This window comes from Myotis yumanensis, unplaced genomic scaffold (assembly GCF_028538775.1).
Source record: "Myotis yumanensis isolate MYYU_CA2020_CCGP unplaced genomic scaffold, mMyoYum1.0.hap1 SCAF_23, whole genome shotgun sequence".
In the NCBI taxonomy this organism is placed as follows: domain Eukaryota; kingdom Metazoa; phylum Chordata; class Mammalia; order Chiroptera; family Vespertilionidae; genus Myotis; species Myotis yumanensis.
Window position 1 is genome coordinate 756,696 of NW_027223774.1, and position 140,277 is coordinate 896,972.

General features: G+C 51.0%; 7 protein-coding genes and 1 pseudogene across 19 annotated transcripts; 4 read left to right on the top strand and 4 right to left on the bottom strand.

Annotated features, from left to right (window-relative positions):
* The first annotated feature begins 947 nt into the window (after positions 1 to 947).
* LOC138999754 (zinc finger protein 154-like) lies at positions 948 to 11,149 on the top strand. Its single transcript, XM_070401975.1, has 3 exons — positions 948 to 1,142; positions 1,933 to 2,077; positions 8,267 to 11,149. Exons 1-3 carry the CDS (start codon positions 1,110 to 1,112, stop codon positions 9,640 to 9,642), a joined length of 1,554 nt encoding a protein of 517 aa, XP_070258076.1. The 5' UTR covers positions 948 to 1,109; the 3' UTR covers positions 9,643 to 11,149.
* A 1,696-nt stretch (positions 11,150 to 12,845) lies between these two features.
* Positions 12,846 to 22,929, top strand: LOC139000130 (zinc finger protein 551-like). Its single transcript, XM_070402414.1, has 3 exons — positions 12,846 to 12,996; positions 16,484 to 16,607; positions 18,378 to 22,929. Exons 1-3 carry the CDS (start codon positions 12,964 to 12,966, stop codon positions 20,273 to 20,275), a joined length of 2,055 nt encoding a protein of 684 aa, XP_070258515.1. The 5' UTR covers positions 12,846 to 12,963; the 3' UTR covers positions 20,276 to 22,929.
* Positions 12,978 to 35,934, top strand: LOC139000135 (zinc finger protein 134-like). 7 transcript variants are annotated; one of them, XM_070402427.1, is made up of 4 exons: positions 23,574 to 23,804; positions 25,553 to 25,658; positions 33,439 to 33,530; positions 34,074 to 35,934. In XM_070402427.1, exons 3-4 carry the CDS (start codon positions 33,491 to 33,493, stop codon positions 35,312 to 35,314), a joined length of 1,281 nt encoding a protein of 426 aa, XP_070258528.1. In that variant the 5' UTR covers positions 23,574 to 23,804; positions 25,553 to 25,658; positions 33,439 to 33,490; the 3' UTR covers positions 35,315 to 35,934. The 7 variants fall into 7 exon arrangements, 6 of the variants coding, with proteins under 6 accessions (XP_070258532.1, XP_070258530.1, XP_070258528.1 ...); XM_070402431.1 differs by lacking the exons at positions 23,574 to 23,804; positions 25,553 to 25,658 and adding an exon at positions 12,978 to 12,996; XM_070402429.1 differs by lacking the exons at positions 23,574 to 23,804; positions 25,553 to 25,658 and adding an exon at positions 16,590 to 16,607.
* Positions 35,935 to 40,099: 4,165 nt separating this feature from the next.
* On the bottom strand, positions 40,100 to 45,238 carry LOC139000131 (zinc finger protein 154-like). Its single transcript, XM_070402415.1, is given in 4 exon segments — positions 40,100 to 40,603; positions 40,605 to 42,210; positions 43,750 to 43,876; positions 45,035 to 45,238. Coding segments are annotated over 4 exon segments (1,905 nt in total). The 5' UTR covers positions 45,068 to 45,238; the 3' UTR covers positions 40,100 to 40,464.
* A 6,609-nt stretch (positions 45,239 to 51,847) lies between these two features.
* Positions 51,848 to 63,545, bottom strand: LOC139000134 (zinc finger protein 551-like). Of its 2 annotated transcripts, XR_011469535.1 has the most exons (5): positions 62,638 to 63,545; positions 62,214 to 62,390; positions 61,534 to 61,710; positions 55,822 to 55,945; positions 54,446 to 54,704 (listed from the first exon to the last, which is right to left on the bottom strand). XR_011469535.1 is itself a non-coding variant. In XM_070402425.1 (3 exons), the coding sequence occupies exons 1-3, from the start codon at positions 61,283 to 61,285 to the stop codon at positions 52,604 to 52,606; spliced, it is 1,611 nt and encodes a 536-aa protein (XP_070258526.1). In that variant the 5' UTR covers positions 61,286 to 61,361; the 3' UTR covers positions 51,848 to 52,603. The 2 variants fall into 2 exon arrangements, 1 of the variants encoding a protein (XP_070258526.1); XM_070402425.1 differs by lacking the exons at positions 54,446 to 54,704; positions 61,534 to 61,710; positions 62,214 to 62,390; positions 62,638 to 63,545 and adding exons at positions 51,848 to 54,087; positions 61,283 to 61,361.
* LOC138999957 (protein lin-28 homolog A pseudogene) lies at positions 57,805 to 59,509 on the top strand (annotated as a pseudogene).
* Positions 63,546 to 72,333: 8,788 nt separating the features above from the next.
* On the bottom strand, positions 72,334 to 80,340 carry LOC139000137 (serine/arginine-rich splicing factor 7-like). Its single transcript, XM_070402432.1, has 8 exons — positions 80,179 to 80,340; positions 77,985 to 78,165; positions 76,953 to 77,129; positions 75,774 to 75,860; positions 75,586 to 75,687; positions 74,603 to 74,656; positions 74,051 to 74,087; positions 72,334 to 72,773 (listed from the first exon to the last, which is right to left on the bottom strand). Exons 1-8 carry the CDS (start codon positions 80,204 to 80,206, stop codon positions 72,747 to 72,749), a joined length of 693 nt encoding a protein of 230 aa, XP_070258533.1. The 5' UTR covers positions 80,207 to 80,340; the 3' UTR covers positions 72,334 to 72,746.
* Positions 80,341 to 97,301: 16,961 nt separating this feature from the next.
* On the bottom strand, positions 97,302 to 133,519 carry LOC139000150 (zinc finger protein 551-like). Of its 6 annotated transcripts, none has more exons than XM_070402451.1 (4): positions 133,279 to 133,519; positions 129,866 to 129,989; positions 100,808 to 100,931; positions 97,302 to 99,531 (listed from the first exon to the last, which is right to left on the bottom strand). In XM_070402451.1, exons 3-4 carry the CDS (start codon positions 100,926 to 100,928, stop codon positions 98,048 to 98,050), a joined length of 1,605 nt encoding a protein of 534 aa, XP_070258552.1. In that variant the 5' UTR covers positions 100,929 to 100,931; positions 129,866 to 129,989; positions 133,279 to 133,519; the 3' UTR covers positions 97,302 to 98,047. The 6 variants fall into 6 exon arrangements, with proteins under 6 accessions (XP_070258552.1, XP_070258550.1, XP_070258553.1 ...); XM_070402449.1 differs by lacking the exons at positions 129,866 to 129,989; positions 133,279 to 133,519 and adding exons at positions 102,006 to 102,155; positions 103,390 to 103,645; XM_070402447.1 differs by lacking the exons at positions 97,302 to 99,531; positions 100,808 to 100,931 and adding exons at positions 124,418 to 126,406; positions 127,338 to 127,461.
* Positions 133,520 to 140,277: the final 6,758 nt, after the last annotated feature.

The window sequence follows — 140,277 nt, forward strand, 5'->3', positions numbered from 1 at the left end:
AAAAGGACAGATACAGCAATTTACAAGGAGACAGTGATGGTAAACTTCCACAGAATTTTAAAAAATCTGGTCGGAGGTGACCATAATGGGGCAGGATATGCAATAGGAGAAATAATGTTTGAGATCATGAGGAGCAAATCTGGAGTGTGTTCTCTGTTGTCCTGACCACACTTGCATAGACTGAGAAGCTGGCGTGATGATGGGGAGGGAGTGCATGCATTTGACTTGCAATAAGACCCTGTGTACTGGCTGTGGCTACCAGTGGACATATTTGTGTCTGAATGATTCTACGCCATATTTTTTATTTGGGTCTGTAGCCTTTGTGAGAATCGGAAATACCCCCTGGGAGCATGCTCACCTTCAAAGCCTGAAATAACGTGTCAACAAACCTTGGGTGATCAGCTGCAGAGAGCACTTCCAAGAAAATGACGGCGATCCCTTTAAAGCGGAGGCAGCCCTAACCGGTTTGGCTCAGTGGATAGAGCGTATGCCTGCGGACTCAAGGGTCCCAGGTTCGATTCCAGTCAAGGGCATGTACCTTGGTTTTGGGCACATCCCCAGTAGGGGGTGTGCAGGAGGCAGCGGATCAATGTTTCTCATCCAATGTTTCTGATTCTATCCCTCTCCCTTCCTCTCTGTAAAAAATCAATAAAATATATTTTTAAAAAAACAAAAACCTTTCTGTAATAAAAAAATAAAGAGGAGGCAAAGCCCACCTGGATAGTCCACTTCCCGCGCCCCTAGCCACTGACCCTGAGTCCTTTTGCACAGTGAGCCCTTTTCCCCTGCTTTGCCTGCAGCTGTGGGAAGGAACTACATTTCCCAGAATGCCTCGAGTGGATCGGCAGCACCGCGAACCAATAAGAACTTAGGAGGACGCTACCGTGTGTGACGTACTACGAGAGGGCGGTGCTTCGTGCGACTCCCCTGTCAGTTGCTGTGGGTTTTGTCTGTCAGAGGTTCCGAGGTGCCGGGTCCCAAAGGGGCGGGAGTCGTTCTCTGCGCCGCACAGACGCGGGTGTGAGGCTCGGCGACCCGGCGAGGGACCCGCTTCAGGGCGGGAGGGAACCGCCCTCCGCCCCCGCCCCCGCCCCCGCCCGCTGAGCCTGATGGCGGCGGCCGCGCCCAGGCGCCCGGCTGAGGTGAGCGCGTCCCCGGCCTCCCCGCCTCCCGACCCAGCCCCGCAGCCCGGGGGCGGGCGCCCGTCCTCCTGCAGCCTCGGCCCCGCGCCAGGACCGCGAGGCGCTCGGGGGGAACCCCGGTGTGGCGGGGAGGATAGGGGAGGGGCGCCCGGAAGACCAGCTGCCCCGACTGCGGCGGGGTCAGGCGGCGCGCGTCCGGGCCATCTGGGCACACCGCGTCCGGGGAGGCCCTGTGTCTCCGGGGCCGGCCCCCTCCCCGGTCCCGCGGCTGCGGAAGTGCTGGTGCGACCACAGGGAAGGAGGGGGGGGTGACCCCGACCCTCACTGTCCCCGACCCCCACCCTCACCGTCTCCGGAGCGTCTTCTTTCGGACTCGGAGAGCAGGTCCCCAAACTGGGGTCCCCGGGAGCCTGGAGGAACCCCAGGCACAGGACCCTCCTCCCACGCCAGGGCCGCATGCAGGCGCCGGCTCTGCCTTCAGCCCATAAACACCCGCGGGGGAGGCTGTGCCGGGAGCTGGTCGCGGGCCCTGTGCGCGCCTCGGGCGGAGCTGAGCTGAGTGTTTACGGAGCTTCGGTCTCTTGCTGGGGACAAAGAGCACAGGCGGCCCCTGTCCTCCCGGAGCCCCTGAGGCCACAATGGCTCCAGGACGTGGATGGTCTTTTGAGCTGGGCGATTGGGAGGAGGACGGCGCAGGGTGCTTGTGGGGGGCTGTAGGGGGCTGTGGGGGGCTGTGGGGGGGTCGGGGGGGATAGTGGGTTCTCAATAGAGGAGTTTTTCCTGGTTGCAGCTGCCCCCGTCCTGCCAGGGCAGGGTGACCTTTGAGGACGTGGCCGTGTTCTTCTCCTCGGAGGAGTGGGAGCTCCTTGATGAGGCTCAGAGGCGCCTGTACCACGACGTGATGCTGGAGACCTTGGCCCTGATGGCCTCCCTGGGTAAGGATTTCACACTCCCCCTGTGCCCCGGGGAGGGGTGTCTGCCTTTCCCTTTCCCCGGAGCCAGTCTGTCCTCACACCAGGACCAAGGCCCAGGTTTCTTCCCCAGGTCCCTGGATGGGTGCTGTGCTTACACCCCTGGGTGGGTGCTGTGCTTACACCCTGGGTGGGTGCTGTGCTTACACCCTGGATGGGTGCTGTGCTTAGGTCCCTGGATGGGTGCTGTGCTTAGGTCCCTGGATGGGTGCTGTGCTTACACCCTGGATGGGTGCTGTGCTGAGACCCTGGATGGGTGCTGTGCTGAGACCCTGGATGGGTGCTGTGCTGAGACCCTGGATGGGTGCTGTGCTTACACCCCTGGATGGGTGCTGTGCTTAGACCCCTGGATGGGTGCTGTGCTTAGACCCCTGGGTGGGTGCTGTGCTTACACCCTGGGTGGGTGCTGTGCTGAGACCCTGGATGGGTGCTGTGCTTACACCCTGGGTGGGTGCTGTGCTTACACCCTGGGTGGGTGCTGTGCTTACACCCCTGGGTGGGTGCTGTGCTTACACCCTGGGTGGGTGCTGTGCTCACACCCCTGGGTGGGTGCTGAGCTCACACCCCCCGGGTGGGTGCTGTGCTTACACCCTGGGTGGGTGCTGTGCTTACACCCTGGGTGGGTGCTGTGCTTACACCCCTGGATGGGTGCTGTGCTTAGACCCCTGGATGGGTGCTGTGCTTAGACCCCTGGGTGGGTGCTGTGCTTACACCCTGGGTGGGTGCTGTGCTGAGACCCTGGGTGGGTGCTGTGCTGAGACCCCTGGGTGGGTGCTGTGCTTACACCCTGGGTGGGTGCTGTGCTTACACCCTGGGTGGGTGCTGTGCTTACACCCTGGATGGGTGCTGTGCTGAGACCCTGGATGGGTGCTGTGCTTACACCCCTGGATGGGTGCTGTGCTTAGACCCCTGGATGGGTGCTGTGCTTAGACCCCTGGGTGGGTGCTGTGCTTACACCCTGGGTGGGTGCTGTGCTGAGACCCTGGGTGGGTGCTGTGCTGAGACCCCTGGGTGGGTGCTGTGCTTACACCCTGGGTGGGTGCTGTGCTTACACCCTGGGTGGGTGCTGTGCTTACACCCCTGGGTGGGTGCTGAGCTCACAACCCTGGGTGGGTGCTGAGCTCACACCCCCCGGATGGGTGCTGAGCTCACACCCCCCGGATGGGTGCTGAGCTCACACCCCCCGGATGGGTGCTGTGCTTACACCCTGGGTGGGTGCTGTGCTTACACCTCTGGGTGGGTGCTGTGCTTACACCCTGGGTGGGTGCTGTGCTTACACCCCTGGGTGGGTGCTGAGCTCACACCCCTGGGTGGGTGCTGTGCTTACACCCCCCGGATGGGTGCTGTGCTTACACCCCCCGGATGGGTGCTGTGCTTACACCCTGGGTGGGTGCTGTGCTTACACCCCTGGATGGGTGCTGTGCTTACACCCTGGATGGGTGCTGTCCTTACACCCTGGGTGGGTGCTGTGCTTAGGTCCCTGGATGGGTGCTGTGCTTACACCCTGGGTGGGTGCTGTGCTTACACCCTGGGTGGGTGCTGTGCTGACACCCCTGGATGGGTGCTGTGCTTACACCCTGGGTGGGTGCTGTGCTTACACCCCTGGGTGGGTGCTGTGCTTACACCCTGGATGGGTGCTGTGCTTACACCCTGGATGGGTGCTGTGCTTACACCCTGGGTGGGTGCTGTGCTTACACCCTGGGTGGGTGCTGTGCTTAGGTCCCTGGGTGGGTGCTGTGCTTACACCCTGGGTGGGTGCTGTGCTTACACCCTGGATGGGTGCTGTGCTTACACCCCTGGGTGGGTGCTGTGCTTAGTCCCCTGGGTGGGTGCTGTGCTTACACCCCTGGGTGGGTGCTGTGCTTACACCCCTGGGTGGGTGCTGTGCTTACACCCCTGGGTGGGTGCTGTGCTTACACCCCTGGATGGGTGCTGTGCTCACACCCCTGGGTGGGTGCTGAGCTCACACCCCCCGGGTGGGTGCTGAGCTCACACCCCCCGGGTGGGTGCTGAGCTCACACCCCCCGGATGGGTGCTGAGCTCACACCCCCCGGGTGGGTGCTGTGCTCACACCCCCCGGGTGGGTGCTGTGCTTACACCCTGGGTGGGTGCTGTGCTTACACCCTGGGTGGGTGCTGTGCTTACACCCTGGATGGGTGCTGTGCTTACACCCCCCGGGTGGGTGCTGTGCTGAGACCCTGGGTGGGTGCTGTGCTGAGACCCTGGATGGGTGCTGTGCTTAGACCCCTGGATGGGTGCTGTGCTTAGACCCCTGGGTGGGTGCTGTGCTTACACCCTGGGTGGGTGCTGTGCTGAGACCCTGGGTGGGTGCTGTGCTTAGACCCCTGGGTGGGTGCTGTGCTTACACCCTGGGTGGGTGCTGTGCTTACCCCCTGGGTGGGTGCTGTGCTCACACCCTGGGTGGGTGCTGAGCTCACACCCTGGGTGGGTGCTGAGCTCACACCCCCCGGGTGGGTGCTGAGCTCACACCCCCCGGGTGGGTGCTGAGCTCACACCCCCCGGGTGGGTGCTGTGCTTACACCCTGGGTGGGTGCTGTGCTTACACCCCCGGATGGGTGCTGTGCTTACACCCCCGGATGGGTGCTGTGCTTACACCCCCCGGATGGGTGCTGTGCTTACACCCCCGGGTGGGTGCTGTGCTTACACCCTGGGTGGGTGCTGTGCTTACACCCCTGGATGGGTGCTGTGCTTACACCCCTGGATGGGTGCTGTGCTTACACCCCGGGTGGGTGCTGTGCTTACACCCCGGGTGGGTGCTGTGCTTACACCCTGGGTGGGTGCTGTGCTTACACCCTGGGTGGGTGCTGTGCTTACGTCCCTGGGTGGGTGCTGTGCTTAGGTCCCTGGATGGGTGCTGTGCTTACACCCTGGATGGGTGCTGTGCTTACACCCTGGGTGGGTGCTGTGCTTACACCCCTGGGTGGGTGCTGTGCTTAGTCCCCTGGGTGGGTGCTGTGCTTAGTCCCCTGGGTGGGTGCTGTGCTTACACCCCTGGGTGGGTGCTGTGCTTACACCCCTGGATGGGTGCTGTGCTTACACCCCTGGGTGGGTGCTGTGCTTACACCCTGGATGGGTGCTGTGCTTACACCCTGGGTGGGTGCTGTGCTTACACCCCTGGGTGGGTGCTGTGCTTAGTCCCCTGGGTGGGTGCTGTGCTTACACCCCTGGATGGGTGCTGTGCTTAGGTCCCTGGATGGGTGCTGTGCTTACACCCCGGATGGGTGCTCTGCTTAGGTCCCTGGATGGGTGCTCTGCTTAGGTCCCTGGATGGGTGCTGTGCTTCGTTGGGTTGAGGCCTGTGCATGGCCCTGACTTTCCTTGAAGAGCCCCAGACTTGCAGGGAAGGAATCAGGCTCAGAAGTCTTCCAATGAACCCACTCGATAGACCTGACTTGCTTCACCTTGACTTTTGACCCAATGACTTTGTTCTGTTATATCGTACATCAGCAAGCTAAATATAAGACGCCTGTAAGGCATATTAATTTGGGCTTTTTTTAAAAAAAATTAAATCTTTATTGTTCAGATTATTACAGTTGCTCCTCTTTTTCCCCCCAATAGCTCCCCTCCACCCAGTTCCCCCTGCCCTCCGCCCTCACCTCCCCCCCCACTCCCCCCCTCCCCCTCATCCATTGGTGCACGATTTTTGTCCAGTCTCTTCCCGCATCCCCCACACCTTATTTTGGGGTCTTTTATTACGCTAGCGGGCTCAGAGGGATGTTGCTTCCAAAGCCTGAGCCCTGCGATAAGGAGGAAGTGTTCCCTTTATGTTTTTCTCATGTCTTTGTTCTCCTAAATATGGGACTTCTGGTCTCTTTTGCAAGTTTTCAAAAGAGCCCTAAGTGTGCTTAGCAGATATCCCCCAGGAAGCCTGTGACGTTGAGTACAACACTGTACAGTAGCCTTGAGCACAGATAACTAAGACACCTGGTGTGAGAGAGAGCGTGGGAGTATCAGCCCCTTCCCTTAGATGACTAACCTGCAAGGTGAGACAGCTTAGCTTATCTCCCTATTTTTTAAAAAAATATATTTTACTGATTTTTTACAGAGAGGAAGGGAGAGGGATAGAGAGTTAGAAACATCGATCAGCTGCCTCCTGCACACCCCCTACCAGGGATGTGCCCGCAACCAAGGTACATGCCCTTGACGGGAATTGAACCTGGGACCCTTCAGTCCAAAGGCCAACGCTCTATCCACCGAGCCACACCGGTTAGGGAAGCTTATCTCCCTATTATTCAAGCAAGCATGAAGCGTGTGTTTACAAAAGTTAAAAGCAGAATTAATTCCCAGAACAAGGGACCATCTACATATAGCAGAGTTGCCCTGACAGGTGTGCCTCAGTGGATAGAGAGTCAGCCTGCAGACTGAAGGGTCCCAGATTCGATTCCGGTCAAGGGCATGTACTTTGGTTGGGGGCATATCCCCAGTAGGGGGTGTGCAGGAGGCAACTGATCGATGTTTCTCTCTCATCGATGTTTCAAACCCTCTATCTCTCTCCCTCTCCCTTCCTCTTTGTAAAAAAACAATGAAATATATTTTTAAAAATGAATTAAAAAAATAATAATAAAAATAGCGGAGTTGACTGAGAACAAGGGACCGTGTAAAAATAGCAGAGAATTTCAAACAGCAGTTTTACAAAATAGAGATTACTTTGCTTCAGTTCAGATCCCAGGCCCGTGTGTACTGAGGTTCTGCTGCCTCCTTCCAGCTGACATTGCCTCAGGCCTGCCTGGGCCAGGGCTCCCCATGACTGACATGGTTCCTCCTCCCATGGACTGTGGGCTGTTCTTGCAAGACCCTTTCCAAGTTCTCTGTAGTACTTGGTTTTCTTTTGTGTTGGCTGTGATGTGCTGAGTTGTTCTGGGCTAGTGCTGGTTACTCATGGTTCTGTCCTTCCCTTAGTTCCTGTATATCAGGGGTCGTCAAACTTTTTAAACAGGGGGCCAGTTCACTGTCCCTCAGACCGTTGGAGGGCCGGACTATAGTTTTAAAAAAAAACTATGAACAAATTCCTATGCACACTGCACATATCTTATTTTGAAGTAAAAAAACACAATGGGAACAAATACAATATTTGTATGTGCATGTGGCCCGCGGGCCGTAGTTTGAGGACCCCTGCTGTATATGGAGCCATGCCTGTGCTCTCTGAGGGAACTGGGTTGGGTTAGAAAGAGGTGGTTCACAGGATGTACATGAATCCAGGCTCAGCAAAATGTTAGGAGTGGCACCTGGAGGAGGGTGTGATGCCAGTGCTGTGTTCAACTCATACCAGACGCCTATTCTATTGGATTACTGGTTTTTTGTTGTTGTTGTATTTAAATACATTTTATTGGTTTTTTTTACAGAGAGGAAGGGAGAGGGATAGAGAGTTAGAAACATCAATGAGAGAGAAACACCGATCAGCTGCCTCCTGCACCCCCCCCCCCCCCCCCCCCCCACTGGGGATGTGCCCGCAACCAAGGTACATGCCCTTGACCGGAATCGAACCTGGGACCCTTCAGTCCGCGGGCCGAGGCTCTATCCACTGAGCCAAACCGGTTAGGGCTGGATTACTGTTTTGCTCCCATGCCTGGGGCCACACTTCACTTCTGTCTGTCCTTCCCCTTTCTGGATTCTTTGCCGATTTCTCAGCTCTATCACTTGTCGCTTCTACTCTCACCTCCAGCCTCACATCTCTGCACTGTGTGTCTCGCCTGGTTTCCTCTCTACTCCATCTCTGACTCGTTGGGCCTCTATGCGTTGTGTCCTGAGGTGTGTGCATATTTCTAAAAGTCCCTGAATGCCAGCTGCCCTGTTACAGTTGTATTTTCTTGCACCTTAACACACCCGTCTGCACAGCTTTCGGGTGTCACCAGTAGCGAAGTTCTCTTGGGAAGTCGTTGTTGAAGTGAATTGTGGGCCTGTGTGTGCTCTCTGTGTACACGGCATGGTTGTGTCCTTCACCACGTGAGGCCTCCCCCAGTCTGTGCTCTTCATAGCCCAGTACTGCAGAGCAGCCCATCCTCAGCCTGAACCAATTCCCTGGCCCTGCACACAAGGCCAAGGACTTGTTCCTGGGTTTGTCGGACACACGTGTGTGGACTGGCCCTTCCCACCAGAATCAACATGCACTTAACCAGCACTTTTCGTTTCCAGGTTGTTGGCATGGAGCCCAGAACGAGGAGGCCCCGTCTGAGCTCAGCAGTTCTTTACAGGGAGTGTCCCAGGTCAGGACCTGCAAGGCAGGTGTGTCTCCCCCGGAGGCCCATCCTTGTGAGCTGTGTGGTGTGGACGTGAGAGACATTTTGCACTGCACTGGGCACCACGGGCAGACACCGTACAAGACGGGGGCCTGTGAGGAACAGCTGGATGTTAGCGGGGAACTTGAGCATCAGAAGCAGCACACGGGAGAGATGTGCTTCCGAGGCCGCGTGGACAGAGCCTCCTTTGGAAAGGACTGCAGGTTCTGTGTGTCCGGGCAGCCCGATTCCTGTGAGGCGGTTGTAAGGGACTTCCTGGCCAGCTCAAGATTCCTCCAGCATCAGGCCGCACACACCAGGGAGAAGTCAAACAGGGGAACTGAGTGCGGAACAGCCTCTCATAAGGAAAGAACTCTGTCTGACCCAGAATACACTAAAGATTTTCATTGCAAACGCAAGCTTGTTCAGCACCAGAGAGTCCTCTCTAAAGAAAGAGGCTACCAGTGCAGTGAATGTGGAAAATCTTACAGCAAAAGCTATAGTCTGAATGACCATTGGAGAGTTCACACTGGGGAAAAGCCTTATGAGTGCGGGGAATGCGGGAAGTCCTTTAGGCAAAGCTCTAGCCTCATTCAACACCGGAGAGTTCACACCGGAGCGCGGCCTCACAAGTGTGAGTTGTGTGGGAAATTATTTAGCAACAAGTCCAACCTCATTAAACATCGAAGAATCCACACTGGAGAAAGGCCTTATGAGTGCAGTGAATGTGGAAAGTCCTTTAGCGAAAGCTCTGCACTCCTTCAACACCGGAGTGTTCACACAGGGGAGAGGCCTTATGAGTGCAGTGAATGTGGGAAGTTCTTTACCTACCACTCCAGTCTCATAAAACACCAGAGGGTTCACTCTGGGTCCAGGCCCTATGCCTGCAGTGAATGTGGAAAATCCTTTACTCAAAAGTCCAGCCTCATTGAACACCGCAGAGTCCATAGTGGGGAAAGGCCATATAAGTGCAGCGAATGCGAGAAATCTTTCAGCCAAAGCTCTGCACTTCTTCAGCATCGCAGAGTTCACACTGGAGAAAGGCCTTATGAGTGCAGTGAATGTGGGAAATTCTTTACTTACAGCTCCAGTCTCTTAAAACACCAAAGAGTTCACACTGGTTCAAGGCCTTATGAGTGTAGTGAGTGTGGAAAGTCCTTTACTCAAAATTCTAGTCTCATCAAACACAGGAGAATTCACACGGGAGAAAGGCCTTATGAGTGTAGCCAATGTGGAAAATCTTTTAGCCATAGCTCAAGCCTCATTAAACACCGAAGAGTTCACACTGGATAACGGGCTTGTGAGTATTAGAATGTGGGAAACTGTTATTTTTTTTTTAAATATATTTTTGATTACGGAGAGGGAGGGAGAGGGAGGGAGGGAGAGAGAGAGAAACCTCAATGATGACAGAGAATCATTGATTGGCTGCCTCGTGCATGCTCCCTACTGGGGATTGAGACTGCAACCCGGGCATGTACCCTTGAATGAAATCGAACCCGAGAGCCTTAAGTCTGCAGGCTGATGCTCTCTCCACTGAGCCAAACCGGCTAGGGCAGGATGTGGGAATTATTTACCCTTAACTCCCAGTCTTAGAACACCATGTCCTATTGGATGAAGGGCTAATGATTGTGGTAAATGTAGGAAATCATTACCAAAGTCTAGCCTCTTTACATCCAGAAAATTCACAGTAGGGGGCAGACCTTATAAGTGCAGTGAGTGTGACAAGGCCTTCAGTTGAAGAACACCTTATTGGATACCACAGATTTGAAATGGGAGAACTGCCTTCATTGGGCAGATACGTACTATTTGTTCAGCGCACCAGCACTGGAGTAGGCCCTACATGAAGCTGCCATCTCCTGTGTTGAGCCTCATGCATCTGGACATCTATATAAATTCCATGTATGCAGCAACTGCATTGCACTTTTCTTAAAAAAATATATATTACTGTTGATTTCAGAGAGGAAGGGAAAGGCAGAGAGAAGAGATAGAAACATGAGTGATGAGAGAGTATCGTAGATCCGCTGCCTCCTACAAACCCCTAAGGGGAATTCAGCCGTCAATCTGGCATGTGCCCTTGACCGGAATCGAACCCAGGACCTCTCAGTCTACAGGCCGATGCTCTATCCACGAAGCCAAACCAGCTAGGGCGCATTGCACTTTTTAAAAATATATATATTTTTATTGATTTTTGACAGAGGAAGGGAGAGGGATAGAGAGTTAGAAACATCGGATGAGAGAGAAACATCGATCAACTGCGTCCTGCGCACCCCCTACTGGGGATGTGCCCGCAACCAAGGTACATGCCCTTGACTGGAATTGAACCTGGGACCCTTCAGTCTGCAGGCCGACGCTCTAACCACTGACCCGTACCAGTTACGGCTGCATTGCACTTTTTAACGTGCCCAGGGTCATAGCCAGACTTATGTCACTGGCAATTCTGGAGCAGAACCTATTTCAACTCTACCTCCTGGTGGAAGTGTACAGTGTGCAACATTTATCTATTCTAGAACATTCAGGGATGTCAGCCCCCAGTTGGGGGGCAATTCATGAGTTTGGTGAGCACTTTCTCTTCCCCTTATTTTTTCCTCTCTGTTGAGTTAGGTCATGGGCCTTTCCCAGTTTTGACCTAGAGGACTCAGCTGGGCATTTTAAAAGATGGACTACATTTTTCAGGGATTGTTGATCTCACATGACTCCTGTGAAGGCATTTTCCAACCTCCCAACTCACCAACCCGGGAACTGTGCCTATCACTGCTCTTGTTTGTATGAAAATAAAGGTCTTATTGTTCAAGCCACTGTTCATCTTGGGGTTCTAGTCACTGTTTCGGGTGCTTTGAAATTAACTGGGATTGCTAGCATGACGGTGTGAACAGCATTGATTGGGATCCCAAACCTTGTGTGCCTCAGGGTATAGTGTGATGGCAGAATATACGTCTTCAGTGTGTTTTTTTAAAAATATATTTTATTGATTTTTTACAGAGAGGAAGGGAGAGGGATAGAGAGTTAGAAACATCGATGAGAGAGAAACACCAATCAGCTGCCTCCTGCACACTCCCCACGGGATGTGCCCGCAACCAAGGCACATGCCCTTGACCAGAACCGAACCTGGGACCCTTCAGTCCGCAGGCCGACACTCTATCCGCTGAGCCAAACCGGATAGGGCTACATCTTCAGTTTTGGCCCAGTTTGCGTTGCTGCTCATAGCCTTTAGGAAAGACGGTGGAGCTTTGTGGTCCTAGATTGTAGCTTCGAAGCCATGATTTGGGGGTTCTGAGTTCAACCTGAGAAGGGGGTCCTTGTGACAACCTTCGTGCTTCTGAGAGCAACAGGAACTTGTTCTCTTCACAGGGCCTCCTGTCCCATGCTCAGCACTGGTGAGGGACCATCTGTCCCTGCGGGTCCTGCAGTGGAGCTGTGGGCCCTGAGGTCCTGACTTCTGTAGGTACCATCGCTGGTTTTAAGATGACAGGGGCCAGGAGAAGGATCATTGTTGCAGAAACACTGGACTCAGAGAGAATGGAGGAGACTGCCACAAGTGGTTAGCATGCTCTATTTTTATTTATTGGTTTATTTCATTTTATTTTCTAGAAGGCGCGTCTTCAGAAAGGTCCGCAGTGTTTAGTCCCAATGGTTGTGAAGGATGAGACCTGTGGCCTTTGTGGTCCAGTCAGTGTTCCTGTGATGCAAGTGGAAACAGCCTTCCCTGTTCACTTTTTTTATTATTATTATTGATTTGAGAGAGAGGGAGAGAGAGCCATTGATGTGAGAGTGACATCGATTGGTTGCCTCCCACGTGTGCCCAAACTGCAGACTGATCCCCGCAACCTGGGTATGTGCCCTGACTGGGAGTCTAACCCACAGTTTTCTAGTGTGTGGGACGGTTCTCCAACCCACTGAGCCACACCGGTCAGGGCATTGCTCACGTTTTTGCTGCCACAGAGGCATATGTCCCTCTCATTAGGTGAAGGGATACAGAGTCAGTACAGATGCCAAACCTGATTTTCTAAAAAATCCAGACTTAATTTGAACCTATTGTTATTTATTTTATTTTATTTTATTATTTTTAAAAAAATATATATTTTATTGATTTTTTGCAGAGAAGAAGGGAGAGAGATAGAGAGTTAGAAACATCAATGACAGAGAAACATTGATCAGCTGCCTCCTGCACACGCCCCCCACTGGGGATGTGTCTGCAACCCAGGTACATGCCCTTGACCGGAATCGAACCCGGGACCCTTGAGTTCGGAGGCCAAGGCTCTATCCACTGAGCCAAACCAGTTAGGGCTGAGCCATCCCTTTAATCTCCCAGATCAGTGACTCCAACATCAGCTCTCAGGTTCGTTTGGAGAAACTACATTACCCAGAGGACAACGCGTCCAACCGTGGCGGGTTGAGCCAATGAAAGCCCAGGAAACCGAGCGTTTCAATGTTGCGCTTGAGGTTAGGGCGGGACTTCCGGGGGCCCTCAGTTGGGCCAGTTGGGCGGATTCAATGAATCAGAGCGCCGGGGCCGGACTGAGGAGGCGCCGGAGGGTCGGCCAGCGGGTCCCAAGCTGGTAGAACCGCCCGGGTCCCGGTTCGGGGGCCTCGGAGCCTCCCCGCCCGCTGAGTCCGATGGCGGAGGCCGCGCCCAGGCGCCCGGCTGAGGTGAGCGCGTCCCCGGGGCCGCCCCGCAGCCCGGGGGGTGGGCGCCCGTCTCTCCGCGGCCCAGGCCCCCGCATCAGGACCGCGTGGCGCTCGGGGGTGACCCGGGGTGTGAGGGGCTGCGGGGCCGCCGGGGGAGGCCGTGGGGGGCTGAGCCGGGAGGGGGCACCCAGGCCTGGTTTGTGTCTAAAGGCGGCGGAGAGGACGAGCGGCGGGTCCGGGAGGAGGTGCACTTCCTGCTCCGGGCGCCGGGGCCGGGGTGGTTGTGAGCAAAGAGGGACCTTGAGCCCCGAGGGCGGCGGGCATCACCCCCCCGGGGCGGGGCCAGGGCCCTGAGCAGCCGGAGCCCCTGGGTCCTGGGGTGGGTGCCCGGCCCGCAGCCCTTTAGTTCCCGCCGGTTCCTGCGGGCGCAGAGCCGCTGGGGGACGGGGCTGTGGGGCTCCTGTCAGGGCCTCACTCTCTGGTGGCCTCTGAGGTCGTGGGGTCCTGGGCCGTCGGCCCCTCCTCCCGCCCTGGGACCTGGGGACACTCAGCCCAGAGTCCTGAGGCCACGGCTGGGGCTTTATGACGTGGACCCTGGTTCTGGCAACGAGTGGAGTGAGAGGTGGGGGGGGTCCCAGCCCTGGTTCCCATGTGTGGGGTCTGAGAGGTGGGGCTGGGCCGGTTTGGGGACCCGCGGGTGCCCTTTCGTTCTCGTGGGACAGGAGTGAGGACTAGACCAGCCTTGTGACAAGTTGGGTGTCTGTCTGCAGGTGGTGGGGGCCGTGGGACATTGGCAGCCCTGGAGGCGGGGGATCTGACCCAGGTCTCCTGAGGCGCCTGTGGCTGCAGCATGGAGAGCGGTTTGGTGGGAGGGGGGTGGGCGGAGACCAGGGAGGGGCTGCTGCCATCATCTGGGTGAGTGTGACGCTAACCGGACCAGGAGGGTGGCCGTGGAGGTAGGAGAAGCATCTGGAGACTAGATCACTATTTTACGTGTGGGCGCCTGGATTTTTAAAAATTATTTTATGAATTGACTAGAGGCCCGGTGCACGAAATTCGTGCACTCGGGGGGTTCCTCAGCCCTGCCTGTGCCCTCTCACAGTCCCCGCAGGGCGCGGGCCTAAGCCAGCAGTCGGACATCCTTAGTTCTGCCACAGAAGCGGGAGAGGCTCCCCGCTACAGCTGCTCCCGCTCAGGCTGTGAGCCCAGCTTCTGGCTGAGCAGTGCTTCCCCTGTGGGAGCGCACTGACCACCAGGGGGCAGCTTCTGCATTGAGCGTCTGCCCCCTGGTGGTCAGTGTGCATTATGGTGATTGATCATTCCACTGCTTGGTCGATTTGCATATTAGCCTTTTATTATATAGGATTTCAGAGAGAGAGGAAGGGTGGGGAGACATTGACTTATTATTCTACTTATGCATTCACTGGTTGATTTTTATACCTGCCTTGACATGGGGTTGAACCTGCAACCTTGGTTTATTGTGACGATGCTCCAACCAACTAAGCAACCCAGCCAGGGCACAACCTGAATTTTTTTTTTTTTTAATATTTTTTATTGATTTTTTTACAGAGAGGAAGGGAGAGAGGTAGAGAGCCAGAAACATCGATGAGAGAGAAACATCGATCAGCTGCCTCCTGCACATCTCCTACTGGGGATGTGCCCGCAACCCAGGCACATGCCTTTGACCGGAATCGAACCTGGGACCCTTCAGTCCGCAGCCCGACGCTCTATCCACTGAGCCAAACCGGTTTCGGCCTGAATTTCTAATTTGAAGGGAGAGAGAGAGAGAGAGGTAAGAGTCACGTTTAACATGTCAGTATGGTTTTAGCAGCTGTAGGAATGGAAGTACCATCAACTGTGAGGAAATCAGTAGTATGAAGAGTCACTTTCTTTGGGAGATATCAGAGTTTTATGTTTGGCCTGTTAAGGGCATGCGATGAGGAGGAGTTCAGGATGGTGTCTGGAGGGAACAATGGAGAAACCCCTTAGAATTACCTGAAAAGAGGGGTTGTTGTGGTCTCGTGTGCCAGGTTCAGAGCTTGCATGCCACTTATCTGCCCACCTGCCCGTTGCTGTCGAGGGCTGATGTGCTGGCCAATAGGACCTTGATGAGACAGTGGGCATCAGTGCCACTGGGCCATGAAAATGCCCTGGCATGGGGAAGGGAGAAGTGTAAGCCTGGGATAGACTAGGGAGACGATAAAATTAGAATCCAGGGAAAGATACTGTTCAGGGAATAAATTATCCTCATCATCACATTTGTATTATCTTTGAAGTTGTTCTGGGAATGTAGCTGTGTGAGGGAGGTGTGATTCAAAGAATTGTGTGCAGTCCTGCCTGGTATTACTCAATGGTTAGACTGTAGGCCCACACACTGAAGGCTTGAGGGTTCGGTTCCCAGTCAAGAGTATGTACCTGGGTTGCAGGTTCGACCCCAGGCCCCACTTGGGGCACATGCGGGAGGCAACCAATCAATGTGTCTCTCTCACATCAATGTTTCTCTCTCTCTTCCTCTCTCTCTGTTTCTCCCTCCCTTCCACTATCTAAAATCAGTGAAAAAAATATCCTCAGGTGAGGATTTTAAAAAACAAATTAAGACAATTATTATGCAGATGGAAGTATTAAAGGGATGGCCTCAGGGCCCTGGGGTTAGTTTAGGGCAGTGGTTGGCAAACTCATTAGTTAACAGAGCCAAATATCAACAGTACAACGATTGAAATTTCTTTTGAGAGCCAAATTTTTTTAAACTTAAACTATACAGGTAGTTAGGGGACTCCTAAGGCTTAGGAAGAGCCACACTCAAGGGGCCAGAGAGGCGCATGTGGCTCACGAGCCTCAGTTTGCCGACCACGGGTTTAGGGTCATATGGGTGAAGATTAATGTCATGTTTTTGTTTCGTGGAGGGACAATCTGGGCGCCCACAATGGTATTGCCCCAGAATCCCAGTGTCAAATCATTCACAATCGTCCCCAAAACAAACTTTCCTTTCCAATCTTTGTGACATTCACCATGTTAACAAGATGCAATGTGGCCCACGTGCCAGACCCAGAGCTCACGTAACATTTATCTACCCATCTGCCTGGTGTTGTTTTGGGAAGACACAGTGTCATTCAGAATACAAGAAGAGCCCCAACTGGTTTGGCTCATTGGATAGAGCATAGGCCTGTGGACTCAGGGGTCCCAGGTTCGATTCCGGTCAAGGGCATGTACTTTGGTTGTGGGCACATCCCCAGTAGGGAGTGTACAGGAGGCAGCTGATTGATGTTTCTCTCTCATCAATGATTCTAACTCTATCCCTCTCCCTTCATCTATGTAAAAAATCAGTGAAACTTATTTAAAAAAAAAATATATATATATATATATAAAGAGACTCTGATGGCACCAAGCCCTGGAATATTTTCTGAGGTGGGGAGTAGAGTGAACAGATGGATGTGGAGGGTGAGGGGATGAAAAACTTGGAATCCTAGGAAGGAACTGATCGTGGACTGAACTGTCCCCATTGTGACAGGAGATGAACTTTGAGGACGTGGCCATCGCCTTCTCTCGGGAGGAGTGGGGGCTCCTTGATGCGGCTCAGAGACTGCTGTACTGCGAGGAGATGCTGGAAGTGTTTGCGCTTGTAGCCTCCGTGGGTAAGACCTTTACATCTCTTTAGGTGTCCTGAGGCGATGTGTTTCCTTACCTGTTTTCTCCAAAATAGCGTTGTCTCTCCCACAGGCAGATCATGGGCTCTGCTAAATTCTCACCTTCCTTTCGTATGTGCTGTGTCTGCCGGTGCTGGGCCGTGTGGAGTGCCCTGAGCAAATGAGGCCTTGAGCACCCCTTACACCTGTTGCCTCAAAAATTGCCCTAGCTGGTTTGCTCAGTGAGTAGAGTGTTGGCCTGTGGACTGAAGTGTCCTGGGTTCGATTTCAGTCAAGGGCACATGACCGGGTTGCATTCCCCAGTAGGCAGTGTCCAGGAGGCAGCTGCTTCGATGAATTGTTCTCTGTAATCATTGATGTTTCTATCTCTCTCCCCCTCTCCCTTCCTCTCTGAAATCAATAAAAAAAAAGTTGTAGTGAAGTGTCTTTGAGTCAGGAGTCTTGCAGACAGCTTAACAGGTCCCACTTTGCTTACCGTCTCCATGGCAACATGACCAAGTCCAGGTCCATGGCCTCCCGTTCTGCCCTCTTCCTCTAGCCGAAGGTTCTATTTGATGGCCTGTGCCAGGTCATGGTCATTACTTACATGAACCTTGGGCTGTTCTTGTAAGGTCCTTCTTCCATTGTTGTTTTTTAATATTTTCTTCCCTGAATATTATATGCCGAATTGCTCCAGTCCTGTGCCGGCTGTTCACCTCTGTTGTCTTTCATTAAGACTTGCATCATTTAAGTTCTGAATACAGTGGGGCCTTGACTTACGAGTTTAATTCGTTCCGTGACGGAGCTCGTAACTCAAATTACTCATATGTCAAATCACTGTGACGTTCGCTGCGCCAACTAGCGGTGGGGTATCTGAAGCTGGCTCGTAACCCGAATTTTAGCTCGAAACTCAAAGCAAAAAATCGGCCGAGAGTATCTCGAAAAACTCGTTAGTTGGGACACTTGTAAGTCAAGGCCCCACTGTAGTTGTAGAAGGTGCAACTACTCCGAGAATAGAAGCTGCAGGGAGAGTAACATGGCTTTTTTTGACGTGGTGGACATGGCAACATGGTCTCAGAGGAGGCCTGGCCATGATGATCGGTGACTATGGGAGGGCATGACCTAAGGGCTGTCTTCACATCAGACCAGGAACCTGCACTGTGTCATGTCGTGTTTTGGTGCCACTGGCTGCACCTCATTTCTACCTGTTCATTTTCACGTTTGACACTTTGCTGACTTGTCTAGAACTTTTCTAGAATTTTATCTAGAGCTTTTCAGTTTCTTCCAGCCTTCCCCTTTGTGGCCTCCGTGCGTCACCTGTTTTTTCTGTGCTGCTCCCTCAGCAGTAACTGCTCCCTCCGACAATAACCTGCGCCTGCGTTATGATGTGTGTGTGCATCCTTGAGTGGTATTTGAGCCCCAGCTGCACATGTACTGAATTTGACTGGGAAAAGGCTATGACCAACCTCTGCCCAGCTGGCTCACGTCAGCGGCAGACAAGCCCTTCTGAACTCGGTTAGCAGAACCGAGGTTTGGAGATCCTGCTTCTGTTCCACGTGCTTGCATGCAACCCCTGTGTCCTCTCCCCAGGGAGGTCTCCCCTGCTTTGTGATCTTCTGAGGCCCAGGACTGCACAGCACCTTATTCAACCAGCCTGCAGGTCTTGTGTTTTCAGAGAATCCCATTCACCAGTGTATTGAAAGTGACACGTTTTTGTAATGGGACTTCCCCCTCCCAGTAAAGTCAACATTCATTTCCTCATCGTTGCTCTGTTTTCAGGTTGTTGCCATAAGACGGATGACGAGGAGGCCTGTTCTGAGCAGAGTGTGTCTGTAGAAGGAGAGTCACAGGTCAGGGCGTCTGAGACAGCTCCAGCCGCTGAGAAAACACATGCCTGTGAGCATTGTGTCTTGGTCTTGAAAGATATTCTGCACCTGACTGAGGGCCAAGCAGCCTACCTTGAGCAGCGAGCCTCCTTCAGTGACACATACGTGAGAGGCTTCTGTCTCCCTGCACACGTTCACCAGCAGCAGAGGGGAGCCTGGGGAGAGAAGGCCGGGAAAGGGCTCAGGGCCTTGTTTAGGACCTGGTCCACCTCCGTATCCATGGCGCCTTTCCCCTGTAGGGAGGTGGGGAAGGACCTTCCAGCCATTTCAGACGGTTGCCAGCATCAGGCTTCTCCTAACAGTGCAGAGCCACCCAGTGGCGGTGAGAGTGGGCTGGGCGCTCTCAGTGGGAAAAGTCATCTCGAGTCGGGTGGATGTGAAAAAGCCGCCCGCCACAGCCAGAAACTTGTTGTTCGGCGTCAGAGTGTCTGCTCTGGAGAAGGGCTTGGTGACTGTAGCAAATGTGGGACAGATGTTAGGCAAACATCAAGCCTCATTCGACATAGGAGAGTTCACACTCAAGAATGGCCTCGTGAGTGTGGTGATTGTGGGAAGTCCTTCAGCCAAACCTCTGGACTCATTCAACACCACCGAGTTCACACTGGAGAGAAGCCCTGTGGGTGTAGTGATGGTGGGAAGTCCTTTAGCCGAAGGTCTTTACTTAAACACCAGAGAGCTCACCTTGGAGAAAAGCCATTTGAGTGTAGTTATTGTGGAAAGTCCTTCAGACACAGATCTAAACTCATTGACCACCACAGAGGACACACTGGTGAAAGGCCTTATGAGTGTAGTAAGTGTGGGAAATCTTTTAGGCGCAAAGATCACCTCCTTAAGCACGAGAGATTTCACACCGGAGAAAAGCCTTATAAGTGCAGCGAATGTGGGAAAAGCTTTAGACGAAACTATAACCTCCGTCAACATAGGAAAGTTCACACTGGAGAAAAGCTATATGAGTGTCGTGACTGTGGGAAGTCTTTCATCCAGAACTCTAGCCTCACTGAACACCAGAGATGTCACACTGGAGAAAAGCCATATGAGTGCAGTGTGTGTGGGAAATGCTTTGGACAACGCTGGAGTCTTATTCAACACCGTCAAGTTCATTCAGGAAAAAATCCTTTTGAGTGTGGTGAATGTGGGAAGTCTTTTAACCGCAAATCCCAACTTATCAGACACAAGACTGTTCACACTGGAGAAAAGCCATATGCATGTTGTGTCTGTGGAGATTCTTTTAGCCTAAGTTCTGCCCTCATTCAGCACCAGAAAGTTCACACTGGAGAAAAGCCATATGAGTGTAGTGATTGTGGAAAGTCCTTCACTTGTAGCTCTAAGCTCATTGAACACCACAGAGGTCACACGGGTGAAAGGCCTTACGAGTGCAGGAAGTGTGGGCAATCTTTTAGGCGCAAAGATTACCTCCTGAACCATGAGAGAGTTCATTCTGGAGAAAAGCCTTACGAATGCGGTGAATGTGGGAAAAACTTTGGAAGAAAGTATAACCTCTTCCAACATAGGAAAGTTCACACAGGAGAAAAGCCATATGGCTGTAGTGACTGCGGGAAGTCATTCAGCCTAAAAGGTAGCCTCACTGAACACCAGAGGTGTCACACTGGAGAAAAGCCATATGAGTGCAGTGTGTGCGGGAAATGCTTTAGACAGCGCAGCAGTCTTAGTCAACACCTTCGTGTTCACTCTGGAAAAAATCCTTTGGAGTGTAGTGAATGTGGGAAATCTTTTAACCTGAAATCTCAACTTATTAGACACAAGCGTGTTCACACTTTAGAAAAATTGTAGGAGTGTAGTGAATATGGAAAATCCTTAAGCCAAAATTCTGCCCTCATTCAACAACAGAGAGTATACAGTGGAGAAAAGCCACTACATATGAGTGTAGTTATTGTGGGAAGTCCTTAAACCAAAGATCTGCACTCACTCAACAGGTCACCCTGGAGAAAAGCTGAATTAGTGTAGTGATTGTTGGCAGGCTCTCAGAGCTCTAAGCTAAGTGAACCCCACAGTGGCTACACTGGAGAAAGGCCTTATGAATGTAGTGAACCCAAAGTTTTTTAGACAAAGTTCTAGTCATTTCCAACACCACAGAGTTCACAGTAGATAAAAGCCTTATGAGTGAAGTGAATGGGGGAACCATTTTGGACAATCTTTTTTGGTTAATCCTCACCCAAGAATATTTTTTCCATTGCTTTTCAGAGAGGGTGGAAGGCGAGGAGGGAGAGAGAGAGAGAGAGAGAAACATCAGTGTGAAAGGGAAACATCGACTGGTTGCCTCCTGCACTTACTCCCACTGGATTGGTGGTGGGGATGAAACCCACGGCTCTTTAATACGCAGATTGATGATCTAATCACTGAGCCACACTGTACGAGACTGGACAATTTTCTAAATTATGGTTTTACAAAGGAAGTAGAAAGACACATTGATTTATTGTCCACTTGTTTATGCATTCATTATTTGACCCCTTTGCGTGCCCAGATTGAAGATCAAAATCACAACTTTGGTGTATCAAAATAACGTTTTTATCAACTGAACGATGCAGTCAGGGCTGGACAAATCTTTTTTTTTTTCTTTTAATCCTCACCTAAGCATATTTTTCCATTAATTAAAATAAAAATTCAAAGAAAAAAAATATATGTTATTGATTTCAGAGAGGCAGAAACATTAATAATGAGAGAGAATCATTGATTGGCTGTGTCCTGCATGCCCCACACGGAATTGAGCCCATAACCCAGGCATGTGCCCCGACTTGGAATCAAACCGTGACCTCCTGATTCATAGGTCAACGATCAACCACTGAGCCAGGCTCCCTTGATTTTTTCAGAATATGTGGAAGGGAGGGGTAGAGACTGAGAGAAACATCCATGTGAGACCTATACATCAATTGGCTGCCTCCTGCATGTGCCCTAACCAGGGCCTGCAACTGAGATATGTGCCCTTGACCGGAAATGAACCTGACACCCTCCAGTCCACGGGCTGGACAAATCTTTAACCTCATTTGATACAGGAAAGCTCACTCTGGAGAAATGCCTTATCAGCACAGTGACTGTGGGCAGATTCTTTAAGACAAGGTTCCAACCTTATTCAACAGCAGAGAGTTTGTTCTGGAGAAAGGTATTAAGTATGTGGTGGATGAGGGAAATCCTCTAGCCCTTCCTCTAGCCCAGTGGTTCTCAACCTTCCTAATGCCGCGACCCTTTAATACAGTTCCTCATGTTGTGGTGACCCCCAATTTCACTGTTACAAATTGAACATAATTAAAGCATAGTGATTAATCACAAAAACAATATGGAATTATATATGTGTTTTCCGATGGTCTTAGGCAACCCCTGTGAAAGGGTCATTCGACTCCCAAAGGGGTCTCGACCCACAGGTTGAGAACCGCTGGTCTAGGATTAGCATCGCTGTTCTGTTATCTGCACCCGTAGCAATGCTTTCTTTCCACTGATGCAGTTGTTCCCCTTCCCTTTCTCATGAATGCCCATTGCCTCTACCTCCCAATGGGAACACTATTTTGGCTTCTGCCTGAATCAGTGCTTCCCAAGTAGCTATTATTGATCTCAAACAAATGCTTGTACCTGGCTTTGAAAGGCCTGACCAGAATCGAACCCTCAACCTTTTGGCGTAGGGGAGGTTGCTCCAACTAACTGAGCCACCAGCCAGGGCCAAAAGGCCACTAGTTTTGGGGTTAACAAGAGGAAGCACTCCAGTTAGTCACTTGCTTCAGAGAGCCCCAACCTCCCGCCTCCTCCTTCCACTCCACAGCCCTGTCCAGAGACAATCCTCTTACCCCTGACCCAACTGAATCTCACAAAACTGCCTTAAAGCTCCCCTCTACACATCGTTAAAAAACAAGGAAATCGGCCCTGCCGGAGTGGCTCAGTGGTTGAGCCTCAACCTATGAACTAGGAGGTCAAGGTTTGATATTGGGTCAGGGCACAGGCCCGGGTTGCGGGCTGGATCCCAGTGTGGGGCGTGCAGGAGGCAGCCAGTCAATGATTCTCTCTCATCATTGATGTTTCTATCTCCCTCTCCCTCTTTTCCTCTCTGAAATCAATTTTAAAAGTATATAAACTCACTTTCTTCCCTGGCCGGTTTGGCTTGGTGGATAGAGCGTAGGCCTGTGGACTGAAGGGTCCCAGGTTCGATTCCGGTCAAGGGCACATGCCTGAGTTGTGGGCTCCTCCCCAATGGGGGGCGCTGCAGGAGGCAGCCAATCGATGATTCTCATCATTGATGTTTCCATCACTCCCTCTTCCTCTCTGAAATCAATAAAAATATTTTTTTAAAAAACTCACTTTCTAAAATAGTGGCCTCCTGTCCTAACCGGTGTCGCTCAGTGGATAGAGCATCAGCCTGTGGACTGAAGGGTTCCGGGTTCGATTCCGATAAAGGGCATGTACCTTGGTTTCGGGCACATCTCCAGTAGGGAGTGTGCAGGAGGCAGCTGATCGATGTTTCTCTCTCATCGATGTTTCTAACTCTCTATCCCTCTCCCTTCCTCTCTGTAAAAAATCAATAAAATATATTTTTTAGAAAATAACAAAATAGTGGCCTCCTAACCAAAAACCAAACCGGAGCGGACTCTGGCATTTCACGTGGCACTGTTGTGTCCTGTAGCTTTGGGGACTATCTCAGGGACTATATCTCGAAATATTTCTTCCATCCCTGGAGCTCACTCCTCAAAGATCTGGGCCTCCAGGCTCCATTTCCCAAAGCTCCCCTGGGTACCAGGGCGCCAGCTCCAGGCTGCAGCCCTGCGCGGACTACATTACCCAGAGGCCTCCGCGCCGCGCGCTGGCGGCGCGGGACATGCCTGGGCAGGTGGACTACATTACCCAGAGGCCTCCGCGCCGTGCGCTGATGGCGCAGAACATGCCTGGGCGGGTGGACTACGTTACCCAGAGGCCTCCGCGCCGTGCGCTGGCCGCTCGGGACATGCCTGGGCGGGTGGACTACATTACCCAGAGGCCTCCGCGCCGTGCGCTGATGGCGCGGGACATGCCTGGGCGGGTGGACTACGTTACCCAGAGGCATCTGCGCCGCGCGCTGACGGCGCGTACGATGCCTGGGCGGGGTCCGGGGTCTTCCTCGCGGCGGACATCTTGTCGCCGTCTGTCAGGGCCGAGCGTGCGCAGGTGGGCGAGCCCCGGTCGGGCTCCGAGGCGACGGGAGGGGACCCCGGTCCCCCGGTCCCCCGGGGGGAGCCTGTCGGCGGCGGAAGCGTCCGCGGGGACCTGGGTCCGGGCCGCGACCCTCACGGCTCCGCGCCTTCTAGACCGTGCGGGCCGGGCCGCAGGGAGGAGCCCGGGCGAGGTAGGTGCCGCGTCCCCCGCACCCGGAGGCGCCCGGACCCTCCCCCGGATCCTGCGGCCGGGAAGGCGCGTCGGCTCCTGCAGCGCCTGCCGCCCGGGCCCCGGGGCGTGTGTGGGAGGAGCCGCCGTTCGCAGCGGCCAGTGAGGCGGGAGGTGGGCGGGGCCGCGGGCGGTTGGGCAGCTGGGGTCCCGGGTCCCGGGACGCGGGGAGCAGCGGGGGGACCGCGGGGAGCCCCAGTCCCGCCCGGACCGCCGGGGGAGGGGCGCCGTGTTACGGGCTTTCCTCACGGACACCCGGGCGGTGTCCCCGGGGAGCAGCCCCCAGCCCCTGCCAATGGGGGTCTGGTCTCCTCAGATACGTGAGTCTATGGGAGAGGCCTCCACTGCGTTGTGAAAAGTCAGCTTATTTTTTTAAAACACATTCTATTGATTTTTTACAGAGAGGAAGGGAGAGAGATAGAGAGTTAGAAACATCGATGAGAGAGAAACATCGATCAGCTGCCTCCTGCACACCCCCCACTGGGGATGTGCCCGCAACCCAGGCACATGCCCTTGACTGGAATCGAACCCGGGACCCTTCAGTCCGCAGGCCGACGCTCTATCCACTGAGCCACACCGGTCAGGCTAGAGCAGTGGTTCTCAACCTTCTGGCCCTTTAAATACAGTTCCTCACGTTGTGACCCAACCATAGAATTATTTTCGTTGCTACTTCATCACTGTCATGTTGCTACTGTGATGAATCGTCATGTAACTATCTGATATGCAGGATGGTCTCAGGCGACCCCTGTGAAAGGGTCGTTCAACCGCCAAAGGGGTCGCGACCCACAGGTTGAGAACCGCTGAGCTAAAGTATGCATCTTTTTTTTTATAAGTGTTTTTATTGATTTCAGAGAGGAAGGGAGAGGGAGAGAGAGAGAGAAACATCAATGATGAGAGAATCACTGATCAGCTGCCTCCTGCGCGCCCCCCATTGGGGATCGAGCCTGAAACCTGGGCAGGTGCCCTGACTGGGAATCGAACTGTGACCTCCTGGTTCATAGGTTGATGCTCAACCACTGAGCCACGCCGGCCGGGCTAAAGTATGTGCCTTTATTGAAAAAGTAAAGCAAGGGCTAACCGGTGTCGCTCAGTGGATAGAGCATCGGCCTGAAGGGTCCCAGGTTCAATTCCGCTCAAGGGCATGTACCTTGGTTGTGGGCACATCCCCAGTAGGGGGCGTGCAGGAGGCAGCTGATCGATGTTTCTAACTTTATTCCTCTCCCTTCCTCTCTGTAAAAAAAACCAATAAAATATATTTTAAAAAAAGAGTCCTGGCGGGTTTGGCTCAGTGGCTAGAGCGTCACCCTGTGGACCCTAGGGTCCCGGGTTCGATTCCAGTCAGGGGCACGTGCCAGGGTTGTGGGCTCCATCCCCAATGGGAGGCGTGCAGGAGGCAGCCAATCGGTGATTCTCTCTCATCATTGATGTTTCTACCTCTCTCTCCCTCTCCCTTCCCCTCTGAAAGCAATAAAAATACCTAAAAAAAAAAAAAAGAAAGAAAGAAAGAAAAAGTAAAGCCAGGAAATCTATCCTCCTGATTTATGAAGTGCAGACGGGCTCTCGGCTAATCCAAAGAGCAGACTGGGTCGGCGATCGGAGGCGTTAAATGCCGTCCTGCCTGTAGGTCTCAGAATTCCTCTGTGGACTGTTTCGGTGCAGATTCATTCTAAGGTCTTATTTTTTTTTTTCACTTTGGCATGACCGTCCCAGAATTGATGAGAAGCACCTGGCCATTGTATCGTGCCAAGCCTTCAGACTGCTGGCCTCTCTGCTTAGGGCAGGGGTCCTCCAACTACGGCCCGTGGGCCACATGCAAGTACAGATATTGTATTTGTTCCCGTTTTGTTTTTTTACTTCAAAATAAGATCTGCGCAGTGTGCACAGGAATTTATTCATAGTTTTTCTTAAAACTATCGTCCGGCCCTCCAACGGTCTGAGGGACAGTGAACTGGCCCCCTGTTTAAAAAGTTTGAGGACCCCTGGCTTAGGGAATAGAACTCTCCTTATTTGCCTTTCCTCTTCCTCCCGCCCTTTCTGCATTCTCTCATTAGGGAGGTTTTATCTGTTTGTTGTTTTTTTTTTAACCATTTGCTCTGTGTCCTTGGCTGGGAAGATAGTGGCTTGTTAGTGACTAGCTGGCTGCAAATTGCTCATGTTGTTTGGCCTTGTTTTAACTTTCCTGTCTCGGTTTCCCTGTCCCTCCTGCCCTGGAGTCCGGTGACAGCTTCACTGTGAGGAGGCAGGTGTCCCAGCGTTCACTCGGGGGACAGTGACTAGGGTGGGATGGGGATGATGAGGATGGAGGCAGGGAGGCTGGTGAGGGGTCAGCAGACTCCAGGAGTCTGGAGGGGCAGGGGCAGGGGCAGGAGGGGCCGAGGGTGGAGAGGTCATTCAGTTCTGGAGAGATTTCCAAGACAGAAGCAACAGGATTTGCTGCTGGGTCAGATCGGCTGTGAGTGAAAGTAGAGAATGAAAGGGCTCTCCCAAGTTTTGTTTTGTTTTGAAGAAATTTTACAATTAATTTTTTTTTTTGAGAGAGAGAAACACTGAATTGTTTCTCCACGGATGTATGTGTTCATTGGTGGATTCTCGTATGCGCCCTGACCAGGGACTGGACCCGTGGCCTTGGCGCATCGGGAGATGCTGTAACCAACTGAACTACCCGAGCAGGGCATCAGGTTCTGTTGTTTTTCCCCTGAAGAACGGAAGTTGGAACGGGGCCCACCTTGTAGGGCGGTCAGGAGTTGGGTTTTGGACATAGTAAATCTAAGGCAGCGGTTCTCAACCTGCAGGTCGAGACCCCTTTGGGAGTCTAACAACCCTTTCACAGGGGTCTCCTAAGACCATCGGAAAACTCATATATAATTACATATTGTTTTTGTGATTAATCACTGTGCTTTCATTATGTTCAATTTGTAACAATGAAAATACATCCTGCATAGCAGATATTTACATTAGGATCCATAACAGTAGCAAAATTACAGCGATGAAGTAGCAACGAAAATAATTTTATGGTTGGGGGTCACCACAACATGAGGAACCGTATGAAAGGGTCGGGGCGTTAGGAAGGTTGAGAACCACTGATCTAAGGTGTTACGCAGTGGAGGTATCACATGGGCATCTGGATATGAGGCCTCAGGTCAAACCCTGGAGGTCAGATTCAGGGGAAGAATATTAAGGATGTTACTGTATGTGGCCCCTGCGGTGAGAGATGGGAGGGCAGAGGCGGAAGGGAGACCATCCCTGAGATTCCCTCCAGAAAGGGGGGGTCCCGATACATGAAAGGATCTGGCTGATGCGAGGGGCCCCACCCGGATGGAGGAGAGCAAGGAGTGGGGTGCTATGGAGCTGCCGTGTGTGGGCTCCGCGTGCACACAGGCACTGCCTGTGGAGCACAGAGAAAGCCAGCCAGGCCAGGGCCTCGGTCCATCAGTTCCCCACTTCTCAGGTGTGAAGGGAGGATACCTTTTCCATTACTTTTCAGAGAGAGAAACATGGATGTGAGAGAGACTCATCCATTGGCTGCCTTCTGCACACGCCCAGACCAGAGGCAGGGAGTGAACCCGCAACCCAGGTCCCTGCCCTTGACTGGGAATTGAGCCCGTGACCCCCAGTGCATGGACTGACACTCTAACCACTGAGCAAGACCGACCAGGCTGTTAACAGTTCTGATGAAGGGCCAGCAGCAGGCTTGCCTTCGGAGGACTAGGCACTAGACAGGCTGGTTTGGTGAACGGACCAGTGTACGCTTGGCAAGTATATATAAGCAGTCGCTTAAGAATTAGAATATGTAGATAGGATATTATCTACATATTTATACCCGTGCTTAGTAATTGATTAAGTTCTTCTTTCATTATAATGGAAAGTCTCAAATACCACATTTTCTTAAGCGACTGAAAACTAACCCAGAATTTTAAAAAATCTGTCACCTCATTTGTACCAAACCATTTGCAAAGTGTTAAGCTTGTGGGCAGTAAAGGGTAACTCAGGTGTCTGAGCTGCACTAACACGTCCGCCGTAAGCAGCAGCCCTGGGAGGTGGGCGCCACCGTTACCGCGACTTTACAGATGAAGACACGGAGACACAGGTCTTTGTTCCAGTTCACACAGATGGTAGGAGGCAACACGAAGGTGTGAGGACCTGAGCTCAGACAACCTGAAATCATCCTCAGCGAAGGGCAGGCAGGGCTTCGGGGAACTTCCAGCCCCTCAGATGCCGCTGTGCTAACGGACCCCTCCCAGCCCCCTCCTCCTCGGGGTTGCTGTGGGGCAGGAGCTCTTACGACCCCTGCTAGGTGACTGCAGCATGGGCAGGCCCACATTCAACCGCCCTCCCCCCATAAACCTGGCTTCCCTGTACGGTGAGTGGTGTCTGAGGGCTCGTACTCTGCCTTCTGTCTGCCACTGAGTTCGGGGATCCCTCTGTCTCCAGAGGTCTTGAGCCCTGACTTCTCGTCTCGAATTATGTGAAAGGGTTTCCATTCCAGCAAGCAGCGAGTTAGGTGTGAGCCGTGTCCCCAGCACAGGACCAGCATGCGCAGAGCATCGCTTGAGGTTGCACTGGGCGTGTTCAGAAAACCGCAGGCCTCCACTGTGTCCGGTGCGATCAACGCAAGGACCAGGACCCAGCTTTGAGTGACAGTCTGGAGCTGGGCGTCTGTCTGAGCGTGGTTGGAGCCATGGACGGTTTGGAGCAGCGGAGGGCGTGACTTTCTGATGAGGATGCGAGGAAGAAGGGAGGAGCTAGAGGTGACCCCACAGTTTTTGGCCTGAGAGGGTGTAAGGCGAGCAAAGTCCTCAGTTGAGATGGTGACGTTAGTGGAAATAATACCACGAGTTTGGTTTTGAACATATTGAGTCCGTGATGTTCCAGGCTTCTGAGTGGAGCTGTCCAATGGGACGCACAGGCTTTGAGTTCAGAGGAGGGATTCAAGTTGGAGACAGTCAGATAGTGGCAGCCTTAGAGTAGGGCGGGGTTGTATGTCAGACTTAGAGAGAGAACCTGTATGTTCTGGTGGCCGTGACATTGTGGGTCTAGAAAAGGGGTGGACACAGTGGATTGGGAGGAGAAGTCACCGGAGAAACAAGAAAAGGGGGATTGGTGTTCATGGGGGAAGGGAGGCGAGAAGAATAGGATCTGACAGGTGGTAAAGCCTTCGGAGAAAGAGTGGCATGCGATGAATGCTGGCGTGGGCAGGAATAGAGATGACGTGGTCATTTCCTTCTGTGGTGACATTTGGTGGGACATGGGGCGGGGGGAGGGGGTAAATCAAGCTGACACATTAGCTCAGGGACCATTGCGTCCATGGGCACAGTCACCACACTCGGGGAGGAAGGCCAGTGGGGGTGGCCTTGAATGAGAGTCTAATACAGTGACGGGGAACCTTTTGAGCTCGGCGTGCCAGCATTTTGAAAAACCCTAACTTAACTCTGGTGCCGTGTCACATATAGAAATTTTTTGATATTTGCAACCTTAGTCAAACAAAGACTTACATTTTTTATATTTATTTTATATATTTAACCCTTTGCACTCCACTGTCCCCTCTCAGGGGACATCGGAATTCTAGCATATCACTCGGATGTCCCCTCTCAGGGGACATTGCAGTTTATTAGTGATTACGGGGAATTGAGTTATTTCAACGCAACTTTTTGAGACATGCATGTTTCCCTGAAGTTTTATCTTGAAATGGCACAAGAAATTAAATCAAAATATCGTAAAATTACTAAGATATATACAAGAAATGTCAGCGGGTTTTGTGTCGGATTAAACAATAAACTACATATTCCCAATGTGGGACAAAGAAAACGGGACTGCATTGTGTGTTCTAACAGGAAAACACCTGGTGGCAGGCGTCAAACCACTTATTACTGTCAAACATGCACTAATCAGCCTGCAATGCACATTGGGGAGTGTTACAAAACTTATCATACTGTACAAAATTATAAACAATAAAATATTGTTTTTTTTGCAAATATACATTCCTCGATGTCACCCAATTCATATAAGTCCAATATCATTATAATACGTTATTTGGTTCCACAATTATACTAAATAATACGAGGGTCTGTAAATGCACGTTTCCGCCGCAAAGTAGCGTCGAGTAGCTGGTAGCCAATGTCCAGAATGGTTCGGAGTGCAAAGGGTTAAATGCCATTTAACAAAGAAAAATCAACCAAAAAAATGAGTTTGCCTCTGACATGCGTGTCACAGGTTCGCCATCACTGGCGATGTTCAGCCTGTGACTGAAGAGGACCTGGCCTCCTCGGCGTCCACAGCGAAGTGGAAGGGGCTGGGTGCGCCCGTCACCTGCCCGTGGTTTGGGTTTGCTGGCGTCCAGTCCCGGAGGGAGGGTTTAAGAACCGAGCTCACAGGTCCCGGGGGCCGTGGGGCCCTGACTGGGGCAGGCGTGGTCCCGGGCGCATGAACCAAGCGCTGTCTGGACGCTGTGTCCACAGAGGGAGGGAGGTGTGATCTAAAGAGCGACGGGCACGTGCGGGTGGAACCTGACTTCATGACCAGAGGGCGCGGGGAGGGAGCATGCGGGGCTCACATTGGTGGACGAGAGCCGTCACCTCTGGGCTCCAGGGAAGGCTGTGCGCTGCATTCCAGGCCCAGACTATGTAGTGTCTGTCCACCTGTCCACCTGTTCTCGACGCGACTGGACAAAACGATTCCTGGAAAAGAGGCCGCTGGGGAGGAAGGTCTGTGAGGGATAGACCAGGGTCCTGGGGGTCATGTGACTGTTGAGGATGTTTGCTGTTCCCTGGGAGGGTTGGGGACTGCCTGATGAGGCTCAGACTCTTTCTGTGCTTTGCCTTTAAATCAAGTTTAAATCCTGGGTGAGGTCCTGCCCTAAACAGTGTGGCTCAGTGGGTAGAGCGCCAGCCCGCAGACTGAAGGGTCCCGGGTTTGATGCCGGTCCCGGGCATGTCCCTTGGTTGTGGGCTCCATCACCAGGAGGGGGCGTGCAGGGGGCAGTGATAGGTGCTTCTCTCTCATCGATGTTTCTATCCCTCTCCCTCTCTGTAAGAAATCAATAAAATATATTTTTAAATAAAGAAAAAGTCAACCCTGGGTAAGGCCCTGAGTGCTAGCTTTTTGGTCTGTGCTCCGCTCTTCCTTTTTCTCCGGAGGCTGCCGTTTGCTGAGGAGCCTGGACCTGGACGTTCCTGTTTCCCTCGCCGCGGCCCTGGGGGCTCTGCCTCCCCCACCCCCTGGCTTCCCGCTCCTGCTGCCCAGACCCTCGCCCCAAGGTGCCCAGGTCAGGTGTTCGGTGGCCAGCCCATTGGAGGCCCCTGCTAGGCTTTTTGTTGTTGTTGGTCCTCACCCAGGGATATTTTTCCATTGATTTAAAAAATTTTGTTTTTTTTTTTAGAAACATAACACTTTAATAGATGAAGTAAATACTCCAGCACATGCAGGGTACAAACTTGGGGGGGGGGGGGGGGTCACTCTAGTGTAAATCAGAAACACACACTCACAGCTTTTCCCGTTTGCAAATCACATGGCGAAGTCAGACTCCACCCAGGTCTGCGCCCGAGCCAACTGAGAAAACAAACAAAACGGGAAGCTGCATCACGGCTACGGAGAACTGAGCTAACCTTTTAATTAGGAAAAAAAAAGAAATGAACCCATGACCTCCTTCCTGCCCAATTAATTCATGAGGTTGGGGTGAGGGACTCCTGAGAGGAGCTGGGGGGCGGGGAACCCCCGTCTCCAGGCCCCACAGTGTGGGCTGCGGGGCTCCGGCCCGCCAGGGTGTGAGGTTAGGGTGCGTGGCCCTGGCTTCTGGAAGATTCCTCTCGAGCATCTAACGTGGGGGAGGGGTGGGGGGAGCTTCACCTCCGATTTCTTTGGTATAAATTGAGGGGCGGACAAGCACCCTCCTGTATTGGGGGGCGGGGCGCTAGTCACAGGATGGGATTCCCGGGCGGCTCAGTCCTGCGCGGAGGCGGCGGGCGCGGCCTCCGGATGCTCGGGCGCAGGCCGGGCGCCTCCGCTCCCTGTGGCCCGTCATCGTGGCGCCCCCGTCGGGTGCCGGCCCGGGATGGCCGCCTGCACCCCGGGAACGGCGGCTCCGGGCGAAGCCCACCAGCGCCCGCCACCGCCCGGACCTCGCGCGCAGCCCGCAGCCGGTGCCCACGCCCTTGGCGCCCGGCCTGACCTGCTCCAGCGCCAGCGGTTCGGGCCGGTCGCGGGCCGCCCGGGGCGCGTATCCGTCAGGCCCTGCGGCTCCTCCGGCAGCGGCTGCGGGGTCGGGCCGGACCCGGTAGCGCCCGCCTGCCCCGGCCCCGCGGGCGGCCCCGCCTCCAAAGCGGCCGCGTCCGGCCGGCTCTGCAGGTGGTGGGTGGGGGCGGACAGCCCCTCGGTGCCATGACGGGGCCCGGCGCCGGCACCGGAGGAGGCCGGGCAGCAGGAGCAGGTCGGCCACCAGCTGCCGGTCGCCCTCGCGCTGCCACAGTGTGAGGCCTGAGGCCTGCGCAGCCGGCGGGCCGTCCACCGCGCGGGGCGGGGACCCGGGAGGCCCTTCCAGGCGCGGGAAGGGGCTGCGGCTGGGCCTCCGGGCGGACGTGCGGGAACCATGAACGGGCACAGCGCGCTCCTCGGTGCCGGGGAGCCCCTTCTGCGGGGCCGCCGCCTTCCTGGGCCAGGCCCGGCCCGGCCGCTGGAGCCGGGGGGCGGGAGGGGAAGCGGGGAGTCGTCTCCGTCCGTCCGTCCGTCCGTCTGTCTGTCCGTCCTTCCAAATCCCTTCCCGGGGGAGGAGCGCGCGGCGGCGGCCGGGGCGGCTCTGCTGTCCGCCTCCTCCTCGGGCTTCGGGGGCGGGACCCCGCCCGGCCTCACTCTGCTCGACGGCGGCCCCCCTGGCGCTTGGGGACACCAGCGCCCCCCCCCCCCCCCAGCGCATCTCCTGCCCCGGGGGTGCCCGTCGGGTCGGGTGCGAGCTGCACGGATGGCACCGAGGCCGCCGGCCCTTCCCGCCTCGGGGCTCACGGTGCGGCCTGGCCCGGCGTCCGGGCGGCACACCCTCCGGCCCCGCGCACCCCGCCGCCCGCTGCTGCCCGTGGGGCGTGAGTCCGCGTCCGGCGCCCCCTCCCCGGGCCCCGCACACCCGACGTCCTGCGCGCGTGTCCCCTGCGGCTGGGCCCCCGCCCGCCCGTGTCCTGGCTTCTGCCATTTTTGTCCGCCTCCAGCTTCGGGGCCAGAGAAACTGAAAGGAAGGGCGGGCGAAAGGCCGAGGGAGACCACAAGGCCCGGCGTGGAGGCCCCTCCATGGTTTTGAGAGAGCGGAAGGGGAGGGAGAGACAGAAACATGGATGAGAGACACCAGTTGGTCGCCTCCAGCATGTGTCCTGACGGCCGTGGGCTGAGCCTGCAGACAAGGCACGTGCCCTGGACTGGAACCGAACCCGGGCCGTCAGTCTGTCACTCCGCCCCCGTCTTGGACTGGTACTTCCCTGGGCCGACCTGTGTTATGGGTTACGGTCACGGTCATGGCTGTGGGGGCCACCGGGCGTCTCTGCACAACCTGAGGCCGTCGTGGGTGGGGCGGCGCTTCCTACTCACCGGCCGTTTCTTCTGGGACTTGTATCTTCCAGATCCTCGGAGGCTGCTGAACTGTAACAGGAGGAAGCACTTTCCTGGGAGGTGATGACCCTCGCCACGGCAGGAGCGGCTTGGACGGGCCCTGGTACGTTACAGCTTCGGGGGTGACTTCGGGGTTCGGTTCAAGTAACACCAGGAACCTGCCCACTACTGTTTGGTGCCCAGGCTATTTCCTCCCCATTCTAGACACTTTCTATGCCGACCTCTGACCCAGGGCTGCCCACCCCAATCACCGGCGCTCTCTCCTGCTCCCACACTGGGTGATGCTAAAATATCGGAGACAGACACATAACCTTCAGCAGTTCTCCAGTACCAGTTATTCATTCTAAGTCCGCTTCTCCCGGGCCCGGGCGTACATTCCCATGTAGCACTCACCTTTTCCCAGCAGCCAAGGCCTTCTTAAAGTCATTTGCAAGGAGAAAGCTGGCAGTCCTGCCCGCTGGTCCCTAGGCTACACCTGAGCCGTGTACCTTTGTCCTTCCTCAGGCCGTCCCCTTCCTGCGACCCTTAGAGCCAGTCACGCACATCAGCTCTTCCTTTAACGTGGACTCCGCCATGCTAGACACACGTGCCATCGGTTGACCCCTCTCAGCACTTAGTGGCTTCAGCAGCATTTTTCTGGCTTCAGGTTGTCGCCTTGGGGTGAAGGATGAAGAGGCATCGTCTGAGCAGAGCATTTCCGTGCAGGTGTCACCCGTGCGTCCTGCCGGGGGAGGTTCCTCGGCCCAGACGGCTCAGCCCTGTGACGTGTGTGGCCCCATCTTGAAAGACATTTTGCACCTGGATGACCACCAGGAATCACATTATGGACTGAAACCACACACATGTGAGGCCTGTGGGAGACAGTTCTCATTTGGTGCGAACTTTTACCAGCACCAGAAGCAGAACAACGTAGAGAAGCCCGTCAGGAGAGACAAAGGCAAGGCCGCGTTCGCACAGGACTGTAGAGTCTGTGAGGGACCTCATCCATCAGAGCAGCCCTCTGTGTGTGCGGGGGATCAGAGGGACTTCCCGGCACGTGTGGACAGTCACCAGCAAAAGGCCACCCACCGCAAGAGGAAGACGAGGAGCGCCGAGAGGGGGGCGGCCTTGCACATCGGACAGATGCATTACAGTTGCAAGGAATGTGGCAAGGCCTTCAGCCGCAAAGACACGCTTGTTCAGCACCAGAAAATCCACTCTGGGGAAAGGCCTTACGAGTGCGGTGAGTGTGGGAAGGCCTTCAGCCGCAAAGCCACCCTCGTGCAGCACCAGAGAACCCACACCGGGGAGAGGCCTTACGAGTGCAGTGAATGTGGCAAGTCCTTTAGCCGCAAAGACAACCTCACACAGCACAAAAGAATTCACACTGGAGAAATGCCTTATAAGTGTGGTGAATGTGGAAAATACTTTAGCCATCACTCCAACTTAATTGTGCACCAGAGAGTTCACAATGGAGAAAGGCCTTATAAGTGCAGTGATTGTGGGAAAGTTTTCAGACACAAATCCACACTTGTTCAGCATGAGAGCATCCATACTGGAGAAAACCCTTATGTTTGCAGTGATTGTGGGAAGTCCTTTGGCCACAGATACACCCTCATTAAACACCAGAGAATTCACACCGAGACGAGGCCTTTTGAATGCATTGAATGTGGGAAATTCTTTAGTCGAAGCTCTGACTTTATTGCACACCAGAGAGTTCACACGGGTGAAAGGCCTTTCGTGTGTAGCAAATGCGGGAAAGATTTCGTAAGAACCTCCCACCTTGTCCGGCACCAAAAAGTTCACACTGGAGAAAGGCCATACGAGTGCAATGAGTGCGGGAAAGCCTATAGCTTAAGCTCCCACCTCATTCGGCACCAGAAAGCTCACTCTGCAGGAAGGCTGTAGGATTGCTTTCAACACAGAAGGACTCACATGGACAAGAACTCTGATCTTCCTTTGAGAGGAAGACATCAATCAGATGTTGAACTTCATATATTTGAACATTAACACTGGGGAGACACCGTGTTAGGGCAGTTAGGGGCGATCAGGCTGGCAGGGAGGGGGGCAGTTAGGCACATCGGGCTGGCAGGCGGAGGCAGTTAGGGGTGATCAGGCAGGCGAGCTGTTGGGAGCCAGTGGTCCCAGATTGGAGAGGGTGCAGGCCGGGCTGAGGGACCCTCCCATGCATGAATTTCGTGCACCGGGCCTCTAGTAACATATAAAAAATAATCCTGTTTTTACTCAAAATTGGGCTATTCAAAATTTAGATCCAATGAAGAAAACCAACGTAAAGAACTTTAATGCTGCCCTGACTGGTTTGGCTCAGTAGATAGAGCATCAGCCTGCGGACTGAAGGGTCCCAGGTTCAGTTCTAGTCAAGGGCATGTACCTTGGTTGTGGGCATATCCCCACTGGGGGGCGTGCAGGAGGCAGCTGGTCGATCTCTCTCATCGATGTTTCTAACTCTCTATCCCTCTCCCTTCTCTGTAAAAGATCAATAAAATATAGTTTAAAAATAAAATAAAGGGACAGTATAAAATCAAAGGGTATATACCTCCAACGTGTACACGTATGAAACTGGCTGAGAAGACTGAGCTGCAACCCCGAGTTACCTTTCATGAAAAAGGAAGCATGACTCAGCAGAGCAGAACCCCTAATGGGGAGCTTCCAGCCCAGCGGGCAGGGCCCTGAACCACAGATGATGCTTCCAGGGCTTGATCCACATGATTTTCAACATGTCTTGAGACTGTGCCTCTTTTTTCTTTCCATTTTTCTCCCCTTTTTAAACAGAATATATATACAGCTATCCTAGGTCTGCTCCAACATTTTTCATTTATATATATATATATTGATTTTAGAGAGGAAGGGAGAGAGAGATCATTGATTGGCTTCCTCCTGCATGTCCCCTCCTGGGGATCAAGCCCACAACCTGGGCATGTGCCCTTGACCAGAATTGAACCTGGGACCCTTCAGTCCGCAGGCCAATGCTCTATCCACTGAGCCAAACCAGCCAGGGCTGCTCCAACACGTAAGAAATATTTTTTTTATTGATTTCAGAGAGGAAAGGAGAGGGAAAACATCAATGATCAGAGAGAATCGCTGATAGGCTGTTTTCTGTACAACCCCCCACTGGGATGGAGCCTGCAACTGTGACAGCCTGGTTCATAGGTCAATGCTCAACCACTGAACCACACCAGCTGGGCTGTTCCACCATTTTATTTCAGGAACAGTCACTTTGTTTTCTAGCATCCCAGACCCACAGATGGGGAGATAATGCACTTCAGGGTGACTACACCCAGAATCTGACCCCTAACTGGTCTGGACAGATTCGATGATCAGGTTCCACACTGATGAGTTCATATTGGAATGAGGCCATTTGGGATCTTGGGATAGGTTTATTTTGGGGAACTGTAGAAGGATAAACTGTAGAAGGCAGACTAATTGCTCCCAAAGATGTGCATGCCCCAATCCCGAGAACTTGTGCGTGTTCCCCGAATGGCCGATGCGACTCTGCAGGTGTTAGTAACGCTGTCCTCACGGCAGCAAGACTTACCTCAGTTGGGGTCCATCTAATCACAGGACCAGCTGCAGGGAGAAGGATGCAGACAGAAGAGCCAGCCCCCTGGCAGGACGATCAGCCTGCTGCCCCAGTGCTGGTGCCAGGACACAGACACAGCTGTGTGCTAGGACTGGAGAGGAACCCTAGGAGCTAAGGTCAGTCCTGGTTCGGCAAGAACTCTTCAAACAAAATGAAGAAAGTGACCGTGATTTTCAGCTCAGAGATACTGCGTCCCATAATACATGGAGCTAGATTCTGCCAACAACTCAGATGGGCAGGAATCTGATCTTCCCAGAGGCTCTGGAAAGGAACACAACCCGCCATCAATCAAGAACGACTGGAGTCCCAGAGACAGAGACGGGGAGAGCTGGGCGGGGCGGGGCAGGGCTGCCTACAGAGGCTTTGGTTCCGAGGGAAAGGAAGGCAGAGCTTTGGTATCTGGCTTAAGGGGTGGGGTGACAAGTAGATGATGTCCAGGGACAGAGCCGGGAAAGAGCTCTGGTCTGCCTGGCTTACCCTACCCCTCACCACTCCCAGCTCTGGGTTTTGTGGCCTCCAGGTAACAGGTTCTGCTGCCTTCGACCCCTGCAATCCCCAACAGCCTGTTTTGGGGTCCCCACTGCCTGGAGATTCCTCCTCACCCAGTGTCCTCTGGCAGCAGTGTGGGTCCCCTGGCCCTGCCATGTGCTCCAGATGCACCTCCCCTCGTGGCTTTCCTGGCTCCTCCTGTGTCCTGGCAGCCAGCTCTCCACAGCCCAACCTGCCCTCACTGCCTTCCACACCTTCCCCGTGTCCCCAAGGCTGCAGATTGCACCATTCCTGCACAGACGCTCACAGCGCCTCTGGCCCCGGCGGCCCACCTAGCACCTCCTGTTGCCTGGTCTCCAGCTCAAAGTGGTGTCCAGACCCCCTGCCCTAGTCCCTGACACCTCAAGGCTTAGCTCTTCTCTGCCTCGCAGCCCTGCCGCAAAGTCACTCCTCGCCCCAACATCGAACCCGGGTCTGGAGTGAGAGAACGTGGTCCCAATGGAGCGGGACATGTGAATGTTATCTAGGTGGGTGTTTTGTGGGCAATCCTGGGGTGTGTACTACCACTGTGAAGAAGAGGGCTACTTCAATTTGAGGGTTGTAGTTTTTTCCAGCAAAGGTTCACCTAGTTCATTCAGGGTAAGCTCTAAGGGAAGTATTTTACTGGATACTATATATATATATTATAATATAATATATAAAAAACCAATGACCGGTTACTATTATGCCCACTGTGGCCAGCGAACCACCTGATCGGGGGTGGGGCTGGGGCTGGCCCATCAACCTCCTGCGGCCACTCCCCCCACTGGCCCACCCTGTTCGGACTATCCCATTCCGATCAAAGGTGGGCCAGCTGGCCAAACGCCCCCCTCCAGCCTTCCCCCTGGCCAGCTCCGCCCCTGTTCCACCCACCTCACTATGATAGGCCTGGAACCCCTCCCCCAGATGGCCCCGCCCCTGATTGCTGCCCCACCCGGAGCAGGGGCAGGGCCAGCTGGCCAAGCACCCATGCCCCCTACCCCAGGCTGCTGGCTCCCAATCAGCACCCCCCCCCCCCCCAATTCAGGGGCAGGACCGGCTGACCCACTGCCCACAGCTCCTCCCCATGGCCGACCCTGCCTCCCACAGGCCTCTAAACCCCAATCAGGGGTGGGGCCCTCCAGCCAATCACTTGTGGCCCCTTCTCACAGCCAGCACAGCCCCGATGGGGCCCCAATCGGGGCTCGGTCAGCCAGAACCCACCCGTGCATGAATTCATGCACTGGGCCTATAGTTAAAAAATATTCTTACTGATTTTGGAGAGGGAGATAGAAACCTCAATGATGAGAGAAAATTATTTATCAGCTGCCTTCTACACACCCCCTACTGGAGTTCAAGCCTACAACCTGGGCATGTGCCCTCCTGACCAGGAATCAAACTCTGACCTTCTGGTTCATAGGTCAACTCTCAAACACTGAGCCACACCAGCTAGGCATTTCACTGGGAACTTTGAATGATCCCCTAGGAAACAGTAGAGGCCACCCTTGGGCAAATTTCAAGGCCTTTCCATCAGCAAAAAAGACTGCTCTCAGACTGTGAATTTCATGTTCTGGTGATCAGTTTTGTTTTTTTCTCTCTGGCAGAGATCCTAAAAACTATTTCATCTAGATAGTGGGGCTTGCCGAGGCCGGTTTGGCTCAGTGGATAGAGCGTCAGCCTGCGGACTGGGGGGTCCCAGGTTCGATTCCGGTCGGGGGCGTGTACCTTGGTTGCGGGCACATCCCCAGTGGGGGGTGTGCAGGAGGCGGCTGATCGATGTTTCTCTCTCATCGATGTTTCTGGCTCTCTATCTCTCTCCCTTCCTCTCTGTAAAAAATCAATAAAATATATTTAAAAAAAAAAAATAGATAGTGGGGCTTACTTATACTTCAACTTGCGGAGCTGATTTAACTGGTTCTGTACCCACGCTGAAAATAATTAAAAGCAAGCATCCAGCACAGCTGGCACGGCTCAGTGGTTGAGCATTGACCTTTGAACCAGGAGACTGAAATTTGCATTCCTGGTCAGGGCACATGCCTTCGTTGCCGGCTCCATTCCCAGTAGGGGGCATGGAGGAGGCAGCTGATCAATGATTCCCAACATTGATGTTTCTCTCCTCCCTTCCCCTCTGAAAGATAATCAACAAAAAACATATTTGAAAAATAAAATAAATCAATTAATAAAAATAGAGCATGCTAACCACTTGTGGCAGTCTCCTCCACACTCTCTGAGTCCAGTGTTTCTGCAACAATGATCCTTCTCCTGGCCCCTGTCATCTTAAAACCAGCGATGGTACCTACAGAAGTCAGGACCTCAGGGCCCACAGCTCCACTGCAGGACCCGCAGGGACAGATGGTCCCTCACCAGTGCTGAGCATGGGACAGGAGGCCCTGTGAAGAGAACAAGTTCATGTTGCTCTCAGAAGCATGAAGGTTGTCACAAGGACCCCCTTCTCAGGTTGAACTCAGAACCCCCAAATCATGGCTTCGAAGCTACAATCTAGGACCACAAAGCTCCACCGTCTTTCCTAAAGGCTATGAGCAGCAACGCAAACTGGGCCAAAACTGAAGACGTATATTCTGCCATCACATATGCCCTCTGAGGCACACAAAGTTTAGGATCCCAACCAATGCTGTTCACCTCTTCATACTAGCAAACAGGTCAACTTCAAAGGACCCAAAACAGTGACTAGAACCTCAATATTAACAGTAGCTTGAGCAATAAGACCTGGAGGTGCCTGGAGCTGAAGATAAAATTATTTTCCACATTCAATATTCACAAGGCCTTTATGCAGTGTGAAATCTTTAATTTTTTAAAATTGATTCCAGAGAGGAACAGAGAGAAACATCAATGATGAGAATTATTTATTGGCTGCCTCCTGTAACCCCCTAGTAGGGATCAAGCCTGCAACCCAGATATGTGCCCCTGACCAGAATTAACCTGGGACACTTCAGTCCACTGGCCGAAGCTCTATCCACTGAGCCAAACCAGCTAGGGCAAATCTTTGATGTTTAATGAGGTTCGAACTATGCCTAAAAGATATCCCACATTCACCGCACTCATAAGGCCTTTCTCTGGTGTGAACTCTGGTGTTTTAAGAGACTAGAGCTGTAAGTAAAGCATTTTCCACATTCACTGCACTCATAAGGCCTTTCCCCAGTGTGAATTCTCTGATGCTGAAAAAGTGCAGAGCTTTGGCTGAAAGATTTCCCACATTGGCTACACTCATAAGGCCTTTCTCCAGTGTGAATTCTTAAGTGTTTGATGAGACTAGAGCTGTAAGTAAAGAACTTCCCACATTCACTGCACTCATAAGGCCTTTCCCCTGTGTGAACTCTCTGATGCTGAAAAAGTGCAGAGCTTTGACTAAAAGATTTCCCACACTGGCTACACTCATAAGGCCTTTCTCCCGTGTGAATTCTCCTGTGTTTGATGAGTGTATAGCTGTAAGTAAAGCATTTCCCACATTCAATGCACTCATAAGGCCTTTCCCCTGTGTGAACTCTCCGGTGTTTTAAGAAACTAGAATTGTGAGTAAAGAATTTCCCACATTCACTGCACTCATAAGGCCTTTCTCCAGTGTGAATTCTCTGATGCTCAAGAAGCACAGAGCTTTGGCTAAAACATTTCCCACATTCGCTGCACTTATAAGGCTTTTCTCCACTATGAACTCTGGAGTGATCAATCAGGCGAGACTTTAGAGTAAAGGACTTTCCACATTCACTGCAGGCATAGGGCCTGGACCCAGAGTGAACCCTCTGGTGTTTTGTGAGACTGGAGTTGTAGGTAAAGAACTTCCCACATTCACTGCACTCATAAGGCCTCTCCCCTGTGTGAACACTCCGGTGTTGAAGGAGTGCAGAGCTTTGGCTAAAGGACTTCCCACATTCCCCACACTCATAAGGCTTTTCTCCAGTGTGAACTCTTTGATGTTTAATGAGGTTGGACTTGTTGCTAAATAATTTCCCACACAACTCACACTTGTGAGGCTCCGCTCTGGCGTGAACTCTCCGGTGTTGAATGAGGCTAGAGCTTTGCCTAAAGGACTTCCCACATTCCCCGCACTCATAAGGCTTTTCCCCAGTGTGAACTCTCCAATGGTCATTCAGACTATAGCTTTTGCTGTAAGATTTTCCACATTCATTGCTCACGTGGCATGTTTCTTGGGTGAGGACTCTCTGATCTTGAACAAGCTTGCGTTTGCAATGAAAATCTTTAGTGTATTCTGGGTCAGACAGAGTTCTTTCCTTATGAGAGGCTGTTCCGCACTCAGTTCCCCTGTTTGACTTCTCCCTGGTGTGTGCGGCCTGATGCTGGAGGAATCTTGAGCTGGCCAGGAAGTCCCTCACAACCGCCTCACAGGAATCGGGCTGCCCGGACACACAGAACCTGCAGTCCTTTCCAAAGGAGGCTCTGTCCACGCGGCCTCGGAAGCACAGCTCTCCCGTGTGCTGCTTCTGATGCTCAAGTTCCGCGCTAACATCCAGCTGTTCCTCACAGGCCCCCGCCTTGTACAGCGTCTGCCCATGGTGCCCAGTGAAGTGCAAAATGTCTCTCACGTCCACACCACACGGCTCACAAGGATGGGCCTCCGGGGGAGACACACCTGCCTTGCAGGTCCTGACCTGGGACACTCCCTGTAGAGAACTGCTGAGCTCAGACGGGGCCTCCTCGTTCTGGGCTCCATGCCAACAACCTGGAAACGAAAAGTGCTGGTTAAGTGCATGTTGACTCTGGTGGGAAGGGCCAGTCCACACACGTGTGTCCGACAAACCCAGGAACAAGTCCTTGGCCTTGTGTGCAGGACCAGGGAATTGGTTCGGGTTGAGGATGGGCTGCTCTGCAGTACTGGGCTATGAAGAGCACAGACTGGGGGAGGCCTCACGTGGTGAAGGACACAACCATGCCGTGTACACAGAGAGCACACACAGGCCCACAATTCACTTCAACAACGACTTCCCAAGAGAACTTCGCTACTGGTGACACCCGAAAGCTGTGCAGACGGGTGTGTTAAGGTGCAAGAAAATACAACTGTAACAGGGCAGCTGGTATTCAGGGACTTTTAGAAATATGCACACACCTCAGGACACAACGCAAAGGGCCCAAATGAGGAAAGTACCACAGATGGAGTGGTGAGAAAAACAGGCTACACACACAGTGCAGAGATGTGAGGCTAGAGGTGAGAGTAGAAGTGAAAAGTGATAGAGCTGAGAAATCGGTGAAGTGTCAAGGAAGGGGAAAGATAGACAGAAGTGAAGTGTGGCCCCAGGCATGGGATCAAAACACTAGTTCAGTCCTAACCGGTTTGGCTCAGTAGATAGAGCTTTGGCCTGCAAACTGAAAGGTCCCAGGTTTAATTCCGGTCAAGGGCATGTACCTTGGTTGTGGGCACATCCCCAGTGGGGGGTGTGCAGGATGTTTCTCTCTCATTGATGTTTCTGACTATCTCTCTCTCTTCCTCTCTGTAAAAATATCAATAAAATATATATTAAAAAAAACAAAAACACTAGTTCAACACAGCAGGCGTCTGGTATGAGTTGAACACAGCACTGGCATCACACCCTCCTCCAGGTGCCACTCCTAACATTTTGCTGAGCCTGGATTCATATACATCCTGTGAACCACCTCTTTCTAACCCAACGCAACTCCCTCAGTGAGCACAGGCATGGCAACGTATACAGGTACTGAGGGAGGGACAGCACCATGAGTACCCAGCACTAGCCCAGAACAACTCAGCACATCACAGCCAACAGAAAAGAAAACCAAATATTACACAGAGAACTTCGAAGGAGGGTCTTGTAAGAACAGCCCACAGTCCATGGGAGGAGGAACCATGTCAGTGATGGGGAGCCCTGGCCCAGGCAGGCCTGAGGCAATGTCAGCTGGAAGGAGGCAGCAGAACCTCAGTACACACGGGCCTGGGAGCTGAACAAAGTCATCCGGTCAGGGAGAAGCAAGTCAGGTGTATCCAGTGGGTTCACTGGAAGACTCCTGTCCTGATTGCTTCCCTGCAAGTCTGGGGCTCTTGAAGGAAGGAGAGGTCCATGCACAAACCTCAAACCAACTAAGCACAGCACCCTTGCAGGGGTGTAAGCACAGCACCCGTCCAGGGACCTGGGGAAGAAAGCCGTGCCTTGGTCCTGGTGTGAGGACAGACCGGCTCTGGGGGAAAGAGAAGGGCAGACACTACTGCCCGGGCACGGGGGGGGGGGGGGGGGGAGTTTGGAAGCCTTACCCAGGGAGGCGATCAGGGCCAAGTTCTCCAGCATCACGTCGTGGTACAGGCGTCTCTGAGCCTCATCAAGGAGCTCCCACTCCTCCGAGGAGAAGTACACAGCCACGTCCTCAAAGGTCACCCTGCCCTGTATGAGAAGAAACAAATCATCTTTCTGTCAAAGAACAGTTGAGAAGGCCGCCATGTTGGACTGTGTGACTTGGCAGCTGCCATGTTGGCTGCAAGACTTGCAGCTCCCCTGGGGGGGGCCCCATCTTGAAACAGCAAAGCCCAACCCCTCCCTTTGTATTAGCCAATCGTGAAAGCCTGTGCGCCTGGGCTCCATTCAAGAGTAAGGGACAGGCCACGGGTGTCAGAGGTTATAAATCTGAGCAGACCACCTATTATACAGACCATGTGTCCCCACCCTTCTCCGTGGAAGTAAAGATGTCTGCCTGCTGCCTGGCTCCTGGGTGTGTTTTGTGTTTTCCCAGGACCCCTGACTTGGGTATCGCCTTATTTCTAACACCTGGTGGCAGGACGGGGGCAGCTGCAACCAGAAAAAGCTCCTCTATTGAGAACCCACTATGCCCCCCACACCCCCCACAGCCCCCCACAAGCACCCTGCGCCGTCCTCCTCCCAATCGCCCAGCTCAAAGGACCATCCACGTCCTGGAGCCATTGTGGCCTCAGGGGCTCCGGGAGGACAGGGGCCGCCTGTGTTCTTTGTCCCCAGCAAGAAACCGAAGCTCCGTAAACACTCAGCTCAGCTCTGCCCGAGGCGCGCACAGGGCCCGCGACCAGCTCCCGGCACAGCCTCCCCCGCGGGTGTTTATGGGCTGAAGGCAGAGCCGGCGCCTGCATGCGGCCCTGGCGTGGGAGGAGCGTCCTGTGCCTGGGGTTCCTCCAGGCTCCCGGGGACCCCAGTTTGGGGACCTGCTCTCCGAGTCCGAAAGAAGACGCTCCGGAGACGGTGAGGGTGGGGGTCGGGGTCACCCCCCCCCCTCCTTCCCTGTGGTCGCACCAGCACTTCCGCAGCCGCGGGACTCGGGTGGGGGCTGGCCCCAGAGACACAGGGCCTCCCCGGATGCGGCGTGCCCCGAGGGCCGGGACGCGCGCCGCCGGACTCCCCGCAGTCGGGGCAGCTGGTCTTCCGGGCGCCCCTCCCCTATCCTCCCCGCCACACCGGGGGTCACCCCCGAGCGCCTCGCGGTCCTGGCGCGGGGCCGGGGCTGCAGGAGGACGGGCGCCCGCCCCCGGGCTGCGGGGCTGGGTCGGGAGGCGGGGAGGCCGGGGACGCGCTCACCTCAGCCGGGCGCCTGGGCGCGGCCGCCGCCATAGGGCTCAGCGGGGTCGGCGGGCGAGGGGGCGGTTCCCTCCCGCCCTGAAGCGGGTCCCTCGCGGGGTCGCCGGGCCTCACACCCGCGTTTGTGCGGCGCGGAGAACGACTCCCGGAAATTTAGACCCGGCACCTGGGTCCTGACTGAGCCGGGCTCGGGAAAGTCCTACAAACCAGTCCCAGAGCAGCTAACGCGGCCGCCCAGGCAGTAGCCGGAAGTACCGCCCTCCCGTAATGCGTCAACCGCGGGAGCCCCTCTCCCCTACCTTCTGATTGGATAGCGATGCTGCCGCTCCACTCTACGCATTCTGGGAAATGTAGTCCCTTCCCACAGTGGCGGGAAAGGGCTTATTGTGCAAAAGGACTTAAGCTCAGCTGGGAGATGGGTGGGAAGTGGACTAGGTGGGCTTTGCCTCCTCTTTATTTTTATTGATTTCAGAGAGGAAGGGAGAGGGAGCGAGAGATAGAAACATCAATGATGAGAGAGAATCATTGATCAGCTGCCTCCTGCACGCCCCCCACTGGGGATCCAGTCGCAACGCCTGCAGGTGCACCATTGAAATCAAAGGGGATGTCCAGGTTCATAGTTTGATGCTCAACCACTGAACCACACAGGTCAGGATTTCCTAACCATTTTTAAAAATATATTTTATTGATTTTTTACAGAGAGGAAGGGAGAGGGATAGAGAGTTAGAAACATCCATGAGAGAGAAACATCAATCAGCTGCCTCCTGCACGCCCCCCACTGGGGATGTGCCCGCAACTGAGGTACACGCCCTTGACCGGAATCGACCCGGGACCCTTCAGTCCGAAGGCCGAGGCTCTATTCACTGAGCAACACCGGTCAAGGCCCCTTTTCTTTGTTTTTATTGTTGTTTTTTCTCCTCCTCCTCTTCCTCCTCCTCTTCCTCCTCCTCCTCCTCCTCTTTCTTCTTCAAGGGCCCCTTCCTGGTCCTGCTTCCATGAGCAGCCGTGAAGAGGTGGAAATGGGAGGGCAACCAGGCAGCGTGGGGAGGGGTTATCTTCACAACATTCCATTTATACACAGAAGGGACCAGACAAACACAGGGTCCCTATTGTGGTTAGAAGTTGGCCGCTTGGGAAAGGGGCGCTGGGCGGGGGTGGGGGGGGTGGGGGGGGGGCGGGACTGGACAGGTTGCAAGTAGGTGTGTCAATAAAAACAATACAGCCCCTCTCCGAAACTGGGGTGCCTGGGGTGGGGGACTTGGTCTGTTTCCACCCAAGAGGAATCAGAAGATCAGAAGCGGTTTGGGGGTCCAGAACCGTCAGGCATGGAGGGAGGAGGAAGGCCCAGGGGTGGGGGCCTGTTTGGCAGCTGGGTGAAGGGATTGCCCTCGCCCTGCTGAGATCCCCCCAGTCCTCGGTCTGGCAGGAGGTGGGCAGCCTGCAACCCCCACAGGCAGGTCTGGGGTTGCCAGATGCTCCAGGCAGGGGCGGGAGGGGCTCACAAAGACTCTACCACCAGGGAGAGGACAGCACTGCCCCCGCTTCCCTGCCAGAGGGCAGGTCCTCGACCTCCTGGGAGCAGTTTGCTTGTCATTCATGCTCGATCCCCGTAAGCTTCTTCTTGGGGGCAGCCTTAGGGCTGGCATGGGTCATCTTGCTCATAAGGCAGTGGTTCTCAACCTTCTGGCCCTTTAAATACAGTTCCTCATGTTGTGACCCAACCATAACATTATTTTCGTTGCTACTTCATAACTGTCATGTTGCTACTGCTATGAATCGTCATGTAAATATCTGATATGCAGGATGGTCTTAGGCGACCCCTGTGAAAGGGTCGTTCAACCGCCAAAGGGGTCGCGACCCACAGGTTGAGAACCGCTGTCTTAAGGGGTGCAGACTTGGGGCCCGGAAGACAAACCCCAGGTCCCCGTGCTCTCCTCGGTCTCCTAGGCTGCCTCACACAGGGCGCAGCGGCAGCATCTTGACGAAGGTGGCAGAGGGGTCGTCTCCTGTCTGGCCCACAGCACCCACCAGGCCTCCTCGCCCTCCTCCAGGATGATGGCTGTTGGAGACCGGGTGTAAGCTGACATGGTCCTTGCACCTGAAGGGGCTAGCGAGGCTGGGACCCTTACCCACACAGTTTTCCCAGACTTGTTTGGATGGCGGTTATCAGTAGAATGAGAGCAACCTTTGTAGAATGAGAACAGCCTTTCATGGCTGACCAAGAAGTCCGTAACTATTTACTGAGATTTGCTGTACCGAGAATTTGTCCTTCTGCTCTGTCCTCCCTTAGAGATTAAGAGGGACAAAGAATACATTCCTCTTGACAGACCTCCTATTCAGTGTCTTGTGTATAAAAAGCATCGTGTGGTTAATAAACTTACTGCAGTTCCTCGATTGAGCTGTAGTCCTCCCCATCTGGCTCTCCTGTCTTTCTTTCTTTTCTCAGTTCCCACCTCCCTACCTCAGCCCGGCTCAACCTGTCAGGCTGGCCCTGACAGATGGTCTCCTCGACTTCGCCTCCGTTGGTGTGGAGGACTGACACGCCTTCATGTCCCTCAACACTGTGATGACTCCATCACAGATGGCCACACCAGAGGCCACATTTCCAGAAGCTGAAGGGGACACCAAGAGCCTGGAAAGATGAGAGATGACAGCCATTGCAGCTGCTGCCAGGACCGACTCTTTCCTCACCTTGTAAGGGTCCCCACCTGACCTGCAACCAGGGCAGCACCGAGCAGCAGCAGCTGAGCCCCTGAACCTGCGCTCAAGGCCCCCTTTTCTCTGATGGTCCAGAGAGCTAACCGCAGCCCCGCGTTGGCTTTCTTATTTCCCACAGCGTTCCCAGAGCCCTGGGAGCCCCGCTCTGCTGTTGCTTGTTCTCTCCTGATCCCGTCCTTTTGTCACTATCTCCAGCTCCAATAAACGTTCCCTCAAAATCTCCTGAACTCACATGAAATCTTTTCAGCACGAAGTCAAGAATCAAACATTACAGGCCAACCTGAGGCCGACCTGCTCCAGGCTGCTTCCTGTTCCCGTACACAGTTATGCCTGGGACGCCCTCTGTAAACACCGGCCAAGGCATGGTTTTCCTTATAAAAATGGAAAGAAAGCGAGAGGGCTCACACTCACATTGATGTTGAGTCAATTCAATCTTAACACTATTCTTTTCCTTTAAATGTTTTTATTGATTTTTAGAGAGTTTGGGAGAGTGGGAAACATCCATGATGAGAGAACCATTGATCATCTGCCTCCTTTAACCCCCCTACTGGGATCTAGTCCCCAACCTGGGCAGGTGCCCTGACCAGGAATCGAACTCAGCACCCTTCAGTCAGCAGGCTGATGCTCGATCCACTGAGCCAAACCAGCCAGGGCAAGGGTGCTGTCTTCAATGAGAAACTGTTGTTGCCGGAAGGAGAGTACATAAGCCCGTTTTACATGTTTGTAGGAGCCTGGCCCGCATGGCTCAGTGGTTGAGCATCCACCTATGAACCAGGCGGTGTCCGTTGGATTCCCGGCCAGGGCACATGCCCGGGTTTAAGGCTCAATCTCCAGTGGGAGGCATATAGGAGGCAGCCAATCAATGAATGATTCTCTCTCATCATTGATGTTTCTCCCCCTCCCCTGCTCTCTTTCTGTCTACCTCTCCCTCTCTGAAGTTTATAGGAGACTCCCTTATGACTTAACCTGACCAGAATGTCCCTGAGACGACGCTCACCCTCGCATGCCCCTTAGTGAGAAGGTCCGATGCCCCCGCAGACAAGGAGTGTGTGTGAGGATGGCCCCTCGCTCCTGCCCAGGGGGGTGTACACCCGGTGTTAGAGCTGGAGCCTGGAGGCCTAGATGCCACCAGACACCCCTCACAGGCTGTTTATCCAATCACAGCCTTTAATCTCATTGCCGACCCCTGGGCCCTATAAAAGGAAGCACATCAGAGGCACCAGCGCTGACAGCCAAGCCCCACGGCAGCTCAGAGTTGGGCCAGGATCACCCAGCGTGAACGTCTGTGTCCGTGAGGAGGTGAGTCTCGGGAAGGGAAGGCCACGTTCCGGTGTGTGTGTGTGTGTGTGTGTGTGTGTGTGAGTGTGAGTGTGTGTGTGTGTGTGTGAGTGTGTGTGTGTGCGAGTGTGCACAGGCATGTGCATGTGGGCTGGGCTGTGAGGATAGGGTTCCCAGGGACACAGAGAGGGGGTCTCAGGCACCGGAAGGTCTGGGCTGGCTGTGGCTCTAGCTGGGCAGGAGCTGGCTGGACTGCAGGAGACCCCACCCAGGCAAGTCTGTGTGTGTGGCTGTTGTCCTGTTGGTTGTATGTTTCTAGGAACTCATTTTCATGGCACCTTGGGAAAGTGTTGGTCCCTAGCATTCGGGTTGAGGATTGGGGTGAGGGTAGAAGCTGACACATAGTGACCGTCAGCCCTGACCGGTGTGGCTCAGGGGATAGAGCGTCAGCCTGCGGACTAAAGGGTCCCGGGTTCGATTCCGGTCAAGGGCATGTACCTTGGTTGCGGGCACATTCCCAGTAGGGGGTGTGCAGGAGGCAGCTGATCAATGTTTCTCTCTCATGGATGTTTCTAACTCTCTATCCCTCTCCCTTCCTCTCTGTGAAAAATCAATAAAATACATTTAAAAAAATAAAATCGCCTTAAAAAAAAAAAAAAAAAAGACCGTCAGCTTGGCCAGCTTGGCTCAGCCGATAGAACATGGGCCTGAGGACTAAAGGGTCCTGGGTTCGATTCTGGTCAAAGGCATGTAGCTCAGTTGCAGGCTCCATCCCAGGCCCTGGTTGGGCACGTGCAGGAGGGAACCAACCCTGGATGCAGGTCGAATTTGTGCATCGGGCCTCTAGTGTTTTCATAAAAGCGGTTTATATTCAGATAAATTGGACCCAAAGCGTCTCCTTCAGTGTTGTTATTCTGAGTGAGAAACTTAAAACATTCCTTAGGGCCCCGACCGGTTCGGCTCAGCGGGTAGAGCGTCGGCCTGCGGACTCAAGGGTCTCAGGTTCGATTCCAGTCAAGGGCATGTACCTTGGTTGCGGGCACATCCCAGTAGGGGGTGTGCAGGAGGCAGCTGATCAATGTTTCTCTCTCATGGATGTTTCTAACTCTCTATCCCTCTCCCTTCCTCTTTATAAAAAACAAAAACAAAAACAAAAACAGCAGAGCCTCCCCTGGAGACCACGTGGAGGCTGGTGTGGGGTTTCTGTAGATGATTTCCTGAGACAGATGTACTGTACGTCTCAGGCTCATCTCAAACATTATTTCCTCTATTGCATATCCTGCCCCATTATGGTGACCTCCGACCAGATACTTGGACATTCTGGGAAAGTCTACCATCATTGCTGTCTCCTTGTACATTTCTTCGTCATGTTCCTCTGGAGACCTGTCCTGTGGTGAGTATACTAACGTACCTTACAGATGCACTGTTCATCATCAATAAGCAAACATATTTAAGCCACTGGATGTCTTACTTGCACTCAGTACTGTCAATTTCCCTCTGGGCAGGGATTTTGCTGAAGGTTCTGCACATCATCCCTTCAGAAGGCAGCCTGGGCTCCAGGCAAACCGTGAGGCCTCCTGAGGGGAAGGTCAAGTCCTTTCACAGAGCCCACCGCCCAGCCACGACCCCACTTTCTGATCCTCATTGTCCAAACCAGCCAAGGTGACCTCCCTTCGGCGCCCGAATGCTCACCCCTTCCAACACTTCCTCAGGGAGACCCCACTGACCACCTCTGGCCTCACTTTCCCCCTGAGCTCCTCTCACAGCTGCCTGCCCCCTTGGTTGTGGGGTGTCCTTCACTACAACACAGGGTCCCAAGGGCAGGGACTCTGCACTTTGAGTCTGGAACAGTCCAGCCCAACAGTGTCCACACCCTTGGTCCTTACAGGTCTCAGCTGTGCCCCTCCATTCAGGCTGATTCAGGTTCTCACCACTAGCGCCTCCCCTCAGCCCTCCCACTCACGGACCTGCCCCATGTGCTGACAGATAACGCCCCACCAACCCTGTCCTAGGCCCCAACCTCTCAGCACCATCAGCCGCACACCCCAGCAGCCCCCTATTCCCTCGGGGCCCAGGGTCCCTCACTCACTACAGGGGAAGGGCTCTGCTCTTCAGGCCCAATAGGGAGGTGGGCACACCAACCACAACACACCCTCCCCCAGGGTGGTATCATGTTGAGTCCAAGACGCTCTTTCTAGAAATGCTTCTATTGCAGAATTTCTTCGGCACTGAAAACACACAGCATCGTTTCACTAGTCCATGCACCTCCAAGACTGCCTGGGGTGGGGGGAGGCAGCTGAGGGGAGGATTAATTTCTAATAAAATCAAAATAGGAAATGACTCCCAAACATGCAAGAACAGAGACTGAACATCAGTGTGCCTCAGGGGTGGGTGTGGGCTGGCCAAAGGCAGGACTTTCCAAAGGCGAACTGATTTGGGGCCCAAAAATCAGGGGGCTTCTCCCAGACACAGAAGTAGGTTCTGTTGCAGGGGGCCAGGGGCCTGGGGACGGGCAGAGCAGGCTGGAGAGGCTCTGGATGGAGACAGCAGAGCCCTGGAAGCTCCTCTCAGGCAGACGCAGAACCCCAATCTCTCCCAGGGGCCTGCCTCGGGCTCCTCTCTGCCAGCTCCTGGGCAGGACACAGCGTGCCCAGGTGAAGGCAGGAGCGTGAGGAAAGGTGGACTGTACAGAGACACGTCTCAGCGAAGCAGGGTGGATGGTGCTGTAAGGGAGGCAGGTGAGACAGAAACACAATAACGAGGCCTCCTACTCTAGCAGAAGCAGGGGGCCAGGGAGCAAACCTGTATAAATGAAACACAAAGTCACGCGGTCTTTATTTCCAGGCCTTGGGCAGTAACACAAAATAAGTCAATATTAGACAAACAGTGATTTTCTGCGGTCCCTTCACAGACAGTTTGGGATCCCCTCCCTATCTGTTAACTCTACATGCTGACAGGTCACAACTGTGCTTGCCAATCATCCCAGGCAGTGAATAGAACCAACAAAATTAAACATACAAAACCAAAAACGCCGTTACAAAAACATAAACCGGAGCAGCGCACAGCAAGCAGCGTGCAGGCTGAACTGGAACCGGAAACAATCCGTCACAGCATGAGGTGAGGGGCACAGGGCCCCCAAAGAGGTAGCATTTCTTGAGCTGAGGACGGGGGCTCTGGACGAACCCGGGGTCAGGTCAATTCTCTGGAGAGTAAGGACTGAGGATCCTGCCAAGAGCTCAGAGTGTTCATAACTTCCTCATACACAAGGGGAACACGGAATTCCCTTCCCCTGAGCACCAGGGGTGGTGGCTGGTGCTCACTGTTCAGGTGAGCCAGGTGGCAGAGGAGGTCACTTCAGCCACAAATACTCACAGTGACATCAATGAGGTAAGAGTCCTCGGCAAGTTAGCAAGTGCAGGGCAGCTCCTTCAGGCCTCACTTGTACCTCTGGTAAATGAGGAATCTAGCAGAGCGTATGTTCAGATAAAAGGCGTTTATATTCAGGTAAATGGGTCTGAGTCTCCTTAGTGTTGTAGAGTGAGAAAGATGAAAGATAAAACGTTCTCTGCACATTTAAGGCTTTTCTCCAGTGTGACCTCTCAGATGTCTGAGGAGGCTAGGTTTGTAGCGAAAACATTTCCCACATTCACTGCACTCATGAGGCTTTTCTCCAGTGTGACTTCGGTGGTGGTCCATGAGCTTGGATCTTTGGCTGAAGGCCTTCCCACAATCACTACACTCATAGGGCCTTTCTCCCGTGTGAGTTCTCTTGTGGTAAAGGAGGTGACTACTGCTCTTAAAAGATTTTCCACATTCACTACACTCATAAGGTTTCTCACCAGTGTGATGTCTCCTGTGCAGAGTAAGTGAATTGCCATGCCTGAAGGACTTCCCACAGTCACTACACTCAAACGGCTTTTCTCCGGTATGAACTCGGTGGTGTTGAATGAGGGTGAACTTTTGCCTAAAGGACTTCCCACAAACAGTACAATGAAACGGTTTCTCACCGGTGTGAACTCTCTGGTGTTGGGTGAGGTGACAGCTTTGATTGAAGGACTTCCCACAATCAGTGCACTCATAGGGCTTTTGTCCCGTGTGAAGTCGAAGGTGTATAGTAAAGCAGGACCTTTGATGGAAGACCTTCCCACAGTCACTACACTCATAAGAATTTTCTCTACTGTGACCTCTCTGATGATACGTGAGAGCTGAGGATTGCCTGAATGACTTTCCACAATCAGTACACGCATACGGCTTTTCTCCAGTGTGAAGTCTGTAGTGTTTAACAAAGGTTAACTTTTCTCTGAAGGCCTTCCCACAAACACTGCACACGAAAGGCTTCTCCCCAGTGTGAATCCTCTTGCGTTGACTGATGTCAGAGCTCTGACTGAAGGCCTTCCCACAATCACTATCCTCATACGGGTTTTCTCCAGCGTGAACGCATCTATGTCGATTGAGGTTAAAGACACGGCTAAAAACTTTCCCACATTTGTTACACTCATGACTATTTTCTCCAGAACAGACCGCCTGATGTTGTACAAATTTCCGTTTGTGGCGGGCAGATTTTTCACCTTCACTCCACTGGTGATGCCTTTTTCTATTGAGAAATTCCTGTGAAATCTCACTGCCACTGTGTGGCTCTTCAGTGTCGAGAGAGGCCTGGTGCTGGAGAAGTTCTGAGATGCCTGGGAAATCTTCCCCAACCTCCCTCCTGGATGAAGGCAGCCCTGATAAGTAGAAGCTGCACCTGGTCACAAACGAGGCCCTGTCCACAGCTTCCCTCCAGGGCTTCTCTCCACTGGCTTCCCTCTGTTGCTGGTGAGGGTTTGCACTGAAACAGAAGTCTCTCACACATGCGTCACTGAAGAAGGCTTTCTGCTCAAGGTCTGCTGCTTGTGACTCAGTCAGGTGCAGAATGTCTTTTAACACAGAGAAACACCGCTTACACAGATGGGTCCTCTGGGTTGCTGGCTCTGTCTTAGGGGCCCTGACCTGTGACTCTTTTTGTTCAGATACACTCTGCTCACAACAGGCCTCCTCATCTGTTTTATGCCAACAACCTGCAAAGACAGAAATGCTGAGGTACTTAGTGTTGACTGTGGTGACAGGGGAAATCCCATTGCAAGATGCACATAATACATGGGTTTCATGCAATTGTCCGAAAATAAGAGACATGCAGGAAGGATTAATAAGAGGCTGCTGTGAAGGTCTCATCCAGTGAACATCACAAAACAGAAAAGACCTCCCCAGAAATATGACACAACACATGGCAGGCAGCTCATGGAAGAGAAGCCAGATCTCCACTAAGGCCTCTGCTAACAGCGCTCAGCAGGGCTTGTGTGCTGGTGAAGGGGGCAAGCTGTGCATGAAGTTGGGAAAGTTGTATTCCAAGTAAAATTCAATAAACAGTACCTGGTGTCAAACACTACCGAAGCATGAATGTGCACTTAACAACACATAACGGTGTTGGTCAGTGTTAAAGAATGATGCAGGGCCCGGCTGGCGTGGCTCAGTGGTTGAGTGCCTCCTAGTAACTAGGAGGTCCTGGTTTAATTCCCAGTCGGGGCACATGCCCGGGTTGCGGGCTCCATCCCCAGTAGGAGACATGCCGGAGGCAGCCGATCAATGATTCTCTTTCATCATTGATGTTTCTATCCTTCTCTCTCTTTCACTTTCTCTGTGAAATCAAGAAAAATATATTTTAAAAAAATGCAGAGGCAGCAGTGCAGAGGAACAGGTGATGCAAAAAGTCTAAAAGGTGAAGGTAGCCAGAAGCCAGGAAGTCAGAGAACAAACGACAAGTCGGCAAAGTGTCAGGTATGGGAAAGGTAAGGAAAGGAAGAAATGAGACATGGCCAGTGGCACTTGCATCTAAACACTGCTGGACACCAGGATGTCCCTGGTGTGATCTGAACACAGCCCATGTGGCATACCTCCTCCCAGTTACCCCTAAGCAAGGCCCGGCCTCCTGAGATCATGTTGCATGTTCACCCTGTGAAAAAAACAGGGTTCTCCCTGTACCTTCTACTGTACAAATACGTCAAACCTAAATATTCTGAGTATTAGTGAAGGACAACAGCCAGCACTGGCCCTGACCAACACAGCTTGCATAGTATTCAGGGAACAGATATTACAAACCATTGAAGGAGGGTTTCCCAAGAACAGCCCATGGATCATGTAAGTAAAGACCATTGCCCCAGCTGTTTTGGCTCAAGTGTATAGAGCATCTGCCTGTGGACTGGAGGGTCCCAGGTTCGAATCTGGCCCAGGGTATGTGCTTGGGTTGCATGCTCAATCCCCCGTAGGTGTGCAAGAGGCAGCCAATCAGTGATTCTCTATCATCATTGATGTTTCTATCTCTCTCTCTTCCTTCGTCTCTAAAATCAATAAAAATATATTAGGGGCCGGGGGGAAGAGCATACCCTGGCACAGGCCGTTACAAAGAGCTCTTAGCTAGAAGAAGGGGCAGAAGAGGAAGCCATTGGGCGGACACCATCACTGCACCGTGAAGAGGTAGTGCGAGGTGGCACCCAGGAAGCTGTCTGCAAGACTCCTGACTCCCAGGCACTTCCTGCACTTTTTGAAGCAACTTGTGTTATGGATGTGCGTGGGGTCCACTGGATGGACTCTCCACACAGCTCACCGCTGGCAGCCACAGCACATTTAACAAGAATGTGGGGGAATTAGCAGAGCCTCTTCTGTGGTCTGGCTGAGGGAGAGAGAAAGCTATGTTTTGGGAATAAAGGAAGAAAGAGTATCACCTCCCGACCCTGGGAGAAACGTGGAGGTCTTACCTACAGATGAGACAAGCGCAAACACTTCCAGCATCACATCGCAGTACAGAAGTCTCTGAGCCTCATCAAGGAGCCCCCACTCCTCCCGAGAGAAGGCAACGGCCACGTCCTTAAAGTCCATATCCTGTCACAATGGAGAGAGTTCATTCCATGATCAGCTTCTCTCCTAAGATTCCAAGTCTGTCATCGTCCCCACCCACCACATCCACGGCTCCCTCTGCTCCCCACATTAGAGAAGACACCAGGCCTTCGTCCCATCCAAGTCCTTCTCTCCTTATATTCCTCCTGACACTGTGTCTTCCCACAGCAATAGGGCAGATGGGCACAGAGATGACACCTGTGCTCTGGGACTCACATGGAGGCCACACTGGCCCTTGTCAGTAACAGTGATGCCACCAACATAGTTGAGGGAGACATGTTGGCCACAAGGAGAGTGTGAGTGATCTGACAATGGCCTTGTCAGGCAATACTCTTGGAGTCCCCCAGGTTGTACCTCAAAGACAGCAGAACCATGGCATCACCCCTCAGCCTTTCAACCCGAATTCCGGTTTGCTGAGGCCATCCCTGTGCACCGCCTGCTGCACATAATTCTTTGAACCACAGGCCTCCCACACAGCTCCATTCCCAGAGGCACAACTTCAAAGGTAGCACCCATATGGGGTGACAGGGATGGTTTTATTTCCTAATCTTCTTCTTTTCCAAAATTGTAACTCATCACCTCTGTAATGTATTTCTCTCACCTTCTCCCTTCCCCGTGCCAGTAGAGACATTCACGCCCAGGTGACACTGTTGTAGGCTAGCTCATTCCTGTGTCATCCCTCAACAGCAACAGGCATGTGTGCACATATACGAAATCTAAGCTCTGGAACTGGCACGCAGCACCACAACACCCCTCTTTTCAGGAAATTAGCCTAAAATCCCCCTTATTGTATGATCCAGACACCACCAGAAATGGACTCACTCTTATGTCAATATCAGGGCCCTGTGGCCATGAATTCTCTCCCCCTCACCAAGGGCACATGACTCTTTCTACCACACCTTGTTCACACCTGCACTCCCACAGCCCCAGCCCCCACAGGCATCTCCTTGGCCTCTTACTCATTACGCAGCAGGTGTGGTCCAGAGAATGCCTGCCTAATTCAAACAGGATCAAGTCCTGCCCAGACACTGAGTCCACACACATAGAAGCAGCCTGGAGTCCTGCTCTGAAGGCCTCTGTCTATGACCATTTTTTCCTTCAACCTCAATTACTGAGAAACACAATCAGATCTTGGATTCCCACAGACCACCTCCCCTGGTGCTGCACTTGATGTCCCTGCAGCAGTCACAGCCAACATATCTCCACTTGCCCGTCATTCAAGTCCCAGCCCCGTGAGTCTCACAGGTGACCACTCAAGAGTCTAAGCTGCCCCAGCTGATGTGGCTCAGTGGATAGAGCGCTGGCCTGCGGAATGAAGGCTCCCAGGTTTGATTCCAGGTCAGGCTAGATCCCCAGTAGGGGGCATGCAGGAGGCAGCTAATCAATGATTCTCTTTCATCACTGATGTTTCTATCTCTCCCTCCCTCTCCCTTGCTCTCTGAAATCAATTATACACACACAGTGGGGCCTTGACTTACGAGTGTCCCGACTAATGAGTTTTTTGAGATACCAGCAGTCTCTCGGCCAATATTTTGCATTGAGTTGATAATTTGAGTTAAGGAGCTCGGTCCCAGAACGAATTAAACTTGTAAGTCAAGGCCCCACTGTGTGTGTGTGTGTGTGTGTGTGTGTGTGTGTATGTATGTGTATATATATATATATATATATATATATATATATATGTATATATATATATATATATATATATATATAGAGAGAGAGAGAGAGAGAGAGAGAGAGAGAGAGAGAGAGAGTCTCTAAGCAAATCCATAAGACTGACTGCCACACCCCCGGCCACACCAAGGGTCACAACAAAATCCTGATGAGTCTTTAGAGAAGTAAATATGTACCAGCCCTGCAACCCAGGTATGTGCCCCTGACCAGAATCGAACCCGGTACCATTCAGTCTGCAGACTGACACTCTATCCACTGAGCCAAACTGGCCAGGGCCAACTCATCTTTTAAAGGCCTTGGCCAGCCCTGGATAGTTTGGCTCAGTGGATAGAGCATTGGCCTGCAGATTGAAGGGTCCCGGGTTCTATTTCCATCAAGGGCACATGCCCCAACTGTGGGCTCCACCCCCCAGTGTGGGACATGCAGGATGCAGCAGATCAATGATTCCCTCATCATTAATGTTTCTCTCTCTCTCCCTCTTACTTCCTCTCTGAAATCAACAAAAATAAAAATAAAGGCGTTGGCCACTGGGAAACCATTCTCTCTCCCCAACACTCTACCTGACCACCCTGTCCCGTTGCTGTGTTGTGACACCCACCTCCCACAAACGGGGGCCCCGGCAGGAAACCCGTCCTCAGGGTCCCACTGTCCCTGTGAGCTACCACTACCATTACCATCCTGACCATGATTCCCGTATTAACGTGATCTACGGTCCTGGCTTATGTGGCTGAGTTGGTTGAGCATCAACCCAGGCGCTGAGAGGTCCAGGTTCCAGCCCTGGTCAGTCACAGGCCTGGGTTGTGGGCTGGACCCACAGAATGGGTTGTGCAGGCAGCAACAGATCCTTGTTTCTTGCTCATCACTGTTTGTCTGCCTCCCTCTTCCTTCCTTTCTATATTTAAAGTCAATTAAAAATATACGTGTAGGTGCTGGGGAAGATGTAGCAGCCTCTTCTCAGAGCCACCCCTTTGCCTCCGGACTTCTCTGGGGCCAGCAGCCACCCGACCTGGGGCCCGGGCCACGGGCCTAGCCGACTACCATGGCTCCGTGTCAAACCAGCAATTTGCAGGTGGCTGCGCCAAGGCGCCAGAGGCGGCGCGGGAGGACGAGGCCCGGGCGGTGGAGGAGCCGCAGCTGCTGCAGGGAGCTGGCATCTGTAAGCGGTTTAGCGTGCGCGTGGGGTTCGGCTTCCTGGCCATGACCGCCTGTGCGGGGGTCTGCCTGACCCCCGTGGATGCCTGTGCACCAGAGTAAACTGCACAGGGAGGGCTTCCGGAGCCTGAAGGAGGGTGAGGCAGTGGAGTTCACCTTTAAGAAGTCCGCCAAGGGCCTGGAATCCATCCGAGTCACTGGCCCTGGTGGGATGTTCTGTACTGGGAGTGAGAGGCGGCCAAAAGGGAAGGACATGCAGAAACGCAGATCAAAGGGAGACAGGTGCTACAACTGTGGTCTAGACCAGTGATGGCGAACCTATGACACCTCTGACACGCAAACTCATTTTTTTGGTTGATTTTTCTTTGTTAAATGGCATTTAAATATGTAAAATAAATATCAAAACTATGTCTTGGTTTTACTATGGTTGCAAAGATCAAAAAATTTCTATATGTGACACGGCACCAGAGTTAAGTTAGGGTTTTTCCAAATGCTGACATGCCGAGCTCAAAAGGTTCGCCATCACTGGTCTAGGCCATCACGCCAAGGAATGCAAGCTCCCACCGCAGCCCAAGTGCCACTTCTACCAAAGCATCAGCCACAGGTGGCCTCCTGTCCACTGAGGCCCAGCAGGCCCCCAGCTCACAGGGAAAGCCAGCCTACTTTCGGGATGAAGAATAAGAGATCCATAGCCCTGCCCTTCTCCCAGGTGCCCAGAATTGAGCCACAGTGGGTGCTGGGGGCTATGCTTTTGTGATCAGAAAGCTTCAAGGAGCAGGCATCAATCAGCAGATGGAGAAAGTGGGGGCGGCGTGGGGGGGGGGGGGGGCAGTAGGCACTGCCAGATAGCTCTGGCCAGGTTCCACAGCATCATCCCCTCTTCCCTCTTGGCGAGGGGGGGGGGCAGGGGGGAGGCAAAGGAACTCCAACCACATTCGATCCAGACGCCTGTGAGGGCTTTGGGGGAACTCCCTCCCTACATGCTTTACTTGAGCCTCCACCCCCAGAATCTCCAGCTTTGGAAAGTGGCCCGGACAGGGAAGTTGTTTTCCTTTTAAAGAAGGACATGTAATAATAATATTTCCCCTGCCAAAGTGAGAAGATTAACATGAGACCAGAACCCAGACCACTGACGCCTGCATTCTGTGGGAGGGTTTGTCCACATCTTATCTCCCCGTACCCACTCCTGGGATTGGGCGCTGAGAACTGTCCCCAAGCAGTGGGTGGTGACAACAGGCAAAAGGGACGGTTGTGGAACAGCTGCAGACCTGCAGCTCCTCAGCTCACAACCACCCCATTTCTGGACCAATACATTGTATTTATTGGGTCCCTTGGCTAACTGCACCTCGGGTACCACTCTCTCCAGGATGCAACTGCACTAGCTGTGTGCGAATGAGGTCTCTTGTGCATTTAGGCTTTTTTTTTCTTTTTTCATAATATAAATATTCTGGGTTTGTATTTTTGTGTATTTTATTTTATTTTTTAAATATTTTATTGGTTTTTTACAGAGAGGAAGGGAGAGGGAGTTAGAAACATTGATGAGAGAGAAACATCGATCAGCTGCCTCCTGCACACCTCCTATTGGGGATGTGCCTGCAACCAGGTACATGCCCTTGACGGGAATCAAACCTGGAACCCTTCAGTCCGCAGGCCGACGCTCTATCCACTGAGCAACACCGGTTCGGCTTTTTGTGTATTTTAATCTACAGCCCTCATTCCTGCACTGTGTTCTCAGGTACATGAGCAATCTCAGGGATAAGTGGCAGGAGCTCGGGGTCTGCACAGCAGGAATACTTTGTTTTATCATCAGGGAGAACACCTATTTGGAGTGTATAGTCTATTGAACTACCTAATTTTTGCCAATTAGAGCTGGCTTTTCTGCCATAGTATCCTCTTTTTAAAAAAAAAAATATATATTTCATTGATTTTTTTGCAGAGAGGAAGGGAGAGGGATAGAGTTAGAAACATCAATGAGAGAGAAACATCAATGAGAGAGAAACATCGATCAGCTGCCTCCTGCACATCCCCTACTGGGGCTGTGCCCGCAACCCAGGTACATGCCCTTGGCAGGAATCGAACCTGGGACCATTCAGTCCGCAGGCCGACGCTCCATCCACTGAGCCAAACCAGTTAGGACCATAGTATCTTCTTGAAACCCCTCCACCTTCAATGTTTTGTGGAAGACTAGATTTTAATGGGGTGTCCTCATTACTTGATCTCTTACTAGAAGGTTGGAAATTGGTCTGAACAGGAATCAGTGTTTGGTGCAAAGGTTAGGAGAGGCTGGGCTAGGTGAAAGGCACAGGGGGGAAGCCAAGATCAGATGTAGGTTGTCTATATGTGTAACTAAGGATCCCTGTCCCCATACCTGTAATCCCAGGGGTTTGGGACTCAACATTACATACCAGATCCATCCCTAACTGGATTGGGCTAGGCCTACCAGGCACAACAAGGTGTATGTGTGTGTTGATAAAGAGAGCTTTTAAGAACACTTACCATGCCCTGACCGGTTTGGCTCAGTGGAGAGAGCGTCGGCCTGCGGACTGAAGGGTCCCAGGTTCGATTCCGGTCAAGGGCATGTACCTTGGTTGCGGGCACATCCCCAGTAGGGGGTGTGCAGGAGGCGGTTGATCGATGTCTCTCTCTCATCGATGTTTCTGGCTCTCTGTCCCTCTCCCTTCCTCTCTGTAAAAAAATCAATAAAATATATTAAAAAAAAAAAAAAGAAGAAGAAGAAGAACACTTACCTCTCTACCTATCTTGAGCTGCCCAGGGGTGGATATATGAAGGAAGGACTAAATTCCTTAACCTTGAAAAACTCTTTGCTTTTTCTCTTTGGCTTCCAGAGAGACCATAAGCAGTGGCTTCTCTGTGGTGCTCAGCCAGTGTCCTTCCTGCTGCATCAACGATTAGTGTCTCAGTAGCTAAAGGAGAAAAGCGGGTTTCGTTAACAGGCTGTGAGAGCACTGAAAACCTACCTCACTGTGTTGAAACGAGGCAAATGCAATAGGATGCTTTGGGTGATGTGCGCCTGATCCTGGGTTCTTGTCCCCCCAGTTGCTGCCCCCCCCCCCCGTTATTGTGTTTGTCTGGGCTTTGTAGGACTTCACAGTAGCTGATATGGTGATTGCTAGGTGGCCTAGTCTGTGTGTAAATGTGTTGGTCTTTCTCCAAGTTCTTTTGGGGATTTATTGTTTACAAACTTTTTTGTATTGAGAAAAGTAGCAAAAGCATCTTTGACAAAAGGTTCTGCACCAGGAAAAAGGATCTGAAACATAACCTTGGGAACACCTCTTCTTGAAGTGGAGGTCTTGAGCTATCCTTTCTTTTGTTTTCTCTTCCCCTATTTCCTATTTGGGACCAGATCTTCTGTCCTTAAAATTGGACTCGGACCCTCTTCCAGCCGCACCCCAAAGAGCCCACTTACCCACGTGCATACACATTTAAAGTGTGGGGTGTCACCCCGTCTCTTCAATGATTTGTGCAAAAATCCTGAAGAAGTTAAGAATACTCCATCCTTTCTTCCCAATATCCTGAGTGAAGACCATTTCTTGATAGGTGATTCATGCCAAACATTCAGATGGCTATGTTTTAATCTCTAATCCTAGGGTAGAGAGCAGCAATGAGGGGGGCCTTTCATTTTGAAAGTGGCTGGGACACCAAGAAAGGGGAGATGAATGTATATCCACGTCACTCAGGAACTTTTATGCTGGTGCAAAAAACTTGTGTCAAAGTAGCCACACAATTGTTTAACAGGAGACGGACGAATGTAACTCCACGTTTACTGCTAGAAACCAAAGCTTTGTGTGAAATCTTGGGGTGGGAGGGAGGGAGGGTAGGAAAGCATGTACCTGTTTTTCCCCCCGATTCCATCTCATGTCTAAACTGCAGGGGACTGAGCCCCGTTGGGTTTTGGTGACCATCACTGGGGACTGTTTATTTGATGGTTGATTTTGCTGTGCTGGGTACTTCCACTTGCTATCATTTTGTAAAACACATGCTGACTTTTTCCCCTTCCCCTCTTTTCCCTGGGAAAATAAAATGAATGAATAAAGACTTATTCCTACTGGAAAAAAAATATATATGTGTATATAAATGAAAATAGACCAAATATATGTATACACACACACATATGTGCTTATATATGTATATACATACATATATACACACACATATATGTGTGTGTGTGTGTGTGTGTGTATCTGATGGTTCCTGAACGAGCTCAGTCTTCACTCTGAGCCTTTGCACATTCTGGTCCCTGTGCCTGGGAGGAACCCCCCACCTCTCACTCCACTCGTTGCCAAAACCAGGGTCCACGTCCTAAAGCTGAAGTATGGTACCTATTTGCTTTAACAACGGACAGGTTATATTTTGATTTTCTGAATTATATAAATCATCCCATTCGATTAAATGCCTTACTGATTGTAATGTGACTATCCCATGGGTTGTGGTCATACTGGTCTTAGAAAGCACATTTTTCCTTCACCGGGAAGGACAGCACAGTTATCCCAACGTCAGAGGGCTCTAGACCCCGAAACTGTAATTGAGAGAACATGCCTAAGTTTAACCCAGGTGACCCAAGGGCTCTAGATAATGTGTTTATAACGTGCTGTTTAAACTTAAACTGCTTTTTGCAAACTAGGTTCCTCATTCCAGACCCGAGGGCTCTAGACCAGGGGTCCTTAAACTGTTTAAACAGGAGGCCAGTTCACTGTCCCTCAGACCGTTGGAGGGCCGGACTATAGTTTAAAAAAAAAAAAAAAAACTCGATGGTAGTCGCCGTGCCTACCATGGTGACCACGGGTGACGGGGAATCAGGGTTCGATTCCAGAGAGGGAGCCTGAGAAACGGCTACCACATCCAAGGAAGGCAGTTTAAAAAAAAAAACAAAAAAAACTATGAACAAATTCCTATGCACACTGCACATATCTTATTTTGAAGTAAAAAACAAAACAAAATGGGGCCGAAACCGGTTTGGCTCAGTGGATAGAGCGTCGGCCTGCGGACTGGAGGGTCCCGGGTTCGGTTCCGGTCAAGGGCATGTACCTGGGTTGCGGGCACATCCCCAGTAGGAGAGGTGCGGGAGGCAGCTGATCGATGTTTCTCTCTCATCGATGTTTCTGACTCTCTCTACCTTCCTCTCTGTAAAAGATTTATAAAATATATTTAAAAAAACAAAACAATAAACGGGAACAAACACAATATTTGTATTTGCATGTGGCCCGCGGGCCGTAGTGTGAGGGACCCCTGCTCTAGATAATGTATTTCCGTCAATTCACTGACCCCGAGACCCAAAACTATAATTACCATGCTTAATTCTGCTTCTGTAAACTGCTTTTTTTGCGAGCCAGGCTCCTCATTCCAGATCCTGGGATGTAATCAATACCTTTGTGATTTTTTTGCCTATATGACCCTGGAGCCGCCATCTTGTTACTATGAGATTTGGGGAACGGCCCCTCATAGCCCCGGATTGCAATAAATGTGACTCTTGAATTCGACTTCCTGAGGCGTCCTTGTGTGATTCGCGGGGTGCGTTACAACAACGCCCCAGCCGTGGCCTCAGGACTCGGGGCTGCGTGTCCCCAGGTCCCAGGGCGGGAGGAGGGACCGACGGCCTCAGAGGCCACCAGAGAGTGAGGCCCTGACAGGAGCCCCGCAGCCCCGTCCCCCAGCGGCTCTGCGCCCGCAGGAACCGGCGGGAACTAAAGGGCGGAGGGCCGGGCACCCACCGCAGGACCCAGGGGCTCCGGCCCGCGGTCACGTGACGCGGAGCTGCCGCCTCCCTCAGGGCTGGTCCTCAGGGCGCCCCCTGCTGGGCGGCTGTGCTCACAGCCCCTCCCCCGCCCTCACCGCTGTCCTCGCTCCTGGCGGCGGCTCCTCCTCTGGGCGGTTGTGGGGACGGTCAGACCCGCCTCTCAGGCCTCACCCTCTGCTGCTCACACCACCCCCGGCCCCGGCGCCCGGAGCAGGAAGTGAACCTCCCCCCGGACCCGCCGCTCGTCCTCTCCGTCGCCTTTAGACACAAACCAGGCCTGGGTGCCCCCTCCCGGCTCAGCCCCCCACGGCCTCCCCCGGCGGCCCCGCAGCCCGGCGCCCTCCCTCCCCTCACACCCCGGGGCCCCACGGGGACTCACTGCGCCGGACGCTGCGCCCTGGGCGGCGGGACCCGAGGCTGGAGGGTCCGATGGGGTGAGGCCGAGGGGCCTCTGTCGGCGGAGAGGCGGGGAGCCTCGGACGCCCCGAAATCGAAGGTGGAGGCGCCACAGGCTCAGACACACCCTGCCCCGCGGGGCGCTGCCTCCCCGACCCCTCCTCCTCGCGACCGACGCGCTGAAACCGGGAGCCGGCAAACAGTTTGAAAAAGTCAAAATGTCCGCCAGGAGGAGGACACCGGAAGTCCCGCCCTAACCGGATGCACCGGCACAAAAACGCCCTGCGTAGGCGCGTTGCTTTCTGGGTAATGTAGTTTTCTCAACCGCCCAGCAGAGAGCTGGCTTTCCAGCCCAGGAAGTTGGGGAACAAGGTGACGTGGCGCTGCCAGGGGCGCTGGGGGAGGAGATGGGACCAGAGGCCGGGTTCACGGGGACAGACTGACAGACCCCCCAGGGGAGGGGTGCGGGGGACAGGAATAGATCCCCAAAGAGTATATACACAGGGGGAATGGGAAACATCTGTAATAGTATTAACAATAAAAAATACATATTTCGAAAAGTGTTTCAAAAGATAGGCCAGCTGGCGGCGCTGTTTGGTTGAGCGTCAACCTATGATCCAGGAGGTCATGATTCTATTCCTGGTCATGGCACATACGTGGGTTAAGGGTTCAATTCCCCGTGTGGGGGGAACTTTCAGGAGACAGGTAATCAGTGATTTTCATTATTGATGTTTCTCTTTTTCACTCCTTCTGTCTAATATATATATATATATTATATAATTTTGTATATATAATATATATAACGCAAAAAACATTTTGTTTTCTTTAAAAATATATATTATTGATTTTTTTACAGAGAGGAAGGGAGAGGGATAGAGAGTTAGAAACATCGTTGAGAGAGAAACATCGATCATCTGCCTCCTACACACCACCAACTGGGGATGTGCCTGCAACCAAGGTACATGCCCTCAACCGGAATAGAACCCGGGACCCTTCAGTCCTCAGGCTGACGCTCCATCCACTGAGCCAAACCAGCCAGGGCGCGAACTCATTTTTTTGGTTGATTTTTCTTTGTTCAATGGCATTTAAATATATAAAATAAACATCACAAATATGTCTTTGTTTTACTATGGTTGCAAATATCAAAAAATTTCTGTATGTGACACGGCACCAGAGTTAAGTTAGGGTTTTTCAAAATGCTGACACGCCGAGCTCAAAAAGTTCGCCGTCGCTGTTACAGAGGGTGTCCCAGGCATAACTGTGTTCGGGAACAGGAACCAGCCTGGACCGGGTCGGCCTCAGGTTGGCCTGTAATGTATGTTCTCGACTTCATGCAGAAAAGATTTCACAACGTAAGTTCAGGAGCTGTTGAAGGTATGTTTGTTGACGCTGAGCCAATGAAAACCAATGTCGGCCCTCGGATCGCACAAGCACCAGCAGAGACTCCGTGGGGCTCCCCTGGCTCTAGGAACTTTGTGGGAAATAAGGGGGCCAAAGCGGGGCTGCTGTGAGCTCACTGGGCCTTGAGTGCAGATCCGGGGGCTCAGCCTGGGATGAGCTGCTGCAACTCACTGCTGCCCTGGGTGCAGGTAAGAGTTTAGAAGAGCCCAACCGGGTTGGTTCAATGTTGACCTATGAACCTGGAAGCCAGAGTTCGATTCCAGGTCAGGTCACATGCCAGGGTTGTGAGCTCAATCCCCACTGTGGGGTGTGCAGGAGGCAGCCCAACAGTGATTTTGTCACCATTGATATTTCTGTCTTTCCCCCTCTTCCTTCCTCTATGAAATCATTAAAAAAATATGTTGTTGCCCTAATCAGTTTGGCTCAGTGGATAGAGCGTTGGTCTGCGGACTGAAGGGTCCCGGGTTCGATTCCGGTCAAGGGCATGTACCTGGGTTGTGGGCACATCCCCAGTAGGGAGTGTGCAGGAGACAGCTGGTTGATCTTTCTCTCTCATCAATGTTTCCAACTCTCTATCCCTCCCCCTTCCTCTCTGTGAAAAATCAATAAAATATATTAAAAAATATATATATATATGTTGAATGTATGTGGTTTTTAAAAAAATATATTTTATTGTTTGTTTTTTAACAGAGAGGGAGAGAGACAGAGCCAGAAACATCGAAGAGAAAACATCGATCAGCTGCCTCCTGCACACCCTCTACTGGGACGGTGCCCGCAACCAAGGTACATGCCCTTGACTGGAATCGAACCTGGGACCCTTCAGTCCGCAGGCCGACGCTGTATCCACTGAGCCAAACCGGTCAGGGCTGAATGTATGTTTTAAAAAATGTTTAAAACGTGCCACTTCATTATTTTACACTGGAGGCCGGATGCACAAAATTCATGCAAGGGGCTCAGCCCTCACAGCCCACAGCTGTGGCTGCTGCCTCGGCCCTCCCAGCAGCCCCAGCTGCCTTGTGGTCCTGTCCCCTGCTTGTTCTTGAAGGTCGTCTCACCATTGGTCTAATTAGCATATTAGCTCTTTATTATATAGGATTTTATTACGAATGCTTTTGAGTATATTTGTTGCGACTGTATCTATACATTGGAAATAAAATATGATTTGCTACTGAAATATCTTAGCAGGCCCATGTTCAATGCCATTATTTTGGCAGTTTCAAACTGGCAATGATGAGAGAAAAAAAAACTGACAAGTACTACAAACCTTAATGGACTATTGGATTCGAAGACTTAGAACAGAGCAGAATGTTAGCAACGCAGATGAGCTGATAAGTGTATCGTACAAGTTGGATTTGCTAGTAAATTGCACTTAGGACACAATCTGTGAAAAATAATTTTGGGTCCTACATTCAAATCATATAGTGCCAAATTGCAAAGGAATCAGCTGAGTCGTTGAGGAATGAGTGAAGTGAATATATATGTCTTAGTTGCTGCACTTACCTGCTCTTGATTAAAATAATAAATTCATTCTAAAAATTGGCAAAAGGTTCTGACCATACATTTCAACAAAGGAGGTAAAGTCAGCGTATTAGTAAATAAATGCATGAAGAAACACTCACCATAAAAAACTTCTTAGTGAAATGGATTTAAAACAAAACACAAGCTAACACTATACTAATTTCCGGGTCTACAATTTAAAAATAGTATGCAACCCGTGTGCTGGCAGGATTGTGGAAAAAGTAGAATTGTCATTATTGTTGATGGCTGGGAAGGCAAAGGGAAAGACGATTTTTAAAAAAATATATATTTTATTGATTTTTTACAGAGAGGAAGGGAGTGGGATAGAGAGTTAGAAACATGGATGAGAAACATCGATCAGCTGCCGCCTGCACACCCCCTACTGAGGATGTGCCCGCAATCGAGGTACATGCCCTTGACCGGAATCGAACCTGGAACCCTTGAGTCCGCAGGCCGACGCTCTATCCACGGAGCCAAATCGGTTAGGGCGGAAAGACGATTTTAGATCACAATTCTGTTTATCATAAAAAGTAAAAGACTCACCCATATTGCAACAGTCAGATGAGTAAAACATACATCTATGTAATGAACTGAACGCAATATTCCCAGATTCATTTTTAATACCCCAAACATGGAAATAACAAAAACCACAGACAGACCCATGGATAAAGTGGTTACCCACAGAACATCAGAGTACTCAGCAATAAAATATAATTAATTATTCACATAAGCTTTAGTGGTTGAATCTCAAAATAACTGTGTAGCTGAAGGAGACCAGTATTTGTTAAAGACTACATACCTTTTTTTTTTTTTTTTTTTTTAATATATTTTATTGATTTTTCACAGAGAGGAAGGGAGAGAGATAGAGAGAGTTAGAAACATCGATGAGAGAGAAACATCGATCAGCTGCCTCTTGCACATCCCCCACCGGGGATGTGCCCGCAACCCAGGTACATGCCCTTGACCGGAATCGAACCCGGGACCTCTCAGTCCGCAGGCCGACGCTCTATCCACTAAGCCAAACCGGTTTCGGCGAGACTACATACCTTTTAGTGAGTATAAAACTATGAAAAATATGAACTAATCTTGTAAAGGAAGGAACATCAATGCATGGGAGGCTAGGGAAGGCAGAGAGAGAAATTATGAAAGGGCAGGAGGAGGTAAATACAGGGTGTGGCAAAGCAGGTGTAGAGCTGTTGGCATGGAAATTAATACAATAATTAAAAAATAAAAATACAAGAAGAGACTCCTCCCTGCCAGTGAGCCTCGGCGGGGTGGGCACCATCCCTTGCTCTGAAAGGTCACTGGTTCCATTCCAGCTCAGGGCACATGCCTGCCTGGATGCCCTGTAGGTGGCGTGCAGGAGGCAGCAGTTCGATGTTTCTTACTAATGTCACCATTTCTCTCTCCCCCTTCCTGTTTCTGGGAAGTCAATAAAAATATTTTTAAATATTTTAAATATATATATTTAATATTTTTATTGATTTTAGAAAGGAAGGGAGAGGGAGATAGAAATATCAATGATGAGAGAGAATTATTGATCGGTTGTGTCCTGCCTGCCCCCCATTGCTGATTGAGTATGCAACCTGGGCAGGGACCCTTGACCAGAATCAAACCTGGGACCGTTCAGTCCACAGGCTGACACTCTGTCTACTGAGGCAAACTGGCCAGGGCTAAGTATATTTTTAAAAAAAGAGGTAATAGCCCTGACCGGTTTGGTTCAGTGGACAGAGCGTTGACCTGTGGACTGAAGCGTCCTGGGTTCGGTTCCGGTCAAGGGCATGTGCCTTGGATGTGGGCACATCCCCAGTGGGGGGTGTGCGGGAGGCAGCTGAATCGATGTTTCTCTCTCATCGATGTTTCTAACTCTCTACCCCTCTCCCTTCCTCTCTGTAAAAAATCAATAAAATATATTTAAAAAAAAAATTAAAAGAGAGAATAAATTCTGTGTTTTGCATACTCTCATGTGTAAGTCTACTTCTGCCCTAAGCTGTAGTTCAGTGAGAAATGCTTATTTCACATGTGCTGGTCTTACAGCTTTAGCCATATATCCAGCTCACCAAATAGTACACATGAGAAAACTGCACTTTGTTGCATGTCAGCTGTAACTATACCTAAAGAAAGACTTAAAAATATTTCCAAATAAAGACTTAGATATCCCTGTCTTGTTAGAAAACTAAAATGGAAGCCCTATATGGGCTCTACCATTTCTCCTCTAATTTCCTGGGAGCACCAGCCTTGCCTCAGTGGCAGCAAATATTGGCAAGCAGGGAAGACTATGGCCATCGGAATCACAGGAATGCTGACTGGTCACAAATACCACATCCTGGGACTGACTACAGGATTACCCTTCCTCTAGCTCTGAGGTCTTGCCTGTTGACCACACCTCGAGGTGCACACCCTAGAGAGGCCAGAAGAGGACACAAATCTTTAGAATTTTTTCCCCCTAAAAATGACTTCAGCTGCAGGGAACAGTCAAGGGATGTCCTGAGAATACCCCTACACCAAGTCCACACAGGCCATAGGCCCTGGCACATTCATGGGCAACGTTCAGAAGAGACACTATTCACCTAATTCACTGCAGTATTTCCCACTCACTATGAATCCAGGGTTTCTGGCCCAATTGTAGTTCCACCAGAGTCTTTTTTTAAAGAGAGGAAGGGAGAAGGATAGAGAGTTAGAAACATCGATAAGAGAGAAACATGAGAAGTGTTGATCAGCTGCCTCCTGCACATCCCCTACGGGGGATGTGCCCGCAACCAAGGTACATGCCCTTGACCGGAATCGAACCTGGGACCCTTCGGTCTGCAGGCTGATGCTCTATCCACTGAGCCCACCTGGTTAGGGTGCCCTCAGAGTCTTATAACAAATGGCACCAGCCTATGAAATGTACATCACAGCACATGGCTCCTCTACAGTATGTGGGGAAGAATTTCCCTAAACCTTGCTGAGAATTATGGAGGATACACTGGGAATAGCAAATATAATTCATATTGTTCCCAGAAGCACAGCAGTGAACTCCTCTTCTGGGTGACTAATGCCCCCAGCAATAACAGAGGCACCAGACTACAAATCCGCACCACAAAGTCATGCACACTTTCTCTCAAGGCCTTGGTCAGCAATACAAAATCAGCCAATATTGGACAAAGAGTGATTTTCTGCGATTGCTATGTGCCTTCAAAAGCACAGAAAGTTTGGGACCCACCATATCTGCTCACCTCTCCACGCTGACAGAACACAACTTTCCTCTCAAATCATCCCAGTGATTTACTAAAAAAATAAAGGTACAAAATAAAAAACACACCTTTACGAAATATCATAAGCCAGAACAGAGGAGAGCAAGGAGTTTGCAGGTTGGTGAATTAGAACCTGAAGGAATTCGTCACACCATAATGTGACAACTGCCATGTCCCTGAAAGAGGTAGCGCTTCTTAGCTGAGGAAGAAGGGAGCCCTAGATGAACCCTGAGTCAGGTCCATTCCCTCGTCAGAGGTAAAGGAATGAAGATCCTGCCAAGAGCTCAGAGTCTTCATGATTTTCTCAAGCACAAGTGAGAACGCAGAATGCATTTCCCCTGAGCACCCATGGGTGGTGGTGGAAGCACGCTCTCCTGGTGAGCCAGGTGCTAGAGGTGAATCTCTTCCACCACAAACACTCAGTTGGAAGTCAGTCAGGTAGTAGGTCTGGGCATGTTAGCAAGTGCCCTTGTACTTCAAGTTTCACTTGTACCCGAAACTGAGGAGGAATCTAGCAGCGTATGTTCCGCTGTAAGGGATTTACATTCTGGTTAATGCAACGCAAAGTGTCTCCTTCAGCGTTGTCATTCTAAGTGAGAAAAATACAGCATTCCCGGCACATTTACTGCTTTCCCTAGTGTGAACTCCGGGTTTTGCATGAGTTTAGATCTTTGGCTGAAAGACTTCCCACAATCACTAGTCACACGGCATTTCTCTACTGTTAAGGCTCTTGTGGCTAAGGGGGTGATTACTGCATCTAAAGTGTTTCTGACATAAACTACTTAAATGCTTTTTCACCAATGTGAATTCTGAGGTGTTTACTGAGGCAAGACCTTTGACGGAAGGACTTCCCACATTCTCTGCACTCATACGGCTATTCTCTAGTGTGAACTCTGGTGCTGAATGAGGGTAGACTTTAAACCGAAGGCCTCCCCACAATCAGTACACTCAAATGGCTTATCTCCAGTGTGAACGCCCTGATGTTCAAGGAGGGCACTGTGATCTCTGAGGGACTTCCCACAAGGAGTTCACACACACAACTCTTCTCTCATTGTGAGACCATCAGAATATCTAGCAATAATGGCCAACCGAGCATTTGATGTGACATCAGTAGTTTCATCAAGAGAAACAGAAAAATATTTACAACTATTTAAGTCTTTTTTTTCATTGATGTTGTACGTTTTTGTTAAGATCTATTATTCTGTCTTTGATAGTATTTCTACTGAGTGGTAACTCAGAAATTCTTTTAATAATATCATCTTTATTTTTCATATGGTGAAATAGAGCTGGTGCACACCTTAGAATGTTTCCTTAACAAATTCTCCGTCACTGAGGGCTTTTCCATGCTGAGCTATGGAGTGAGCAATACAGTAACTTGCTGATGTTAAATTTGTAGAGCATCTTACAATTTAATGATGGAATCTGATTGACTTTTATAGAGGTGTAGCTGCCTAGAAATGCATTCCTTCCTTTCATCGATACTTTTTTTCAAGAGCTGACAATGATTAGTTTCAAAATGTCTCTTTACATTCCACGTTCTGCTTACTACCGTTTCATTACACAGTGTGCACAGTGATCTGCTGTTTCTGTCCGTATGTCTTGAAAGGGTCGGCTACTGCTATTTCCACTTCCTTTATCATTCAATCTTGCTTTTTTATTTTTTTGATTCTCCATCACAAGGCTGCAAAAATAAATAAATATAAATCACGGCGTTTTTTTATAAAAGGTTGATAGGTTTCTTACTTATTAACTTTTTGCAGTGTTGTTGCACTGACTCCTGCTGCATAACAATCCAAAGATAGTATGTATAACCAACAAACATATGGTGCTGTAACCAATTATCCGACACGCAGAATGTCTCGTCGAGCACTGTTGCACTGTATATCTTTTTCTTCTAACCCTCCCACTCCTGTCTCCTAACGAACATGGCGATCAACTGCATCCATTTGCCAAATGCACAGAACGCACAGGAAGCGTAACTGAGGCACATGATGACAATAACGAGGCCGTTTCCAGAATTGGGCCTTTTGTCACTCGAGTAAAAATAACATGTCATGAATAAAGATTAATCTCTTTATAGTGCAATTCGTAACCTTTTTATATTAATGTCAATATTGGAACAATGCATCTTGGATGTTTTCACTATGTATCTTTGCTATGCAACACCGATGTACAGGTTTACATCCGGTTTCAGAATTGCATTATTGATCATGAGTAACGTGAGTAATAATATTACTCGAGTGATGCCCAACCCTGGCCGTTGCGAGAGACAAATATTTGAATTATGCTATTTTTGTCTCTGTCGGTGCGTGTCACCCAAAATGAGTTCGAGTGTCACCTTTGACACACGTGTCACAGGTTCGCCATCATTGAACTAGACAGATAATAGTTTAGCTTCAAGATTTCAACCTACAGCCCTGACCAGTTTGGCTCAGTGGATGTAGCATCGGCCTGCGGACTCAAGGGTCCCAGGTTCGATTCAGGTCAAGGGCATGTACCTTGGTTGCGGGCACATCCCCAGTGGGGGGTGTGCGGGAGGCAGCTGATCGATGTTTCTCTCTCATCGATGTTTCTAACTCTCTATCCCTCTCCTTTCCTCTTTGTAAAAAATCAATAAAATATATTTTAAAAAAAAGATTTCAACCTACAAATTTTTCTTCATTTCCTTTTACCTATGTGTGGGGAAAGCCATGTGTCTTATGAAATTATACAATTAAGGGTTCACAGGACTATACACATCTTGATTGTCATTCTAACATTTTATGACTAAATATTTCCAATAAAAGTATAAGGTGATAATGAAGCAGGAAAAGCAATCCTTTAAGAAACTTAGTATTATATATATAGCACCAATTCTCCAACGAGCTCAAAACCAAAGCCTGCAAAGTAGGCAGGAAGCCAACAAATTCTGCAGAGGCCACATTTGACAGTTAAAATTTGGCAACAAATTTAGCTTACCTTCTCTTTTGGAGATGGAGATCTGGACTTTGATCGGCTGTCAAAACATGAGAAATTCTATTAAGAAAAAGTACTAACCAATCCCTTTCTTACAGTCACAATATCATGAAATGAACCCCCAAATTGTCCTGAAATTAAAATGTCAGGCTGCAATTAAACTGGGAAAAAAAATGCCCATCAGCTTTTGCGAACAAAAGCCCATCTTCCAACTCGCCTTCATAAAATGAACTGCCTTTATCATGACTGATCTGCCTAACGCTCACCTATCAGAATCCTTCTCCATGCACCTATAGGTTCTAACAAAGGCCTCTTAACACCAAAGTTACAAACTGCTTTCTGACTACACCTTGACATTCCCTCGTCCAGGAAATCATCCAGAAGAGGTCATGTACAAATGAAGTTCTAAAGTTTAGTTCATTAACAAGGTACCGTGTTCCCACTCAACACCTAGGCTTAGAGTTGGCACCTGAAGCCTCAATAATTCAAAACACTTGGAAGTCTTTGGATATTGGTGCCATATAACAAGAGCATTGTTCAGCTTTTCACCCTTACCTGCTTCTTGGTCGTGAAATAGACCTGGATCTTGATCTTGACCTTGACCGAGATCTTAAAAACAAAAATTATACCAATTAGTCCACACTAGTAATTTCCTTAAACACCTTCTGAGCACCTTATTAGGCAGGCTCGGAATAGAAGCCAAAACTGAGCAAGATGCCACTCTTGCCTTATATCAGTCTAAGATTCAACAAGTTGCCACATTTTCAACAAGGTCTAATATCAAATAAATAAGGAACTACCATTTTAATTATTTGCTTCTACCATACCCAATGAGCTAGATTGTTAGTTAAGTATCCAAGAGAAAGTAAATGGTTTTCATTTAAGACTGATATGATTTGATTTTATCTTAAAATCTCTGCATTTAAAGATTTATAACACAATATCTCCCAATGGCATTTCCTACCTAGGAGACTCATCCATCATCTATAGTACTGTCAACTCCTTATTCTCTATACTTGATTCATTTCTATCACCTTTACAGGTCTTTTACAAAAGGAGTAAAAAGAGGTGAAGTTCTTAGTTTGATTTCTACCTTCTAAATTTCAGTGTTTAAGTGTCTGGCTAAACAAGCCACATTTACCCATATGTACACTACTATTTCCCTAACAACTTCCTAAGGTCTCAAATTCACCCCATCATGCCAAATTATGTCCTAAGACTCTCTTTTTGTCATTAAGACGTGACAACCCAGCCAAAGCCGGTTTGGCTCGGTGGATGGAGCGTCGGCCTGCGGACTGAAGGGTCCCAGGTTCGATTCCGGTCAAGGGCACATACCTGGGTTTCGGGCACATCCCCAGTGGGAGATGTGCAGGAGGCAGCTGATCGATGTTTCTCTCTCATCGATATTTCTAACTCTCTCTCTCTCTCTCCCTTCCTCTCCGTAAAAAATCAATGAAATATATTAAAAAAAAAAAGACGTGACAACCCAAATACAAATAAGCGGGGGTGGGGGTGAATATGGTTCATACTGGAATTACCTCGATCTTTTTATAGAACCAGATCTAGATCGTCGGAGTGAAACGGATCGTGATCTACGAAGAGACACAGATCTTGATCGTCGAGGAGATGCTGATCTCGACCTAAAAATTAAATCAAAGAGGTTTAGGTCCATCTCCAATTTAAGTTTTTTTATTGCTTGTTACAACTTGCATTAAAGATCTCTCACCTCCTTCCCCTGCTCTCGCTCCTGCTCCTGCTCTGTGAGCGAGAATATCGTCTACCTCTGGATCTCGAATGGGATCTAGACCGTGACCTATTTTTCAAGTTGGGAAAGTAACAAAATGTTAGATGGCAACTCGTATTTATAGTGTCTGTCCTTCTGCTGAAATCAAGTCTCAAAACTATTTAAATTTACTATCTCATTTGGAAATAAATTCTGGGCCTATTAGTTGTCCAGTTTTTTTTTTAAACTACCTAAAAAAAGATTTGTTAAAAGCTGAATTACATCTTAGAATTACATAATATCAAACACTGTAATGTGTATTTAAAATAAACCTTGCAAGTTTGCAGGTCGACCCTCTTTGGCCTATGGTCTAGTAGATCTAGACGATATAGAAGTATCGATAGCCGATCGCTGCATCTAGATGTTTTCTTCAATGTAATGACGATCAAACTGACAGCCAAATGAGCCAGGTGAGGCTTGATTGATGCAAGAAGATTTTTCTAGTTGGAAATGTGGTCAATCTGGTGTTCCTCGTTCTAAACCGGAGGGGGCCCCAATTGTAAGCCAAATTTACTGTTACGGCGATCACCGACTCAAATTTCCTGCCCTTTAAAGAATAAGGTGAAGCTAGGTGTAGCTGACTCGAGGGGATCTGGCCTCTTACGCTGATCACCTCAAGGTGTAGGACAGTGATGGCGAACCTATGACACGCGAACTCATTTTTTTTGGTTGATTTTTCTTTGTTAAATGGCATTTAAATATATAAAATAACTATCAAAAATAGAAGTCTTTGTTTTACTATGGTTGCAAAGATCAAAAAATTTCTATATGTGACAGGGCACCAGAGTTAAGTTAGGGTTTTTCCAAATGCTGACACGCCGAGCTCAAAAGGTTCACCATCACTGGTCTAGGAGGATCTTAATTGTCCCATTTGCAAGGCGCCTCAGCATATCATAAGGCTCGTGACATTCTGAATCAAGGCGACTGACTCAAACGAAGAAACCTGAAAGGTTTGACCAGGTTGATTATTAATATATTAACATTTGTCTAATTAAACAAAAATTGTAAAAATATACCTGTACAATTAACATTCAAATTTATATAAAAATATTAGTTTCTGCCTTGCTAGTAAAAGAATTACTTCATGAACCAGTACACCCACCATTCCCTTAAAATAAATACCTGCTTCTTCTTCGTCGGCCATAGCGATGACAATAATAAGCATAGTGTCCCTTTTCACCACACTCATAGCATCTATCATTTGGATCAAAGGGGTGTCGGGCAGGTGGTCTATCCAAGTAAGATCTCCGAGGCATGCCTGTTGATAGCTCAACCCTCACTCGGGAATCACAAATCACCCTGTAAAAGAGAAGCAACAAAATTCTAATGCTAAAAAAAAATACATACTGTTAGGTCGGAGAGAGCCCAGGATCGGATACATGCAGACATGTGATGAGACAATGGACCCCCCCTGGAATTTCTCACAGATCAGCGTGCCAGACACAGATACAGGCTTCTTCTCCCTGAATCCACATACCCCCACACAGATACTGACTCCTTCCTGAATACCTTGCTGACCCCCCTGCAGCTGAAACTTCCTCAACTGAATACCTCAGCTCATGTCCCCGCCCCTCACCCAACTGCAGTATAAAAAAAGCACCTCCCTCCATGTTGGCGTGAATCCACGTGCCCTGTCTTTGGGGGTACGTGGGTCTCCCGGGGATGCAGAATAAACTTTCCTTTCTTTTCTGATTCACTGGACTCTCTATTTCTTGCACCGCCTCCTGAGCCACCTAACCTAACACATACGACCTCTGGGTCTGGAACTTTCCATCCCTGTTTTCACAGGCTTCACTATCTGTGTAGCCCTCTGAAGGGCACCTCCACTCCCTTCCGTAAGCAAATAAAATGATTAGCTATTTACATTTTCCTCTAGACCAGTGGTTCTCAATCTTCCTGAGGGCGCGACCCATTAATACAGTTCATGTTGTGGTGACCCCCAACCATAAAATTATTTTCATTGCTACTTCATCACTGTAATGTTGCTGCTGTTATGAATCGTCATGTAAATATCTGATATGCAGGATGTATTTTCATTGCTCGCGACCCACAGGTCCAGAACCGCTGCGACAGAACCCAAGCTTAGCACCCCCGCCTCACCCAGCCTAGCAGGCTCCTCATGAACCGAAGCTTCGTAACTGGCATCTCACTTACTTGCCATCCAGGCCTCGAACTGCATCTTCTGCATCCCTAGGGTCTTCAAATCCCACAAAGGCAAACCCCGGAGGGTTTCTGGCAACCCACACGGTTGTTAAGGGGCCGTAGTAACTGAAAGCCCTTTCCAACTCTCCTTTGCCAGCACCAGTCGCCAGGTTACCAACATACACCTTGGTTTCTGTTTAGAAACGCAAACAGAAGAACGCACGTTAGGCAAAATTTGACCCAAGTCTGAACAAATTCTTTGCACGCCCTTCAGACCGTGCCAAACATTGTTCTGTGCTCTTCTCAGGAACCGAACGTGGTCTTAAAGCCAGCCAAGTCGGCACATTTCTCAAGAGCTGGGTGTAGGACAAAGTTCTTCACGTTCTAAAGGGTGTCCCAAAGTTCACGCAAGAAGTAATTTTGATAAAAAACACAGGTTTATAATTAAAAACTGTAAATTTTTTATTGACTCATAAAGTATACAGTATAGGGTCATGTATGGAATAGAATATCGTATGGAATAGCATATCGGGTAAATGGCCTCCATGGCTTTGCTGGCACATACAGCCCGAGAAACAATTCAATTACTGCATGAGTCATTTCCCCGTTTTGGTGATCAGAATTGGCCACCCAGATCATGTGATTTAACACCATTGGACTTTTTCCTTTGGGGTTTTTTGAAGTCTAAGGTTTATGCCAACAAGCCCACGACCACCCAAACCTTGAAGGAGGAAATTGAGTGCTCTGTCAACGAAATTCAGCCACATTTAATGCAAAAAGGACATGGAAAACTTCAACAAAAGAGTGCGTATGTCTCAGCAAAGCCGTGGAGGCCATTTACCCGACATGCTATTCCATACATAACCCTAGGCCAGTGATGGTGAACCTTTTGAGCTCGGTGTGTCAGCATTTTGAAAAACCCTAACTTAACTCTGGTGCCCTGTCACATATATAAATTTTTTGATCTTTGCCCTGACTGGTTTAGCTCAGTGGATAGAGCATCGGCCTGAGAACTGAAGGGTCCCAGGTTCGATTCTGGTCAAGGGCATGTACCTGGGTTGCGGGCACATCCCCAGTGTGGGGTGTGCAGGAGGCAGCTGATTGATGTTTCTCTCTCATCGATGTTTCTAACTCTCTATCCCTCTCCCTTCCTCTCTGTAAAAAATCAATAAAATATATTTTTTTTTAAAAAGGAAATTTTTTATCTTTGCAACCATAGTCAAACAAAGATTTATATTTTTGATATTTATTTTATATATTTAAATGCCATTTAACAAAGAAAAATCAACCAAAAAAAATGAGTCCACATGTCCCCTTTGGCACGCGTGTCATAGGTTCGCCATCACTGCCCGAAACTGTATCCTTTATGAATCAATAAAAAAATTTACAATTTTTAATGATAAACCTGTGTTTTCTATCAAAATTACTTCTTGCGTGAATTTGGGGACACCTTTTCATACGGTGAGAAAACACCTCGAAAACACGGGAGCAGATGGAGCGGGATAGTCCGCGCAGGAGCCGGTCCCGCCCCCCGAGTCCCGGCGGCCTCGGGGCTGGGAGCGCGGGGACCCGGCGGCGGCGGGCAGCGGCGGGCCCGCCGGGGGGCCGGACCCGGAAGAGCAAGGCTGCGCCGGCTCCCCACCTCCGCGGCAACTGCCCCGGGCGCCCGCCCCGGTCCTAACCCGCGCCCAAAAGAGCCGCGAGAGAAGAGAGAGAAGCCAGCCGGCCGCCGGGCGGAAGGGGCGCGTCCCCGCTTCCGCTGCGCAGCTCGGCCCGGCCGCCGGACGGGAACGCGCGGCTAGGAGCCGCCGGTGGTGTCCGGGATCCGATTCACCCGCCACCTCCCGGCTGCGACCAGACCCTCCGCTAAAGTGGCGGGAAAGCGGCCGGGAAACGCGCCGCCGTGCGCGCTCGCGATTGCGCGCAAAATGGCAGCCGAGGGCGGGGGACGGCCGGCGGCTCCAAGGGCAACGGCCAAGCAGGGGCCGGGCGCCTGCCTGGGGTCGGGGCGCGAGACCGGAAGTGCCCGGGAATTAACTGGGAACTTGACCCAGACCGACACTCGCCCTCCCCGACTCCCCTCATCAGCCCGCCCCTACGCCTCCGGCTTCGTGAGGTGCGCGCCCAGGCCGCCATGACGTACGCGGAAGGACCGTCTCCCAACCGCCGCGCCAACCCCACGGCCTCGCAGGCCTCATCCTCTGACCTTCTCGGTACCGCCCGTAGCGCGACATGCTGACTGGCCCGCGAGCGAGCTCGGCTCGTCCAGATCCGAGTGACGCGAGCAGCCGCGAACACCTCCGAACACCTCGTGCACCAGCAGCCCAGCGGCATCTACCAGGAAGAGCCTGGGTTCCGGTTGATATATCCGCGGCAGCTGGGTCTCTCTGCGCATGCGTCACCAAGGGGCTGGGCGGAAACGACACCGGAGCGGCGGCGTGTGCGTGTGGGGGCGGGACTGAAGAGCGTAAAGGACCAATCACAAGCGGAGGGATGCGTTTCCATGGGAACGTTCGCTGAGTGGGTATAGCGTTGGTTCACGGAAGGATCCCGCGATTGATTCTGGTCACGGGCAGGTACCTAGGTTGTAGGCTCCTCCCTGATCCAGGCCCAGGTCGGGGCTCATGGAGGAGACAACCAATCGATGTGTTTCTCTCACATCCTTATTTCTCTGTCTTTCCCTTTCTCTTCCAGTCTCTCTTAAAAATCAATGGGAAAATATCCTCATGTGAGAATTTAAAAAATAATTATATTCCAGCTGGTATGGCTCAGTGGTTGAGCCTCAACTTAGGAACCAGGAGGTCAAGGTTCAATTCCTGGTCAGGGCACAAACCTGGTTTGCCAGCTGAATTAGCACTGGGGGCGGGGGGGGGGGGGGGCGCAGGGCATCCAGTATGCAGCTAATCAAGTGACTCTCCCACCATTGATGTTTTCATCTCTATTTCCTTTTCACTTTCTCTCTCAAAAGCAATATAAATATTTTTAAAAAGGAATATCTATAATAATAAAAGGATAATATGCTAATTAGACCAGAGGTCCTTCTGTCCTTGCAGATGAAGCCAGGGCTGTGAGGGAAACCAAGGTCCTGGCTGCCTACCAATGGCCTGAGGGAAGCCTGGGTTCCAGGTGCCAGAGGGAAGCCGGTGTTGGCAGCCAGGGGAAGGAAGGCCTATTCTTGCACGAACTGTGTGCATCGGACCTCCAGTATATACATATATGCATAGCCCATGGACATAGACAATAAGGTTGCGGGGCGGGGTGGGGGGGGTGGGGGAAGCTAGAAGTCGTGGTGGAAGGTAGACAGAGGCAAAGGGGGAGGAGATAAGTGGGAGGAAATCTGTAATAGTCAACAATATTTTAAAAAGTGTTAAAATTGAATTGACCCAACAACACCAAAATGAGTGTCAGCCATCACTTTTCCTCCCAACCCTTGTAAGCAAAACCATGCCTGTGCGTGTGTTTTTAGAGGGTGTGCCAGGCATGACTGCGTTCGGGAACAGGAAGCAGCCTGGACCTGGTCGGCCTCAGGTTGGCCTGTAATGTTTGAGTTCTTGACTACATGCTGAAAAGATTTCACAACGTGAATTCAGGAGTTTCCCAGCACGTTTATTGAAGCTGGAGAGAATGAAAACAAATGTAGGCCCTAGGATAGAACAGGCAACAGCAGAGACTAGGCAGGGCTCCTGCGGCTCTAGGAACACTGTGGGAAATAAGGGAGCCAAAGCGGGGCTGTGGGAAGCTCTCTGGAAAATCAGAGAAAAGGGGTCCTTGAGTGCAGGTTCAGGGGCTCAGCCACAGATGAGCTGCTGCTGCTCGTTGCTGCCCCAGTTGCACGTCACGTGGGGACCCTTAAAAACTAAGAGCCTGGCTGGCGTGGCTCAGTGGTTGAGCATCGACCTGTGAACCAGGAGGTCACAGTTTGATTCCCCGGTCAGAACACATGCCCAGGTTGTGTGCTCCATCCCCACTGTGGGGCGTGCAAGAGGCAGCTGATCAATGATTCTCTCTCTCTCTCCCTTTCTCTCTGAAATCATTCTCTCTCATCGGTGATTTTCTATCTCTCTCTCCCTTATTCTCTAAAACTAATTAAAATGTATTTTAAATTTATATATATGTAGTTAAAATGTACATTTTATATCAATTATACTTAAGTCAAAGTTTTAAATAATGTTTAAAACTTGCCACTTCCCAATTATTTTACTATTTTATTATGAATGTTCTTGAGCATATTTGTTCCTACTGTATCAGTATGTTGCAAATAAAACATCATGATGTGCTACTGAAGTATCTTATCATGCCCGTGTTCAGTGCCATTGTGTTAGCAGTTTGAAGCTGACAATGATGAGAGAGTATTTACACCAGGGGAATTGACAAATACTACAAACCTTGTCTTATTGTACTACTGAATACTTAAACTTAGAAAAGAATGTTAGCAATGCAGATTAACTTAGTGTGTCTTAGAAGTGGGATTTAATGGCCTTTAGGATTAAATTTGAGAAAATACACCCAGCCAGTGTGGCTCAGCTGTTGAGCATCTAACCAGGGACCAAAGGGTTGTTGGTTCAAATTCTGGTCAGGGCACATGCCTGGGTTGCAAGCTCGATGTCCAGTGTGGATCTTCCAAGAGGCAGCCAATGGATTATGTCCTCCACTCACATGTTTTTATCTCTCTATCAGTCTTCCTTCCTCTCTCTAAAAGCAATAAGAACAGATTTTAAAATAAATAGGGAGCCGCTGTGAAAGCTTGCAGCTCTGTGGTGCCACCAGGAGACAGTGATGGCCCTCCGGGCAGGGGGCACTCAATGGCTTGTCTTTGTCCTGCTCTTCCCTCTGCTCACTGACAACACAGCCTCACTCATCGGGGATCTCAGGGAGCCCCGCAGCTGGGCTGGCAAAATCTGTATGCACCCGCGGAGCAACCTCTGAGCCATGGGTCACTTCATGGGCAATAAGAGTCTGGAGCCCCTGGCTCATCCCTACTAGAGACAGCTCCCCACGTCTCTCTGGGGGACCAGAGACTGAAGAAGAGTCATGATCTGCTCAGGATGCTCCTGCTGAAGCAGCTCTAGGCATGAGCACCAGCGGCCCAGCTCCTCACACCCAGCATAGGAGGCCGCTGGTGAAATGCTGCAGAAGTGACGGCATTAATGAGGATGACACAACAGAGTGGTGTAGACTGTGCGCACCCCGGGAAGGTGCTGAAGGGGACCTCGTAGTGGCCCCATCTGGATGTAAGTTCTGGGCTCACATCTCTGTTACTGCATTAGTGTGGTATCTGGTAGGGTCACCAGGAATATCACTAGTGCAAACACAAATTATGTTCCTGCTGTCTTTTTTGCTTCCCTGTTGAAGTGAATAAAACCCTGCTCTTTATAAATAAATAAATGAAAGACAAAGATGCTAATTGACCGCACCTTTGCTACGCCCCAAGCCACGCCCACCAGCCAATCAGAGCAACTATATGCAAATTAACACAACCAAGAAGGCGGCTGGCAGCCACAGAGCTGGAGCAAGCAGGAGGCTTGGTTCTTGGGCAATGGAGGAAGCCAAGCTTCCCGCCAGCCCTGAGCTGGCTGTGGCCTCCGTTAAAGGCAACAAAGTTTCAATTATAGAAGATAAACAAATCCCAGATACCTGCTTCCAACCAGCCTCCACTGGGAGCTTAGGTGGCTGTGGGTTATGGCCAGCCTGCAAACAGCCATCAGCCCCTCACACAAGCTACCAGGCACCCCAGCGGGGACCCCCACCCTGAAGGGGCTGTGGGCAGTCTGCAAACAGCCATCAGCCCCTCACCCAGGCTGGCCACACCCTCAGGCAGTGAGGGTCCCCGTGGGGGGCTTAGCCAGTCTGAAAATGGCCCTCAGCCCCTTAGTTAGACTGGCCACGCACCCCAGCAGGACTCCCTACCCTGAAGGGGATGTGGACAGCCTGCAAATGGCCCTCAGCCCCTCACTCAGGATGGCCAGGGACCCCAGTGGGGACCCCCACACTGAAGGGGCTGTGGCTAGCCTGAAAACAGCCATCAGCCCCTTACCTAGGCTGGCCAGGCACCCCAGCGGGGACCCCTACCCTGAAGGGGCTGTGGACAGCCTGAAAACAGTCATGAGCAACTCACTCAGGCTGCCACACCCTCATGGGGTGACGGTCCCTGCTGGGGGGCTTGACCAGCCTGCAAACAGCCATCAGCCCCTCACCCAGGCTAGCCAGTCACTCCTATACAATAAAAGGGTAATATGCAAATTGACCCTAACAGCAGAACGACTGGGAATGACTTGTCACTATGACACACACTGACCACCAGGGGGCAGATGCTCAATGCAGGAGCTGCCCCCTAGTGGTCAGCACACTCCACAGGGGGAGCTCTGCTCAGCCACAAGCCAGGTTGACGGCTGCCAATACAGTGGTGGTGGTGGGAGCCTCTCCTGCCTCCTCAGCAGTACTAAGGATGTCCGACTGCAGCTTAGGCCTGCTCCCTGCTAGCAAGTGGACTTCCCCCGAGGGCTCCTGGGCTGCCAGAGGGATGTCTGACTGCCAGGTTAGGCCTGTTCCCCCCAGGGAGCGGGCCTAATGCACCAGGTAGTCATCCCCCTAGGGTCCCAGACAGAGAGAGGGCACAGGCTGGGCTGAGGGACCCCCCCGAGTGCACAAATTTTTGTGCACGGGGCCTCTAGTAAATAAATAAATAAATACATTTGTGGAAAAACAATTTTGCTTCCAGTATTCAAAACCTATGGTTCCAAATGGCAAATAAGTCATGGAGTCATTGAAGAATGAGTGAAATTCAAACATATGTATTAGATGCTACAAAGGACCCCTTCAGCTTAAAATAATAAATTTATTTAAACAATTTTAAAAGATGCTGAGCTGACATTTTAACAAAAGAGATATAGACAGTATAAATAAACTCATGAGAAAAACACTCACCATAAAAATTTCTTACATAAATGGGTTCCAGGGACACTATTTAAAAAGGTTAACCACTGCACGTGCTGGCAGCGTAGCAGAAAAACTGGAATTTTTATATACAGTGGGTTAGAGGGAAGGCAAACAGTTCCCCATATTTTAAATGTAAAACATTCACCGACACTGCAATAGTTTGAGAAGTAAAACATATGTCTCTATAGAAACTGAAGACTTTATAAAACCCCAAAACTGGAAATAACCAAAACCATAAATAGACCAATAGATAAATTCAATACCACAGAGCACAGTACTACTCAGGAATAAAAAAAACGTAACTATCCACATAAACATAAGTGTTGAATCTGAAAATAACTGTGCAGCATGGAGGAAACCAGTATTTGTTAAAGACTACACACCTTCTCGTGCTTACAAAATTATGAAAAATATGAACTATTCCACTCAAAAAGAAGAAAAATCCATGACTGCATGGAGGGCCAAGAAAGGCAGGAAGGGAGATTATAAAAGGGCAGTAAGAATATACAGGATGTGGCACAATAGGTGTAGAGTTGTTGGTATGGAAATTAATACAACAATTAATAATATTACAGGAACAAACTTTTCCCTGTCAGTGAGCCTCAGTTGGTTGGGCACCATCCCTTGCCCTGAAAGTCACGGGTTCCATTCCTGCCTGGATGCCCTGTAGGTGGCAGGCAGGAGGCAGCTGTTAGCTGCATCTTTTCCATATCGCCATTTCTCATTCTCTGTCTCCCTCCCTCTTTCTAAAAAGCCAATAAATCATTTTAAAGATATATAAAATACTTTAAAAAAAAATAAGAATAAACACTTAGTTTTGAACATTGACATCTTTAAGCCTACTTACTGGCAGCAAATATTGTCAAGCAGTGAAGACGATTGCCATGAGAATCAAAAGGAATCACAAAAGACACATCCTGGGACTGATTACAGGCTTATCCTGCCTCTGGCTTGGAGGTCTTGCCTGCTGAGCAAACCCTGAAGTGAACACCCTAGATGGGTGAGGGAAAGCCAAACAACTACGACATTATTTTTTCTGTCAACTATTTCAGCCACAGGAGACAGTGATGGAGGTCCTGAGAATGTCTGACAAGAAGATCACACAAGCCACAGCCCACTGACCATTTGTGGATAACATTGAGAAGCAGCACTTTTCATGTAATTGACTCCAGTCTTATCCACTCACTATGAACACAGTGTTTCCGTCCTAATTGTGGTTCAATCTAACGCTCAGTGTCTTAAAACCAATGGCACCAGCCTATGAAATTTTATATATTATGTTACCTGGCTCCTGTACAGTATGTGGGTAAGAATCCCCTGAAACACTGCTGAGAATTATGTAATAAATGCTGTGAACAGAAAATACTTTTCATATTGTTCCAGAGGCACAACAAAGGCCTCCTTTTCTGGGTGACCGTGACATCACCAATAATAGAGGCACCAGGCTGCAAATTAGAACCACGAAGGCATGCACACTTTCCCTCAGGGCCTTGGTAAGCAACATAAAATAAGCCAATATTGGACAAAGAGTGCTGTTCTGAAATCATGCTGTGCTTACCAAAGCACAAAAAGTTTGGGACCCTCCATATCTGTTCACCTCTCCATGCTGACAAAGCACTATTTTCCTTTCATTCATCCCAAGGAATTAAAAGAACCAATAGAATCAGAGATACAAAAGAAAAAAACCCTTTAAAAAAGATGATAAACCAGAGCGAAGGACAGCAGGATGGTGAACTGGAACCTGAAACAATTCACCACAACATAATGTGAGGACCACAATGTCCCTGTGAGAGGCAGCACTTCTCAGCTGAGGAAGGGTGCTCTGGATGAAACCTGGGTACGGTCAATTCTCTAGTCAGAGAGAAAAGAATGAAGATACAGCCAAGAGCTGAAAGTATTCATACATTTCTCATGCACAATGGAGAAGACAGAACTCCTTTTCCCTGAGCACGCAGGGGTGGTGACTGGTGCACACTGTTCAGTGAGCCAGGTGGTACAGGAGGTCACTTCAACCACAAATCCTCACTTCAACCACAAATCCTCACTTCAACCACAAATCAATGAGGTAGGAGTGCTGGGAAGTTAGCAACTGCAATGCAGCTCTTTCAGGCCTCACTTCTACCTCAAACTTATGAGGAATTTCACACAGTGTATGTTCAGATAAAGGGGTTTATACTCAGGTAAATAGATTTAAGTCTCCTGCAGTGCTGTAGCGTGAGAAAGATAAAACTTCCCTGCACATTTAAGGCTTTGCTCCAATGTGAACGCTCAGATGTCTAACAAGGCTAGGGTTGCTGCTAAAACATTTCCCACATTTACTACACTCATACGGCTTTTCTCCAGTGTGACTTCTGTGGTGCTCCATGAGTGAACGTCTTTGACTAAAGGACTTTCTACACTCACTACACTCATACGGCTTTTCTCCGGTATGAATTCTGTGGTGTTCAATAAGCTTGGACTTTCGTCTAAAGAACTTCCCACAATCACTACATTCAAAAGGTTTCTCACCAGTGTGAACTCTCTTGTGTTCAGAGAGGTCATAGCTTCTCCTGAAGGACTTCCCACAATCAGTACACTCATAAGGTTTTTCTCCAGTGTGAACTCTCTTGTGGTTAAGGAGAGTATTAGTGCTCCTAAAAGATTTCCCACAACCAGTACACTCATACGGTTTTTCTCCAGTGTGAATATGGTGGTGTTCTGTGAGCTGAGAGCTTTGCCTGAAGGACTTTCCACAATCACTACACTCATATGGCTTTTCTCCAGTGTGAGCTCTCAGATGTCTAACAAGGCTAGGTTGCCATCTAAAACATTCCCCACATTTATAACACTCATGGGGCCTTTCTCCAGTGTGAATTCTGTGGTGCTCCATGAGAGAACGTATTTGTCTAAAGGACTTTCCACACTCACTACATTCATACGGCTTTTCTCCGGTATGAACTCTATGGTGTTGAATGAGGTTCCCCTTTCGTGTAAAGAACTTCCCACAATCACTACATTCAAAAGGTTTGTTGCCACTGTGAATTCTCTTGTGTTCAGAGAGGTGACAGCTTCTCGCAAAGGGCTTTCCACAATCAGTACACCGATAGGGTTTTTCTCCAGTGTGAACTCTCTTGTGGATAAGGAGTTTACTATTTCTCCTAAAAGATCTCCCACAATCAGTACACTCGTAGGATTTTTCTCCAGTGTGAAAACAGCAGTGCTCAGTGATGTGAGAACTTTTGAAGGACTTTCCACAATCACTACACTCGTAGGGCTTTTCTTTAGTATGAACCCTTCCATGTCGAATGAGGTGAAAGATTCGTTTAAAAACTTTCCCACATTTGTCACACTCATATTTCACTTCTCCAGAGAAGGCACCCTGATGCTGAACAACTTTCTGGTTTTGGCTGCCAAAGTTTTCACAGTTACAAGTCTGCTGAAGACTCTTTCCACCAAGATATTCCTGTGAAATCTCACTGCCACTGTGTAGGTCCTCAGTGTTGAGAGGGGCCTGGTGCTGGAGAAGCTCTGAGATGTCTGGGAATACTTTCCCAACCTCCCTACTGCTTGAAGGCACCCAAGTTAAGTAGAAGCCGCACCTGGTCACAAACAAGACCCTGTCCATGTCTTCTTTCCAGAGTTTCTCTCTAGTGGAATCCCTCTGTTGCTGGTGAGGGTGTGCATTGAAACAGAAGTCTCTCACACATGCGTCAGTGAAGAATTCTTTCTGCTCATAGTCTGCTGCTTGTGACTCAGTCAGGTGCACAATATTTTTTAACACCGAGACACACTGGTTACACAGAAGGGTCCTCTGGGTTGCTGGAGCTGTCTCAGAAGCCCTGACCTGTGATTCTCCTTGAACAGATATGCTCCGCTCAGGAAAGACCTCCTCATCATACGTTTTATGCCAACAACCTGAAAAGAGAATTGAGGAGGAACTGATTGTTGAGTGTGGTGACAGAGGAAGTTCCATTGGTTAGGTGTTTTGCACATAATACATGGGTTCTATGCAATTCTCAGAAAATAAGAGATGTGCAGGAAGGATTAATAAGAAGCTGCTGTGAAGGTCTGGCCTCTGAAGGTGACTAAACAGGGAAGACCTCACCAGAAACATGACACACACATGGCAAGGACCATGTGAAGAGAAGATGCTCCCCACTCAGTTCTCTGTTAACAGTACTCAGCAGGGATGGTCTGCTGATGACAGGGGCAAGCTGTGCAGAATGTTGGTTATGTCTTATTCCAAGCAAAATCCAATAAACAAGTAGCAGGTGTTTGAGCACTTAAGAATGAATGTGCACCTCCTAACACATGTGCAGGTACATGTAGGAGAATACTGCACAGGGAGCAGAATCGAGGGACAGGTGATGCTAAAAGGTAACAAAGGCGCCCTAACTGGTTTGGCTCAGTGGATAGAGCGTCAGCCTGCGGACATAAGGGTCCCAGGTTCGATTCCGGTCAAGGGCATGTACCTTGGTTGCCGGCACCTCCCAATAGTGAGTGTACAGGAGGCAGCTGATCGATGTTTATCTCTCATTGATGTTTCTAACTCTCTATCCCTCTCCCTTCCTCTCTGTAAAAAATCAATAAAATTGCCGAAACCGGTTTGGCTCAGTGGATAGAGCGTCGGCCTGCGGACTCAAGGGTCCCAGGTTCGATTCCGGTCAGGGGCATGTACCTGGGTTGCTGGCACATCCCCAGTAGGAGATGTGCAGGAGGCAGCTGGTCGATGTTTCTCTCTCATCGATGTTTCTAACTCTCTATCTCTCTCCCTTCCTCTCTGTAAAAAATCAATAAAATATATTTAAAAAAAAAAAAAAAAAAAAAAAAAAAATCAATAAAATATATTTTAAAAAAATAAAAATAAAAATAAAAGGTAACAAAGGTGAAGGTGCCAAAAGCCAGGAAGTCACAGATGAAATGCAAGTCCGCAAAGTGTCAAGTATGGGAAAGAGAAGGTAGAAATGGGGGGTAGCCATGGCCCTTGCCCCTAAACAGTGATGGAAATTAGCTGGTTCCTGGTACCATCTGACCACCACCATTATGTCATACCTTCCCCCCAATTGTCACTCAGCATGGCCAGACCAATTCTGACACCATCTTGCATGTTCACCCTGTGAGATAACCAGGCTTCTCCCTGATCTTCTGCTCTAGCAATGCATAAATCCTAAACATTCCAAGTATTAATGAAAGACAATGGAGGAGAGCAACTCGCTCTGGCCTAGAGCACTTTGGCCCACAATAGTACTCAGCTAAGGTACTATTACAAACAACAATTGGAGAAGGGTCGTACAAGAATAGCCCTTGGTTCATGTAAGTGAAGAACATAATCTGGCACAGGCTGCCATAAAGCACCTTTCCCTAGAGCAGTGATGGCGAACCTTTTGAACTCGGCGTGTCAGCATTTTGAAAAACCCTAACTTAACTCTGGTGCCATGTCACATATAGAAATTTTTTGATATTTGCAACCATAGTAAAACAAAGATTTATATTTTTGATACTTATTTTATATATTTAAGTGCCACTTAACAAAGAAATATCAACCAAAAAAAGGAGTTCGCGTGTCACCTCTGACATGCATGTCATAGGTTCGCCATTACTGCCCTGAAAGAAGGGAATAATGTAGATATTGTCATTCCCCCAGGGAGAGGAATAGGAAGATGGGATCCATTAAGTTGCCTGTAAGACTCCAAGACACTTTCTGCACTTTTGGGGGCAACATGTCAGGGATGTTCATGGAGTCCATTGGTCAAGACTGTCCACAGAGCTCAGCACAGGCAGCCACAGCATGTTTGACAAGCCAGAGGCAGATATCAGCAGAACGCTAGGTCTGGCTGTCTGGCTGTAGGAGACAGAAAGCTATGTTTTGAGAATAAAGGAAGAAAGGACATCACATGGGAACACTAGAACATATGAGAAGGTCTTACCTACAGATGAGACAAGTGCAAACACTTCCAGCATCACATCGCAGTACAGAAGTCTCTGAGCCTCATCAAGGAGCCTCCACTCCTCCTGAGAGAAGGCAATGGCCACGTCCTCAAAGTCCATATCCTGTCGTGATGGGGACAGTTCAGTCCATGATCAGCTTCTCTCCTTGGCTTCAATTTCGTCACACTTCCCACTCTCCATATCCATCTCCTCCCTCCTCTCCCCTCATCACAGAAAATATCAGGCCTTAAAAAAAAAAATAGCAAGCCTTGCATCCATCAAAGTCACTCTCTCATTATATTCCTACTGATACTGTATCTTCCCACAGCAATAAAGCAGATGCCCAGATTGATTATACCTGATCTCAGAACATCACATTTAGGGTCAACGCAATAGGTGTCACCAACACAGGGGACAGATAAATGTTGGCCATAAAGAGAGATGTGAGTGATTTGACACTGGTCTTCTGGGGCAGTGGTCAGCAAACTCATTAGTCAACAAAGCCAAATATCAACAAGTACTTCTTGAAAACAGACTTGCCCAGGCCAAAAACCGACTTCTGCGCATGGGCCACGAAGTTTCAATAGCACTGTACGTGCACCCGCATGTGGTATTTTGTGGAAGAGCCACACTCAAGGGGCCAAAGAGCCGCATGTGGCTCGCGAGCCTCAGTTTTCCAACCATGGTTCTGGGGCAATATTCTTGTGGTCCCACACATTCTCCCTCCAATACCCCAAAAAACATGGCATCACTTTTCACCCTTTCGATTCCAATCCTAGTGTGCTGAGGCCAACACTTTGAGCTATCAGTTCCACATAATTCTTCCTATTCCACTTCTCTCATACAGCTTCATTCCCAGAGTCACAACTTCAAAGACAACAATGTATGCCATCAAGAGAAAGGGATGTTATCTAATGACCTTTTCAACCTTCTAACTCGCCTCCTCTGTAATGTATTTCCCTCTTACCCTTCTCCCTTCCACAAGCCAGTAAGATTTTTAAGCCCAGGGAACACTGATGTCTGTTATCCCATTCCTATTGATCACTGTATCAGCCCAACAATCACAGGCAGGTGTGCACCTATATGACACCTAAATTCTGCACCTGGCATGTAGCGCCACAACACCAGTCTTTTCAGGAATTACCCTAAAATTCCTCAGGTTGTATCATCCAGTTATCACCAGAAATAGACTCAACCTTCATTCCCTCTATATCAACATCAGGGATCTGTGGCCATGAATTCACACTCCCTCTCCAAGGGCCCATCACTCCTTCTGCCACACCTCTCACACCTGCACTCCCGTAGCCCCAGCTCCCATAGACATCTCCCTGGTCTTTGTCTTTACTCAGCATGTGTGTTCCAGAGACTGCATGGCAAGTTCAAACAGTATCAACTACTAACCTGACTCTCATTGCCCACATTCAAGGCACAGCCTTCAGTTCCGCTATGAAGGCCTCCCTCCCAATTTGCTTCTTCCTTCAACCTCACCTATTGAGAACCACATCAGATCTCAGTTATAGAGAACCCACCTCTACTGGTGCTGCACTTGATGTCCCTTCTCCACTCACAGCCTATGGCCCTCTACCCCATGCCCAGTGAGTCTCACAGATGCCCACTCATGCCCAGAAGCAAATCAATCAAACTGGATGCAACACACCAGGCCACACAAAGGGTCATAAGAAATCCTGGTGAGGGTTTAAGAAGTAAATATGCACGAGCCACAGTCTCACTTTCTTTGAATTACACTTCCACCTCCAATTTTTTAAAAAAAAGCAGTGATCCAGAAATCCTCCCTGGTCCAGACTCTTTATTATTTTTTTTAATTAGTTTTCATCTTAAACTACTCCTCAGAGTTCCAGATGTTCATGAACTGGTCTCTGAAATATCTCTTAACTTAAGATGAAAAAATAAAAGATTTTATATTCCTCATGGACATTACTATTCCCACTATGAATTTCTCCATCACAGTTGATGGGGCTTTAATACCATCAAGTGCAAAATCCAAACCTTTACATCATCTCTGATTTTTAAAAAAAATATTTTATTGATTTTTTACAGAGAGGAAGGGAGAGGGATAGAGAGTTAGAAACATCGACCAGCTGCCTCCTGCACACCCCCTACTGGGGACGTGCCCGCAGCCAAGGTACATGCCCTTGACCGGAATCGAACCTGGGACCCTTGAGTCCGCAGACAGAGGCTCTATCCCCTGAGCCAAACCAGTTAGGGCTCATCTCTGATTCTCACCCCTCTCTCCAATTCGCAAACTTAGAAAACCCAGGTGGCCACACCTAAATGACTGAACCAAAATGCAAGTGCTCCTTCCACACCCACAGGCACCACTCTGCTCCAGGTCCCCTCACACTCACCAGCACTATCCCAGCAGCTGCCGTCCTGGGCCTCCTACCACCGTCCTCACACCCATCCTGTGCATCAGGCTGCAGCCACAGGGAGTCTAATGAGACCTGGGACAGGTCACCTGCTCTGCTGCTCCCATGACCCCAGTGACCCCATCGCCAGCAGAACAGAAACCCAAGTGGTCACAAAGCTCCTCTGCACTTGGTTCCTGTCCCACTGTTTCCAGTTCCTACTTTTTTAAAAAATGGACCCCTGCTCGTCCCTGAATCAGCTTAGTCTGCACTCCAAGCCTTTGCACATTCTGGAGCCCATGCGCGGAAGGACCTGTCACACACAATCCCACTGGCTGCCAAGATCAGCTGCCACTCATCTGACCCTTGACCTGGGCCTAGGACTCTGGGCTTGGTGTCCCTTCAAGGTCCCCAGGTCCAAGGTCCCCCGAGAAGAGGGGCCGACGGCCCAGGACCCCACGACCTCAGAGGCCACCGGAGAGTGAGGCCCTGACAGGAGCCCCACAGCCCCGTCCCCCAGCGGCTCTGCGCCCGCAGGAACCGGCGGGAACTAAAGGGCTGAGGGCCGGGCACCCACCCCAGGACCCAGGGGCTCCGGCTGCTCAGGGCCCCGGCCCCGCCCCGGGGGGGTGATGCCCGCCGCCCTCGGGGCTCAGTCCAGTGACCTCATCACCTACAGGGTCCTCCTTCCCGCCCTTCCTGCTGGCCTCTCTCCCTTCTAGACTGTTCTTCCTGGGAACCCTGCCTCACACAAGGTCCATCACAACCACCCACGACCCCCCCCCCCCCGCGGCCCCGCAGCCCGGCGCCCTCCCTCCCCTCACACCCCGGGGCCCCACGGGGACTCACTGCGCTGGACGCTGCGCCCTGGGCGGCGGGACCCGAGCGGCGCCGGCCCCGAGGCTGGAGGGTCCGATGGGGTGAGGCCGAGGGGCCTCTGTCCGCGGAGAGGAAGCGGGGAGGCTCGGGGACCCCAGTCCCGGGTGTTGGGGATCAACCAGCCTCAGGCCCGCCCTGCGCAGCGGGGACGCTGCCTCCCTCGCCTCCTCCTTCGCGCCACCAACCCTCAGGCGCGCGCTGAGCCGCGCAGGTCCGTTACCGGAAACCACAACCTCCGCCCCCGAGGACGATACCGGAAGTCCCGCCCTAACAGACGTTTAGGAACCCAAACGTGCGTATCTCAGCGGAAGCGGGCGCATTGCCTTCTGGGTGATGTAGTTTTCTCCCGCCGCCCTGGCCGTGACCTTGGGGAGTGAAGGTGATGCGGAGCTGCCAGGGGCGCTGGGGGAGGAGATGGGGCCAGAGGCCGGGTTCACGGGGACAGACCGACAGGTCCCCCCCAGGGGACGGGGGACGGGGAGAGACCCCCAAAGGACATAGGCACAGGGAATGGGAGACATCTCAACACCATGGACAATAAAAATACACATTACATTTTATTTAAAAATGTATAATAGGGCTCAGCAGCGGCCGCTCAGTGGTGGACGCTGAGCGATGAACCGGGAGAGCAGGTTCCATCGCTGGTCAGGCAGGTGCACGGGGCGCAGGCACAGTGTCCAGCGGGCGGCGGCCGCCAACCAGTGACCCGCCCCCGTCGCCGGTGGTTTCATCTCTCCTCTTCCTTCTTCTCTCTCAAATCAACGCAAAGATTTTTTTATTGGAGGGAAGGGTCGGCAGGTGTCCCAACCCGCCGCGGGGTCAGAGCGGGGCGCTCTCCTGGCTGCTGCCGAGGCGGGGCCAGGGGAGGGGGCCGAGGGCGCGAGGCGGGTGGGAGCCTGACCTTTGCCAGGACCTTGTGTTGCCCGCTCTGCCCCCGCTCAGCTGCCCGCCCAAGGCTTCCCGCCAGAGGAGGCCGCCCAGCACCTGCAGGAGGGGAGCTGGCGCCCTCGGTGTCCACACCCACATGACTCAGGACTCTGGGCTGAGTGTCCCCAGGTCCCAGGGCGGGAGGAGGGGCCGATGGCCCCGCGGGCACCACGACCTCAGAGGCCACCAGAGAGTGAGGCCCTGACAGGAGCCCCACAGCCCCGTCCCCCAGGGGCTCTGCGCCCGCAGGAACCAGTGGGAACTGAAGGGCTGAGGGCCGGGCACCCACCCCAGGACCCAGGGGCTCAGGGCCCTGGCCCAGCCCTGGGGGGGTGATGCCCGCCGCCCTCGGGGCTCAGTCCAGTGCGCACCTGCCGGTCACCTCATCACCTACCGGGTCCTGCTTCCCGCCCCTCCTGCTGGCCTCTCCCTTCTAGTCTGTTCTTCCTCTGGGCCGTTTTGAGAAAAGGCTAGAACCCTAACTCCACTATGTCCCTCTTTGGTTCACAGCCATGGATGGCAGCAGCTTCCTGAAAACGAAAGGAAAAGTCCTCACACGAGACTTGGCTTCATCTTCTTTGTTGCTTTTACATGTAAGACAGACCTGGGTTCCCCCATCGTCCCTCCTCAGTCACACCCCACGGCCTCGCAAGGCTTTTCAGCCTGTCACCCTTTCCCATCCGGTCTCACCATGTGGCACCCTCAAGCCACTCGTTGTTCCGGCGCTGAGACTTGGGCTGCAGGCGGGACAGGCACCCACACACACCAGGCGGGAGGGCGAATGAGGTGAGGCCGGTTGAACTCTGGAAGCAGAGAGGAGTCCGGGAGGCACGGAGGACCCAGTCACGGCCTGTTGTGACTCAACCAGCCTCAGAGACACCCTGCCCAGCAGGGACACTGCCTCTGATGCCAGGTGACCCAGCACTGGAGCCTCTGATGCTGTGCACACGCTGTAGAGGCCAAATTCACCACCAGGAGAAAGACGCTGGGAGTCAAGCTCCAACCAGTGAGCACAGGGATAATGCGCCTCTCCTGGGCTCTCATTGGCTAAACCCAGTCGTCCTTAGCACATGGCCCTTTGGGTAAATGAGCAATCTAGCCTCCCATGTGGCACTAGGATCCCAGTCCCTCTCTGACCATTGGGAATGTTGTTCTGATCCTGGTTGTCCCCACCAGCCAAGGTGACCTCGGAAATGCTCAGGGCAGGCTCCCCACAGGCTGCCACCCCTGCCCACACTTCCTCAGGGAGACAACAGTGACCACCCCTGGCCTCACTTTTCCCCTGAGCTCCTATCACCTGTCACAGCTACCCTGCCCCCCTTGCTTGTGGGCTGTCGTCCTTCACTAGAACCACCATCCAGCCTGATTCAAGTTCTCATCACTAGCGCCACCCCTCAGCCCTCCCACTCAAGGACGCTGCCCCATGTGCCGATAGGAAACTCCCTCACCAACCTGTCCAAGGCCCCCAACCTCACAACTCCAACAACCCCACACCCCAACATCACACTGTCCCCCCGAGCCCAGGGTCCGTCACCTGATTACAGGGTAGGGGTCTGCTCGGCACAGGCCAGAATGAGTGAGGTGGGCACACCAACCAGGATGCACCCCCCCGTGTGGAATCATGTTGAGACCAACCCTCTCCTGTTGGGAAGGCTTGCATCGCAGAATGTTCTCAGCATTGAAAATACACAGAACCAATTCCTGCAAAACCCATGTGACCTCTAGGACTGCAGGGAAGTGAAGGTGAGGAGGGTGTGTGCTTTATTTCCAATAAATTCAAAGTAGAAAATTACCCCAAAAATGCAAAAATAGACTCAAAGCACACCAGTGGGCCTCACGGGTGCATGTGAGCTTGCCAGAGGCAGACTTTTCCTAAGGAGAACTGATGTGGGGCCCAAAGCACCAGGGGCTTCTCCCAGATAAAGTAGATTCAGACACAGCGGGACAGGGACCTGGGGATGGGGAGAGCAGGCTGGAGAGACTCTGGATGGAGACAGCAGAGCCCTGGAAGCTCCTCTCAGGCGGACACAGAACCCCAGTCCCTCCCAGGGACCTGCCCTGGTCTCCTCTCTGCCAGCTCCTGGGCAGGACACAGCGTGCCCAGCTGCAGGGGGAACATCCCAGGCAAAGGCAGGAAACAAGGGAAGGTGGGCTGTGCAGGCAGAGGTCCATCATAGCGAGAAGGGAGAAGGGTAGATAATCTTTTTTTTAGAGAGAGAGTGGGAGGGGAATGAGAGAGAGAAACACAATGACTGGATGCCTCCCACACCAGCCGAAATGGTGGGTTGGGGCTCAAACCTGCAAAATACAACCACAAAGTCATGCGGTCTTTATTTCAAGGCCTTGGGCAGTAACGCAAAGAATAATGGACAGAGAAGGCTTTTCTGCCATCCAGCTATCCTGTCTGAAGCACAGAACGTTTGAGATCCCCACAATATCTGTTAACTCTACATGGCGACAGATCACAATTGCATTTTCAAATTAACCCAGACAGTGGACAGAACCAACAAAATTAAAGGTACAAAAGCAAAATCATAATCACAAAAAACACCATATACCAGAGCATGTTCAGGAATCAGTTTATAACAATTTATCACAGCAGACGGTGAGAACCACACTGTCCCTGAAAGAGGCAGCACTTCTTAGCTGAGGATGGGGCCTCTGGACGAATCCTGGGTCAGGTGCATTTCCTGGTCAGAGAGTAAGGATTGAAGATCCTGCCAAGAGGTCAGAGTGTTCATAATTCACTTAAGCACAAGGGAGAACACAGAATTCCTTTTCCCTGAGCGCACAGGGGTGGTGACAGGTGCACACTGTTCAGGTGAGCCAGGTGGTAGAGGAGGTCACTTCGGCCACAAATACTCGCAGTGACATCAATGAGGTAGGAGTCCTCGGCAAGTTAGGAAGTGCAGTGCAGCTCCTTCAGGCCTCACTTGTATCTTAAACGTATGAGGAATTTCCCACCGTGTATGTTCAGATCAAAGGGTTTATATTCAGGCAAATGGACTTAAGTCTCCTGCAGTGCTGTAGAGTGAGAAAGATAAAAGGTCCCCTGCACATTTAAGGCTTTGCTCCAATGTGAACTCTCAGATGCCTGACAAGGCTCGGTTTGCTGCTAAAACATTTCCCACATTTACTACACTCATGAGGCCTTTCTCCAGTGTGACTTCTGTGGTGGTCCACGAGCGAACGTCTTTGTCTAAAGGACTTTCCACACTCACTACACTCATACGGCTTTTCCCCAGTGTGGCTTCTGTGGTGGTCCATGAGCGAACGTCTTTGTCTAAAAGACTTTCCACACTCACTACACTCATACGGCTTCTCTCCGGTATGAATTCTGTGGTGTTTAATGAGGTGCCCCTTTAGTCTGAAGAACTTCCCACAATCACTACATTCAAAAGGTTTTTCACCAGTGTGAATTCTCTTGTGTTCAGAGAGGTGTAAGCTTCTCTTGAAGAACTTCCCACAATCAATACACTCATATGGCTTTTCTTCAGTGTGAACTGTCTTGTGGTTAAGGAGTGTACTACTGTTCCTAAAAGATTTTCCACAATCAGTACACTCATAGGGTTTTTCTCCAGTGTGAACTGTCTTGTGGTTTAGGAGGTTATTATTTCTCCTAAAAGATTTGCCACAATCAGTACACTCATAGGGTTTTTCTCCAGTGTGAACTGTCTTGTGGTTTCGGAGGTTATTATTTCTTGTAAAAGATTTCCCGCAATCAGCACACTCATAGGGCTTTTCTCCAGTGTGAACTCTCTTGTGGTTAAGGAGGTTATTATTTCTCCTAAAAGATTTTCCGCAATCAGTACACTCATAGGGTTTTTCTCCAGTGTGAACTCTGTGGTGTGAAATGAAATTGGACCTTTGTCCAAAGGACTTCCCACAATCAGCACACTCATAGGGCTTTTCTCCAGTGTGAATTATTCTATGTTGAATGAGGTGAAAGTTCTGTTTAAAAAGTTTTCCATGTCTGTCAAACTCATATTTGACTTCTTCAGTGCAGGCACCCTGATGAACAACTCTCTGGTTGTTGCTGCCAAATATTTCAAAGTTACAAGTCTGCTGAAGACTTTTTCCACCAAGATATTCCTGTGAAATCTCACTGCCACTGTTTGGCTCCTCAGTGTCAAGAGAAGCCTCGTGCTGGAGAAGCTCTGACGTGGTTGGGAAGACTTCCCCAGCCTCCCTAATGCTGAAAGGCACCCAAGGTAAGTAAAAGCTGCACCTGGTCACAAACGAGGCCCTGTCCACAGCTTCTTTCCGGGGCTTCTCTCCACTGGCTTCCCTCTGTTGCTGGTGAGGGTTTGCACTGAAACAGAAGTCTCTCCCACATGCATCACTGAAGAAGGCTTTCTGCTCAAAGTCTGCTGCTTGTGACTCAGTCAGGTGCAGAATGTCTTTGATCATGGAGAAACAGCGCTCACACAGATGGGTCCTCTGGGTTGCTGGTGCTGTCTTAGGAGCCCTGACCTGTGACTCTCCATGTGCAGATACACTCTGCCCAGAACAGGCCTCCTCATCATCCGTTTTATGCCAACAACCTGAAAAAAAAAGAAATGTGAAGGAACTGATTGTTATCTGTTGTGACAGGAGAAGTTCCATTGCAAATATGCTTTGAACATAATACATGGGTTCCATTGAATTGTCTGAAAATAAGAGAGGTGCAGGAAGGATTAATAAGAAGCTTCTCTGAAGGTCGAAAGACAGAAAAGTCCTCACCAGAAACATGACCCATTCATGGCAAGGACCACGTGGAAGAGAAGATGGATCTTAAGCTTAGTCACCTGCTAACAGTGCTCGGCAGGGCTGGTCTGCTGATGACAGGGGCAAGCTTTGAAGAAGATTGGTTATGTCTTCTTCCAAGTAAAATTCAATAAATAAATAGCAGATGTTTGAGGACTACATAAGCATTTATGTACACCTCGTATCACATGTGCAGGTCCATGTAGAGGAATACTGCACAAGGTGCAATGCAGAGGGGGAGGTGATGCAAAAAGGTGACAAAGGTTAAGGTAGCCATAAGCCAGGAAGTCACAGATAAAATGCGCGTCAGCAAAGTGTGAAGTATGGGAAAGAGAGGGTAGAAATGGGGGTAGCCAGTGCCACCTGCCCCTAAAACACTGTGGGAAATTAGCTGTTTCCTGTTATCAACTCACCACCACAATTATGTCATACCTTCCCCCCAGCTGTCTCTCAGCAAGGCCAGACCTCCTCTGAGAACCTCTTGCATGTTCACCCTGTGAGGAAACCAGGCTTCTCCCTGGTCTTCTACTCTACCGATGCATAAACCCTAACTATTCCAAGTATTAATGAAAGACAACAGAGGAGAGCAGTCAGCTCTGGCCCAGAGCAATCTGGCCCACAACAGTACTCAGCTAAGGTACTATTACAAAGAACAACTGGAGAAGGGTCTTACAAGAATAGCCCATGTTCATGTAAGGGAAGAACATAACCTGGCACAGGCTGCCATAAAGCACCTTTCCCTAGAGGAAGGGGGAAGAAGTGAATAAATGTGGGTATGGTCACCCTCCCAGGGAGAGGAAGAGGAAGGTGTGACCCATTCAGCTGCCTGTAAGACTCCCGATTCCCAGACACTTTCTACACTTTTTGAGGCAATGGGTGTCAGGGATGTTCCTGGAGTCCATTGGTCAGGGCCCTCCACACAGCTCAGCACCGGCAGCCACAGCACATCTGACAAGACAGTGGCGGAAACTAGCAGTGCCCGTGGTCTGGCTGAGGGAGGGAGAAAGCTATGTTTTGAGAATAAAGGAAGAAAGGGCATCACCCTCCGACCCTGAGACAATGTGAAGCTCTTACCTGCAGATGAGACCAGTGCAAACACTTCCAGCATCACATCGCAGTACAGAAGTCTCTGAGCCTCATCAAGGAGCCCCCACTCCTCCTGAGAGAAGGCAATGGCCACGTCCTCAAAGTCCATATCCTGTCGTGATGGGGACAGTTCAGTCCATGATCAGCTTCTCTCCTAGGCTTTAATTTCATCATATTTCCCACTCTCCATATCCATCTGCTCCCTCCACTCCCACATCACAGAAAAGAGCAGGCCTTGCATCCATCAGAGTCACTCTATCCTTATATTCCTGCTGTTACTGTGTCTTCCCACAGCAATAGAGCAGATGCCCAGATTGATTATACCTCATCTCAGGGCCTCACATTTAGGGTCAACACAATGGGTGTCACCAACACAGGGGACAGATAAATGTTGGCCATAAAGAGAGAGGTGAGTGATTGGACACCGGTCCTGAGGGGCAATATCCTTGTTGTCCAACACATTCTCCCTCCAAGACCCTGAAAAGCATGGCATCACTCGTCACCCTTTCGATTCCAGTCCTAGGGGGCTGAGGGCAACACTTTGCACTTCCTGTTCCACATATTTCTTCCTATCCCACTTCTCTCATGGAGCTTCATTCCCAGAGTCACAACCCAACCTTGGACTCAACCTTCATTACTTCTATGTCAATTTCAGGGATCTGTGGCCATGAATTCACACTCCCTCTCCAAGGGCCCATCACTCCTCCTCCCACACCTCTCTCACATCTGCACTCCCGTAGCCCCAGCTCCCATAGACATCTCCTTGGTCTTAGTCATTACTCAGCATGTGTGTTCCAGAGACTGCATGGCAAGTTCTAACAGCATCATGTAATAACCCGACTCTCACTGCCCACACCCAAGGCACAGCCTTCAGTTCTGCTATGAAGGCCTCCCTCCCAACTTGTGTTTTCCTTCCACCTCACCTATTGAGAACCACATCAGATCTGTTATCCAGAGCCCACCTCTACTGGTGCTGCACTTGATGTCCCTTCTCCACTCACAGGCTTCAGTATTCAACTCCCACAGCCTATGGTCCTCTACCCCATGCCCAGTGAGTCTCACAGATGTCCCCTCTTGTCCATGAGCAAATCAAACAAACCGAATGCAACACACCAGGCCACACAAAGGGTCACAAAAAATCCTAGTGAGCGTTTGAGAAGTAAATAAGCACCAGCCACAGTCTCACCTTCTTTGAATTACTCTTCTACCTCCAAAAAAATAGGTGACCTTCAACTCCTCCCTGGTCTAGATGGTTATTTTTTTAAGTAGTCTTCATCTTGGACTATTCCTCAGAGTTCCAGATGGTCATGAACTGGTCTCTGAAATATCTCATACCCTAATAGGAAAATATAAAAGATTTTATATTCCTCAAGAACTTTTCCCGCTATGAATTTCTCCATCTCAGTTGATGGTGCTTTCATACCATCAGGTGCTAAACCCAATCCTTCACATCATCTCTGATTCTTACCACTCTCTACAATCCTCAAAATTAGGAAATCCAGGGGCCACAGCTATAACCCTGATCCATATGCAACTGTTTCATCCACACCCACAACCACCACTGTGCTCCAGGTCCCCTCACTCTCACCAGCACTATCACAGCAGCCTCCGCCCTGGGCCTCCTACCACCGTCCTCACACCCATCCTGTGCATCAGGCTGCAGCCACAGGGAGTCTAATGAGACCTGGGACAGGTCACCTGCTCTGCTGCTCCCATGACCCCAGTGACCCCATCGCCAGCAGAACAGAAACCCAAGTGGTCACAAAGCTGCTCTGCACTTGGTTCCTGTCCCACTGTTTCCAGTTCCTATTTTTTTAAAAATGGACCCCTGCTCGTCTCTGAATCAGCTTAGTCTGCACTCCAAGCCTTTGCACATTCTGGAGCCCATGCGCGGAAGGACCTGTCACACACAATTCCACTGGCTGCCAAGATCAGCTGCCACTCATCTGACCCTTGACCTGGGCTTAGGACTCTGGGCTTGGTGTCCCTTCAAGGTCCCCAGGTCCAAGGTCCCCCGAGAAGAGGGGCCGTGAGCCCAGGACCCCACGACCTCAGAGGCCACCAGAGTGTGAGGCCCTGACAGGAGCCCCACAGCCCCGTCCCCTCAGCGGCTCTGCGCCCGCAGGAACCGGTGGGAACTAAAGGGCGGAGGGCCGGGCACCCACCCCAGGACCCAGGGGCTCAGGCCCGAGTCACGTGACGCGGAGCTGCCGCCTCCCTCAGGGCTGGTCCTCAGGGCGCCCCCTGCTGGGCGGCTGTGCGCACAGCCCCTCCCCCGCCCTCACCGCTGTCCTCGCTCCTGGCGGCGGCTCCTCCTCTGGGCGGTTGTGGGGACGGTCAGACCCGCCTCTCAGGCCTCACCCTCTGCTGCTCACACCACCCCCGGCCCCGGCGCCCGGAGCAGGAAGTGAACCCCCTCCCGGACCCGCCGCTCGTCCTCTCCGTCGCCTTTAGACACAAACCAGGCCTGGGTGCCCCCCTCCCGGCTCAGCCCCCCACGGCCTCCCCCGGCAGCCCCGCAGCCCGGCGCCCTCCCTCCCCTCCCACCCCGGGTCCCCACGAGGACTCACTGCGCCGGACGCTGCGCCCTGGGCGGCGGGACCCGAGCGGCGCCGGCCCCGAGGCTGGAGGGTCCGATGGGGTGAGGCCGAGGGGCCTCTGTCGGCGGAGAGGAGGCGGGGCGGCTCGGACGCCCCAAAATCGAAGGTGGCGGCGCCACAGGCTCAGACACACCCTGCCCCGCGGGGCGCCGCCTCCCTGTCCCCTCCTCCTCCCGATGGGCGCGCTCAGTTCGGCAGCCGGGGAAGAAGGAAAAATGTCCACCGGGAAGAAGACTCCGGAAGTCCCGCCCTAACCGGATGTTCTTGCACCAAAACGCCCTGCGTGCGCGCATTGTTTTCTGGGTAATGTAGTTTTCTCAGCCGCCCAGCAGAGGGCGGGCTTTCCATTCTGGGAACTTGGGGAACAAGGTGATGTGGCGCTGCCAGAGGAGGAGATGGGACCAGAGGCCGGGTTCACGGGGACAGACTGACAGGCCCCCCAGGGGAGAGACGGGGGTATGGAGAATTCCTGACCTGGGCTCTGTAGGTGAGACTCCACAAAATAAAATGAATGTGTTGGTACCTGAAAAGAACGGATCACATTTCTGTAACTTGGCTGATGGGAACAAGATACTTTTTAGAAATGTGGACAGACAATAATATAACTAAGTGGTTAATTCTCATTTGTAATCACATAGGAACTGTGTGTTGAACAAAAGCTCGCCCGAAAAGCCATTTATTTCCAGGGGCCACATCAGTGAGGCGACTGTGGACCTGAGAGGCCTAGACTCAGCTCTCACACCCGGTACAGACTCTCAGCCCCACGTCTTCCTGGTTAAGGAACCCGGCTCAGCCAAGTCCCACACCTGCCAGCAGGTGCACTCCTCCCTCCAGGCCAGGCTGGACCGTCAGTCACTCTCCCACCACGTGTACAACAGATGGGGGCACTTTTAGGTTTATGTTGTGTTCTTCTCTGATTTTCCGCGACTGGGTTGGTGGTGCTGCCAATACAGTGACCTGCTGATGGCGAAGAGTCGCTTGCTTAGCTCAGCGGCTTGAGTGGGCACCAGTTAAAGCCCTCCAAACAGACAGGCCTGCCTGGCCAGTGCTGATGCCCAGGTTCCGGGCTCCATCCCCAGGGGTAGCCTGTGGGAGGCAGCCAATCCATGATTCTCTCTCATTGATGTTTCTATCTCTCCCTCTCCCTTCCACCCTGAGATCAATATACAGAGTGGCCAGATTATTATGACCAGCCAGATTATTATGACCACCCCATCAGTACTTCATTGAAACTTCGAAAAATACTGAATATTGAAAACTTCCTAAGCAAATACTCTCAAGGTTTTATTATTCTTACTAGAGGCCGGGTGCACGAAGTTCATTCACTGGGGGAAGGAGGGGTTCCTTGGCCCAGCCTGAGCCCTCTTACAGTCTGGGACCCCTTGGGAGATGTCAGGGAGCAGGCCTAAGGCAGCAGTCAGACATCCTTAGTGCTGCTGCAGTGGCGGGAGAGGCTCCAGCCACAGCCACTGTGCTTACCAGCTGGGAGCCCAGTTCCCCTGGGGGAGCACATTGACCACCAGGGGGCAGCTCCTGCATTGAGCGTCTGCCTCCTTGTGGTCAGTGTGCGTCATAGCAACCGGTCGTTCCACCATTCAGTTGATTTGCATATTAGCCTTTTATTATATAGGATTATTTGCCTAACTAATTCACTTCATTGTACTGATACGGTGGTCATAATAATCTGGCCACTCAGTGTAAATACATTATATATATATATATATATAATTGTAATATATACACATATAGAAAAATAGATAGGCCTGACTGTTGTGTTGCTTTTCTCTATGGAGGGATGTAGGTGGGTGACGGTTGCAAAAAGGGTTTCTGCTAGTGTTTAGGGTGTGAGTTGAACTGTGATTTGGGAGTCCCTATGGCCCTTCAGGGGCCAGAGATCTGCCCAGCACCCTATTACTTGCTTTACAGCCCTGTGCTGTGCGTCACTTTCCTTAGACTCCACTCAGAGACCTCGGGTGTCTTCATTACATCCTAAACCACTGGGTCAGCATGTCTTTTAGTGGCTGTAGGTGTCCCAGCTGCGCCCTTTGCTGGAGTCCCTTCTGTGCAGCTGTGTTTTTGGAAGTGAGCAGTACACGGGAGCCCTTCATCCTGGGGAAATGAGGGCACATGCATGGGGGCAGGGCCTGCCCAGAGGGTGTGCCAAGGCGCATCCACCCCCTCCCCTCTTCCTGCACTAGGACACTGGACACCTCCCAGAATTGCCTGGAGGATCTCCTGGGGAGAACATGGTCCTCGAGGCTTCACAGGTCCAGAGGATGAACCAGCCCGCCCACCTGAGCTGGGAGCTGGAGCAGCTGTGAGAAGGTAGGCAGCAGCCCCTGGCACCGGGGAGCCAGCCTGGCTGCGGCGTCTCCCTCACCCAGGGAGCTGAGCCCTGGGCTCTGAATCTCCTGGGTCAGCCCATCCTCAGCCAAGTCAATAAGGTTTTATTCAGGGGCCATTTGGGGCTGTTCCATTGCCATTCTCCCCATGGAGAACATGAAGGGTCAGGCAGCCTGGAAGTCAGGACATGAACCACCAAGTAAGTGTTGTCAGAGTTCTCAGCGCCTCTGTGGACAGTCCCAGGAGCTTCCAGATGACAGCACGCTGGCCCCAGAGGCTGCCTTACATCTGTGTGTTGGGGATTGGAAGGTCTGCATGGCAGGAGCCTTCCGCAGTGCTCACTGACCCCCGTTCTAACAGCAGCCTGGGCTGAGTCCCTCCATTCATCTCATAATCAGGCAGATGAGTGCGGTCTGCTGTCTGTCTCCCTGGGCAGGGGTTGCTAACTGTCTGCTTCTCAGGCCTCTCCCTCTCATGTGTGGGCCCCTCCTAGCATGCAGACAAGGTGTGCGGTTGGCCAGGGGAAGGGGGCTGCGGGGCAGGCAGTGCAGCAGGGAGCCTGGGCCCCCAGCAAACAGGAAGCAGGCCCTGTGCTCAGCACCAGCACGCGTGCACCTGAGAGCGCGGGGGAGGGGCGCTTAGAGCTCAGCAGGCGCAGGAGGGCCTTGGGCTGGGTGGGGAGGGGCTGCTTTTCCAATTCTCATCCACATCCCTCAGCGTCAGGGAGAGGCTGCCGAGAGCAGGTGGCTATTTCTTCTCTTCAGGGGTCCCATCAGCTCCAAACTAGTCAGTTCATTGAACTGGGAATCTGGGTGAGAAGGTAGTTCTGTGGTTTGGTGTCCTGGCTCTCCTGGGGCCAGGGGTGGGCAAAACAGGAATCCCAGCTCTGGGAGTTCAGGGTCCTGGGGAGCACACTGCCCCCTGGTGGAGCACACGAGTGTTGCCAGTGGCAGGGATCCTCTCAGACCAAATGCTTGTCAGAGACCAGGGTGGCTGGTGGGGTTGGAGAGGCCCCTGATGCGGACACTGCGTGTAGTGTGTGAGCCCCTGCAGGCCAGTGCCTGGGGCTTGTCGGTGTTCCCACGCCTGATGCTTAGCTGGCAGCCCAGGAACAACGTGTGGAAGAACTTTTGTGTGGATGGTGTGGCGGGTTCCCGAGTTAGGAAGGCTCAGCTTCCAGTCCTGCTTCCTCCACCTGCTGGCAGGCGGCCTCTTTTAAACCTATTTTTTTATCTGCAAAATGAGGGCAATGGAGCTGCCTCACAGGATTGCTATGTGTCTCTTGTGAGAGGAGACAGTGAAGTTCTATGCCGGCTGGCCCACAGGGTGCCAGCATCGGATGGCTGTCCTGGCGCCCTGGTCTATTAGAGACATTCATTGCTCTGGCTCTGGGGGTGCCAGTGAGCATAGCACCCAGGAGAGAACCACTGTTGTTTTCCCCATAAACGGCTGTGTCATCATGAGAGCCTGTGGGGTGCTGGCTTTGAGGGTACAAAGGCTGGTCATCAGCTCCCTGCTGCCCTTGGGGGTCCCTCACCCTTATTTCCCAGGAGTGCAGCGCCTTGGAGAGAGGTACTGAGAGTCAGGAGGTGGCGGGTGAGGGCAGGTCAGCAAGAACAGATCAGATACCACAAAACTGTACGCTGCAAAATGGTGTAAACGGTGAACTGTGTTGTAAATATTTCACCCCAATTTTCTCCAAATATATGTATTTATTGATTCAGAGAGGAAGAGGGACAGAGAGAAGCACCAGGGATGAGAATCATTCCTCGGCTGCCTCCTGCACGACCCCTATTAGGGATGGAGCCAGCAAACCAGGCCTGTGCCCTGACCTGGAATTGCACCGTGACCTCCTGATTCATAGGTCAAAGCTCAACCACTGAGCCTCGCTCATCAGGGTCACCCCAATTTTTAAAAGTTATTTTTAAGGCGAAGGCTGCACAGATACTCTCTGAATGAGCTCAGGTTGTGACTTAGTGGAGTTTTAGGCAGTTAGTGTTCTTTGCAGCCTTGTCAGGGCACAGCCTCTGGCATGTTTTCGTGTGTTGAGAGCATGCGTGTTGGTGTGTGGTCAGCACTGAGCTGCAGTTGGGGCCACGAAGGTGCATTTGCTCCCCTGCTGAGCTCCATGCTCCTCGGGGTCTTCAGTCTGTTGTGGCTCCAGGGTCTGTGCCGCATCCTTGCTGGGCGATGAGAAGGTCCTGTGTGACGTGGGGCCATGAGAGCCAGCGTCCCCTCTAGCTCCTTCCTGCCCTGGGAATTGGGGGGGGGGGTAGGAAGCAGGTGGGGTGCAGCCCTAGCAGCAGTGCAGTGTGAGGAGGCTCCCGGGCTGAGCATGTGGCCCTGGAGGGACAGGTGAGGGAGCGCCTGGCCCCTCACATGTTCCTTTACCTACAGTCACGCCCCTCCTGGGGCAGGAAGGGGCTGGGAACCCCCGATCTTCTCGGGTCTGTGCTCCCCTTTCTGTTCTGCGTTCCCGCTGATTCGAACCAACGGAGGAAACCTGCCCTTTTCTGTGTCTGCCTTAGGTTTCCATCTCGTTTGCACTTCAAGCCATTTCTCTCTCCTGTCTCATTCTTTCTTCCGTGCCATCGTGAAATCGCACAACTAACTCTCCACCAGAAGGACCTGGCCCGGGGCTGGCAGTACTGGCCCACCCGCCCAGAGCCTCTCCACCCGCAGACATGCTGGTCAATGACCGAGCCTGCCGCCCCCCAGCTGAGCCCCCACTCTGAGGGCTGGCACAGACCACACATCACTGCCGTCTCGGTGAGTCTCTGAAATCCTTGAATAGACAGTCAGGTTGGAATTAGTAAGAAGCGGTTTCGCCAAATTGATGTTTTGCATTGGCACCTCCACGGATACCTTTCTTCTTAAGCTCTGGGGGCTCCCCTAATGGACCCAGCTGAGCCAGCAGGGGGGCCACAACGGCCTGAGGAACCCTCAGATGCTCACAGCAACAGCACCCTGGGAAAACGGGAGGGCACCCAGCTGCCTAGCCTCAGCCCCTCAGACCTAGGGTTCGGGGGGAGGGCCGTCTCAAGGCCGGGGGCAGAGAGGGGAAGCGGAACTTCTGGAATCTGGGCTCTGACTCCACTTTGCTTTCAGCCTCCATCCGAATCCTGGCGTTGGAGGAAGAAAACCAGACCCTTCAGGGCACAGTCCAGGAGCTGCGGGCGCCTCCCTGGCCCTGCAGGAGAGCAGCGCCAAGTGCACGGAGCTGCAGGAGGAGAACTGGCAGCTCTGGAAGGAGGTAACGCTGGGTGGTGTCCAGGACACACGGGTGAGCTGGGGGCCAGGTGACCCATGGGGAGACGGGTGTGGGGTTTGCTTTAAAGCCAAGTTCACTTTGTGACCTGACTGTGGGCTGGGTTGTTGGCTCCGCAGGCGGAAGAGTTGGGGATGCAACTACAGAAGGAAAAGGCCAGCAGCCAGCACTTGGAGACCCTCAATGAAGAGCTGGAGGGAGACCTCGAGCAATGGTTCAACATCATACACACCCTGAGGGCGTATAGGGCCGAGCAGGTAGGCCCTCCAGAGCGCATACCCGCCTGGCGCCCTGCCTGCCAGAGGAGCGTCCGGGGGAACAGGTGAGTCCTGGTCATTGATCAGTGATTCCTGGGTGACCAGTTCCCTCGCTCAGCTGCAGCTCAGACCAGCCATTCTCAGCCAGGGCAGGAAGACGGGGCAGGTATGGCCTCCCAGGGATACTGGCCATCTTGTTGACTGACAGGACTGGGGGGAGGAGAAGAGCCAGGCGGTCAGGCTGAGGTAAGTGCTGGCCACTGGTGGGATGACTGGTGGGCTCCCCAGGGCTCCTGTCCCCCCTTCCCTGTGGCCCCTCGTGTTTCCCTTGGACTCTCTGCTTCACAGGGACTAGAAGGGACCCTGGAGACACATTGGGGAGGGGGGAGGGGTTGGAGGAGACCCCAGCCCATCCCCGCCTCCCTCAGCTCTGCAGAGAGAAGCCACTCACACTGGCTGGCTGTGCAGGCTCCTGTGAGTCTGTGCCTAGCGGGTGTGTTTCCCTCCTCAGGCAGCAGGACCAGCTCCAACAGGAGGCGGTGCTACAGGAGCTGAGGGAAGCTCCTGACCACCAAGCAAGAGGCCCTGCAGCAAGAGGAGCAGGCCAAGTCCCTGGCCGCACAGGAGAACGAGAGGCTGCGGCAGGAGGTAGACAGGTAACCGCCTCCGCCCCTGCAGGGCAGCTTATGAATGGGAGAGTTTACATTGTTAAATCCCCAGAACCTGCTGCATATGTTGCAGTGCAGGCGCGTCTCAGCTCAGACTGGCTGCGTGTTCAGTGCTCAGTGGCCACACGTGGCAGTGGCTGCCTGACTGGAAGGTGCACTTGGCCATCCCCATGTCGTGGGCCATGTTGGACCGTCCGACTGGTGTGATCACACCGAAATGGCATCTCTGTGATGTTGACTTTTTCTTCTTTTGGGAACAGATTCCCAGCAGTGGAGTCACAGGGGCGTGTGGTGTGGGAGACGCTGATCTGGGTTTTAGTGCTCACGTGTATGAGGCAGACATGGGAAGAAGAGAAATGTCACTTCAGGAGCCAGATCAAGATGTTGGCTGAGCAGAACTGGATCCTTCTAGAAGACAGTACGGAGAACAAGGCTCAGTGCATGTAAGGGGCGGGGCTCACACACGCCTGTCCACACAGGGCTCCTGGCGTCAAGCTCATGCCCAGGCCTCCAAAGTCTGGGCAGAGCGCCCCCTGGCACCCTGCTGTCCCAAGGGCAAGGGACAGCAACCGTCCCCTGGGAAAAAGGGAGGGCACCCAGCTGCCCAACCTCAGCTGCTCAGACCTAGGGCTCAGGGGAGGAGGGCCGTCTCAGGGCTGGGGCAGAGAGGGGAAGCGGAGCTCCTGGAATCTGAGCTCTGACTCCACTTTGCTCTTCAGCCTCCATCCGAATCCTGGCCTTGGAGGAAGAAAACCAGACCCTCCAGGGCACAGTCCAGGAGCTGCGGGCACCTCCCTGGTCCTGCAGGAGAGCAGCACCAAGTGCACAGAGCTGTAGGAGGAGAACTAGCAGCTCTGGAAGGAGGTAACGCTGGGTGGTGTCCAGGACACATGGGCGAGCCGGGGGCTTGGTGACCCATGGGGTGACGGGCGTGGCGTTTGCTTTAAAGCCAAGTTCACTTTGTGACCTGTGAGCTGGGTTGTTGGCTCCGCAGGCGGAAGAGTTGGGGATGCAACTACAGAAGGAAAAGGCCAGCAGCCAGCACTTGGAGACCCTCAATGAAGAGCTGGAGGGAGGCCTCGAGCAAGTGTTCAACATCATACACACCCTGAGGGTGCACAGGGCCAGGGCATCCTTCTGTTTCCTGGGATGGGTCTCGCTTTCTGCAAGGAGGGGTATTTGGCTTTTGTTGGCTTTTCAAAGACACTGCCCTTTGCCAGACAATTCTCCATCTGCTTTTAGAATTAAGTTCAATTTAAAAACATGACAGGGGCACCAAGGGAAGGAATTCAGCTCCCAGGCTGAGCCCTTCCTGTGTCTGATTTCCCCTTGATGGGCTGGAGGAGGGCTGTGGGTGCGCCGTGGTTGTCCTCCCTTTGCCAACAGGACACACACCTGGCTGTGGTGTAGGCCCTGTGAGGCCCGCAGAAACAATAACCCGATGGCCAGGAACCAGGAGGCGTGATGGGCTGTGAGCAGAGCTGTGTGCACACCACATAGGTGTTGAGGAACTTTATGGAGGCAGAGAAGGCAGCAGGTGGTGGGAGTTGGAATTCTGCTGCTGACCTGGATGGGACAAGGCTGTCCAGTGGGGCAGGAGGCGGGGGAGGTGAAGTTGGAGCGTGGTGTGGTCTGTGTGCAGGGAAGTGCAGGCAGTGGCAGAAGGGACGGCTGGGGCAGGCGGCGCTCAGCTGTGGAAGGCATCCATGTCTCACTAATGATTGGGATTCACTGGGAGTGAGTGTTTAAGAGATGCCGGCCAGCAAGTCTGAGGGAGCTGCCAGAGATGAGGCAGGAGGAAGAGGCTGGGTGCTGGACACCTTGTGGTTTGGACGTCAGGTAATCCGAATGCATCTGGTGGGTCCAGGGTGGTCTTCACCCCTCGGTGCTGTGCTGCTAGACTGTCCTTGCTTGTGATCGGGAATGGCTGGCCATGAGGGACAGAGACCTGGTCACAGTGACCACAGGGGCACTGGCCCAGCCCCCAAGGTCACGATGCTGTTTCACTGTTCTCCGAGATTGTGTACAAGGGGCTCACCACCTACCAAGGATGGTTTACATGGAAAACCACACTATAGTTTTAGAGTAGAAATGACTGTGGCCCGAAATGGGCTCTCTATAATGCAGCTGGTAAAAATGACCAACAGAGGGCAGGCAGGTGCTAACTAGAAGAGCAGGGCCTGGTACCCATGAGGATGATCTGATGATGGTTCTGCATTAGACAGTGTCTGCAGGAGGCCAGGGAGTTGGCAGGCTTCCTGGGTCTGCTCGGAGCGGAGTCTTCCGCAGCCCGGGGAAGGTTGTGGGGCCTGCCCTCCGTGAGTTTGTGTGCCTAGGGGTGGGGGGTCGGTCAGAGCCAGACAGGAAAGTGTTCTAGCATAAGGCCCAGCAGCAGGGCTGTGGGAAGAGAACACAAACTAGAAGAACAGACGCCGAGCCACAGATGCTGGGAGCAGAGCAAGGTCAGCGGTCAGGGGCCCAGCGGTTTGTGAGCCATCACTGTTCACGGGCTGCTCACTTCATGGTGACTCTCAGAAAAGCCCTCGAATTAGGTGGGACCTCATCAGCTTCAAGGCCGAAGGAGCCTGAGCAGCTGCCTCAACCCAGCAGAATCATTTTCAAGCAAGAGAACCAGGGTCTGACCTGTCAAGGCCCAGGCATTTCTGAGCTGAGGTTCATATGGTTCAAGGTTTGCTCTCCTGAGATGATGTACAGCCTGTTCCTCCATGCTTCTGCAGGTCTTGTAGACATGTAGGGTTTCCAGACCCACGACACGTGCTTCCATCTCCATATTCCCAACTCCATGGTCATGACGGTCATGAGCACCGTGATGTCTGAGTCCCAGAAAAATGCCGGCTTTTCTCCACCAGTTCCCAGCCTGGGCCAGTGAGTCAATTTTGAGTCAAGTCTGTTTTTTCTTTCCCCTCCATTATAGAGACAAGTCCAGTGCCTTACATACAATAAAGGAAGAAGAGTACAGAATTACGGATCCACAGAAGTGCCAGGATCCTGTTCCCAAGAAGTGAGTTGATTCAAGCAGCAGTAACTTAAACACAGAACAGGAAGCTTACATGTTCACAAGTGGGGAAAGCTGTAGCATCTAGAGCAGTGAGCAGTTTGTTGGGTCTGCATCTTCTACTCCATGGCAGGTCCCTCCCAGCACTGAGCCAATTCAGAGTTTCTTTCCATCCTGCCCTCAGGGTTCTCCTGTGAGGGATGGTGAATGCCAGCTGGCCATGAGCTTGTTTAAGGGAACAGAGAGTCTGTGGTTTAGAGCCACTAAAGCAGGAGTATCAGGTTTTGTCGCAAGGTTTCAGGACCTAGAAAACCATGTATTTGTTTGGGAAGGAAGCTTGTGCCAGACACCTGGACCAGCACGCATGGTCTTCAACCACAGGAACCTCAGTCTTCCCTATATTCTTCTGGAGTCACTGGACCCCAGGGTGATTCACAAACACATTCCCTTCTCCAGAGATCAGCAGCCCCGGTGTTGGGCCGGCTCGGTCCCTGAAACTTCCGGCCTCTGTCCTGCAGGGGTTCCCCTAGGCTGGGGCCTGAGCCCCGGGTGCTGGGCCTTCACATTGTCCTGTGCCAGCCCAGCCTTGAGGTCAGATCACCATGAGTCCTGCAAGGCCTCTCTGCTGAAATCACAGAATTTCCGCTCTCCCACCTGTCCCTTCTGTTGACAGGGACATTGAATCATCGAAGAGGAAAGGAAGCGAGTTGAGTAAGCACAGTGCTGCTCCGCGGCAGAGCCAGGATTAGAACCCAGATGAGGTCCTTCTTGTGACATTGGAAAGCCTCCACTTCTGGTTAGCTGCAATGTATTGCCCTTTACACTCACTGTTTTCATTTACCTATTTTTACTTTCTTTAAAGTTCACACGAGGATATTTTTTGAGAAATATAGAATTCTCCTCATGTGCTAAGTAAAGCACTGGCACAAGGTGCCACTACATTCATTAAATGGAGTCAGAGCATAAATGACTCACTGAGTCCTGATTCTGGTTTTGCCGTGTGTAACGTTTCCATCACTCCTGAGCTGGAGAGGATTCTGATTTCCCAAGTACATTTAGGAAATGTGGTTTCATTTGTTATCGTGTGGGTGTTTTTTCCCTTTTCTCTCTTGGGTTATCCGGGGATAACAATTTAGCAACTGGGTGCAAAGGGAGTCACTTTTGGAGAAGCAAAAGCAAGGACAAGTCTCCTGTAGGCTGCCCAGCTCTGTCTAAATGTCTCAGATTCTGGTCATCCGCTGACATGCCACCCTCTCCTAACTAGCCTCAGTTTTTTCGACGCTAAGGGTTTCTGAACCTTTCCCTTTATTAGTGTCTTCACCATATACCCTCCTTCATTTCTGAAATTAAATAAAAAAGCACAAAAAAAACCAGTACATAAAAACCCCCACAAATAACAAAATACTCCAGTACCTAAAGGCCAGATGACACAGAGTGGACGCCTCCTGCTGACCCCAAGCTGAAGTAGCCAGGGTGGGCTCTGATTTCAGAAGAGATGAGTGGTCACAGCCTCTGGGCCGGACTCCAGCACAGCGCAGTTTTCCAGGAGCCTCGGACACACACACAGGTCCTTGGCCCACAATGTCCGTGCTCAGCAAGTCCCCTGGCTGACTGCTACCCCCTCTCGAGAACCTGCAGCGTGAAGGTCATGGCCGTGTGCAGTGCAGAGCTCATCAGCGGTCACTGTGCTTCTTCACATGTGCGGCCTCCATTGGAAGATTTTTTCTTAAGAGCTATTTTTGAACAGCTAAGTCACAAACCACTGTGCTTTACTCCAAGTTCATTGTCAGAGCAGGGAATCGTTGGCTTTTGCAGATAAGTCCCTTTTTAGATACGTTTTATGTTTTGAAGTATTTATTGCTCCACTCAAGCATTTTGAATAATTGAATCCAGGTTGCTGAGCCAGGATTCAGTCCAGAGTGACATTGGGGCTGTGCTAAGGGTGTGCGACATCTTGGATGTATCAGTGAGAGGAGCAGTGGACAGACAGAACATCAGTTCACAGTCAGTGTCAGAGCTGGGAGTGCTGGTCCAGAGGCCTTGAGCTACTGCCTTGTGTTGTCTCCAGCTGTCCTTGTACCATCACTCTGACGTTGCCCTGCTTCTATCACCTCTGTGATTACTTACATCTTTCCCCTCAAATTCACTCACCATTTCCACTTGCCTTTATTTTACAAGGAAAGGTTATCATCGGTCCTGTCAATGGCAAAGCACTGTCACCATAAAACAAGGTCCCCATCAAAGTAAATGCGTGACCATCACACTGTCCCATTCAGTGGGTGCAGCACTGACTTGATCTCATGCATCTGCTCTGATTCCTGGGCTGCGAGGTCCTGGGCCGCCCCCTCGCCTTCTCCCGAGCTAGTTGCTGGGAACTCGCGCTCTCTGCCTTTGCTGATGTCTGCACATCTCCTCCCCTGTGCTCCGCATGCTGACTTCATACACTGGATGCTTGTCTGGTCCATTGCACAAGACTTAAAGCCAAATTTTCCCAATTTCAAGTGGTAAGAGGTGGGTGCTTCAAACTTCACGGTGAGTGCAGACACTGAGTGTCTGTGCGGCAGAGGGAGAGGTCCAGGGAGAGTGCGGAAGGAGCAGGAATCCCAACAGAGGGCGTGGTTCTGGGCCCACAGTCCTCAGGCGGCCTGGAGCCAAACTCTGGGCAAAACAGCCTTGTCCTAGTGCTCCTAGAACTCCAACCGCATGCATTTCTCAATGGTATTTGGAGAGCCCATCCCCTGTCTTACTACGAGGTACTTGAAGGTCTTTTAGGGGTTTTTCCCTAATTCTTTTCTCTTCAATTACCTTTGACAAGAGTATATGTTCATGGTAGAAAATTCAGAGATTGCAGAAAAGCACAAAATACAAGGAAAAACTGATTTTGCGGTCAAAATCACCATGCAGAGATGAGGATTTTATCCCAGCTGCTCAGGGCTCACCCTCTGAGCCATGGATAGAGCAAGGGCTGGCCTCCCAGGACCTCCAGCTCAGGTCTGCAGCCAGGGGCTCCCATTCAGACCACAGCCCGTGAGGTGCGCAATCCGGCTTTTGTCCCAGGGCTCCGTGTTCCCTGCTGCCTCTGCTTCTAGGCCTTGGTGTGATCGCCCCACCTTGGCATGGGATATTGCAGCCCCATTTGTCACTGTCCTTCTCTGCCCCAGGCCCTGGGGATCTAACACCAAAGAGAGGGGCCCCCAACAGAGGCAGCCTTGACTGCACAGGTGCCTCCACTGACCCAGCCGCCAAGCCCTAGCCATCCTGACCAGAGGCGCTGTGTGTTGGGGGTGATGCTAGGCTGTGAACAGTCCGAGTAGGAGTAGAAATTGTGGTCCTGGCCACATGGCCTGCACAGGGGACATTGGGGGAGGCAGGTAGGGGAAGGGAGGGCTCTCTGAGGACACTCCTGCCCTCATGCCTGCCTTTCACTTCTTCCTCTCTTCTCTGGAGGACACTCCCCCAGTTGCCGAGATGACGTGCTAAGTGATCTCTTCAGAAACACCACCATCTCCCGATAATCAGAGGCCAGCCAGGCCTACCTGCCAGGAGAGAAGGGGCAGGATGCCCTCCAGCTTGGTGCTCCCTCAGGATGACTGTCCATACCTCTGCGGGGAAGCTGTCTGTAATACTCTTGACTCCAGACACTTTCTGCACTTTGGGAAACAGTGGGTGTTAGGGATGCTCGAGGAATTCATTGCTGGACTCTCCACACAGCCCAGCACTGGCAGCCGCAGCACGGTGGACAAGGGGGTGAGTCAGCAGAGTCCATGGACTGGCTGTGGGAGAGAGAAAGTTATGCTGGAGAATACAGGAAGAGAGGACATCACTTTAGGACCTTAAGCGAGATGTGAAGGTCTTACCTACAGATGCTACAAGTGCAAACACTTCCAACATCACATCACAGAAGTCTCTGAGCCTCATCAAGGAGCCCCCACTCCTGAGAGAAAACAATGGCCATGTCCTCAAAGTTCATATCCTGTGGTAATGGGGACAGTCAGTTCTTGATCAGCTTCTCTCCTAGGATTTTATATGCATCATACTCCCCACCCTCCACATCCAGTGGCTCCCTCTACTCCCCACATCAGAGAAGACACCAGGATTTGGTCTCATCAAAGTCGCTTTCTTCTTTCATTTCACCCTTTCGCCCCCACCCCAGAGCGCTAAGGCCACTACTTTGCGGTACCTGCCCCACATAATTCTTTGAAACGCACTTCTCTTACACGGCTTCATTCTCAGAGGCACAACTTCAGAGATAACACAAATCTGCTATTGTGAGAACTGGTTGTTTCCTAATCACCTTCTTCTTCTTTTTTTTTTTTTTTAAATATATTTTATTGATTTTTTACAGAGAGGAAGGGAGAGAGATAGAGAGTTAGAAACATCGATGAGAGAGAAACATCGACCAGCTGCCTCCTGCACATCTCCTACTGAGGATATGCCCACAACCCAGGTACATGCCCTTGACCGGAATCGAACCTGGGACCTTTTAGTCCGCAAGCTGACGCTCTATCCACTGAGCCAAACCGGTTTCGGCCCTAATCACCTTCTTTTCCAAAATTATAGTTCACCAACTCCATAATCTATTTCTGTCTTACCCTTCTCCCTTACTCACGCAAGTGGAGATTTCCAAGCCTGAGTGACACTGATGTATGCTATCTTGTTCCTATGGATCACTCTAACAGCCCTAAATAACAGTCAGGTGGGTAGATAAATGGCATCTACACTCTGGACCTGTCATGTAGCACCACCTACTCACACCATACACAGGAATAAACTCAAAATGGATAAAAGACTTAAATGTATGAGTGGAAACCATAAAAATCTTAGAATCTTAGAAGAATCCATAGGCAGCAAAATCTCAGTCAATTCTCGTGGCAATATGTTTACAGATACATCTCCCAGGACAATGGAAACTAAGGAGAAAATAAACAAACGGGACTACATCAAAATAAAAAGCTTCTGTACAGCAAAAGAAACCATCAACAAAACAACAAGAGAGCCCACTGCATGGAAGAACATATCTGCCAATGTTACATCCAATAAGAACTTAATCTCCAAAATATTAGGAACTCATACAACTTAACAAAAGGAAGATACACAATGGAGTAAAAAATGGGCAAAGGACCTAAATAGATACTTTTTGAAAGACGACATACAGAAGAGGCCAAGAGACATATGAAAACATGCTCAAAGTCACTAATCATACGAGAGATGCAAATCAAAATGACAATGCGGGTACCATCTCACACCTGTCAGAATGGCTATCATCAACAAATCAACAAACAACACGTGCTGGCGAGGATGTGGAGAAAGAGGAACCCTAACGCACTGCCGGTGAGAATGCAGATTTGCACGGGGGGGGGGGGGGGGGGGGGGGGGGGGGGGGGGGCGGGGGCCGGGCCGGAACACAGTATGGAGTTTCCTCAAAGAATTTACAATGGAAATTGCATTTAACTCAGAAATCCTACTTCTGGGAATATATTCCAAAAAATCAGAAACATCAATGAGAAAGAATACAGTAGGTCCTTGGGTTACGTCTGAGATCTGTTCCTATGGTGTGATGTAAGGAGACTTTCGCCATAAGTCAAAACCCACTTACATAAGCACCTACGTCACTCATATGGAGCTCATAATCAGCAGTAATGAAGTGAAACAGTAAAAAATATATTTAAAAAAAAAAAAAAAAAAATCAGTTCTTGTGAACCAAAAAAAAAGAGTTAATAAAAAAAAAAAAATGACTCGGAAAAAAAAAATAATTTCTGACCTTGTGGTAAATAAAGAATAAAAAACATAAAGCACATATGTACATATGTCAAAATGATGGAAATTTTTGTTTTATAAATAAACGGGAGATGGTGATGTAACCACGAAGCGACCTACATCAGACTCGACATAACCCGAGGACTGCCTGTATATGCAACCCTATGTTCACAGCATCACAATGTACAATAGCTAAGATTTGGAAACGGCCTAAGTGCCCATTAACAGATAGATGAGTGGATTAAAAAACTGTGGTACATCTACACAATGGAACACTACGCTGCTATAAGAAAGAGCTCTTACCATTTGCAATAGCACGGATGGACCTAAACTAAGTAAGCCAATCAGAGAGAAATAAATATCACACGATCTCACTCATTTGTAGAATGTAAGGAACAACATAAACAGATGGAAAAAAAATAAATCCAGATACATGGAAGCATTGAACAGTCAACCTCAGACGTAAGACAGGGGAGAGGAGGAGGAGGGGTAAGAGGTCAACCAGCCAAAACCGGTTTGGCTCAGTGGATAGAGCATCGGCCTGTGGACTGGGAGGTCCCAGGTTCGATTCCGGTCAAGGGCATGTACCTGGGTTGCGGGCACGTCCCCAGTGGGGGGTGTGCAGGAGGCAGCTGATCAATGTTTCTAACTCTCTATCCCTCTCCCTTCCTCTCTGTAAAAAATCAATAAAATATATTTAAAAAAAAAAAAAAAAAAAAAAAAGAGGTCAACCAAAGTACTTGTGTAGATGCATATAAGCATAACCAACGAGGACAGAGAGTAGGGGGTTGAGGCCTGTGCTGGAGGGTGAGAGTGGGCAGGAGAGGTCAACAAGGGAATAAGAGACATATGTAAGACTTTCAATAATAAAGAATTTTTATAAGCACACAAAAGACCACAATCAGACCTCAGGTATCCAGAGCCCACCTCCACTGCTGCTGCACTTGATGTCCCCTCAGCAGTCACAGCCAACATCTCTCCACTTACCCGTCACTGAAGTCCCAGCCCCGATGGCCCTCTGCACCAAGCCCAGTGAGTCTCACACATGACCACTCAAGCCTCTAAGCTAACCCACAAGATTGACTGCAACACCCCAGGACACACCAAGGGTCACAGTAAAACCCTGGTGAGTGTTTAGAGAATAGGTACCAACTCTCATCTCCTCTTGTTGGAATTACTCTTCGGCCTCCAATTCATCTCACGTCCACTCATCTTTTAAAGGCCTTGGCCACTGGGAAACCATTCTCTCCCCAACACTCTACATGACCACTCTGTCCCCAAGCTGTGCTGTGACACCCACCTCCCACAAACAGGGGCCCCGGCAGGAAAGCCAGTCCTTAGACCCACACTGTCCCATCTGAGCAACTATTACCATTATCATCCTGAGCATGATTCCCTATATGTTGTTTATATTTATTGATTTCAGAGGGAGAGAGAGACATAGAAACATCAATGATGAGAGAGAATCATTGATTGGCTGCCTCCTGCACGCCCCCTACTGGGGATCGATTCCACAACCTGGGCATGTGCCCTTGACTTGAATCAAACCTGGGATCTTTCAGTCCATAGGCCTAGCTCTATCCACTGAGCGAAACCAGCTAGGGATGCCTAACCGGTTTTACTCAGTGGATAGAGCGTCGGCCTGCGGACTGAGGGATCCCAGGTTCGATTCCGGTCAAGGGCATGTACCTTGGTTGCGGACGCATCACCGGTGGGGGGTGCGTGGGGAGCAGCTGAATCGATGTTTCTCTCTCATAGATGTTTCTTACTCTCTATCCCTCTCCCTTCCTCTCTGTAAAAAACCAATAAAATATATTAAAAGAAAACTCAGCTAGGGCCCATGATTCCCTATACCGAGGTCATCTACAGCCCTGGCTGATGGGTCTCAGTTGCTTGAGCATCAACCCAGGATGCACTGAGAGGTTGCAGGCCTCCGTCCGGTCAGGTCACATGCCTGCAACAGATTGATCCTCGTTTCTTCCTCATGGATGTTTCTCCCCTCCCCCCCCGTTCCCCCCCCCGCCCCGTCTATACCTAAAATCAATAAACGTATATATATTTAAAAGAACACCTGCCCGTTCCTGAACCACCTCAGTCTTCACTCTGAGCCTTTGCACATCCTGGTCCCTGTTTCTGGGAGGAACCCCCACCTCTCACTCCACTCGTTGCCAAAACCAGGGTCCACGTCATAAAGCCCCAGCCGTGGCCTCAGGACTCTGGGCTGAGTGTCCCCAGGTCCCAGGGCGGGAGGAGGGGCCGACAGCCCAGGACCCCACGACCTCAGAGGCCACCAGAGAGTGAGGCCCTGACAGGAGCCCCACAGCCCCGTCCCCCAGCGGCTCTGCGCCCGCAGGAACCGGCGGGAACTGAAGGGCTGCGGGCCGGGCACCCACCCCAGGACCCAGGGGCTCCGGCTGCTCAGGGCCCTGGCCCCGCCCCGGGGGGGTGATGCCCGCCGCCCTCGGGGCTCAAGGTCCCTCTTTGCTCACAACCACCCCCGGCCCCGGCGCCCGGAGCAGGAAGTGAACCTCCTCCCGGACCCGCCGCTCGTCCTCTCCGTCGCCTTTAGACACAAACCAGGCCTGGGTGCCCCCCTCCCGGCTCAGCCCCCCACGGCCTCCCCCGGCGGCCCCGCAGCCCGGCGCCCTCCCTCCCCTCACACCCCGGGGCCCCACGGGGACTCACTGCGCTGGACGCTGCGCCCTGGGCGGCGGGACCCGAGCGGCGCCGGCCCCGAGGCTGGAGGGTCCGATGGGGTGAGGCCGAGGGCCCTATGTCGGCGGAGAGGAGGCGGGGAGGCTCGGGGACCCCAGTTCCGGGTCTTGGGGCTCAACCGGCCTCAGGCCCGCCCTGCGCAGCGGGGACGCTGCCTCCCTCGCCTCCTCCTTCGCGCCACCAACGCTCAGGCGCGCGCTGAGCCGCGCAGGTCCGTTACCGGAAGCCACAACGTCCGCCTCGAGGACGATACCGGAAGTCCCGCCCTAACCGAACCTTCAGGAACCCACACGCGCCCACCTCAGCGGACGCGGGCGCAGTGCCTTCTGGGTGATGTAGTTTTCTCCCGCGCCCCTGGCTGTGACCTTGGGGAGTGAAGGTGACGTGGCGCTGCCGGGGGCGCTGGGGGAGGAGATGGGGTCCGAGGCCGGGTTCACGGGGACAGACCGACAGGCCCCCCAGGGGACGGGGGACGGGGAGAGACCCCCAAAGGACATAGGCACAGGGAATGGGAGACATCTCAACACCATCGACAATAAAAAATACACATTACATTTTATTTAAAAATGTATACTAGGGCTCAGCTGGGGCCTTCTCCCAGGACCTGTCCTTCCTCCTCCTCCTGCAGCTCAGAAGACCTGCTGCCTCCACCTGCCCCTGCCCTTCGGACTGGGCGGCTACTGCGTCTTGCGGGGTGAACGCACCTGGTTCCCGCCATGCAGAGCACCTGTGGCTCACAGCCCTCCTCTTCCTTCCCTGTTGGCCGCCCACAGGCTCCCGGTCCCGGCACTTGCAAGAGGGGAGCTGGCGCCCCCTAGTGTCCTCACCCACAGGACTCAGGATTCAGGGCTGAGTGTCTCTTCAAGGTCCCAGGTCCCAGGGTAAGAAGGGGCTGGACAGCCCCAGGACCCCAGTACCTCAGAGGCCACAGAGTGTGAGGCCCTGACATGAGCCCCACAGCCCAGTCCCCACAGCGGCTCTGCACCACCAGGAACCGGTGGGAACTAAAGGGCTGTTGAGGGTCTGGCACCCACCCCAGGACCCAGGGGCTCAGGCTGCTCAGGGTCCTGGCCCAGCCCCGGGGCCGGGTGATGCCCGCCGCCCTCGGGGCTCAGTCCAGTGCGCACCTGCCAGTGACCTCATCACCTACAGGGTCCTGCTTACCGCCCTCCTGCTTGTACCTTCTAGACCAGCCGAGGGCAAACTACGGCCCGTTTGAAATGAATAAAACTAAAAAAAAAAGGACCGTATCCTTTTATGTAATGATGTGTACTTTGAATTTATATTAGTTCACACAAACACTCCATCCATGCTTTTGTTCCGGCCCTCCGGTCCAGTTTAAGAACCCATTGTGGCCCTCGAGTCAAAAAGTTTGCCCACCCCTGTTCTAGACTGTTCTTCCTCTGGGCAGTTTTTGGGCAAATGTCAGAACCCTGCCTCACACAATGTCCATCTACTGATCACGGCAAACGATGACCCCGGCTTCCTGAGAATGAAAGTAAAACTCCTCACGCACAACTTCGCCTCTTGATGTCGCCTTTAGACACAAAAACAGGCCTGGGATTTGCTGAACAATCCTGGCTCAGCCGCACCACCATGTCCTCATAGAGGCATTGGGGCCCACAGCCCCTTTCCCCCACCACAGGCACATCAGCCAGGAAGGACTAACTGTTCTGGACACTGTGACCTGGGCTGCAGAACCAGACACGCGCCAGCACCGTCAGATGGAGGGTACATGGGATGAGGCTGAGGTGAACCCTTTGAGGAGAGAGGAGTCTGGGAGGCACAGAGGCCTTAATCCCGCCAGTGGGGGCTCCACCAGCCTGAGACACCCTGCACAGCCGGGCCGCTGCCCATGAAGCCCCTTCCTGGTTGTAACCCAGTCCTGGACCCTCTGCCTCCATAAACACAACAAAAAGGTCAAAATGACCACCACGTGGAAGATAATGGAAGTCCCACCCAAACCAATAAGCACTGGGACCATGTGCTTCTCCTGGGTTTTCATTGGCTAAACCCAGCCATCATTAGGCACATTGCCGTTTGGGGAATGTAATTTTCCAGGCCCTGCAGATGGCATGATGATACCTGGCACTGACCTTTGTAAATACTGTGGTTGCAGGTGGTGGCTGGGGCGGGGGGTGGGGGGGGACAGTGGCATTGGGAAATGAAAAAGTTAAGATTTGGGGTCTTGACTCAGGAATCTGGAGAGTATTGTCTGCAACTGTTCTTATGTTTAGAAATATTTCAGATTAAATGAAGCTCAGAATGCTCCTCAGGGTGAAATGCGTTATTTCTATTATTCCTGAAGGCTACAAACCTAAATGGAGATATATATATATTTAAATTGACCTTTAGAGAGGAAATGAGATGGAAACACTGATTGCCTGCCTCCTGCATCTTCCCTCCCACCCCCCCCCCCCCCGCCCCCAGTGGCATCTAGCCAGGTAACTGGCTTCTGCCCTCAACAGGATACGAACAGGCAACCTTTCTGTGCATGAGATGACACTCACACAACAGCCCCACTCCAGCTGTCAGAGCTTTTATTTCTAACTTGCAAATTTCACATTTGTACAAGAAACAGCAGGCTATGAGACAACATACACAATCCTACCCTATTCATTTAACAACAAAATTTGAGAAGATACAAAGACCAACAAGTCAACATTTCATACAATGTCTGCATATCTGCAGTCAGCACACATTGTGAAGCTATGGAGCTAAGTTACTCAGTGTTCACTACACCTGTCAGGCCCTGGATTCAATGCTTCACAAGAATTATATCATTTAATCCTCTCCGCAAGCTGACATGGCTTAACCATCTATTTCCTGGGGAGGAAACCAGGCTCAGAGACTCAATGTGAACTGCCTGATTGTACAGGCAATAAAAGGCAGGGCTGGAAGAAAAACAGACAGGTGTCTAATAACACTGTTCTGTTGTGGCCCGTGAGCATAGAGCTTTGGCTGAAGGAGTTCCCACAATCACAACCCTCAAATGGCGTTTCTCCAGTGTGAACCCTCTGATGATGTGTGAGAGCAGCGGTTTGCCTGTATGATTTCCCAGCTCATTAGGCTTCTCTCCAAAGTGATCTCTGCGGTGTCGGATAAGGTTACAGCGTTTCCTGAATGACTTCCCACAATCAGTACACTGATATGGCTTTTCTCCAGTGTGAATTCTCTTGTGATTAAGGTGATGGTGACTAGAGCAAAATGATTTCCCACATTCACTACTCATACGGCTTTGCACCAGTGTGCACTCTCTGGCAACTGTTGAGGCTACACTTTTGACTGAATGACTTCCCACAATCACCACACACATAGGGCTTTTCACAAGTGTGAGTTCTTTGGTGACTGTTGAGGCCACCCTTTTGCCTGAATGACTTCCCACAATCACCACACACATAGGGCTTTGCACCAGTGTGAGTTCTCTGGTGAGTGTTCAGGTTATACTTATGACTGAATGACTTCCCACAATCAGCACACACATAGGGCTTTTCACCAGTGTGAGTTCTCTGGTGAATGTTGAGGGTATACTTATGCCTGAATGACTTCCCACAATCACCACACACATAGGGCTTTTCACGAGTGTGCACTCTCTGGTGACTGTTGAGGCTACCCTTTTGGCTGAATGACTTCCCACAATCACCACACACATAGGGCTTTTTACGAGTGTGCACTCTCTGGTGACGGTTGAGGCTACACTTTTGACTGAATGACTTCCCACAATCACCACACACATAGGCCTTTTCACGAGTGTGCACTCTCTGGTGACTGTTGAGGCTACCCTTTTGGCTGAATGACTTCCCACAATCACCACACACATAGGGCTTTTCACCAGTGTGAGTTCTCTGGTGACTGTTCAGGTTATACCTATGACTGAATGACTTCCCACAATCACCACACACATATGGCTTTTCACCAGTGTGCATTCTCTGGTGCACGTTGAGACTACACTTTTTATTGAATGACTTCCCACAATCACCACACACATAGGGCTTTTCACCAGTGTGAGTTCTCTGGTGAATGTTGAGGGTATACTTATGCCTGAATGACTTCCCACAATCACCACACGCATAGGGCTTTTCACCAGTGTGAGTTCTTCGGTGACTGTTGAGGCTACACTTTTGACTGAATGACTTCCCACAATCACCACACACATAGGGCTTTTCACCAGTGTGAGTTTTCTGGTGAATGTTGAGAACACACTTATGCCTGAATGACTTCCCACAATCACCACATACATAGGGCTTTTTACCACTGTGAACTTTCTTGTGTTCAGTTAGGGTAGAGCATCGCCTGAAGAACTTCCCACAATCAGTGCACTCATAGGGCTTTTCTCCAGTGTGTACACTCTTACATTGATTGAGGTTAAATGTATGTGTAGAAACTTTCCCACTTTTGTTACCCTCATTATTGACTTCTTCAGAGCAGATACGCTGATGTTGAACGACTTTCCTGCTGTTGCTGTCAGTTTTTTCATGTCCACCCCAATTGTGATGACTTTTTCCACCAACAAATTCCTGTGAAATCTCACTTTCACTGTGTGGCTCCCCAGTGTTGAGAGTTACCTGCTGCTGGAGAAGCCCTGAGATGCCTGGGGAGACTTTCCCAACCTTTGTATTGGTTGAAGGCACCCAAGATTGGAAGCTGCACCTGGTCACAAATGAGGCCCTGTCCACAGCTTCTTTCCAGGGCTTCTCTCCACTGACTTCCCCCTGCTGCTGGTGAGGGTTTGCACTGAAACAGAAGTCTCTCACACATGCATCACTGAAGAAGGCTTTCTGCTCAATGTCTGCTGCCTGTGACTCAGTCAGGTGCAGAATAGCTTTGAACACAGAGAAACACCGCTTACACAGATGGATCCTCTGGGTTACTAGCTCTGTCTTAGAAGCCCTGACCTGTGACTCTCCTTGTACAGATACGTTCTGCTCAGAACAGGCTTCCTCATCTGTTTCATGACAACAACCTGCAAAGACAGAAATGCTGAGGTACTGAGTGTTGACTGGCATGAGAGGGGAAATCCAATTGCTAAAGTGTTTTGTACATAATTCATGGGTTCTGTGCAATGGTCTGAAAATAAGAGAGGTGCAGGAAGGATTAATAAGAGGCTGCTGTGAAGGTCTCATCCACTGAACATCACAAAACAGGGAAGGCCTCACCAGAAATATGACACAACACATGGCAGGCAGATCATGGAAGAGAAGCCAGATCTCCAGCCCAGTCTTCTGCTAACAGCGTTCAGCAGGGCTTGTTTGATAGTGACAGGGGCAAGCTGTGCAGGAGGTTATTTAGGTCTTATTCCTAGTAAAATTCAAAAAAGGAGTAGCTGCTGTCGAGGACTACTTAAGCAGGTATGTGCACCTCATAAGACATGTGCAGATTAATGTGGGAGATACTGGAGAGGCAAGCAGCCAGCACTGACCCGGAGCATCACAGCTTGAACAGTGTTCACGGAAGAGAATATTGCGGACAGTTGATGGAGGGTCTTACAAGAATTGCTCATGGTTCATGTCAGTAAAGACCATAACGTAGCACTGGCCGTCACAAAGAACCCTTAGCTACAGGAAGGAGGGAGAAGCAGAAGCCATGCAGGTGGATCCAGTCACCCTCCCGGGAAGAGTAACTAAAAGCTGGGACCCAGTAAGCTCACTGCAAGGCTCCTGACTCCCAGACACTTGCTACACCTGTGAGGCAGTGGGTGTTAGCGAGGTTCCTAGAGACCTTTGCTCAGGGGTCTCCCCAGAGCTCACCCCTGCCAGCCATGCCCATTTTACATGACAGTGGGGGAAATTAGCAGAGCCATTGCCTGGCTATGAGAGAGAGAGAAATCTATGTTTGGAGAATGAAGGAAGAGAGGACATCACCTCAGCACACCAAGAGTGATTTGGAGGTCTTACCTACAGATGACACAAGTGCAAACACTTCCAGCATCACTTCGCAGTACAGAAGTCTCTGAGCCTCATCAAGGAGCCCCCACTCCTCCTCAGAGAAGGCAACGGCCACATCCTCAAAGTCCATATCCTGTTGTGATGGGGACAGTTCAGACCATGATCAGCTTTTCTCTAAGGCTTTTATACTCATCATGCTCCCCCGCCCCGGCCCCCCGCCCCAACTATTTGCTCCCTCAACTCCACACATCAGAGGAGACAGCAGGCCTTGGTCCCATGCAAGTCGCTCTCTTCTTATATTCCTACTGATGCTGTGTCTTCCCACAGCAATAAAGGCAGTTGAGCAGAGAAAAGATACCTGAGCTCTGGGCCTCACACGTAGGCCACACTGCCCCTTGTCAATAAAGTGGGTGTCAAGAACATAGGACAGGGAGAGATGTGAGTGATTTCATGCTTCACTTGCCAGGCAGTCTCCTGTAGTCCCCCAGATAGTTCCTCGAAGACACCAAATACATGGCACCAAATACACTTCCCCCTTACACCCCCATTCCAGGGTGCTGAGGCCATCAGTTCTCACTACCTGTTGCATATAGTTCTTTAAAAACACTTCTCTCACACAGCTTCCTTCCCAGGTGTAGAAATTTGAGGGTAACAGATTTGCCTTGGTGAGCATGAGTGGTTTCCTAACCACCTTCATTTCCAAAATTATTCAACATCTCCATAACCTATTTCTCTTTCACCCTTCTGCTTTACCCACGCCAGTGGAGAGTTTCAAGCCTAGGTAACATGGCTGTATTGGTATGCTTCTCATTCCTATAGGTCAGTGTGTCAGCCCTCAACAACAAAAGGCAGCTGGGTAGGTAAATATCATCTAATCTCTGGACCTGGCATGTAGCAACACAACACCCCTCTTTTCAGGCAATTACCCTAAAATTCCCCGTATTTTTTTAATTAAATCTTTATTGTTCAGATTATTACATTTGTTCCTCTTTTTCCCCCCCATAACTCCCCTCCTCTCAGTTCCCGCCCCACCCTCTGCCCTCACTTCCAACCCACTGTCCTCATCCATAGGTGCACGATTTTTGTCCAGTCTCTTCCCGCATCTCCCACACCCCTTTCCCCCCCAAGAATAGTCAGTCCATTCCCTTTCTATGTCCCTGGATCTATTATAATCACCAGTTCATTCTGTACATCAGATTATTTATTCACTTGATTCTTAGATTCACTTGTTGACAGATGCATGTTTGTTGTTCATAATTTGTATCTTTACCTTTTTCTTCTTCTTCCTCTTCTTAAAGGATACCTTTCAGCATTTTGTATAATACTGTTTTGGTGGTGATGAACTCCTTTAGCTTTTCCGTATCTGTGAAGCTCTTTATCTGACCTTCAATTCTGAATGATAGCTTTGCTGGATAAAGTAATCTTGGTTGTAGGTTCTTGCTATTCATCACTTTGAATATTTCTTGCCATTCCCTTCTGGCCTGCAAAGTTTCTGTTGAGAAATCAGCTGACAGTCATGGGTATTCCCTTGTAGGTAATTGACTTTCTTTCTCTTGCTGCTTTTAAGATTCTCTCTTTGTCTTTTGCTCTTGGCATTTTAATTATGATGTGTCTTGGTGTGGTCCTCTTTGGATTCCTTTTGTTTGGGGTTCTCTGCGCTTCTTGGATCTGTAAGACCATTTCTTTCACCAGCTGGGGGAAGTTTTCTGTCATTATTTCTTCAAATAGGTTTTCAATATCTTGCTGTCTCTCATCTTCTGGCACCCCTATAATTCTGATATCGGTGCGCTTGAAGCTGTCCCAGAGGATCCTTACACTATCTTTGTATTTTTGGATTCTGTTTTCATTTTGCTTTTCCGGTTGGGTTTTTTGCTTCTTCGCATTTCAAATCTTTGACTTGATTCTTGCGCCCCTCTAGTCTGCTGTTGGGTGTCTGTATAATATTCTTCATTTCAGTCAGTGTATGCTTAATTTCTAGTTGGTTCTTTATCACAACATCGAGGGTCTCATTAGATTTCTTGAGGCTCTCATCAAGTTTATCGGCAGTTTCTAGCAAATTATTGAAAGCCCTTAAAAGTGCGTTTTTTAGCTCTATATCCTCCATTTCTGTCATGTTTTTTTGTCTCCGAATTTTTTATCCTTTCTTGGTACACCCCCTTGTGGTCTTTGTACGCAGTCTTGTTGTAGTTAAGCCTTGATTGTTGTCAGCAATACTGGGGGTGAATTGACCTCCAGGCTAACTGGCTATGAGAGTCAGCTGTGTCTGCAGTGGGAGAGCTACTATGCTGAATCTCTAGGGCGGTGCTAATCTAGTCTTTGCCTGAGGCTCTCCGGCAAATGCCTCTGTGCAGGGCTTGGGCGGGGCGGGGCGGGTCCCAGAGGATCTACAGGGCGGGCAGAGCGAGCAGTTATAGACGCTCTCAGTTCCATCCCCAGAGGCACTGCAACCACTGCAGTGGGAGAGAGAAAGCTACATTTGGAGAATAAATGAGGAGAAGAAATCACCTCAGGACACTGGGACAATGTGAAGCTCTTACCTGCAGATGAGACCAGAGCAAACACTTCCAGCATCACATCGCAGTACAGAAGTCTCTGAGCCTCATCCAGGAGCCCCCACTCCTCCTCAGAGAAGGCAATGGCCACGTCCTCGAAGTCCATATCCTGTCGTGATGGGAACAGTTCAGTGCATGATCAGCTTGTCTCCTAGTCTTTACTTTCGTCATACTTCTCACTCTCCATATCCATCTGCTCCCTCCTCCCTCATCACAGAAAATAGCAGGCCTTGCATCCATCAGAGTCACTCTCTCCTTATATTCCTACTGATACTGTGTCTTCCCACAGCAACAGAGCAGATGCACAGATTGATTAGACCTGAACTCAGGGCCTCACATTTAGGGTCAATGCAATGGGTGTCACCAACACAGGGGACAGAAAAATGTTGGCCATAAAGAGAGAGGTGAGTGATTTGACACTGGTCCTTTGGGGCGGTATCCTTGTTATCCAACAAATTCTCCTTCCAAAACCCTGATAATCAAACATCACTGGTCACCTTTCGATTACAATCGTGGTTGCTGAGACCAACACTGCGCTCCCTGTTCCACATAATTCTTCCAATCCCACTTCTCTCATACACCTTTATTCCCAGAGTCACCACTTCAAAGACAACACATACAGGCCAGGAAGAGGGCGGGTTGTTTTCTCATCACCTTTTTTCAAAATTCTAACTCGCCTTCTCGAAACCAGTAGACATATTCAAGCCGAGGTGACACTAATGTCTGCTATCCCATTCCTATTGATCACTGTATCAGCCCAACAACCACAGGCAGGTGTGCACCTATATGACACCTAAATTCTGGACCTGGCATGTAGTGCCACAACAGCCATCTTTTCAGGAGTTACCATAAAATTCCCCAGTTAACAGCAGAAATGGACTCAACCTTCATTCCCTCTATTGCAATATCAGGGACCTGTGGCCATGAATTCACACTCCCTCTCCAACAGCACATCACTCCTTCTCTCACACCTCTCTCACACCTGCACTCTCGTAGCCCCAGCTCCCATAGACATCTCCCTGGTCTTAGTCATTACTCAGCATGTATGTTCCAGAGCCTGCATGGCAAGTTCAAACAGTATCATGTAATAACCTGACTCTCATTGCCCACACCCAAGACCCTGCCTTCAGTTCTGCTATGAAGGCCTCCTTCCCAACTTGTTTTTTCCTTCAACCTCACCTGTTGAGAACCACATCAGATCTCAGTTATCCAGAGCCCGCCTCTACTGCTGCTGCACTTGATGTCCCTTCTCCACTCACAGCCTGTGACCCTCTACCCCATGCTCAGTGAGTCTCACAGATGTCCCCTCTTGTCCATAAGCAAATCAACCAAACTGGATGCAACACACCAGGCCACACAAGGGGTCTCAAGAAATCTGGGTGAGTGTTTAAGAAGTAAATATACACTAGCCACAGTCTAACCTTTTTTGAATTACTCTTCTACCTCCAATAAAAATAGGTGACCTTCAACTCCTCCCTGGTGTAGGTGGATATTTTTTTAAGTAGTCTTCATCTTGAACTACTCCTCAGAGTTCCAGATGGTCATGAACTGGTCTCTGAAATATCTCATAACTTAAAAGGCAAAAATAAAAGATTTTATATTCCTCATGAACATAACTTTTCCACTATGAATTTCTCCATCTCAGTTGATGCTTTCATTCCTTCAGTTGCTAAATCCAAACCTTTACATCATCTCTGATTCTTACCTCTCTCTCCAATCCTCAAAATTAGAAAATCCAGGGGCCACAGCTAAAACCCTGATCCATATGCAACTGCTTCTTCCACACCCACAGGCACCACTGTGCTCCAGGTCCCCTCACTCTCACCAGCATTATCACAGCAGCTTCCGTCCTGGGCCTCCGACCACTGTCCTCACACCCATCCTGTGCATCAGGCTGCAGCCACAGGGAGTCTAATGAGACCTGGGACAGGTCACCTGCTCTACTGCTCCCATGACCCCAATGACCCCATCACCAGCAGAACAGAAACCCAAGTGGTCACAAAGCTCCTCTGCACTTGGTTCCTGTCCCACTGTTTCCAGTTCCTACTTTTTTAAAAAATGGACCCCTGCCCTGACCGGTTTGACTCAGTGGATAGAGCATCGGCCTGCAGACTGAAGGGTTCCAGGTTCGATTCCGGTCAAGGGCATGTACCTTGGTTGCGGGCACATCCCAGTGGGGAGTGTGCAGGAGGCAGCTGGTGGATGTTTCTCTCTCATCGATGTTTCTAACTCTCTATCCCTCTCCCTTCCTCTCTGTAAAAAAATCAATAAAATATATTTTTAAAAAGCATATGTTATTTAAAAAAAAAAAAAAATGGACCCCTACCTGCTCATCTCTAAATCAGCTTAGTCTGCACTCTAAGCCTTTGCACATTCTGGAGCCCATGCGCGGAAGGACCTGTCACACACAATTCCACTGGCTGCCAAAACCAGGAGTTGAAAGGACAGAACGGGGCTGATAACCGCGTTCCTAACTCCTCTTCAAGCAAAAGCCATAGAATGTATCAGCTGCTCAGCCAGCCCTTATCTCAGCCAATAGGAACGCAAGGAAACTAGCCCAAGGCCAAAAGTATGCTAGCCACCTCCTGTCTTTGTGTAACCAGACCCTAGCTGCACCCTACCCTTGCGTCATTAGCCCCCCGGCCACCACTCAACCAACCAGAATCGGCCAAATCAGTGGTCCGAGTGAGCCCCCACCCCCTGACCCAAGCCCTATAAATTCTTTGTTCTCTTAGAACTCGGGGCTCTCTGTTGCATCCAGTAATGGAGGCAGGAGGGGGACCAAGTCCCCGGCTTGAATAAAAGACCCTTTGCTTTTGCATCGGAAAAGGCTCCCTGGTCGTGGATTATTGGGGACCCCGAACTCTGGGCATAACAGAGTCACTCATCTGACCCCTGACCTGGACTTAGGACTCTGGGCTTGGTGTCCCTTCAAGGTCCCCAGGTCCAAGGTCCCCCGAGAAGAGGGGCCGACAGCCCAGGACCCCACGACCTCAGAGGCCAGGATAGTGTGAGGCCCTGACAGGAGCCCCACAGCCCCGTCCCCCCAGCGGCTCTGCGCCCGCAGGAACCGGCGGGAACTAAAGGGCTGCGGGCCGGGCACCCACCCCAGGACCCAGGGGCTCCGGCTGCTCAGGGCCCTGGCCCCGCCCCGGGGGGGTGATGCCCGCCGCCCTCGGGGCTCAAGGTCCCTCTTTGTTCACAACCACCCCCGGCCCCGGCGCCCGGAGCAGGAAGTGAACCTCCTCCCGGACCCGCCGCTCGTCCTCTCCGTCGCCTTTAGACACAAACCAGGCCTGGGTGCCCCCTCCCGGCTCAGCCCCCCACGGCCTCCCCCGGCGGCCCCGCAGCCCGGCGCCCTCCCTCCCCTCACACCCCGGGGCCCCACGGGGACTCACTGCGCTGGACGCTGCGCCCTGGGCGGCGGGACCCGAGCGGCGCCGGCCCCGAGGCTGGAGGGTCCGATGGGGTGAGGCCGAGGGGCCTCTGTCGGCGGAGAGGAGGCGGGGAGCCTCGGACACCCCAACACCACGGGGCTCAGACCGCCCTGAAAGGCAGGGACGCTGCCTCCCACGCCTCCTCTTACTCGCCACCAAAGCGGGAAAGCTTGGGAGTCTGGGAACCCACGGGAGCCTTAAAAATGGCTGACGGGAGGAGGAGGCCGGAAGTCCCGCCCTAACCGGATGTGCAGGTCACAAAATGCTCCAAACCCGGCTGACTCTGGCGCAGTGCTTTCTGGGCAATGTAGTTTTAGCAAAGATCCAGAGCTGGCCTCATCCCAGCCAAGGACCTTGGTGAGTATTGGTTTGAGGCCCCACAATGAGAGCTGGAGGACAAGATGGGACTGGAGGTCCGCTTAACTGGTGATACTGACAGATCTTTGAGGGGAGGGAAGGCCTGGAATAGAGCCACCAAACATTATATATATATAGGGGGAATGGGAGACATCTGTTAATTCTATCAACAATAAAAAATAAATATTTTCAAAAAAATATTTTTTGATTGTCATGGGCGGGGGAAAAAAGGAGACATATGCAATACCCCTTGTAGTACTTTAAGCAATAAAACTAAAAAATATATATATATTTTTAAATACTACAGCCTAGCTGGTGGGACTCAGTGGTTGGGCATTGACCTATGAACCAGGATGTCATGGTTCTATTCCTGGTCACGGCACATAAATGGGCTGCAGTCTCAATTCCCAGGGAGAGGGGAGGTACAGGAAGCAGCCTTCTAGTGATTCTCTCTCGTCATTGATATTTCTATCTCTCTCTTCCTCTCCCTTCCTCCCTGAAATCAATTAAAAATATTGTTTGAATGTATGACTTAAATCAATTGTACTTAAATCAAACTTTACAAAAAGGTTTAAAACTTGAGGCTTCCCAATAATTTTACTGTGTTATGAAATTTCTGGAGCATATTTGTGGCAACTGTATCATTTTGTTGGAAATAAAATACAATGATGTGCTACTGAAATATGTGCATATTCAATGCTTTCACTTTGGCAGTTTAACGCTGACCATGATGAGAGTATTTATGCCAAGGAAATTGACAAAGTCTACAAACCTAGACTTCATTTAATGTATTAGTAAAGGGTGTCCCAAAATTCACGCAAGAAGTAATTTTGATAGAAAACACAGGTTTATAATTAAAAATTGTAAATTTTTTATTGATTCATAAAGTATAGGGTTATGTAAGGAATAGCATATCAGGTAATGGATTATCATGTCGCAATAGCGAGCACCATTAACTGTTATTGCCTGAGCAGCTGCATTTTTGAAGAAGAATGGTCCGATGATGCCCCTAGCCCCAAATCCGCACCAAACAGTGACACGTTGTGGATGTATTTGTTTCTCAACAATCACTCGCGGATTTTCTGAACCCCAAATGCGACAATTTTGTCGATTAAACAAGCCAGCAAGATGAAAATGAGCCTCGTCACTGAAGATGCTTTTTTTTGAAAAATCACCATCCACTTGTTGTTGTTCCATAATCCATTCAACGAACTCTATTCGCTGTGTGTGGTCAGTAAGCTTCAGTTCCTGAGTCAATTGAACTTTGTAAGCATGAAGATGCAAATCTTTCGTGAGAATACGCTGTAGAGAGCTTCTCAAAATGTCCAATTCTTGACCATGGTACTGAATTGATATCCTTGGACTCTCAGCAACACTCTCACGAACTGCTTCGATGTTTTGTGTTGAAGGACTTGTTGAAGGACGGCCAGAGTGTTTAAGATCACTAATTGATCCAGCCTCCCTAAATTTTTTAATTACTCTCTTCACAGTTGATGAAGTTAAATCACTATTCCGACCATATTTTGCATGAAAATTGCAAACTGTAGCTGCCAAACCTTCATTATTTTAAAAATATTGCTCAACAATGAAAACGCATTGTTCTTTCATGTAGCCCTCCATTTTTAATAACTGAACTGTCAGCTATCACGCTTTTTTTTTTTTTTTTTACCGTTGTCAACACTTTACGGCACAAGTGGCGTAAAATTAAAATCTTGTGTGAATCTTGGGAGATCCTTCAGGGGTCCTCAAACTTTTTAAACAGGGGGCCAGTTCACTGTCCCTCAGACCGTTGGAGGGCCGGACTATAGTTTTAAAAAAAACTATGAACAAATTCCTATGCACACTGCACATATCTTATTTTGAAGTAAAAATACAAAACGGGAACAAATACAATATTTGTATTTGCATGTGGCCCACGGGCCGTAGTTTGAGGACCCCTGCTAGATGCTTAGATTTAAATAAAAGTGGCTCTGAATGTTAGCAATGCAGATTAAATATATAAGTAAATGGTATAATTTGGCTTCAGTTGTACATAGATTTAAAATTGAGTAAAACATATGTAATACCTTAATCAATAAAAAAATTATTTAAAAAACTGAGTAAAACAATTTTTCTTCCAAAAATCAAAACCTATGGCTCCATATGGCAAAGGAGTCACTTGAATCACTGAGGAATGAGGGAAATTGAAGTATTTGTCTTAGATGCTGCACAGTCCTCCTTCAGTTAAAATAATAAATTTATTTAGACAATTTGAAAAGATTCTGCCCTAGCTGGTTAGGCTCAGCGGATAGAGCATCGGACTGCGGACCGAAGGGTCCCAGGTTCGATTCCGGTCAAGGGCACATGCCTGGGTTGTGGGCTCGATCCCCAGTTGGGGATGTGCAGGAGGCAGCCAATCAATGATTCTCTCTGATCATTGATGTTTCTATCTCTCTCTCCCTCTCCCTTCCTCTCTGAAATCAATAAAAATATTTTTTTAAAAAGATTCTTAGCAGATATTTTAACAAAGCAGATAAAAACAGTGCAAATAAATGTATGAAAAAATGTTCACCATTAAAAATTCTTAGGTAGATGGAATTAAAACAAAAGTGAGTTAACATTATATGCATTTCCAGGGTTACAATTTGAGAAGGTTAACCATTGTACGCCCTTGCAGAGTAGCAGAAAAATTGGAATTATTATATACTATGGGTTAGGGAGAAAGCAAAGGGAATGACCATATTGGCTAACAGGTTCACATATCTTAAATATAAAACATTCACCTACACAACAGTTTAATAGTAAAACATGTCTATATAAGAACTGAATGGAAATATTCCCCAAAGATTTATTTATATTACCCCAAACATAGAAGTAACAAAAAAAACATAGATCAATAGATAAAGTGGTTATTCACCAAACACAGTACTACTCAGAAATAGGTAAATTATCTTTTCACATGAGAATTTGTGTTGAATCTCAAAATGACTGTGTACATGGAGGAAACGAGTATTTGTTACAGAGTACACACCAAGTAGTGCCTATAAAATTATGAACATGAATTATTCTATTGTAAAAAAGGAGAATCCATGAGTGCATGGAGGGCCAATAAAGGCAGAAAGAGAGATTACAACAGGGTATTAGGAAAATATAGGGTGTGGCAAAAGTAGGTTTACAGTTGCTGGTATGGAAAATAATACATTAATTAATAATAATAATAATAATAGGAATAAACTCTGCCCAGGCCAGTGTCCTTAGTTGATTGGGTGTGACCCCATTCACTGAAAGCTCTCTGGTTTGATTTCAGGTCAGTGACGATCCCCAAATGGATGCCCAGTAGGGGGCGTGCAGGAGGCAGCAGATCTATATTTATCTCTCCTAGCCTCGTACTCTCCTTCCCCTCAAAAAAAGAATAAAATTATTTTCTAAAATATTTTTTAAAAGAATAATCTCTGTGTTCTGTGAACTTACAACTGTGAGCCTATTGTTGCCCCACCCTGTGTAGGAGTGACAGGTGGGTTTATGTCACGTGTGACATTTCACAGCTTTCTCTCTAGGTCAGGGCTCACCAAAGAGCACACGTGAGAAAGGGGCACTTGGTTGCATGTCAGTTCTCATTTCCTGGGGGGAACAGCCTTGCCACTGTTGTCAAGCAGTGAAGACTATGGCCATTGGAATCCATAGGAAAGCTGACTGGTTACAAAAGACACATCCTGGGGCTGATTATAGGTTTATCCTTCCTCTAGCTTTTTTTTTTTTTTTTTTTTTTTTTTTTTTAAATATATTTTATTGATTTTTTACAGAGAGGAAGAGAGAGAGACAGAGAGTTAGAAACATCGATGAGAGAGAATCATCGACCAGCCGCCTCCTGCACATCTCCCACTGGGGATGTGCCCGCAACCCAGGTACATGCCCTTGACCGGAATCGAACCTGGGACCCTTCAGTCCGCAGGCCAACGCTCTATCCACTGAGCCAAACCGGTTTTGGCCCTTCCTCTAGCTTTGAGGTCATGCCTGTTGAGCAACAACCTTCAGGTCAACACCCTAGAGGGGTCAGGGGAATAAAAAAAAAAAAAACCCCACATAAACAGATTATTTTCTCTGCCAGTGACTCCAGCTACAGGAAACAGCGATGGAGGTCCTCACAAAGTAATCAAAAATCACACAAGCCCCCGGCCCTGGAATAATGTGGTCCTATGTCCAGAAGAGGCACTTTCATCTACTTTCACTACAGTGTCTGCTCTATGAAAACAGTGTTAATGTCCCAATACTAATTCCACCTCAGAGTCTTACAACAAGTGACAACAGCCTATAAAATCTCACACATCGTGACGCCTGGCCTCTTTGGAGCATGTGGCCAGGAGTTCCCCTAAACATTTCTGACAGTTGTGTAATACATACTGCGAACAGGTCCCTCGATAGTTCTCATCCACAAGTGCAGCGATCACTGGGCCTAGTTCTCCCTCCTGGCCCCTGTGTCCCGGGTGGCCATGCAACCTCAGTTGACCAGGACCCAGGGGGTCCAGAAGTGATGCTCTGAGTAGACTCAGGCACCTTCCTCCCTGAGGGGTCAGCGTCGCTTTCACATGGGCAAGCGACACCCCTCTCCAGGGACATCCACTTGCTCATTCCTAGTGGAGGGGTTAGGAGCCTAGAAGTCTTTCCCCTCAGCTCCCCCCAAATGCACCCACCCACTCATTCCTTCCCAAGGGACCTGGATCCCCAGCTCCTCCACGAAGCCTAGTGTCGTTCACAAACATTCCCCATGCACACTCCCTAACTGCAGGCTGCCATCAGAATCTTCCCCAATTCCTCCCCTTCCCACAGCCTGGGGTTCTATGAACTGACCCTTTTCTTCATCCATCCCTGGCACATGTGACGGGACCTCCAAGAGCAGCAGCAGAAGGGGCTCACCTGGAGTTGCAGAAGAAGCACATGTGGCCCTCTACACCGCCTCTCCGGAGATTGCCTGTTGTTGGGGTGCACAGACTCAGAAACATACAGAAAACACAAGCACAGAAACACACAGGTACAGAACACCCCCAGCCTCAGCGGGGCACTCAGGGGCCCGGCTTATGTCTAGGGTCACACTGGAGACAGGGGCAATACCCTGAGGGGAACACACACACACACACACACACACACACACACTCCCCCATTTGCAGGAAACCCTCCCACCAATCCTGTTCCAGGTCCCAACCTCTCTGACTCCTCCACCTCACATCCCATAGTATATTGTCCCAGAGCCTGCAGTCCATCACCTCACTTGAGGAGCAAGGGTTTTCTCTGCACAGGCCAAACTCGAGGGGGGAGACCACCTGCAATTCATCCCCCCAAGGTGGTATCATGTGGAGACCAAGCGTTTTGGAAAGGCTTGTATTGCTGAAGGTTCTCCCCATTTGAAACACAGCGCCATTTCCTGGGGAATCCACGTGACATCCAGGACTGGCTGGGGGTGGAATTTTAAAAAAAATATATATATTTTATTGATTTTTTACAGAGAGGAAGGGAGAGGGATAGAGTGTTGGAAAGATCCATGAGAGAGAAACATTGATCAGCCGCCTCCTGCACACCCCCCTGTCAGGGCTAGCCTGACAGGTTGAACTGGGCTGAGGTAGGGAGGTGGGAATTGAGAAAAGAAAGAAAGACAGGAGAGCGGGATCGGGAGGACTACAGGTCAATCGAGGATCTGCAGTAAGTTTATTATACACAAAACACTGAATAGGAGGTCTGTCAAGAGGAACGTATTCTTTGTTGCTCTTAATCTCTAAGGGAGAGACAGAACAGAAGGACAAATTCTCGGTACAGCAAATCTCAGTAAATAGTTACAGACTTCTTGGTAAGCCATGAAAGGCTGTTCTCATTCTACAAAGGTTGCTCTCATTCTACTGATAACCGCCATCCAAACAAGTCTGGGAAAACTGTGTGGGTAAGGGTCCCAGCCTCGCTAGCCCCTTCAGGTGCAAGGACCATGTCAGCTTACACCCGGTCTCCAACACCCCCCACTGGGATGTGCCTGCAACCAAGGTACATGCCCTTGACCGGAATCGAACCTGGGACCTTTCAGTCCACAGGCCATCGCTCTACCCACTGAGCCAAACTGGTGAGGGCAGGGGTGGAATTTTTAATGCAATTAAAGTGGAAATTTACCCAGATGTGCAAAAGCAGAGATGAAAACAAAGCCTGTCGGGCTCAGGGGTGTGGGTGTGTTGGTGGGAGGTAGGTCTTCCCAAAGGTGAACAGATTTGGGGGCGCAGAGCAGTAGGGGCTACTCCCAAATACTTGGGTGGGGGGAATCTGGGCTCCTCAACCACCTGAGTCCGAAACAGCCCAATCTCAACCCCTGGCTGGAGGGTGCAGCGGCCACAGGGGCCATGTCCAGGCCCCAAGCTTTTCCAGGCCCCTTGGGTTTTAGTCTCAGGGAGCACAGGTGTCATCATTCCCTAAGGGTGACTGCAGCTGAGGCCCCGTCCCCAACCTCCCCACTGACAGCAGGGGCACCTCCCCTCCTGTTCTCTCCCTCACTGTATGCTCTGCCCTCATGAGAACCCTGCTGGCTGCTTCGCCACGGAGTCCCCAGCTGTGTGGATGGTCACGTGTGTGGACACATTTGGTGAAAAACAG

Bases quoted from the DNA above. Each gene is read 5' to 3' on its own strand.
- LOC138999754 (XM_070401975.1), top strand. From the start codon at position 1,110: ATGGCGGCGGCCGCGCCCAGGCGCCCGGCTGAG. The intron at 1,143-1,932 runs GTGAGCGCGTCC...TCCTGGTTGCAG, and splicing joins CGCCCAGGCGCCCGGCTGAG to CTGCCCCCGTCCTGCCAGGG. The intron at 2,078-8,266 runs GTAAGGATTTCA...TTTCGTTTCCAG, and splicing joins GGCCCTGATGGCCTCCCTGG to GTTGTTGGCATGGAGCCCAG.
- LOC139000134 (XM_070402425.1), bottom strand. The intron at 54,088-55,821 runs GTAAGACCTCCA...CTGTCTTTGCAG, and splicing joins TGCGCTTGTCTCATCTGTAG to GTTGTTGGCATAAAACAGAT.
- LOC139000130 (XM_070402414.1), top strand. From the start codon at position 12,964: ATGGCGGAGGCCGCGCCCAGGCGCCCGGCTGAG. The intron at 12,997-16,483 runs GTGAGCGCGTCC...CCATTGTGACAG, and splicing joins CGCCCAGGCGCCCGGCTGAG to GAGATGAACTTTGAGGACGT. The intron at 16,608-18,377 runs GTAAGACCTTTA...CTCTGTTTTCAG, and splicing joins TGCGCTTGTAGCCTCCGTGG to GTTGTTGCCATAAGACGGAT.
- LOC139000137 (XM_070402432.1), bottom strand. From the start codon at position 80,206: ATGTCGCGCTACGGGCGGTACCGAGAAG. The intron at 77,130-77,984 runs GTAAGTGAGATG...TCTCTTTTACAG, and splicing joins GTTCGAGGCCTGGATGGCAA to GGTGATTTGTGATTCCCGAG. The intron at 72,774-74,050 runs GTAAGCTAAATT...TTATTTTTGCAG, and splicing joins CTCCATCTCCAAAAGAGAAG to CCTTGTGATGGAGAATCAAA.
- LOC139000150 (XM_070402447.1), bottom strand. From the start codon at position 127,458: ATGGACTTTGAGGATGTGGCCGTTGCCTTCTCTGAGGAGGAGTGGGGG. The intron at 126,407-127,337 runs GTAAGACCTCCA...CTGTCTTTGCAG, and splicing joins TGCACTTGTGTCATCTGTAG to GTTGTTGTCATGAAACAGAT.
- LOC139000135 (XM_070402431.1), top strand. From the start codon at position 33,491: ATGACCCTCGCCACGGCAGGAGCGGCTTGGACGGGCCCTG. The intron at 33,531-34,073 runs GTACGTTACAGC...TTCTGGCTTCAG, and splicing joins AGCGGCTTGGACGGGCCCTG to GTTGTCGCCTTGGGGTGAAG.